Raw genomic sequence first — 144179 nt, forward strand, 5'->3', positions numbered from 1 at the left:
TGGAGTTTGGGAGCCCTACTTACCACCCCCCAAGGGAAAAAAATAGCCAAATATTCTACCCAGATGCCAGTTCAAATTATGTGGCGATTATTTAACAATGGCCCTAACAGAGGCGTAAGGGGGCTCCACTCATTTTTACTTAGCAATTCTCTGAGTGGTCTACACACTTTTATACGAATGTCTCCATGTTTAGATGCACAGCATATGCTTGCAAAATCATGCATTTTTATTTAGTCTAAAATGTATTCTAAATGGTTAAACATCATTACAGAAATAATAACACCAGAAAAAGTATATTTACATACAATCCATTTATAAAGCTACTAAAACAGGTAATGGGAAATGTTTGCTTCTCATTTGGTCATTGCGTGAGGTCATGTATGGTCATTCTCAAGTTAATGAGAATATAATATGTCATTATGTGTGTTAATTAAACCACTTTATATGAGAATAACTTAATATTGGCTCAATTTTGGAGAACTGCAGAAGACCTATTAATCTAGGAAAGCTTTGCCACTGAGAGGGGTACGCTCACCCTGTCAACGCCATGAAAATTGACTTCATGAAGGTGATATTATGCGATTTTAGAAATCTCCTTTAATCCTTTGATCACAACCCCATTTGTATGACTTCTCTTCTAGCCATTCTCTGGTGCTGGTGCCATCTGGCCGGTAGAGAAGGTTAAATGCAGCTGTCCAGGAACTGATTGAAGAAGATACTTAAGGGATGGTAAATGCTTCCTATTTCCTATTTATAGGCACGTGTGTTGGATAATTTTTCCTAGAAATGCAGAAATGTGGAATATTATGCGCATTAAAAAATAAACTAGTACATTCTGGATTATGCCCAGCCGTAATTTTCACACCTGTGTAGGTAACATACTGTATGTTATCATGCTTTTTGGAAAAATCAATAAAAAAATAAATGTTTCTATTCTGTTGTGCTGTGGGGGGAGGGGGAGTGATATAAATTCACTTTTATATTTTTTCTTTTACCTTGAGAATTAATATAAAAACCATCTGTGTTGATTCATAACAGTATATGGAGTCTGTTTGTTATGGAGAACAATATCATGATAAAATGCTTACATTTCAATCTATCTTGGATCCCTGGATGGTTTCTTTTCAGAATCTGGGAGTCTTTCCTTCGACCGCCCATCTGTAGAAGTCCAATTCTCTCTCTCTTTCTTTTTTCTTTTTATCTCTCTATTTCTTTATTTTTTGTTCTAAACTTCATTTTCTACTTATCTTGCTCCCTTTGCTCATAAGGTGTTATTTTTAGTCCAGTTTTGGGATGGAATGACTACTTTGCCAATTAAGGCTGCAATACTGTTATACAGGTTATTGTATTGTTATCAAGTATTGCGACAACGTGATCTAGATTACTGGGTACAGACACTATTTGAGGTCTTTAGATGGTATGTCATCCCACGCCCCTCTTATTTGATTCTCAGTGTGTACTTTGCATTTCTTTTGGTGTTTGTACTGCCACTTCACTACAGGGTGCTGCCATATGATGTCATACCCCGCCGCTCCATGTCTTAAAGGCACGCCACCCCTTTTAGTGCAGTCTATGGTGGCTGTGCCGGCGCAGAGATCTCCGCTGTAATCAACCCATTGAGGAGCGGCACACTGGGGTGCTTTGCAGCAGGGGGGCTGCCGACCTTCTGAACCTTCCGCCGTAGATGGGCCTATGCCAGGATATTTCACTGATTAGAGTTCACACGCAATATAGAACAGTAGAACTTACAACCCTGATACAACTTCTTCCATGGGATGACCATACGCTTTCAATACAGAGTTTCTTGAAAGGTCATTGGAAAGAGGCAAGCTTCCATTACATGCTTTGTCATCAGATTGTATTTAGCGTGACCCAGTAAACCATGGGGGAAACTGAGCGGGTTTCTGAACGTGCCTTTGCCCCAAATACAGTTCAAACGTAGCTTGGCTACCCCCTCTCTGGACCCGCCAACCCTAGACGGCCTAGGCAAGAATACGCTCCCAATTCCATAAACCGAAACAATCACCTTAACTGACTTTTCCGAATCCAAGTGTTATTTCACAAGGAACATGAACTTTTATACCAATCCCCAACTTCCTTCCTGAAGTGAAAATTATCCTTTTCTGAATCCATGGCTTTATATTTTTAGGATGAAAGGTACTATTCTTAGATGCTAACTTTGCCCAAATACCAACACGTAAAAGTTCACGGACTCAAATACTGCCTTAGATCAGATACCTATAATTGTGATGATGACATATATATGACCGAAGCCAAAAGACTTGACATATGTATAAATATACCGAAATCTTCAAATGTTATTGGTGTTCCGTTACAGAATCATCGCACTGCGGTTATGGTTAGATTGTACAGAAATGTAATATGCACATTTTTTTTAGATTTCCAACTTTCATGTAGATATAGTAATATTTCTACATAGGCAGGATAAGGTCCAGAACATGTTTATAGGTAAAATTCATGATTCATTTTTATAAAGAAGAAAATGGCCGAACTGGCGAATAAGAGGCGGCCTGGCACTTTAAATCCAGCGGCTTACAGCGGGATATATGGGGCCACATGCTACTTTCCTATGCTGAAATATGCATTTCCCCGGGGTACCAGATAGCCAGTCCAGGCCCGAAGAGGAAATCAGGGCAACTCAGAGGCCATTTTTTTTTTGCTCCTAGTTTGTGAATTTGTGAAATACAGAGAATTAAACATATTTGCTAAGTTAGTCCATGCATTTTCTGTTGCATTGAGATATGTGGAAACATAAGCACATATGTAATAAGTGAACTATTTAAACAAAAATAATCTGTAAGTTATTATTGAAAAAATTTTGTTTGATTTTAAGAAATGGATTGATCAGTTGGCAAGAATGATGGATTCTTGGATTCTTGGATTCTTCTGACTCCAACAAGATGCAGATAAATAGTGACTACATAATGATACCATAATGGGGCAGACACAACATATTTAAACTCAATTTATAAAAATAATAAGCCCTGGGCTAATGTTATATATGGTAAAATACAGCATATAAACTTTGAAAGTGTATGCTTCCTATTTACTGTATATATGAAGAAGCACGGTTGCAACATTGTTATGTTGGCTATTGCAACATTTTTAACCCAGTACATGAAGCAGACGGAAGGGGAAGGTTGGCTTCTTTTAGCTCAGCAAATAAGCCTAGTCACATGACCTAGTGATATCGTGGCCCTAACCACATTTGTTGTAGGCAGGCTAATTGAACGCTACTCAGTCCTGAACAAAAAAAAATTGCATTATGGGCAGACCAGATGGGCCAAAATGTTTCTTCACTGGTGCAAGTCTATGTTTCTAAAAAAAAAGTGCACAGGAAGGATCCAGCCACAGCGCAGTCTAAACATTGTACACCTCTTCTTAATGTATTCATACCTAGTGTAGCCCGACTTGAGGTGGGGGGGTCACTTAAAGTGGCCGCCAAATGATGTACCCATGGCTCCATACTACATTCTTGCCGCATGCAGCCACGCATATCCAGCCGGTGGCCGCACACACACCATAGGACCTGAGCGGCAATATGAGGAAGTACTATATGGCCCTATCGGCCACCATGTATTTGCCTGGTATGCCAAACGACCAGTCCAGGCCTGACCGCTGCACTTATTGCCCCCCCCTTTATTATACTGTAAAGCACTCGGTACATAGCACTAAATAAATAAAAATACACATTCTGACATTAACAAACTCGCTATATTCTCTTGGCGCTGTCGGTAGCTTGGTGATATAACATACGGCATGAGCGATGCTAGCGGGACTGTATTTACACCAAATGAAGAAGCACTTAATTTCTTAAACAGCCAACATTCATAATCTAACTTTAGCAATGAAAATGCTCCCTGGACCATAGAAGTTGCAACTAGGCCCGGACTGGCCATCGGGCACACAGGCTGGTGGCCGACAGCGCCAGACACTCACCTGATTGGGCGCCGGAGCGTGCGGCCAGCAGCTAGATATGCCTGGCGACACGTCATGTGATCATTAAAACATTGCGTGCAGCCGTGCATATCCAGCCGCTGGCCACACTTACAGTACGTCATCCGGCGACCGCTGGCCTTAAAGTGCCAGCGCCCGTCATTGACAGCCTGGCCCTGCCTGCAGCTAAACAGGGCACCAGCTGGAAATAAAGGCACTTCCAGAACCCTTTTATTACAATGAACACGTTCAGAAATAGTACACTGATAAGGGCGAAGCTGAACTATGTAATTATACTAAATATTAACTAATAAGTAACAAAAATAATTCACTGTGTTGTATGACAGCATGACTCTAGCGCTATGTTTTGGGAGTGATGCCAATTCTAGTTTTTACTTAGACGGCCGGATAACCTGCAGGCCTTTTTAGCTGGTGATGGGGGCGTCCCTTATTATAGCAAATGATGCCTATATTAATTTAATATCGTGGTGATAAATTCTAGCATAGTTCAAACCGCCGAATAAGGGCAGATTAAACTGTTAAAAACTATTTGTTATAATTATATTTCATAAAACTAGTTGCCGATGGTTCGATTTAGCAACTCATAGCAGTGATTTATGAAAATCCATCCTTGGCATTGCTTACATGTTTGTGGTAAAGCTCTGATCTTTTTAGCTTTGCAAAGCTTAGTGCGAAAAAAAAAAAAACGCTTGCCTAGGTTGTCGAAGATTAATAATATTACAGAAGGGAGGTCATGGGGTTAGTGTTGTTTTTAAATGTAATTGTGTTTTTGACAAGTGGATTCAGAATATATTAGTTGCGATGACAACGGGAAATATATTTGAGAATTAGATGGACATTTTCCTTCCATACCTCCCAAGTGTCTCAGTTTAGGAAGGACAGTCCCTATTTAAAAACCAAAATCCTGTTTTCTCCCCCGATGCCCCTTTTCTAGAAGCTCAGAATATTTTCTGGGTATCATAGTGTTCTACAGCTCAATACATTCTCTAGAGCTGGATGAAACTTTTCCCCATATCCGCAATAACTAGGAAGTACAAATTTCTCAATGTGAACTATTCCATGGAGATAAATAAATGCGTAACCACTTATGACATCATGTTGCATAACATTACAGGAATATCGCAGGAGAAGCGGGGTGAACAGTAAGGAGATGGAAGTTTCCATCTTCTTTCATAGGCGTCTACGGTCCCTGAAGAGAAAGAGAAACCAGCTGCAAAAAAGATAGATAATAAATAATAATGAAAACTGCAAGATAATGCGTCTAGATATAGAATTGTGTGAATAAAATTTGTTTGTTCTTCTTTGGAATGCCTACATTTATATAAATATATAAAGTCTCACAAAAGACATAGCTTTTAGGCACCCTAGGAGAAAGTCTTTGGCCATCTTTCATCTTGTGGACCTTGGATGAGGCGACATTCATAATAACATTTCCAGAAAACTATGATACTAAAAACCACAAAACCGGTCATGTTGTATATTCTTCAATTTCCAGTATCGTCAGCTATCAGGATCTCCTCGCACGAGCACAGGTGGGTTCTTCGTCAGTACATATGCACCTTTTTGACCCGCCGATGCTTGTGAAATGATAGATATTATAAGACGGTGAGAGACATTCTCAGACATGTCATGGATACCTGAGAACCTTCTTTTTTTGCAGGTATAAGTTGGCATCCATTGCTTCCTATAAACCAAGTACTTGAATCAAGGCCATGTCCTTCAAGAAGGAGCTTTCACTAGTGTTTTCTGGGTAGGGGTTTTTAAGTTGCATTGAGCATCTCTTACATGAAAATGTGGAGTGGTATAGAATTCCTATAATAATCCTCAGTTATTAAACATTTGAGCGGAGGCATGCTGTTTATTTGCATACCAGTATCATAATGTATATATTTAGAATGCGTCAGGGATGCCTCTTTCATATTGTTTTCCTCCGTAATAGTATAGCACACTCATCTTATCGTCTGGTATTTTATTACTCAATAATGTGTACACTATGTGTTGTAATGCCTATACCATTAGCAACACAAACAAATAGAGAATAATATGAAACGTAAAACCCCGCCATGATACTCCTGCTAAGAAACACATGGCCCCGTTTATTTAATTGAAACTACCTAAATTAGACTCCTGGACTTCTTCTCTTTTGTGGTCTCCCATTTTCACATCGGAAAAATATCTCACCAATGTACCACGTCTCTTTTCGTTAACATGGTGCCCATTTTAATGAAACCTTGTTTTCTTGCACTATAGAATGTCGTTTTTTGAATGATATTAATAATATGGATTTTTTTATTTGCTATGGGCATCATAATACTCATGGCATTAAAGAGCCACATAAAATCTACACTTTTACAGTCTACAGATAGATTGGGTAATTGGGAAGTAGTACGATGTTGTGCGGTCACACAACCAATACAAAGCCAAGCGCTAGAAGTTCAGTATGGAACATTCTATATGTTGGTAACATACTTGGTTGGAGATATTGAAAAGTGGCCAGATTATCTTGAGAAGCAATATAAGATGGATATGTATTGATGTTGGGCCAGGTTGAGCAGGTTGTCCATGGACCTCTGAGCTTATCTAGACACAGTGGAAATCTAAGTAGCCTGCTGTAAACAAATTGAGGTAATACCACAGTAACGCTATACTGAGCTGGAACGAGAACCCAGGAGCGGAGCTGGGCAGCCCTACCTCTTCCCTGTACTCAAAAACAGAGTTGGCCTCCTCTAGGTTTGGACCTGCCTATGTGTGGCTCTACTCCCTTCCAACTTCAAGTGGAAAAGAGAAGTCTAGATGGAGAGACCTAGGAAGACCTAAGAAGGGTTGACCAGCGGCATATTTTAGGGAGGTGCAGGTAGAGCATAGTGGTGGGGGTGTTGAAGCAGGGTGCTTTCCTAAATGTTCTCCATTTCCCCAGTTGCTAATTTGCTATCCTATCTGCAGCTGTGAACACGGATCACCATAAAGGAGGTCTCTCCGCAATGCAATGTGATCATGGTGGGGCTGGGGGGGGGGTTAGGCCTAAAAAAGATACATACATGCATGCATGCATACCTCACCAGGTATAGCTATCTGGAGCTTCCTTCCCAACATTTTAAATGATCAGACAATCACTTTTGTTTAATGAGGTATGGCTCGAAAGGGAGGCTGGATAAAAGGTTTTACTAAGATGTGTTATGTGCTGTGGCCAACTAAAAAAGAATAATATACTAATAAATAAAGTATTATATCAACACATTTTCTGTTGTTTTGAGGATCTAAAACATGGATGTATATGTAGATACCCTCACGGCCACCAAACATTCTGAGCTTCTAGAAAATAGGGATATCAGTTGAGGAAAGAGGGACAGAGTGGTTTGGGATCCAAAAGGGACTATCGCTCCTATAGATGGACACTTGGAAAGTTAACAACTGTAAAGGAACATAAATCGTGAAACCTAAAGGCCAGTTCTCACCCACCTCAAATGTAAGCACAGGTCTCACTAGTTTCTAAAGCAACTTAGTAATAGTTAACGCCACCACAAAGCGAGAGCTGAACATAAAATTCATTATCATTTTTTTTACTAGTGTATATTCTAACTGTGCGTTTTATTATAGCTTTTCTTTTAAATTATGTCACCAGCTCCCGGTGTACCCACATACGCTAAACATATATCTGTCAGCAGGATTCTTCACAAGCTGGGGGAATTCAAAGGAATAAAAATAAGAATGGCTAAAAAAAGAAGGCATGACAGCTGTTTTATTAGACAGCAGATATTTGTCTTTTTTATCTAGAAGGATATTGATACCGAGTACTAAATACGTCCAGCAGAGCTCTTGCTCATTCCTCTATGCATTGTGTTTGATGACTTCTTTGTGCTAAAATGTTTTGCTGAGTGCAATGTGATATCTTTTAGATTGTGTCCTGTTTGGAGATTATGTGGGCTTTCTGTGTGCAATAGACAGAAGTTGGTTTAAGTCATAAACATTTCATGACTCAGAGAGGTCTGGCAGATAGAAAACCATGCGGCACTGATGATGTCATTCTCTGGGAAAAACCTTCACAGATTATCTCCATTCTGTTCCGGAGATTGTATGCCAACTGTATTCAGTCTGCTTAGGAGCAAGCGCACCTTCCAACCTCGCGAAAGAGATATTATGTATCCGTCAGAGACTGTGCTAGTTCTAATGTTTGTGTACGTGCGCTACTTTGATACATTGGTTAAGGCCCCACATCCGCTTTAGATACAGTACGAAGCGCCTAGAGCGGTGGAGCTGTCTCAGAAAGTCTAGTTTTAGTTCGAAATTGAGGTATATGCCTTTTTTTTATCATTCCATTAAACATTTACTTAGTTGGAATAATTGTGTGTTAAAAGCTACAAAGAAAATCTGACATATAAAGGGAGTCTCTTGTTAGATGAGCTAACAGCCCTTGGCCTCCTAGACCACGAGGTCCTCTTTGTCACGTAGCTCTGCTTAAATAAAAATAGCTTTTTTATAGGTCAGCATGGAATCCATAAATCAGAGATGTTAACCCTCTAGTTTCCAGGATGATGGGAATGCTTGACATTCTGAAAAAATGTTTGTTCTGCGTGACACTGAACCATTATGCATAGCAGTAACACCTGAGCACCTGCTCCGGACTTGTTTTAGTTTAGCTCAGTAACACTGTGTGACATCATAAAACCTCTACAGAATAAACATGGACAGGTTTAGTGATGAATGTCTCCGAATATCACGTTGGAGCAAAACATTAAATAGTGGAAATGGAAGTCACACAAACTATATACCAGCAGTGAATTTTTTTTCTGCATGCCGGCAGCTGATCTATAGTTATTGTGTCGTACGATAGATTAGTCAGCGACCCATTGGCAGCTCCTGTGTAGAATATAAAAATATAAATACATGAATAATATGAATATGAATTAAACATATGATCACTGCCTTTAGGCAGAGATTGCTTCGCGTTGTAGGTGGCTGCTGCCATATTCTACATGTATCAATCCCTGCCTAAAGGCAGAGATCATATGTTTATTTCATTTGTTATATTCTTCACAGAAGCCAACAATGGCTCGCTGACCGATGTATTGCGGAACACGGCATAAATCAATAGATAATAATAACAGCATTCCATTTTCCTTGACCGGAACATCTGTTAAAATGCCAACATGAGGCTTCCAGCTATAACGGAAACCTTTCACGTACATTTAAACACATAAGACTTCTCCAGAGATAATTGGGAAGACCGGTCATCGGCTCCACTACACACGAAGCAATCGTGATTGTGGGCTACAGGTGGTTGGCATGTTGGGTCCACTTTGCCAGCCAAATATCCCATTTGCGGTTTGCACTTGAAGGGTTAAATATGAGTTTTTGGTTTTTTAATGTGGTTCATGGGTCGCATCTAACAGAAATGTACCCGTTTTGGTTGCATGAGGATTTATTAATCATGAGAACGCCACCACCTGTTTCAAAAGCAGGAGAAGGCCAAGTTCATGAAGAAGCCTGCGTGTTCATTATTAGAAAGCTAGTTGAGGAAATAAAATTGCTCTCATTCTCTCCTCGGATCTCTTATTAGAAATTGATCTAATTTTCATATAAGGTAACATATTTAAATCACCTAGCAACACGCCCAAAATATCAGTCCTACGTGCCGCGGATTATTTATATGTTTAATCTGCTTTACCTTTTTATATCTGACTTCCTATAGAAGGAAATGCAGTCGTAAAGGAGGGTTAATTTTAACTCACGCTGTAGGAACAAGAAAGTTATATATAATATCTGGCTACATTTAAAATAGAAAAATAACACCCGGCAGAAATATGCATATCAAGCAAATCAAGACATCTGTTTCTTTTAACGCGCGATGTTTTAAAACATGGAGAATTTGGCATAATTTTATATCTAAAAATCATTTAAAGGGACTCTGTCATCCAGAAAGGCTGCCTCCATGTTGTGTTAAGATCGTTTAGTACATCGTTAGAGACTCATTTGTGAGACTCAATTCCCTTTGGGCACAGGTGGGCATTCTGCATGATTTCCATGAAAAAAAGCAAGAATTTCGCGCATGCCCAGCAAACACCATTCAAAAAAGCACCTAAATATTGGGGATTCCATCATACTATATGGCCATATTTTGGCCTTCGCTATGTCAAAGTACCCCAAGTTTGGCGAGTCCTAATTTTTCACGGCTATATTGCTTACCAAGGAGCTGAATCAGTGGGACTTCGCTATATTTTAACCCCATGAGACTCTCAAGGAATTTAAAGCTCTGGACACCATTCATGAATTTAGTTATAAAGTTACAAAGCTTGTTACAAAACTGTTAAATAGATTATTACATGATGGGATAAATCTACAGAGAGAGAGAGTTTGGTTTAATTAGCCAAAACCTAGACTTTTTCCCAGGAAAAGCAGATTGCTCGCTAGTAAGCAATTCAATTTCATTTATCTATCACCTTCTTCCTTACATTTCATCTAAGCCTTCGACCCTCTAGCTTTAGATCATAACCTCTCGTTCTAACATTTCTCCTGCTTTGCCATAAACTTCCCTTCTGTATTTTGTTAAATCCCTAAGTAGCTAAATGTTTCCAGACTTTTTTTATTGCTACATTTGTAAAAAGCAGCGTTGGGTCTGGTAGAATCCCTCTTTACTTTTGGTTTTCCATTTGTATTTAGGATACACAGTCCGTTAACGTCCGAGTGTCAGTGAAAAGACCACCCAAGCCCTAGTTTCATGTTAAATTCATGTCGGAGTCCATTGTGTTTGCCGAGCCTCGTCCAACATCAGTGCCTGACCTCACAAATGCTCTACTGGATGAATGAGAATAATGGGAATATATATATATATATATATAAATATATATATATATATATATATATATATATAGGATGGAACAATTATTTAATAAGACAAGGTTTTTATTTATATGAAATTTCTATGTTTCTGTAGAGACCTTTTTTGATTTGCACTGAAGCTGACAATTTACAGCCGAATCTTCCTATTTTGGCACCTCCATATATCTTGTTATTATGTGGGTTTCTTAGACCTTGGCGTGCTCTCCATGGGTCTTACGATTTGTGGGTTTATATTTGGTGGCACAGCTGCTTAAATATGCAGAGCATTAAAATATTTAATAATGGTTCATTTCATGGAAAGATATATCTGAAATTTGCCTTCGTGACATTTCCTTTATCTTGGGATTTGTACACATCAAAGTAGACTGGAAAATCTTGACCATTCCTTGTTATTAGAAATAGAGTCGGGGGTTTCCAGTTGTACAGTAATATACTTTGGCAAACATCAGAAGTCCTGTTTGCCAGCAGCCGGCACGCTAACCTTTGGCTGAGCTTCTTGCATGGCCAATGTCCCAGTAAACTGCCACAAAGGGAATGAATAAGACCAAGGTCAAATTAAAGTCATGGAGGTAGACAATCCTAGTAAATCATCTAAATATATGTACATACAACCAGCGTTTACATTATACATCACATATATACAGTAATTCCTTCATGATATACTTCTGTCCTGACAATTAGCTCGTTTTAGTTTGTATTGCTGAGTGTTTTGTCAGCTTATTTTGTTAAAGTTGAACTTTTTTAGTATTTTGTGAAAATGTATAATTTGGCCTTAAATAAATAAATATATATATATATATAATTATAATATAGAAGTGTATCTGTCTGTCAATAGAATGCCGTACCCAAAAACACCCCACATGGACAGCCCTCCAATCGGGGGAGAGGGTGAGCGCGGAAGCTCTGCCCGTTTGCGGAAGCGCTCCAGGAGGCCAGGTTAATTGAATGGATAGCGGGGAGAAGCGGACACAAAAAGGACAGGAGAACAAGAAGAGTCAAGACAAGAAGCAGAGAAGGAGACGGGCATGGGAGCTGTTGGCACAGAAGGCATTGAGAGAGAGTGTGAGAGAACGTGAGCGAGAGTGAAAAATCCAAAGACGTTGGACATTCTACTTCGTTTTGTTTGATCCATTGTGGGTCCCTCCTTGTTTTTTACATTTGTATATATATTCACTAGTGCTGTGGAATATGATGGTGCATTATAAATCAATAAATAATCATAATAATCATTAACACAATTATAAATTTAATGGTCCGCAAGCAAAAATATAGTGGAAGGGCCAGAATGCCAGGCTGCTGTCCGTGACATACTGTGACTATAATAATAAAGTATAATTATTGTTATAATATTATAATTTATAATCACTACAGGCCATAACATTAATTTCACTGAAATCAATGGGAGCGATTTCGGAACACGCGCACAGTGAGCGTCTTAGTAGACGAACAGACAAGATGCAAGAAGAACAGACAAGATAACATTTTATTTTGTCATGAAATTCCATAACTAAATGAGCACGGGGTTGATCCAGATTTGACTCTAAGCTGACGGAATGAAGAATGCCTATTGGGAAATTATTTTTATGCAGCGCTTGTAAAGACAGGTTCCCAGAAGCAAACGACTTTGACATACTTGCCCTAATTCTCTGTTGATTCTGTTTGCATAATTACCTGCTGTGATCTGTCTGAGTGCCAGTCACCTGCTCTAACCTCCAACCGCCTCTGATCGTATGAGCTTCAATCTGTTCCCCCACTTAATTTAGCCGGTGTTGCTGGAAACCACCAGCTCCCTTCAAGCCATTTCTTCAATCCTTGTCTTCACTTCGCCCATCTAAAACTGGCCGATAAGACTGCCATGGAATTCATTCAAGTTATTTATGTTTAGTGTTATAGACCATGAAGGACAAGCAAGTTAAAACCCACGGTTCCCTTTAAAGGGGTTATGTGGTCACAACATAGGTATGTAGAAGACACTACTGTGTACGGTGATGCCAAAGTATCAGCCAAGGTTTCAGACACCCCGAGGATCATTGGTCCCAATAATGTGGCAACTATGGCATGATCATTACATAGTTACATAGTTACATAGTTACATAGGCTGAAAAAAGACATGCGTCCATCAAGTTCAGCCTTTCCTATATCTGTTAATTTGTTGCTGTTTGATCCAAAAGAAGGCAAAAAACCCCGGCTTCGCTCTTTCCAATTTTGCACTAACCAGGGAAAAAAATTCCTTCTTGACCCCAAAATGGCAGTCAGATTTCTCCTTGGATCAATAAGCTGTTTCCCCATAATTAAAGATTATATCCCCGAACATTATGTTTTTCCAGGTATCCGTCCAGTTGCAGTTTAAACGTCTGTACAGACTCTGATAAAACTACCTCTGCAGGCAGAGAATTCCACATCCTTATTGTCCTTACTGTAAAAAACCCTTTCCTCTGCTTTAGTCTAAATCTCCTTTCTTCCAGTCTGAACGCATGACCCCGTGTCCTATGCATAGTCCTGTTTATGAACAGATTTCCACACAATGGTTTGTATTGGCCCCGAATATATTTATATAACGTTATCATATCCCCTCTGAGGCGACGTTTTTCTAAACTAAACAGATTTAAATTAGTTAACCTTTCTTCATAACTATAGTGCTCCATTCCTTTTATTAATTTTGTAGCCCGCCTCTGCACCCTTTCTAGTGCTATGATATCCTTCTTTAGAAAAGGTGCCCAAAATTGCACAGCATATTCAAGGTGCGGCCTTACCATTGATTTATACAGAGGCAAAATTATATCTTTATTACGCGACTTGATGCCCCTTTTTATACACGACAATACCTTACTGGCCTTAGCAACCGCAGACTGACACTGCACATTGTTGCCTAGTTTGTTGTCTATAACAATTCCCATCAATGACTGGCTGCAATTATTTATTACCAGGGGTGTCTGATATCTACCCATGCCACTGGCTTGATATCCTGATCAGTGTAGACCCATATGGATCGGGCCACCTCAGCAAAGATTGTAAAGATTTCAGGGGACAGCCTTTTATGTTACTGCATATGGAGCCCACTTTACATGATGCGGGGCTGTCCATTTAGCACCATTATACATCACTGTGGAATATGATGGCGCTATATAAACAATAATGAGTGTCTCAGATCGTCATCCTCACTAATGGGCAATGGGAAGCTGTATTCTAGCGAAAGCTGGGGGTCCAGTCATTTGTCTCTTATGACATCATACATTGTCTTTCAGACCCAGATAAGTCTACGAGTACATAATTAAATGGAGTCCTTTTAATTGTGCATTCTTATGAAATTCAGTGCAACATCATTACTACAGCATTAATGTCATCTATGATTGAGAGAATTATATCTGGGTTGACCTCTGGCATAATCAGTTAAAGAAGAAAGAAAGTTTGGTTCAGGTTGACTTCATTCCGAGTTCTGGCTGTTATGCAGGCAACACAGAAGTGGATTAATTATAAAATTGCTGACTATGAAACAAATTACAATTACAAATGATGATTTATGGAGGGACTATAGCTTCTGGAATAGCTTAGGAAAGACTTAACTATATAGAAACCGGCTTACAGGAGCAGCGTCCTCAGATTTTATGGTTTTGTTTTATTTCTTATTGTATTAGTGCTACAGGATCTGCAAGTGATCTATACGTTATTTGTCATAAAATCTAGTAAAATTATTATTCTACAAACCATCACCAAGGGTCCATTAGGGACTGCAGCTGGGGGTTTAATATTGAGGTAGTTAGAATAAAGCAGGTTAGAATAAACCGTTAACAGAGATAGAATTTGGGATACATTTCTAATCATGCTTTCCAAATTTTGAAAGGAGGAAGTGGAGGTTTGATCGATCAGACGGCAGTCAATTGTCTTTGGCACTTTGACCATCGTCGGTGGATTTCAGCAGTAGTTTTCACTAGCAGTTGGGTTAACAAGAATTTTTTTTTTAAGGGGGGGGGACTTATGGCAGCAACACTTATGGCTGCTTGTGAACTGTTTACTCCACTCCTATCCTACCTATTTCGAAGGATGATTTTTGTCAAAGCCTCTCATCTTCATCTTCAAAGCCTTTTCAGGGGTTCAGACATAAATATGGCATATAACCAATTTAGAAATAAATATTTTAATAATTTATAAAACAATGAAATTATAATTATATTTATTGTGTGCTCTCTAGGATTGCTGCCCAGGTCCCGTCCACTCTTGCGCCTTTCAAGTTTATAAGGAATAGCCTCAACTACGTGTGCAGCTGCCCCCTATTATAATATGATTATAATATACAAACACAATATAATAATTAGTATAGTAATAATAAATAAAAAAAATCAGTCTATATTTTATTTTTATTTATTTTTTACTATTTGCAAAGAAAAAAGAGATTATTTTGTTTCTTTGCATAATTAGTTTTTTTAACACTATATGGAAGTAAACATTTTGTAGTAGTTATTTACTGCCACCTACTTTCCAATTGCAGTAAGTCCTCTGTCAATGACATGTTTTTTATCTAGTTGATTATGTGGTTTATTCACTAAAAACAATAACATTCAAAAATCTTGGATAAACCCTTCAAGAAAATAAGTGTGAGAAAAGCTCTACTTGGGTTTTGTTCTAGGTCATGCTATCAGTAATGTCCTGCTTTGATCTCTTACACAACCCTGTGATTTGTACCTTAGTGAATAGCACAGCGTAGAATTCTGGCCGACTAGGCGATCAGGCTCCCCGAAGCACCACTGCTCAATGGACCGGATAAAAGGGCGATCTTCCCCACCTGCCCATTAACATTATGGAGGACTGAGCTGATTTACTTCTGCGTGGCGCTGTGCATCCTTAAAAGGCGGAGTGCCGCTATATGACATCATATCTCAGTGTTCAGAAGAAGTTTTATCTCATTGTTTCAACTAGACATATATCAAGTTATTACTGATCAGCAGTCAAATCTTCTATTGCATACCCCTTTTATTCCTTATTCCCATGTTTGACCTCAATTACATTAATGTTAATTTTACATTTAAGTTAGTATACCTTTACAATAGTCTATAATGGTATAACTCAAACGCTAGCATCATACTTGCCAGTATTCTAGGTCACTAGGGCACGATGCAACAATGATATCACACAAAACCACAGCCTGGGATATCGCATGACTGGGGCATGGACAGAATCCCTGAGTGTGCGGCATGGATTGCTTAAATCAGTCCTTATTCCGATTCATGTTCCACTGCCTACTGTTGAGCTAAGCTGAGACAGCCATCTGGTTTAAAAATTCCCTGCATTATTCAAGCGTACCCAAACCCCAAATACCAGCTGCAAACACAGGGAAGAAAACTTAACGTATTATTCACAGCTCATTGAAAGGCTATATAGGGTAATGTGCATACACAGTACAAATAAAGTAGATTAAAAATGAGTTCTCAAAACTATGGGCAGTAAAGCTCTAGTGTAAATGTGTATAATGAAATAAGTAATATACAGAGAATGTACATTAAGTAATAAAGAGAAATCAAGTGGGTAATGGTGGTTAGCAGTATATAGTTATGGTACCAGGGCGCCACCTAGTGGCGGAAATGCAAACTACTTTACAAACTGGTAAGAGTGACCATGTGTCCATGTTTTAATGAGACGCTCACCTGGGAATTTTGTCCCAGATTATTATTTGTCACTGGAAATGTCTCCCGAAACCTTCTTAAACTAAAAGTGAATTTTATTTCAACGTAACCAGGTATTCTTCCAGGTAAATGGTTCTACCATCATATAACGCATGACAAGTACCACCAAAGAAACCATCCATAGATTAGTAATACAGAATTGAGAAAAAGATATATAAAGGCGGTTTTATTGTTAATGCGTATAGGAGTTCATTTTGCATTATAGACTCAAATACAGTCTATCTCCTGGATGACTCTACTGAATCCAGGAACTGTAAGCGGGAAGCATACTTAAGTAGACTTCCTGCGCATGCTCTCCTGCATTCCCATTGAAGCATAACATTCAGCTAGCAGTGGAAGCTCTACCGAGCATGGGCAGGAATTGTACTTACGGTAAATAAAGCCTATTTGTAGGATTGTTGAGAATACAAATATATAAGCAGCCCTTAACAAGGTGGGATGTGGCATTTTGTTGTTGCTTGTTTGGAAGAGGGGGTCATAAACAGAGATTATTGGGCCCCATGGAACTATTTATCCCACTAAGTGTCCCTGCATATTTACATACAGCCCCCTTAACCACACTTCATGTCACAAACCACCACTTGTTATACACTCTATGGATGTATGTATGTATGGATGGATGTATTGAAACCTACCTGTAACTGATAATTTAAACTGCTTTGTATAGGTTTGGAACATTTCTGCCCATTTTTGTTTCTTCTCTCTCTCTCTAAGCCTGAAGAATAATAATGGAGGAGGCAAGAAAATCCACATTATTACACTACAGCACACATTTTTTACTACAGTTCCTCCCATAAAGCTAGATTCGTTGAGCATTTACACAGTGTCACAAACCTATAACTCATTCCAGATTTAGTATCTAAATGCTCACAAATAACAACATTCAACAAGGAAAAAGGTCTGTTCATTCGTCAGCCATATTCATTTCAAGATGAAAACGTTGTCACCAAACACTTAGTTCTCTCCTACATGAAGGATAACAGAAAATTATCATATACAATGTTAATAATTGCTTTTTATCAGGAATTGCATAAAATAATTAATTATACAGTGTGAGGCACTGAATGTGTCCTGATGAATGTCTCTGATACATTTAGTGACTCAGTTTGCATATAAACATCAAACACAGTAGAACGCCAGATCATATTAGCAGCTTTCTTAGCGGATCCATGTGCGTAATACCTAAGAACGCGTGACCGGGGAAACATTACGCATATAAAGAATTTTATAAGACAACTTAATAGTGACGGCAGTTATCAAGTATTTCCTAGGGCCCAATGAAGTATCGCACCGGCTGTCATGCTTAGCTGTCAAGAATTTTTGCGCAGACGTCACATGTGGAAGATGTGTTAAAAGATAAATTGGTGACACGTTGCCGGATTCACTGCACGTCGAAATATCAGTTATTTGGGTTGGTAATTAAACAATTGATGCATCTTGGAACTGGTATGTTTTATAATTAATTTCATATATATATATATATATATATATATATATATATATATATATATACATACAACAAAAAAAGGAAGGTATGTATACTGCACCAGGAGAGCTGCTTCAATTATTCTCAACTAGCATAAAACCATAAAAACAAGTAAAAAATGAGCTAATGCGCTAACACACAAAATGTATTACCCACGAATAAAGCAGATATCTCCCAATCTGGTAAAGGAGGAGTCAGATCTTAATAACCAAAGAGAAAGGAAGGTTATCCATCGTTTCTGTAGACAGAGGAAGTAGATCTGTATATATTTTAAACGTTTCCTCAGATGTTGGGGATTTTAATCTCTGAAGGGCTCGGTAATGAAGAAGCGCTGGGAATACAGCTTGGATTGAAGCTGAAAGCATGCCAACAAAATGCCCAGTCCTGTGTAGCATCAACTACTACAGAGTTCCAAACATCAGCATAAGCGAGTCAGGAGCTTCATGAAATGGGTTTGCATGGTCAAGCCGAAGATCACTGTGCACAATGCCAAGCGTAGATTGGACTGCTCTACAGGTCACTACCACTAGACTCTGAAGCAGGGGAAACGTGGTCTCTGGGGCGAGTTCTTGATGCTTGAAGGATGAATCTGGTTTTGCCAGGACAACGCGACCTGCCAAAATACAAAGTGCCCTCTATTGAGTTTGGTGGAGGAGGGAAAATGGTCTGGGGCTCTTTTTGGCCCCTAAGTTCCAGTGAAAGGTGAGGTTAATGCTGCAGCAGACAAAAACATTTTGGACAATTGTGTGCATCCGACTTTGTGGCACCAGTTTGGGAAGACCCTTTCCTGTTCTTGCAAGGAACACAAAGACATGGTCGGATGAGTTTGGTGTGGAGGAACCTGTGTGGCCGCACAGAGCCCTGACCTTAAATTCCCACAGATGGACTCCAAAATCCAGTGGAAAGCCTCCCTAGAAGAGTGGAGGCTGTTATGGCTGCAAAGAGCGGTAAATCCACATTAATGCCCCGGTTTTTCGAATGGAATGTTCAACAAGCTTAGATAGGTGTGATGGTCAGGTGTAGACATACTTTTGCTCATACAGTGAGTTTAGTAAAATGAATGTAAATAATTAAACTCTATTAGAACGGAGATCCAAAATATTAATTGATGAATCTAATAGGTAATAGATGGCATAATTTATTGAAATAAGGAGGAAAACCTGAATGGAAGAAAACGACCACAGAAAATAGCTAAAATAGCTAAACTGCTGATTGTGAGACAACAGGCTACACCGACAGATGTAGATTCAGACGGTGCAACCAGTAACAGACTCAAGACCGCAGCAACACCTAAAAGATAAGACTGCGGCTACACAATCCCGATAGCATAACGGATTTATTGTAGCAGCGTAATATCGCAGACAGGCTGGGAGGCTCACACTTGATGTGTTTACCACTTCAAAGCTAAACTATAACAGGCAGACCGCTATCAAACGCAGCACAATCAATGTATGGAAAACAACATAGAACTTAATAAAGAAGTATCCTTTATATAAATAAAAGATGATGTATTATGAGCACTGACTGGTGAAGTAAATATCACTAATAATCATGGCACCTGTTGGGGGGTGAGATATATCAGGCAGCAAGTGAACATTTCGTCCTCAAAGCTGATGTGTTAGAAGCAGGTAAAATGGGCAAGCGTAAGGATCTGAGCCACTTCGACATGAGCCAAATTGTCATAGTTAGGCGACTGGGTCAGAGCATCTCCGAAACTGCAGTGGGGCAAACTCTTGTGGATCGTCCCCGGTCTGCAGTGGTCAGTACCTATCAAAAGGGGTCCAGGGAAGGAAAAAGCGGTGAACTGGCGGGTGACCAAGGCTAATTGATGCACGTGGGGGCAAAAGCTGGCCCGTGTGGTCACATCCAACAGACGAGCTACTGTAGCTCAAATTGCTGAAAAAGTTAATGCTGGTTCTTACAGAAAGATGCCAGAACATGCAGCGCATCGCAGTTTGTTGTGCATGGGGCTGCGTCGCTGCAGACCAGTCAGGGTGCTCCTGCTGAAAGTGCCTACAGTGGGCACGTGAGCATAAGAACTACACCACAGAGCGACGCAGGATGCATCCATGGAGGCTCTCTATTCTATGAACAATTGGAGAGCAGATTAAGTGTTTATTTGCCCCCAAAAAGTATAACCTGATCACCTTATTAACCTGACCAGAATTTTTATTCCAGATTATATTTATTTAGTGCCATATAAAGTGTTATACTGAAAAATACGTGCTTTTTTCCTTAGGAAACACAGAATGCATAAGTATTTTAATTCAGAAATATTTACTAGAGATAAAATATAACTTTTGAATATATTATTTTTGATTATGTGAACTGTAACGATCACTGATCGCTGCGAATTTTTTACCCCAGAACGTCTCATTATAACAAAAGGCCGGCATCCACCCCTCGTGGAGCTCAGAGCTCTTTGTGCTCCCTTCTAACTGCAGCCTCGCATGTTGTCTGCTGACCACGCCCCTCCACACAGGAAGCTGTCATCTGTCACTAGAGCAGACAGGAAAAGCAGTGGCACGCAGAGACTATCGATCCCCCTACCTCGCACTTTCTGTAGAAGCGCGGCCTTCGCTTTCCCTCTCTGGCTCCCGCCTTACGCACTGAGCGACTCGCTCGGTCTATCGGCTACCGTGGTCTGACTCGCAGGGCGTTGTGGGTAGGCAGGGCTTCTTTTCAGCCTGTCTAGAGGCCGGTTAAGTGCGTGCTGTTCTTCTCGTTGCCGAGTCACCGGATACCGTACACATGGCGCTGCACGTACCAAAGGCCCCGGGCTTCGCCCAAATGCTAAAAGACGGAGCTAAGGCAGGTGACGGGTTGGGGAAATGTAGGCCGCTGACTTGTAGGTTTCTGACATGTGGGGCACATGGAAGCTTCTAGAATAGTGGCTGAGCATGGGAGCCTCACCGGGGTATCGCTCAATAATCTGTGCTTACCCACCCGCTATTAGCTCAACTGGCATATTTTGCACTTTAGGTCCTTAACGTGTTGTGAGCCGCGGAGCAGCACAGAGTTAACTGGCACTCTGAGATTTGTAGGGGCAGATCACCGCCCTTTGGGCCTGAGAGGGTTAAATAAATCGCCTTGCCATTTTTGCCCCGTTATACGGAGCTGGTTCTCTGTATAAAGCCGTGTGGGGCATGGGGCACAGCCCTGGCACATGTGAGCCTGATGTACCCGTCATGGTGTTACATGTAATGATGGTGGTGGTGGGTTCAATGGGCTGGCTGGGTGGATGGACTCTTCTAGATGTAATAGATTAGTTCCAGCAGGGCTGGGATTGATGGGATTCAGCAGGCTGGTTCTCTGTAGGGTTTGCGCTCATATATTACGCGTATCACGCAGATCAGGCGGGGTGTTTTATTTTCTTGGTTGTGGGTTATACTTGGTCTGGTGAATCTTACCTGGATCTCTTTCCAATTACACCATTTATGTTTCTGGTATAGATTTTTAATTGTTACTCCTCCCTCTGTATAGAAGATGCGTCGTTATGTGGTTGCTTCTCCTCGTAATGGTTCCCTGGGGATGTGTGTGTGTGTGTGTGTGTGTGTGTGTGTGTGTGTATATATATATATATATAATAATCACATGCGCACTGTAGTGCTTTTCCGCAGAGCGTTCCTGATGGCGTCCGCGTTACTTGGTGATGTGACGGTTTAAACGTGCTGCCCCTGTGGCTTTACCCCTCCCTCCCACCCGTCCATCCATTCTCTTCTCCCCTCTTTTTAGTTCAGGCCCATAAAAGGCAACATGAAGAATAAGCCGAATGAAGTAAAACCTGTTAGGGCGCATCGCCCGTCTTATAGCATTTATTTTACTTACGTTCTTAGACTATTCATATGCCAGAAATAATGCCGTTTATAACGCTGCTTTATGGCGTTATGGCTGTTGGCAGAGCCGTAGGTTGCCCTGCAGTCTAGAAATTGTCCAGTTTGATAACGTTTTATATTTGTTTCTGCCAGTGCTTCACGTATCTAAGTGTGCAAAACTTTGTTCCATCAACACAAATCTCCAGTATTTAATAAGTTTAATAAGGCAAGTGAACTATTCTGATTCCCTGTTTGCTCAACGGTTAATTTGGAGCATATATCCCGGCACCGAAAATCCTTTGACGTTAGGAGCTCGTCCCCAGCGGTCCCTCGCCTTCGTGATAGATTGTAAGCTTGCTGGGCCGGTCCCCTCTCCTCCTCCTGACCCCTTTGTCTTTACCTATTATTTTGTCATAGCGCTGTGTGCCGAAATGATAATGACTGCTGCGTTTTAGTTTAGTTTTGGCTGGTTGGATGCGACACTCCTGTGAGTTCCGGGTTGTTTGAATCACCTGTATTGTATACATCTATACATCTCTTATGATTTGTGCTTTTGTAGCATGTGATGCACGCACCAAATTTACAATATTCATTTTTTTTTTTTTTTTATTACAGCATTATTCTGGGTTAGAAGAAGCTGTTTTTCGCAACATCCAAGCTTGCAAAGAACTTGCTCAAACCACCCGCACTGCATACGGCCCTTATGGTTAGTAATATGACGTCTGTTCAATTATTGTGTTTTTACACATTTATATCTTTTTTTTTTTTTTTTCTTTTTCATTTCTAAATACATCTTTTTTTTTTTTTTTATTCTAGGAATGAACAAAATGGTTATCAATCATTTGGAAAAGCTTTTTGTGACAAATGATGCCGCAACCATCATCAGAGAATTGGAAGTAAGTCAAGTTCTTGATTATGTTCGTAAATTGGTTTATAGGCTTATCTCATGCCGTAGGATGGGGGTTTTCTTAGAGCTGCCGTCACATCTAAAAGGGAATCCCGCACCAGGGGCACTTATTACAAATGTGTTTCAGTGTTCTGCGATGGCTTTATTAAATCTGATATCAGCAGCAAGACCCTTTTAATAGATGTTGAATTTAAAAAAAAAAACACCAAATGTGAATTAGTGTTTCCTTAACCGTGACGTATGATGTTAGGGGTACCATTCAGTACTAAAGGGATGATGCATTTCAACAAGATCTGTGTTTCATGTTTACTAAGTAGTAATACTTATTGGCAGGTTCAACATCCAGCAGCCAGAATGATCGTCATGGCCTCACACATGCAAGAGCAGGAGGTTGGCGACGGCACGAACTTCGTCCTGGTCTTTGCTGGAGCTCTCCTTGAACTGGCAGAGGAGCTGCTGCGGATGGGTCTTTCTGTATCAGAGGTTTGACGTTATTTCTTAGCAAGTTCCTGTATTTTATATGCATGCATTCATTCATGCCTCAGCTGGGTACTCTCTTTGTTAATCATGGACGTTCTTAAAATCTGCCCTCATATACATGATTTACATTTCCTTAAGGTGATTCAAGGATATGAAAAGGCTTGTAAGAAGGCTTTGGAGATCCTTCCTGACCTGGTTTGCAGCTCTGCAAAGAACTTGCGGGACGTTGAAGAAGTTGCTGCCCTCCTCCAGACTCCCATTATGAGCAAACAATATGGAAACGAAGCTTTCCTCTCAAAACTCATCGCTCAGGCGTGTGGTAAGGCTGAGGGGAAACAAATCATTCATACACTTACTGAGTGAGATTTGTTTCCTGCTTAATTCATCTGCATTTTACTTCTCTTTAGTTTCTATCCTTCCCGAATCCGGACATTTCAATGTTGACAACATCAGAGTTTGCAAGATTTTGGTAAGTATTCCTGACTTTTTTGGTAGCATATTGGTTCTTGATTCTTAGGAATACGAATTACTTTGACTGAATCTGTAATTTCGATAATATTTGGGATAGTTATCGTTTAACAGAGCAGTTATTTTAACCGGCCATGTCTCCATGAAGATAGCACTTCGGGAAAACGAGTGTCCTTTTAAGTAAAGCTTCCTCCGAACGGCCTCCAGGCGCCCTTAAATCTATGGATTATATTGCAGTCTCTTATTATCTTTGCAATTTCACTTAGAATTTAGTACTAGTCTGCAAAATAAACAACTACTGTAAAATGTCATAAAATAAGAAACCTATAGAGAAACTGACCATTATCTAAATTGTCCTCTTATACATAAGATTTTGTAGCATAAATTTACCTTTAATTACTCTTGTGAATTAAATTAACAAACGTCGAGTAAAAAAAAAAGTTCATGTTAATGTTAAAATAATGCAAATTTTTAGATGCAGTATATTAAGTCTGTTTAAAGGCTTGTCTAGTGGTGTGATTTTTGTTCTTGAACTTTGATATGTCAGGACATAAAGCAGTTATTTTCGGTTTTAGATGGTGGGATGTGATCTGTACTGTGACAAACCCTGTAGCATGAGGGCCATACATGTCACATTTAGGGGTTCTAAGCACAGTCCTCTAGGGCAATCAGAGTTGGGAACACCAGCTTGTTGCAAAACAGTACTTTATTTTAACGCATCCCCAAAACCAAATCATAAAAATAGACAGGGCTCCAATTCGGAGCCCTCTCTACCTAAACTATGCTGGCCCAGACTGACCAGCCTAATCACCCACTAACTACGCCAGGCTCTGGAAAACCTCCCCCAGACAGCACACAAAACTCCAGGCAGGTATTGCCTCACTTGGCTCAGGGATGGTCTTCTTGTTCAGGGCCTCTCCTTGCCCTGGGAGCACAGGGAAACTTCCTCTTCCCCCACAGTCTCTCTGAGTATCAGGCTCCAGGGATTTTTGTGCCTGATGCCGGCCTCATAGAAATCCTGTAGTGGATCCTGCAGACTTCTAGCCTCCTGGAAAAGCCGGCATGGAATTTCCACAGAATGGGGGAACGGAGCATTGGCCCACCCTGCTCTCCAATTGCTCCACCCCAGGGACCCATATTTACGATCTGGATAGCACCTGCACCCAAATGCCTCACTAAGCATCTCCCTGGGGTTTATACTGTCACAGTACGTAAAGATGGGGAACAAGTTATAGCGGTGGGCTTTGCTAAAATGTACTCTCTACAGGGTTCTGGCATCTCCGCATCATCTGTCTTACATGGAATGGTTTTCAAGAAAGAAACTGAAGGGGATGTCACATCTGTTAAGGATGCCAAAATCGCCGTGTACTCTTGTGCTTTTGATGGCATGATCACCGAAACAAAGGTAGGCTATCCTTGGTACATTATTGCTTTTTTCCTTCTGCTACCATGCAGCAGTTGCTTTCTGTAGATAAGAGTTCCTCTGCTTCTGATCTGTTTATATTGTAATGCAATGAATCTTTATAGGGTACTGTGCTGATAAACAGTGCACAAGAACTAATGAACTTCAGCAAAGGTGAAGAAAACCTAATGGAAGATCAGGTGAAGGCAATGGCAGACGCTGGAGCCAATATTATCGTTACAGGCGGCAAAGTGGCAGACATGGCTCTTCATTACGCCAACAAATACAATCTCATGGTGGTGCGGTAAGTGCTGAGCTCGGCCTGTGTGGCGTTGTGCTTAGGCTCAGGGTTACTGGCTGTTCGTTTGTATTGTACATGATGTATGTGTAATATGTCCGTCTCTTGTATTGATAGGTTAAACTCTAAGTGGGATCTGAGGAGACTTTGCAAGACCGTGGGTTCCACAGCTCTTCCAAGACTGGTAAGAAAGCGAAGTTGCTGCCTCCGTCTCTCTCTCTTTCTGCCGGGCTCCCTGTTTCCGCAGCATAAAACGGAGCCATTGTGTTCAGGGGTGCATGGCACTTAAAACGACAGAAATAGATTTTCATACAGGTGTGACAGGTCAGCATCTGAGAGAAGTTTTTAAAGGCATCATGTTATGAGGATAGGGAAGCAGCCATTGGGCCTTTTTTTACTCCAGATAAGCTTGACCAGAGCCCAGTTGCGTTGTGGCTATCTTAGTAGCTTTCACTCTTGCTAATGCTGCATCTGCCAGACATTGCTCTGAGTGTGTATTGGTATACAGTAAGTACATCAGTTATTGTTAATGAAGGAGAAAAAAGTACACATGCTCCTTAATTATTTAAATTCTTATCTACCTAACCTCTTGTTTGTACTCCCCTGTTCTCTAGACGCCTCCTACACCAGAAGAAATGGGTCACTGTAATAGTGTTTACTTGACTGAAGTCGGAGACACACAGGTTGTTGTGTTTAAGCACGGTACGTCCTCCTTTTTCCCCCTCTGGTGAAATGAATTTTTCCCTTCTAACCTATGGGTAATCTGCACACGGCAAAACCAGGTATAGGCAACTACCGGTTGCCGTTTCAATATAAGCTGATACCCCCCCCATGAATATAAAATAAGTGTGGTATATTTTTTGTTCTCTTTAGAAAAGGAAGATGGAGCCATTGCCACTATTGTTATTCGCGGCTCCACAGACAACCTCATGGATGATGTGGAGAGGGCTGTGGACGATGCAGTGAATAACTTTAAAGTTCTGACACGGGTTAGTAAAGGAAGAAGCTTGGAATCTATGTTGAGGTTTATGTCTTCATATGACTGTTTATAAACCTCCTAAAGAACTTGGCGTTCCTTCCCAAGGCCATGTTTTTGGTTTCTTGTTTGTCAAGTGTCGTCGTGAATAAACGGGTATGTTTTTGATTTTCATCTTTGTCCCTCTCTTTTCTGTATTTAAGGATAAGCGCCTTGTGCCAGGTGGTGGAGCGACTGAAATTGAATTGGCCAAGCAGATTACATCTTATGGAGAGGTAAAAAAGTACAAGTAGTGTGTTCAGCAGCATTGAGTCCTATGGAATCTATAAGTACTGTTTTATCTTAATGGAAACTAATGCCAGTTTCTTTTTTTCCTTGCAGTCATGCCCAGGGCTTGATCAGTATGCCATCAAGAAGTTTGGGGAGGCGTTCGAATTTCTTCCAAGAGCATTAGCTGAGAATTCTGGAGTAAAAGCTAATGAAGTCATCTCCAAGCTCTACGCAGCGCATCACGAAGGCAATAAGAATATGGGATTTGACATAGAGGTACTCAAATTCTAAATCTAGATGTAACACAGACCTCAGAACCATTTGGCCCATCTTTAAAGACTTTAATTGGTCTTTAAAGTTGTGCATGTTTAACTTCCCTCACTATATGAGCTTCTGCCACTTAAACTGGAAGGCTGTTCCACTAATCTATCGCCCCACCACCCTTACGAGGCCTTTTTACAATATTTTTTTTCTTGCTATGAATCTATTGCTACTGCAAGAAACCAATGATTGTTTTGTATGCCAGAGGAGATTAACCCCTTCTTTATCTGTTTCCAGGCTGAGACCGCGGCAGTGAAAGATATGCTGGAAAATAACATATTTGACACGTACCTTGGAAAACATTGGGGAATCAAGATGGCAACCAATGCTGCCGTCACTGTACTTCGGGTAGATCAGGTAAGCATAGATACTGTTCTCAAGATCTGTAACCAAACGGGCTCCCAAAGAGAATATTGTGCATTATATGTATACATCTGCAGCGGTACTATAAAGAGGGAACCAATGAGGAGTCTTCCCCGAGTACTGATTTTATTTTTTATTTTTTTTATCCCCCCACAAAGATTGAGCTTTATGGAAAAGGAAGCGTTAGAAGTGCTCTGTCAGTGTGTGTTCCGTCCAGAGCTATTTTTTTTTAAATGTAATTCTTTGCTATGCCTTGTGTTTTTGCGTGGGTCAAATTGTTAATCCAGTTTTTGTAAAGAGGCTTTTTGAAGACATTAATGTCCGTGTTTCCCTTTTAGCAAATCCTACATTGCATCATTGGGTGGGAAATCTGATTTTATGTATCCGGAGCTACTGTAAATAGCTGAATTTTGAAGATGACAGTATTGATATTTTTGAAACTTTATTTCGAGGCAACTTTTTGCCCTTTAATTCCACAGTAGCACCTGGAAGCATGTGGGTTTTTTTCTTTTCCTTTTTCCCTGAGCTTTATTATTTACTTTCATATCTTTCTGGGTGATGTTTTGTGAGGGATGTGTCGTTGTTACAAAATGTATTTTTACTTCTTCTACTCATGGTAACTGTAAAACAAAATTTTAGATTATAATGGCAAAAGCAGCTGGTGGACCAAAAGCCCCCAAACAGCAAGGACACTGGGATAAGGATGATTGGCAGGATGAACCTGAGAGTCATTAGGTGCCGCAGTGTGCTTTGCATGTGAACACTGCCCGTGTTACCCACAACTAACTCGTGTGATCATGTTATTTCTCTACTACTAAACTGAAATCACTATTGTTACGATACACACCAATGCACCGTATGCACATACATGATATATAATGCGCATGCTGCTCTGATTGAGAGAGATATATGTATAAATCTCTCAATCAATTAAAGGAGAAGTCAGGTGTTGGTTTCATGTGAGAAACCACTTTGTAACGGCTGAGCTTCATGACGTACTGTACCGCTATGAGAATAGTGGGTGGCAAACTGACAGCGTAGTATATCATCATACCAGTTTCAACATTACTGGTCCCTAGTGCCGGTGGCTCGAGGCAGTCTGAGAACCCATGGTGAGACCCCGCTCGTATGGATCGATGCGTTTTGCGGGTAGCATTAGGTCTGCCTGTTACTTTAATAACAGACAAAATAGGAAAACAATGGCTTTTGCATATATTTGCAGTTGTTCCGTTATCATTACGTCTGCTTACTTGACGCTTTACATTGGCAGCCCCTCTACCGGTTACTGAAAAATTAGGTTGGCCGTTTCCACTTCCGCTCTAAAAGGATTCTTTTTTTCTTCGGAGTGTAATGTGACAGAATGCGTTTTACCTGTATCTTTTAATGGCAGGTTTTTTTAATATATTGAAAAGGGTTATTCTCAGTAATTCTCATTTGAGTAAATGTTAATACAATCAGTGGTTTTCATAGCAATACTTGGACATTTTGCTTGTGTTGCATGATGCATGTTACTATTTAAATGACCCTGACCTATATTTATATGTACGGCTTTTTTTAATATATTTTAAAATGTTTCACAGATAATCATGGCAAAACCGGCAGGTGGCCCTAAAGCTCCCACAGGAAAGAAGGACTGGGATGATGACCAAAATGACTGAACATCCAATTGTTTGCCTGCGCTATTTCAATTAAGGACTGTCGTATCCGTGTATGTCGCATACAGCATGTGTGGCTCTTTGAGATTGGTTCCTATTCTCCTTAAATTAATAAATAACTCCTTTACAATACGGTGAAAATCCTTTTTTCGTTTATGTACTCTGACCGGTAGCCGTTATTGGACTTTGATGGCATTGATGTTAAGTCCATTACTACCATCTTATGTTTTCAACCTTGCACCTGTCAGGATAGACTGAGTAAAGAGGACCGGGGCGTAACCGGCGTTACACAAGGGCACTTCTGGATTAAAATGATCAATATATACATACGATACAACTCTTATATTAAGCCTTTGAAATGGGTTTGAGTGTAATAGATCCCATTAGGTGTGTTTTTGGTGCTTAACCTTAATAGTATGTAAGGCATATGTATGTAGTATGTAGGCCAAGCCATTCTGGACAGGTTCGTGTTTAGCCTTGACGAATGCAAACACTACTGACGGCTTTAATGGTCAGGGGTTGGGGTGGGGCACACAAAAGCTGTCATTAGTTTAAAACCTGCAATCTTGCAATGAGGTTTAGTCCCCCCCCCCCCCCCCACCACAGTGCACCTTAAAGGGACACCCCAGTAATCATAATACATATAACTGAGTGGTACCTTTTTGTTTTCATGTGCTATACTCTTCGTCGCTGGCTCACGCTGAGGTCAATGGGAGCATTCTCCTGCCACTGATTGGCGGCTTCCAGAAAAGTAGTGTAACGTATTTTGTATAGGGCATTATAGAATGCATAAGGATACATGCATCCATTGCTATTGCAGAGCCCAGCACACAGTTAATGTAGTGAGCGCTTTAGTGTATTATGTAGGGACTGAATAGCCTTTAGTTCTGGTTTATACACAACTGCCATTGCATTGATAGATATCATATATAATTTATATCATCATTAAACTAAGAAACAAACAGTCCATCCCACACGACTTGTAAGAAGTGATATCTGGAGGAAGCACGCTTCCAGTTAAATGAAATCCTGCACTCAGGTACCAGTAAGTTTAGGCTCCCCTCCCAGGAGAGACTTTACACAAAATCTTTTTTTTTTTTCCACTTGCAGAAAAAGTGACTTCTCATCCTGCCATGTAAAAATAGTTTGGGTCTTATGAATTTGGCAGCGTGGACACTAGTTTTAGATGTATGGTTCCAGAATGTATCAGGAAGCCAAGATGTAGTCTGTCGTCAACCTTATCCGTCCTATTTGGGATTTATATCACTGCCAACTAGGGGACAGTTTCCACGCTCTGGAAAAGCACTTTCGGGTTTCAGGTCTAGCTGGAAACTCCTGTCGAGGGCTGCGATAATGTGAAGATGCGGAGGAGCAAAATGAGAATCGAGCCAAGGCGTTTGGAGAGAAGCAGAGTGGTCTCCACATCGACCTGGTTGTTTGGAAAGCCCCTTGTGCCTGGAGGAAAAGCTTATTCACAAATACCGACAATGTCACGACAAGACATCTCCTCGGAATAAAACTAAACTAAAGATGCTCTTGTTCAACCTGACCTAGGTGCTCCATTAAATTTCACATTTATTCATAGAGCACCGTCAGATTCCTTATCAATGTTACAGCCAACAGTGAAAATATTTAACAAATACGGGAAATAACACGCAAAATATTGTTACAGAAGGATGACGAGGCTCTGCTCTATTGCAATCTATTGTGCGGGTGAAGGAATGAGACAGTGCGAGAGAACTGAATGAGGATAACTTGTGTGGAGGCCTTAGGGGGTCCAGATCTGGCAGGTAAAGATGATGATTTATTAAGGTTGCAGGTATAAGGAGGTTAATGTCACGGGCTTCTCAGTGACCGTAAGTAGGACAGACTCAGGTATGGGATACCGAACAGAACAGCACAGGGAGAAATCCTGGAAACGTATGTGGGAAGAGCTAATAAAAGTGGACATCTTGTGGGAAGTACAAAGAGGGCAATTAGGAGGTGATTTAATTTAAATCTGGAGGGCATAGGAGGTGGAGGAACTGGTACAGTGGGGCAGCAGATGAAGAGCAGTCGGGTAGTTTAGTAGCAGTGTTCAGGGTGGATTAGAACAGTAACTATGTAGCAAGTGCCGGTTATTAGGGAGTTACATATCACAGAGTAATGGATTAGCATTTTTTGTCAACTCTTACGCGAGGGAATTGTGTTACCTCTGTTTCTGATAGGTCCTAATGAAAATGGCTAATCTATGCCCCTGACTTACTCAGAGTATGGCGCACAACACAGTCTCTGGATCAGGGCTCTTATTGGCAGGGTGCAGTTCTATAAATAAGGCTGTTTGGTTTTAGGTGATGTTTGGTAGACAATTTCCCAAAACGACTAAAATTCCACCAGTCCCCACTTTTGGGTTTATTCACCAAAGAGTGAGTTCACATGAGAATCGCTTCACTATTCATTACGTCTGCCAACACCGGCAGGTTCCTCCAGCTAGAAAGGCCCTGTATATCGCACAATTCAATGGATGAAAAAATCTCACTGATTTAACTACATCTTATCCAGGGTCAGCCAAGCTCTTTCCGCATCAGAAGCTCATCGAGGCTGGACCTCGGTGATGTTTAGCAAAGGGACCCTGTGGAAAACACAACTCTCTTTGCAGACTCCAAACAACTCTCCCTTTAATGAATCTCACCAAGAATGGCTACAGGAAAAATACATTCATGCCGTAGTAGAACCTGTATCCAGTGAATACCAGTTTGTATATAATTGGGTCATCTGATTTGAAGGAAAAACGAATCTGTTAGTAGCTCATACCCTACCTCGAGTGGTGGCATCAATTCAGCTCCATGCTACCAGGAAAAGAGACTTAGTAAAGAATTTAAACTTTCAGTTCTGACCTAGGGTTCCCTGATTTGATGGCGAGATATCCCATGATCTGCTATGGGACACTCGCTCCTGCCCATACCGTGGAAAGTGGTTCCAGACCAATCTTCAAGACCAGAAAGCCTAACTTTTGCTTCTCTACTTCCCGGCTCTTCAAGGGACAAGTGAATATCCTGGCACTAGGAAAGCATTATATACAGGGAGAAGGGATAGCTAGGATTATTTTATTTTTATCCTTCTAACTAGCAACCAAGCATATAAGCCCACTTTTTCCTGCGATGGCTACAGGCCTACATGAAAACGCCACTGTATACAGTAGTCTGTATTTTTAGAGAAGAGGAGATCAGAATGCTAAGATTATGCAGACATTTACTTCATTCATTCGCTTCCCTTAGGAATAATTTTTAGAACCAGCCAAAGCGTTAAAGACCCTTAAGAGTTCTTTATCCCCCCACCAAGTGCTAGTTGGTCCAGCCATAAAGAAGTATGAAAATTGCAAACCAGAAGTGTGGGATTTGCAGTTGCCTACAGCTTTTCTTTGAAATAAGGAGAAATAAAATAAAAGATAGCAGAACTATTGTTTAAATCAAATAATAAAAACATGTTTGGTCAAAAAGGATCGTGTAATGTTTGTATAATATTAAATGCACACAATTTATTGCATAAGTGCAGCTGCTGGAAGAGACTGCGGAGGTCCGGTAGCCGCAGGACCAGAACCAGTCAGCCCCGTCCTTCCATTAAGTACATTCTTCTTAATATTCATTCATTCTACTGTTCCAGTTGGCCAGTGCTGGAACTTCTGGCTTACAGCAGTGCTCATCATTGAAACCCCATATTCATTCCAAACCCCCCCAGGCCACTTGTCTGTGTAGTTCAATTAAAATAAATATTCCTTGGCAGATTCAGCGGCTAGGAAAACGATCTTCCAGTAACGTTACAGTATTCGTTCATAAAATAAGAGGTAAGCCTGCGAGCTCAGTACTTTGCTGAGCGGCACCGCTTGCACGTGACTGTCACTGATGTGGTACCAGTGACCCCTGGGCGGCTCAGCACTGGACTCTATAAAGACACAAAAACACAGATTCCATGCGTTATTCACGATACAAAAATAAACATAAAAACAAACAAGCCTCTATAAGTTGACCCGGGTTACCTTCAGGGAACGCTCCTCGAAGAACCAGGTCACAAAGCGGAGCGTTACGGTTCCGCGATTTAACGTAAGCGGTGTAGTGACCCGATCTCATGGTGCCGCTGTGCTCGATGACCCCGTACAGCGAGTACAGAAGTCTGGACTCTCCTTCAGGGATGTTCTGTGGATAAAATTTTTTTAATTAATGACGCCTGAACTTTTTAAACATGACCGTCCTTAATATTGAATACAGAAAATAGCCCCGGCCTCCCCATTCTCTTCAGCGTTTTTATGCCGTTTCAATGCAACGCAGCATTAGTACTGCCGAGAGGGCAAATGTGCCAGCGGCGTGGATGGCTTCCATCAGAGTTCCATTCAGAACCCATCACTGGAGAAGAATACGATGCACAAACCGGAGCCTGCACATAATTGCGTGCACACACGAGCAGACCTCCTAATATCACAGTAAAAAGGGCCACCGCACACAACGTATTGAAAATGGTGGGAGACTCATTTATCTATACATTATGCAGGGCAAAAAACAGACCTTTTAGCAGCAGAAACTCTGGTGACGGCCTGTATGATGTCAGGTTAACTTGTTGAGACAAAATGTTGCAAATAACCTAGATCCACCTTGATGAATGAACCCCAAATCTTTCCCTTAAGTTTGACAGTGACTGATCGTTACACTTCCAAAGGAACCCCCCAACACGCGGCAACATAGTATGAGCTTTTGGCATCACGGAGCCAACGTACGGTGGGATTTAAGAGAACGGTCACTTACCTTACATTTAACGGTGCAGAACGGACCCAGGTCTATCAACTCGGGGAATTTTATATGTTTATTAATTTTGTGAAGATTAAAGCCGTTCTGGGGGTAAATAATAAAAAAAAAAGGTTACAAATACGGCTTTACAACAAAGAATCGTTTCAACATAAGAACAATTACTGATAAAACAAAGCAACGCATTAAAATAGTAGCACAGCGGTTAATAGTTACACATTTTATCAATCACATGCAGAATAAACACAGACACGGCGGCTTTACTAAAAAAACAAATTCCACAAAATGTAACAATATTAACGGGCGGGCGGAAGACTTACTTGTTGAAACCGTTTCAAATGCAAAGTAAGGATGGGAGGAGGGACGGATACCAGCATTTGCTTCTTGGCATTCGTATAAACAAACTTCTTCTCACCTGGAACATAGGAAAATCTGCAAACTTGATATATAGCAAAAAAAACCAAACAGATTTATTGCATAAAACCAGCGTCAGTTAAAACGACAGTCGCGTTCATTTTTCTAACTCAAGGAATCGATGTCGGCATCAGACCAAAACCACCATGAAGATGAAAAGACACTTATATTCTTAATTTTTGAGCCAATTGTTGATTGATCATTACATGAATTAAACGGGATTCGGTCTTACCTTTACTATTGTTCTTCTGCCTATTCAGCTGTCGTCTCGTACACTCGTTACACAGTAACTGGTTGTTGCCGGTCAAGTCTTCCTTGCTAGTGAACTGATAAAGACAACTAAGCACAGAGCATTCATCCAGCGGAAGACTCTTTCTTTCCGAGAGGGTAGAGAAGGCAGTTTTCGGGTCTTCATTCACTACTTCGTAGACTTGCGCCGCGGGCTGTTTGTCAATTATTTCCACCTCAATTTGCTCAGGTCCCAGATCGGCATCCAAATTGAGTTGGTTTAAAGTTTCTGTTAACTGATCTTCGGGGGTGAAACGCTCTGTTTTAGGGGCACTTGTGTCACCAGTAAACAGGGTGCAAGATGTTCCAGCTGGGAGCTCAGTGTTATCCGCGTTCACGTGATCATCATCATCATCATCATTTTCTAGAACCACATTGTTTCTCAGACTTTCTGTACCCTCAGAGTAGACATTCGCAGCACCGTCCTCCATGCTCTTTTCTCCATCGACTATAACCGATTTAGTGTTTTCTTCAAAATCTTTTTTATCTAGTCCAATATAATTTTCCAGTTTTTCTACATCTGTTTGGGTATCCTCAAGGCTTGAATTGGTGACATTTTCTGGATTCTGTGTATCGGATGCAGCGTCGCCTTCCGCGCGGTCTACGTTGGTTTTCTCCGAGGGAAGTTGTTTAGGCGCGGATCCATCGTCCAGTTTTGAATTAACTTCCGACTCCATCGGATCGTTCGAGGCTGCGTCTTCGTCGCCACTGTCATCGTTCTGCTCGGAATTCAGATCACTGAACACCACCGTCTTATCCTGTATCTTCTGCAGTCGGCGCTGATTCTGTGGAAACATTAACACTATGTTGAGAACGCACCACGGTGCAGAAAACCCGACAATGTTTTCCAGCAACAAAAACCTCCAAACTAGACGGGGCAACCAGTTCTTACCCACAGTAAAATTAATTGAAACCTGAAATTAACAACAATACCATCGACACCGATCGGATGCCAAATGCTCACCTTTGCCTGCTTTTTAGCTTGTTTCTTGGCCTTTTTCTGAAGATGTTTACTTGGTCCGGACTCGTCGCTCTTCTCTTTTACGTACTTATCATTGTCTTCGTCAACATTCTGGTCGCAAATATTTTTGGCTATCTTGGAGTTCTTCTTTACACGCTGAAACACACGATTCGAGACACTGACCATTCATTTCTCAGCATCTACACAGCAACACATGCTATTTGGTTTTTAAACGTATGATCATTAGCGCCACAATAATTATTCTTAGGTTGGCATCACTCGGCTGAGAACGTAAAACCGGCAAACAAGGCATTCATAGTTTCCATTCCATTCCATGCCAATATTTTGTAGGTTACTGTTATTCTTACCAGATCATCCAGAACAGGGAGGGAGAGGTCGAGAAATGGCTCATGGACCAAAGACACCTTCAGGAAATGAAACAATGTTAATTCCCACAAGCAAAGAACAAACAACTTTTTATGTTAGAACATGCAACGCTCTGTGTTATTTAATTACACAATAAAACTACCCAAAAGACTGTTGTTGTACGATGCATCCCGGCGCTAAGCTGCGGGAAGACCCTACACACATTATATGGACAGAAGTATTGGGACACCTGACCATTACACCAACAGGGACTTCTATGACATTGCATTCTAAATACACAGACATTAATATGCAGTTGGTCCCCCTTTGCAGCTTCCACTCTTCTGGGAAGAGAGTTTCTGTGGGAATTTTTGCCCATTCATCCAGTAGAGAGCATTTGTGAGGTCCGGCACTGATGTTGGATGAGAAGGTCCCGCTCGCAATCTCCGTTCCGAGCGGGAACGGAGATTTAATAGGGTTAAGGTCAGGGCTCTGTGTGGCTGGTCAAGTTATACCACCCCAAATCCATCAAACCTGTCTTTATGGACCTTACATTGTGCACTGTCACACTGGAACAGAAAAGGGTCTTCCCCAAACTGTTCCCACAAAGCTGGAAAGCATAGCATTGTCCAAAACGTCTGGGTACGCTGAAGCCTCAAGATTTCCCTTCACTGGAAGTAAGAGGACCAAACCCTGAAAGGCAGCCCCAGACCATTATCCCTCCCCGACAAACATTACAGTTTACACAGTGCAATCAGACAAGTAATGCTCTCCTGGCATCCGTCAAACCCAGACTCGCTCAACAGATTGCCGGAGAAGCGCGAGCCGCACAGAACATGTTTCCGCTGCTCCAGAGTCCAGCGGCGGCGTGCTTTACACCACTTAATCCGACGTTTGGCTTTGTACTTGGCGATGCAAGACTTGCACGTAGCTGCTCAGCCGTGGAAACCCGTTCCCTGAATCTCTGCTGCAGTTTTTGTGCTGATAAAACCAGTGGAAGTTTGGATCTCTTCGGCTATGGAATCAGCAGAGCGTTGGTGACTTTTACGCACCATGTGCCTCGGCAATCTGTGACTTTGCTTGGTCTTCCGCTTCATGGTGGAGTCGCTGTTCCTAAACGCTTCCACTTTCCAATAATACCACTTACAGTTCAGTGTGGAATATCTGGCAGGGATGACATTTCACAAACTGACTTATTGTCGATGTGGCGTCCTATCACAGCACTGCTCATGAATTCACGGAGCTCTTCAGAACCATCCATTTTTTTCACGAATGTTTGTAAATGCAGACTGCACGGCGGGGTGCTTCAGTTTATACACCTGTGGCAATGGGCCTGACTGAAACACCTGAACTCAATAATTGAGAGGTTCGTCCCAATGCTTTTGTCCATATAGCGCAGCAGTTTGCATGACGGAACTGCTCATGGGCATCAGGGTACGGGGCGGCATTTTCCAATCTTAAGGCGTTCAGCGGGTGATTTCACTAGGCCACATGATCCAGTTACTCCATTAGGTTGTAGAAACGTAAAGTCAGAAGCATTGCTTTGGTTAGTTCTAGGAGACACGGATACGGACTCATTTCTACTACACAACGCAGTCATTCACAATGAACTTGGTTGGGATCCAAGGACACTCATTAAAAAAAAATCTAAATTTGGCCATTGGTCAACTTGCTGTATATCCAAGTCACTGAAGTCATGATTAAGCTCAATTGAGTTTTCATTAAAGATACTGAAAATGTGATTCTCTTCCATTACATATACTGGGCTCTTCCATTACATATACTGGGAAGGTGATAATTGTTCTTAGTGCATTCAAGTTTACATTTTCCTAAATGATACACTAAAAAGAGATCTGCATTTATAAAGGAGACCACGTACCGTACGACACTGCTCACAAACGATTGTGCTAGTAAGTTCCCCTCCAAATAATCTGTCCACAAAATTCGGGATCGCTCTACGCTTTTCACAGTCTGTGCAGGAAGAAAGGGGTGTATTTAAAAATCAATGGTGGAGGCTGCAGCTTTCCCATAATGCAAGTAGTATAATTTTTTTAGGTTGAATGAGTGCATATGAGAGTACCTACAAAGTGCTGTTATATGCATTCATTGTTCTTGAACTGGAATTTCCCTGAATTTATATATAGATTATATATATAAAAATTTATATACATACATACATACCGTGTTTCCCCGAAAGTAAGACAGTGTCTTACTTTCTTTTTATCCCTAAAAGCCCCACTATGTCTTACTTTCGGGGTATGTCTTATATTGGGAAAAAATTGTCGAATTTTTTGTTTTAACCACGTAAGGCCGGCCTTGGTGGGGACTTCCCGGCCCCTTAGAGTGGCGGACCCGGTCGCAGGTGCGGCGGGCCTAAGGGGCAGGCGCCCCTTATGCCCTGCGTTAATGCGGCCGTAGGTAGAGTAGGGGCCTGGAGCTGCAGCTCCATCAGCCCCTAAGTCAATGCAGCCCTGCCGTGGCCCGGCCCACCGGGCATTTGCCCGGTGTGCCCGATGGCCAGTCCGGGCCTGCAGTATCCCACACAGCGTGTTTTGTATGTTGTCCATGGTCCTGATGGACCACGGAAAACATTATTGCTGCTCCAGCAGAGGAGAACTGTAAGCCCACACAGCCCGGTATGTTGGGACTTGTAGTCCTCCTCAGCTGCATCTTGCGGTTACAATAAGAGCTGCAGAGAATCTCTTCACACCCCCCTCCCCCTCCTTGGTCTCTCTCTGTATGACCAGCACTGACCTTTTTCCGGGAGGACACAGAGCCAGTGACACCTGTCGGCAGACTGATCAAAACGGCGCCGTCTTTTCAGTCGGAGGGGGGGGGCACTGGCCTGGCACCCCCCCCCCCAGGGTGCGGCCCGCACCCCCAGCCCCACTCTTTGTACCGCACGTCACTGGAGGCAAATCCCCCGTGTTTCCCCGAAAGTAAGACATATGTCTTACTTTCGGGGTACGGCTTATATTAGCTGACCCCTCTGAAACTCCCGATACGTCTTACAATCGGGGGTGTCTTACTATCGGGGAAACACGGTACATACATACATACATACGCACGCATGATACCAGCTGATAAAGCTAAACGCATGGCAAAGAGATCCATAATTATTTTAATTTGATGTTGAATATAAAAGGGTTTCATTTGAGTAACGCTTATTTCACATGCTGGGAAACGCACCTTTAATTTTCTTTTTGATCTCCTCCTCGTCTGTAGAGTCATGTAAAGCTTTGGTCATTGCCACACTTATTCTCTAGAATACAGAAGAAAGCAGAAAGCTAAAACTCACATGCAAACGACAAGCGATGGGGTTATGTCATCATCTCACTACCTCTACGTCTTTGTCTGGTGGCCACAGCGAATATACACTTAATACAACCGCCGTCATTCTAAGTACAGAAACCTTTGCAGGCGCTTATCTTGCGTGTCAGACTAACTGGCGTACTATATCACAATGGAGGAGTAACTGAAGATACAGTTGAAGCAGTGATCTCTGAAAGACCCTATGAAATGACTCGGTGATCACTTCTACCACTTACTACAAACTAGTTGGGTATCACAGACTGTTCAGACCATATACACCAACTACACGCGACCATCCATATACACCAACTACACGCGACCACCCATATACACCAACTACACGCGACCACCCATATACACCAACTACACGCGACCACCCATATACACCAACTACACGCGACCACCCATATACACCAACTACACGCGACCACCCATATACACCAACTACACGCGACCACCCATATACACCAACTACACGACCACTCATATACACCAACTACACGACCAACCATATACACCAACTACACGACCAACCACATACACCAACTACACGACCAACCACATACACCAACTACACGACCAACCACACGACCAACCACATACACCAACTACACGACCAACCACATACACCAACTACACAACCAACCACACGACCACCCATATACACCAACTACACGACCACCCATATACACCAACTACACGACCACCCATTTACACCAACTACACGACCAACCACATACACCAACTACACGACCAACCACATACACCAACTACACGACCAACCACATACACCAACTACACGACCAACCACATACACCAACTACACGACCAACCACATACACCAACTACACGACCAACCACATACACCAACTACACGACCAACCATTTACACCAACTACACGACCAACCATTTACACCAACTACACGACCAACCATTTACACCAACTACACGACCAACCATTTACACCAACTACACGACCAACCATTTACACCAACTACACGACCAACCACATACACCAACTACACGATCAATCAGCCTTGGTGTTCTCTACTTTGTTACCTGAATCTCTTCTCCTCTCATTCCATCCAGGAGGTAGCGAAGCAATTCCTGGCTATCTTGTTGCTGATATCCTTTAAACCGTATAGCTCTAGAATGACAACATGTCGGTAGCTACAGTGTTAATGTTAACTAACAAAACATGTTAAAACCCCAATTACATTCGACATTCAAGTGTCATTTTCTTTATCCTGATGGAGTAATAACCATATGAATTTGTTGAAAAAAGGAAAAAAAAAAAAAAATGTACGACTGGCTCACAAAAGGAAGTTGTGATAATGATTTGCCAGAACAAGAGACATTTAACAAACGGAACACGATCGTTTTCAGAGAGTATACCTAAGAAAAATTGAATTTGTTTACTTTTTTGAGCTAAAAAGCATCAAGACATCAAATATTAGGTTATCATCTGTGACAATATAATTATGCTCCACACATTAAAAAAAAAAACCAAGACAAAAAGGAATAAATTGATTTTCAAGGATCATAACCATCTGATGCCAGTAGCCCAGTGTACTTCTCTACATAGAAATATAATTTGTCGGCTGATCTGCCATTTTTACTTAACGCTGCAATTCTAAAAGCGTTTAAAGTTAGCAGAGTGGGAGGAACAGCACCTTTAATACATCTGGTGGCTGGTACATTTAAATAGCTTTTTTTTTTTTACGATTAAAAGCAGATAATAGCGTGTCGGCGGAAACGGCAAATCCGGTACATACTCACTTTTTACAGACCTGAGAGAAAAGCTCTTTTGGGGTCACCACTCCTTTTTTGGTTTCTTGCATTTCCGTCAAAAACTGGCACATCGCTAAAGTGAGAGGCCCCGGCAGCTGCTCCACGATCACTTCTTCACAAGACTGAAACGTAGAGAATCATTTAAAACGGCCTTACTAAAGAGAACAAATACAATCAACGCGCCACATTCAAAGCACCTACAGAACACTTTATTGGTGGGTAAGGATGAGGTTTTCTTGGTCACCGATATGGTTTCTTTACGTTTGAGACGAGCAGAGGGCATGCAGCAAATCCTACGAATTATACCCCAAATCTGTAACCTTCCCAGATCACTTACAGTTCAGTGAACAAATTAAACCCAAAGTACACAAAAACTATACTTACAGGTTTAATAAAAGCGAAGCTGTAGAGGTGACAGATCCCTCGACAAAACACAATACACTTTTTTAGCTAAAACTCTCAAAAAGGGCCACTTAAGTGTCAAAGGGCCCAAAACGCAGATATTTTGATTGTCTCAATGATACCCCCAGGTCTTGCGTCTGCCCCATGCAGCTTTCCAGGTGTGGTACCGGTGCCAATATGTGCTCTGAGTGTGGGTAGGCTTGGACCTGGTAGCATTTAATAACGCTGATCTCCGTCACACTTATGGTTAATGGGTTCTCCTTTATACATGTTTCAGGGATGTCACATAAGATGGCAGAGAGGAGAAAAAGCTGAATCCCTTACCGCTGTCTACTAGACAGGTAACAGGACCCCAATCGCAGTTATGTTACCGCAGACCCTTCAGACACTGTAGCATGCAACGTACTTACAGAGTCGGGCAGCTCGATGGCCACGCTTTTACGAGGTATTTTTACTTCATTCAGAAACTCTCGTAAGACTGGAGTCTGAGACAAATTCTTTAGAGAAAACGGGGAAAAAAAAAAAGTACAGAAAATAAATTCTAATTCGCCAAACGAAAGCAGAATTTTCATTTTATACGTTCCCCACATATTTAAAGAGTAAATATTAACACTTAAGGAAACAATGAAGAAAACCTTATGCCTGTAGCATGTATATAACAATACGCCTGTATTCTGCTTACCTGCATCACGGCATTGAAGAAGCAGGTGTTCCCCAAATTACTCAGACCTTTCACAGCAGTTTCTTTATTGTTACTGGGGGTGTTGGATGCTTTGACCCCTTCAGCCAGAGTACCGGGGTCTTCTTCATCACTCGTCCTCCTGTTATTTTGCTCCGACACTTTTTCAGGTGTCTCCACCCCTCGCTCTGCAATGAAGAACAGATCAGCATCGGTATTATTTATCAACCTATTTTTAAAAAATAAGTAGCAACCCACAAGGGAAACGACGAGGGATCATGTTTTGAAATAGAACGGCTTTAAGTCTCAAATTGTTTTTTACAGAACGATGTGAATTTGTTTGGATTCTCTGTTTTCGATCTATATATTGTTATAAGACTTTAATACATGTAATTTTCTTTGTGGTCACCTGGCACAAATGCAGCAACAGACACAGAGTAAGTGTCCGAGCCCCCCAGAATCCCACCCATATCCCATAGATTCTGCTTCCCGACACAAAACGTATACGCGTATCTCAAAACAGAATAACCTTTGACGCAAGAAAAAAAAATTTGATTATGGTGCAAGCAGGTAATGTTTTTTCCCCTGTATATACAAGAAGGGCAGGACGTAGTAGTACGTCCATAGGGGATTCTTGGGATGCGTTTTTTGGATGTACCGGTACATCCATAGGGGACTGAAGGGATTAAAGGAACAGTCTAGCTATTGTTTAAACCTTAACGCATAGGACACACTGCATGGTGCTTTTAAATTCTCTCATTGCCCTTTTGCGAATGCATGGGGGGGATTCGGCAGAGCCACTCCGTATGTATCTGCCCCCAGCCAGGCCAAATGTCACGCAGGAGATGTGCGTACTCTACTCCGGTTACCTCAAGCACTGGCTCAGAGAACATTGCGTGTCGGGGACCATTCAGCCCCCCATGTTTGGATAGCCCTCCCGGTGATTTCAACGGGAGGACTTTTCTGACACTGATCAAGGCAGCCAATCGGTGGCAAGACTAGTTGGACCAGGCAGTAAGTGGCAGCAGCAGGGCTTTATCTTCTGTCAGGTAAGTGCTTTTATTTTATTCTTCCTATTGAGGAAGAACGCATATTAAGTACCAATAGAGAAATTTAATATGCATCCTTCTACAGTAAGGGTGTCGGGGAGATTAAATTGTCTCTATGGAAACTGCTGGAGCTACATAAATATAATTGCCCTTCAAGGGTCAAATGCGAAATTGTTAGCCGTCGGTACTCCTAGGAGGTGCTATTAATTCACACATCTGGAACGCAGGAATCACCGTAACTTGTCAGGTTATGGAATCTATTGCGAGTTTTCATTTTAATAGCACAGATCTCCGGGCCAGTCATTCCACCGAGAACACTGTATTCTCATAAGAAACACTAGACAAAGCAAAGCAAAAGTTCCAAAAGGCAAGCCGAGAACAAAAAATAAAGACTATTTTCCCCAAGAAGTGACCCTTGGAACGCCCACAGGCACAATGGACGTATTTTTCTTGGAAGCCAGCTTTGTTTGAAAAGGCAAAGATCTTTCCTAATTGCAAGAAAATACCAGTTAATATTTACAGAAGGAGTTATTTGGAGTGTAAAATTACTAGTAAAACAAGATAAAAAAGGGATTTACAGATTTTTTGAAACTCACACACTCTTCTCCCAAATGTATTATTTAGTGGGAATAAATCAGGGGTAGCCAACAGGAAGCTTTTTAGAGAACAACAGGAATTGCTTTATGCCCAGAGAGACCTTGGCTGGCTAAAGATTTTAAAAACAATTCTGGACAGCCACACGCTGCTTGCTTTGATCGTACATAAGAGCATGAAATAATAATAATAATATATACTCAAAGCACAATCCCCTCTACCATAAACACTGAGGCATTCAAAGCTCCTTCTACTTTGGCTTAACAGGGAGTGTATGACCTTATGGTCGCCTTATTAACCAGTAATATGTGGAGTACTGGTGCTACTCAACTTGGCTCAGGAGCGAAGTGTTAAACGGCCCTTCCATAGCCGATGCTCTCTGCGTCTCTAGCAGGAGATCAAATAAATGTGAAGGAGCGCGTTACATCTGGAGACTCCACGAGGAGGAACATATTAACATCTTTTTATGGTACAAACCTGAATTACGGCTTTTGGTGTTTGCCTTGGACTTTTTTTGGATATACTCCACCAGCTGGCCTAACCGGTTGGTGTTGGTATAAGGAACTTCATCATCACAAATGTAGCACCTACCAACATAAAGAGAAATAAACAAGGCGGAATACATCTCAGTCACACAGACATCTATCATTAAAATGGCCAGAGAGAGAGGTGACACGGCTTTTATATACAGATGACACAGGTCAACTAAAATTCATGCAAATTAATTAAATGATAAGTAATATAACACGAGTAGCGTGGCACATTGCATAAAAATACTTGATATTTTGGCATTTATGGCACACATTGTAGTGTTTCTTATTACCAGCAAGTACAGCGACACAGAGACTACAACTATTTCATATACACAACAGTATCTCGCACCACAGACTGTGTATAATCTATATACTGGTTTAAAAAACACATTAAAGCACCCTTAACATACCAGACACTCCACATGTCGCAGCTCAGCACCAGGCAGTGTGGGACGGATCTGGGAGTATTGTAATGGTTCAACGCATGCTGATGCTCCGAATTCCTCCCGCAGCCCTTCACATAAAACAGATAAACACGATGTATTAACGATTAGAGAAAATCGTGTTTCCCGGGAAAGTTTATCGGACTGCGTTATGGACAGCCATGGCCTCGGATCCAAGCAGGAACAGCAGCGGGCGAGCTGAAACGCTAAGGTTCTACCCCACGATCTGACGCAGTTACGTGCAACTGTGCTGCAGGATGAAGAGTCATAGAATTTCTACCGGTAACGGGTAAAGCAGCTTGTTATTCATACCCCCTAAGCTTCCTATATTCCTAACACTTACCTTTAGCAAGCTTCTTGCTCAAACACAGTTGTATCTGTTGTTGTCATTTCACCTAATGCATCTCAAGATTGTAAGCCGGGTTCTCTCCACCTAATGTATCGGTTTGTCTTAAGTCTGTCAATTCTCATATGTAATGTATTAAGCGCTGCGGAAACTGTTGGAACTATATAAATAAAAGATAATTTCTCACGCTGCCAAAGCAAGAAAAGCCGGCAAAGTACTTTACCCGATGGCCGCACGTTAGACACAGCCAGATGGAGGCGCCCTCCTCGCGCTCTTCCTCTTCTCCATTCTTATCTCTGCCGTCTGTTGGGCAGTCCTGACACACCGTGTATTCCACATTCACCAACGCCTTTTTCACCGCTCCTTCCTCTAGTGCTTTTCGGAAATGCTTGCAAGTCGGTCCTGGAATGGGCGACTTTGGTCAACGAAGAAATATACCAAATGACACGCCGAGCGCAAAGCCTGCTTTTATGCGTTCACTAAGACTGCAAGCTCACAAGAGCGGGGCTCTCTGCTTCTTCGGAGAGACGTACATTGTAACGTGTTTATGTTATTGTTCATTTTATATTCATTCCTATTGAGCTATGGAATCTGCTGGCACTTTAAAAGGATAAATAATGTATTGACGCGAGCTACAACCTGAGCACGATTCAGGGTTCCAATATAATGAAAATTGAAAATGGCTATATTGACCGATTCATTAATGGATAGTTATCTAAATGATAAAAGCAAGCAGGCGGGTGCACACATTCAGCAGCCATCCTTCCAACAGCCTATAGTAAACGTGGAGGATACATAATACAGATATTAACAGCAGAACAAATACCCAATTAACCATTATAGGAAGCACATAAAAAACAATGCACGCAGAGGTCAGAGTAAGATCTGCGCAATGTTTTGAATCTGTTTCCCCTTCCCCACTTTTGGAATGGGGAGAAACTAGTTTTCTCCCTCTCCTGATCTGTTTGTGCTGTGATCAGCAAGTAGGGTTCCATAGCCTGTTAATGCCGATAGCAAGAAAGACCCCGCTGAGGCTCTCCTGTCCTCAAATGCATTTTTAGCGGGTGGCAGCAGATACACTTACCGGAAGTGAATGCCTGATCACGTGATCGGGCATTCTATGCGTGACGATGTACTGGTGCTCGCAGCGAGCACCGTTACACACAATCAGTCAGCAGGAAGCCAGCAATGCTGGCTTCTGAGGACCAAAGAGAGTCCAGGCTGTCGACAGATCCGATCTCCAATGTAGCGGGAGGAAGATGTCCGAATGGGCTTCTTGCCACAGGTTTTAAGAACGTACAGGTATATTTCAACCTCAGGGTCCATACCTGCATCCGGGGACTCCTGCGCCGGAACATTTCTCACTTTTTTCTTTGCCATAGCACTGTTCCAGTATTCCTTTGACAAATACAGCAACTAAAACAAAAACCCATACCATTAAAATCACACAAATATACGCAGTTCTGGTTTTGCAGAAAATAATGTTTTTAGGCAGCTGCATATTAGCTATTTGAATATGTTCTCATCTAATCTAATAGCCAAACCTAATTACTGACATGAGTAATGAAAGCATATGGAGGAATAGACTTCATTAGCACCGCCATAAATAATCAACTCATGACTGACAACAATGGCCTCCAGATCTGCAGATAAAGGACGTTATTACAAAATTAATCCATCAAACGGGGATTTCAAAATGGGGAAAATATTATTTTTGATAGTTTCTTCCCATAAAATGGCCTACAAGTTCTCAGGTATACCTGTTACAGCATTTGTTGTGTAAAAATACATGACTGTATCCAAGAATATTGGATATTGTCAATGCTTTACTTATATATAATATAGACAAGTATTACATATGTAGCACTTATACTTATAAGTACACAAACCACACGTAATAGATATCTACCCCAGGCTGGCTACCATTCAATATGGTGCATGCGCAAGCCCCTCCTTGTAAGATATTTTGGTAACTGTCTTTTTAGTCACATAAGTATTAGTCACATGTGATACCCGTTATTTTTTTATAGTGCCATCATATCCCACAGCACTGATATATATATATAGATAGATAGATACCGTATATCATACATACACACTTATACGCCCATATGTCATGCTGCCCCCATACAAGTCGGCCACAAGGAGAGGGGCAACTTGAGTGTTTAACACTGGGACAGGTGCATGTATGTAACACGGACGCCCATCACAGGTGACAAATCCTGACAATCCACATTTATATCACAGATAAAGTATAACATATCTCCCCGGTGCTATTATCTCCATGTTTATATCACAGATAAAGTATAACATATCTCCCCGGTGCTATTATCTCCATGTTTATATCACAGATAAAGTATAACATATCTCCCAGGTGTCCTCCACTGATGTCCCCGGTGCTATTATCTCTACTTGTTTGATGGGTATGAGTGTACCCCGGGGCTCCTCAGCTCTGAAATGTATGATATGATATGTATAGGCAAGGGACCGGGCCCTTTAAGGTACCTGTGGGCTCAGCAGCCTACAGACTCCCCTACGTGCCGCTGTTCTACTGGAGCCGGCTTCCACCACTCACTCTCCACGTTCCCGGTTCGCAACCCTTCTCCCAGCAGCCTCTCGCGCAGAACAGAACGTCATCCTCATCAGCTACATTCCGATTGGATAGAACGGAACTCTCTTGTGATTGGCGGACGAAAGAGCAAATTGGAATTAAGAGCTGAGATGACGCGTGGGTGCGAACGCCTGTGCGTAGAGTCGACATTAAGTTACGTCACACCGAACGCACAGCGGCCATTTTTGATATGGTCAGAAATCCCTGGAAATATATCTATTCCATTGTTGCAGAAGTAGTACATATGCAGGCCCCAGCGCGTGGCCTCCTCGTTTCATTATGGTATATAATGCCTCTGTCCTCCGTACTTACAGTAACTAATATGAGCTGTACGAACACTAGTCAGAGAATACTGGCCCGGATCAAAGATGGCTGCTCCCGACTGAAGTCGTGTAGCCGATCCATAGATTAGCCCTTACATCGAGAGACCTTTGGATTTTCTCTGCATAGCTTAACATGATTTGGATTTGTGGCTGCAGCTGAAATCAGGTATGGTTTAAAGCCCCAAGAGCTATCCCTAAAGATGATGTGTCCCCCTACCTATTGGTGTCACAGAAATCTTGATTTAGCCTGATGGAGGGTGAAAGGGGTCTCTTTTTTGGGGTCTGTTCACTAAAGGGGGGGGCTCTCCTGGAGAGTTGTGGTTTTACGCCCTCGCTTCTCTGTTCATTAAGAAGGGGCCGGGACCTCACGACCTAAAGGGTTGAGCTGGCCCCTATAATGTATAATTCAATCAGTGGATCTTCCTGATTTAACCATACATTATACAGGGTCAGCCAAGCCCTTCCTACGGTAGAAGTTATAGAGGATAATGTATTGTGAATTCAAAGAGCTGAAACCACAACTCTCCTGTTAAAGCTCCCTTAAGTGAGTAAACCTCTTTGGGACGGCTTTTTGTCTCTTTTTCCGCGCCCGATGGCCTTCAGAGTTCAGAACGTGATACGTATATATAGACAAATTGTGCAAATAAAATACATTCGCTGTCTTCCAAGTGCCATAATTAAAAGAAAGCTGTCGATGGGTCATATATAAAGACACCGCAATGCCACGTCGCTAACCGCCCCCTCAAACACAAGTTTCCTTCTTTGGCGACTTGATATAGAGACGCGTCACTATGTATGATCTACAACAGTCTTTAAAAACAACGTTACCTTAAATCTATAAAGCCGCTCTTTGGCTTCCCCTTACTTGGGATGTGATAGAGTATAACTAGTTAATATATGTTGATCTATAAGAGAAGTTGAAGGTGCTTGCGGTCCATCCCGGTCGTATTGGTCGCCTGCATTGCAAGCATCAACGTGTTTTTTGAATGCTGGATATTAACAGATATCTTGTAACTTTTGTCACCAGATGCGGTCTGAAGATGATGAGTCCGGAGGAAGCAGAGGCTCAGTTATCGGAGCTGGAGTTGTTATCTAGCATGTTCCCCTCTGAAGATGAGTTTGTGGTCACTGATCAGCTGGCCCTGGCCGAGCTGAGAGATTATGTAGAAAAACAAACGCCGTTGACGCTGGCTTCCAAAATTGAGTTTACAGTGAATGTGAGACTGGAGGCGAGCGATGATGCAAAGGTAAAGCTTTCCATGGCTGCTGTTATTTGCCGACTTAAAAGGGACCTTTCTTGTTGTCTTCAAAATACCAGCAGATATTATTCCAAAAGTTTAGAAGTTAAAGACCAGGCTATCGATATACCTAATTGCCACAAACGACCTAAACCAAGAGATAACTGATTACGTATATGTGTAAAAACTACTGGAATCAATGAAACAAGATAAAAAATGTCGAATTTCACTTTCCGCTTTTTTCTTTCAGCACGTTCTCTGCTTGCATTGTTCGTACCCCTTAAACTATCCTGCCGTGCCCCCTGAAATCCGGGTCAGGTAATATCTCCTGCTTTTCCTAACTAGCTGTCTGTATCATGTCTAGCATTTATTAGTTGATGCATAACCGGTGAAAGATGGGTTGCTCTGTGTTATGTTTGTAATCATGAGGTTTTAAAGAGGGTCTTCATTCTTCGGAAGTCAGTGAAGCAAAATATGTTTCACTGTCTCTCTGTTCCAGCAATACAAGCGCTGCTTGTACAAGTCCCATTATGTGCTCGGGGGTATTTGTCAGGAGCCCACGTGCTCCGTATGCATTCTACGGAAGCTGGGCTAAGCACTTAACCCTGTGATGGTCTTTCAGCAAGTCCACTAAGCCAGGTTGGTGCATCAGATCAGATCAGAGGAGTTCTGCAGAGCGTTTCACGCGGAGACACTTTGCTGAGAACGAGCCGTAGGCTTTATACACCTGTTAATATAATTGGTGATAAAGTGATAGTTCTATAATGCAATGTATGTAATGTTTATAGGGTACTTTTGTTTCTTTTGCAGATCTCCGTTGCTGGCCCGTTCCCAGCAGGCTCAGCTTAACGCAGCCCTTAGCACGTACCTGCAGAGCAGCTGTACCGGGGAAGTCTGCATACTGATAGCCACTGAGTGGGTCAAAGAAAATGCACACAGTTACCTTAACGCGGACACAATATCTTCGTCAGAACCACAGCCTAGCGTGGCCACTCCGGAAGATTGTGTATTCACTAGATTATGGATTTACAGTCATCATATTTATAACAAACAAAAGAGGAAAAATATTTTGGAGTGGTCTAAAGAGCTGGATCTTACTGGCTTTAGCATGCCTGGTAAACCTGGGATTGTCTGCGTGGAAGGACCACAGCATTTCTGTGAAGAATTTTGGTCCAGGTGTGTGATTGCTGATAATACAGGGGGAACTGCTTCAGCTGCTTTAATATTTCAACATTGAAAGTTAAATAAGAATCGCAGTGGAGTTTAATGGGTTAATGAGGCCTATTATTGACAATGGGCTTGATTTCCTTTCAAGTACCGCACTTTACAGCTATACTTTCCACGTTTCCAACCAGTTATATAATTTCCATACTTAATACTGAAGCTTTAGTGTCCCTAATGATGGGTGAACCCGTGTTTTAGGGATGTTCTTATAAAAGTTAGTGTCCTCAGTTCACACATATGTGTTAGAGGAGATCTGACCTGAGAACGTGAATGTATCACGACGGCTCTTTATACTAACAGGAGATGTGAAAAATAACATGGCTGCTAGAGAAGGTGACACGCAGACGGCTTCTGCTTCAAATTATTTTTTGTTCATATACACTACTGTTCAAAAGTTTGGGGTCACAAATTCTAGCTGTAACATAATTGCAAAAGGGTTTTCTAACGATCAATTAGCCTTTTAAACGTAATCTTGGATCAGGGAACATAACGTGTCATTGGAACACAGGAGTGATGGGAGTGATAACGGGCCATTGGAACACAGGCGTGATGGGAGTGATAACGGGCCATTGGAACACAGGTGTGATGGGAGTGATAAAGGGTCTCTGTACGTCTATGAAGAGATTCATTAAAAATCAGCATTTTCTAACTTCCATAGTCATTTACAACATTAACCCTGTCTGTGCTGGATTTCTAATCCAAGTGACCCCAAATTAACCAATGTGAGTCAGGAAAGGGTTTTCTCTTCTTGAAATCAGCAAAGCCAACATTAAGAACATCTTTTTTCTTCTTCTAACAACAGAATAAGAAAACTTACATGGCAGCGCATTTTAATCAGACATCGCGAAGATATTCCTTTGACCGGCTCTGTCCTGAATCTGAGAAAATTCCCCGCCGTGGAGGAGAAAGCATTTGATGTGCACGGCCCTAGAGGCAACCACATGGACCTCGGCCAGCTCTATCAATTCCTCAATGAAAATGGATGCGCTAACGTCTTCCCCATGTATTTTGGCATCGAAGGACGATGAAGACGCTTTCTAACTGCGTAGAAAACTGTGGAATTTAAAGAAGTGCCTTCGTTGCATATCCTTTCTTACCGAACTTTTTAATGTGTTTTTATTTTTGGAAATGTATATAAAATGTCATTCCTCATGCATAGTTTAGAGAAGAAATCTTAGCTTGTCCAGACTGTCTGGCCAACTCTAGTCAAGGAAAATAACGTTTGATCCCCATTGTGAGGCCAGAGGGATATTGCGCAATCATCCATATACAGTCGCTTCTGCGATTCCCAAAATGCATAAACCAATTGAGACCAATAACTGAATTTCCTGGGACTTCCCAAAACGATTCCTACTTAAAATTGGGTCTTTCAAGTTCAAAAAATGCTTGTGCAAATACGTCATCTGATCTCATCTCATGCAGTAAGCGTCACATCTCATGTCTATTCTTCACACGTAGTTAGTAAGTTGAATCCAGGTAGGCTCAGCATCAAACTGATTCGGATGGTACCAAGAAAATCATGGCTTTAGAAAAAGGTGCTAAATTTGCCCCAAATAAATATATGATTTGTATATATTTGTTTATGATTTGACAAGCAATACTCCCTTAGCCGGCAGCGCTACACAAAATCCAGGTCCAGTGCTGGGTAAGTTATAAGTGTGGACTCATTATTATTATTAAAAAGAATGAATAAAGTAAAGGCAGCTTCTGGTAATAGTTTGGTGTGGGTGCTAGAGTGAGGAAGAGGACAGGGTGATAGAAAAAAATCTTAACTATTTAATACACTTAGTTATACACATGTAAACAAGATCATATCAAATACTGATGATTAAAAGGGTTAAATATTGTATATCAGTATTAGGGATAACAGATGCTGCGTTTTGCCATTATGGTTTCTTTACAGGTGACTAGCGATTGTGACCATCCAGCCCTTTCTAAGAGGGAGACAAGAAGACGAAGCAAAATAACAGAAGAAAAAGGAGGAAAAAAACACGTAGCATCCGACTTCTTGTATATATATACATCTGTATGATTCTGGCATTATGATAAATTAATACACATACCATCATCAATTATGCATATGATCATTTCTTTAATAATAAATGGATTGATACATTAGGAAAAGTGATATAAATAAAATAGAATCACTTATATCAAAGCATTGTTTTTATGTTACAGAGTTACATTGATGTCTATAACATTTATAATGCATCGTGTCCACTCCTGTGTTATGGGACTAGACAGCGAGTCATTCTTAAAACACGTAAATATGAAAACATAAAATGTTATCATTTAATATAGAGATAAAGTCCCAATAATCTACCAAAAATGCCAGCATCCGTTACAGTATTTGTGCCTATACCATCTATTTATAAACGTACCTGAATGTGGGCGAGTGCTTTAATGTATGTAAAGATCCAAACTATTTAAACGAAAGGAGAAATATATACATATACGTATGCATGTACGTTATTATATTTTATTTATATAGCGCCAAATATTTACGCAGTGCTTCTTACAACAGATATATTCAAAGGTTATGACGAGACTAGAATTGACAGACTAAGAGATACATTAGGTGGAGAGAGCCCGGCTCGTATATATATATATATATATATATATATATATAGATACCAACTTCAAATCTTGTCTGTAAGCCGGTACGGGGTCACGTAATGCAATGTTACGTGATCATGCGTAAAAGCGAGGACATGTGCAAGCAACCAGTGAGTGAATGAGAGACTGGAGGTATGTATGTATAACTGTACATATGTTAAAGTGACAGTGTATGTATAAGTGTTTGTGTGTTAGCATGAGTGTGTGCGAGAGGGAGTATGTGTTAACATAAGTATATAAGTATGTGCATTAGCATGTGTGCCCATGCTTATATGAGTTACCAGGAGTGGGGTTCTGGAGCCCATGGGGTCTCTTGGCTTTACTTGCCCCCCGGGATAGTAGGAGTCAGCCCTCTACTGCATATTAGAACCGTAACCGATATCACATAGGGAGCTCGATCGAGTCATTCCTAAGGCTTAAAGCACAAATGTATTAGTGCTATTGGAACAAGATCACTCCGGACCAACACAAGATAAACCCCTTAATTATCACTAACAACACACTGTACGGTCCGCACACACAAACCGCTCGAACGATTCTGACCGAGAACGGTCTCTGCAGTACTCCAAGCCGAGCGCCGATGCCATCGATGCAAACAGCACTCTGATCGGAGCTCTGATGACGCTATCGCGTGGTTGTGGGAGCTGTAATCAATCGCCGAGCTGATCGAGCTCGGTGGCTAGGTGGTTGGCCGAGGCAGAAAGTTGAAGTGTCGGAAGGAAAATGGGGGGCAAGAACAAACAAAGAACAAAGGGGAATGTCCGGGTAAGCGGGGAGGCGCACGTTCTCGGGTGTCTCTTTATACGGGGCTTCTGTCTGGTGGTTGGGATACTGAGTGTGGAAATAACGTGAGGTGACCCCGGTCATTAACGGAAGGGGGTGCACAATGACAAGGCCTCTGGAGTAAACACATGTCTTTATACTGACCAGTCCACTAGTCAAATGCTTCGGGGTACTTTATACCATGGCAGCGCTCCAAAGTAAATATGACATCATTGTACACGTGTTCTGGGATCTTCCTGGTTCACGTTACGTAATAGGACAGCTGATTTCCCACAACATGGAGGGTTTTTTTTACACCTCAGTATGATATATTTACTAAATGATGAGTGATAAAGTCAGGTAGTGAGTGGAAATGGTTTATACTTCAGTATGATCTGTGTGGGGGTTTGGGATGGGGAGCGCGCTGGCCATTTTTTCGGGTCATGTTTAAAGACAGACCACAACTTATGTAACAACAAACTGGTAACGTAAGGTACATCAGGGCTCGACAAACCCTTGGCGCCAGGTCGCCATGGTGATTTCAAACCACTTCCTGGCGCCCAAATTTTTGCTAGGAAAGGAGGTAAAAATCGCAGAGAGCTACCATTGTGAAGCCGGCACCCTACCCTTTCCTGCGGGGAACGACATGCATTACGTGACCCCACTGGGCACCTTATGTTGGATAGTGTGTGAATGTGTATAAGAGTGTAGTGTTAGCATGTGTGATGTTGTGTATGTTGCAGTATGGAATTAGCATGAGCGTGTATGTCAGCATATAATGTGTGTATTAGTGTATGGTATTAGCGTGTGTGTAGATGAGTGTAGAGTGTTAGTGTTTATGACCATAAGACATTAGCGTGTGTTTCTGTCACTGTATAGTGTTAGTTTGTGTTAGTAATAATTAAATGTACTAACTTAAGTCTTTATGGTGTAAAATGCCCCTTGTAATGAAGGGGTTAATTGCAGTGCAGCACGGAAGAAAAGTGTGTTTTATGTCATATTGTCCCAATAAACAAATGAAAATAAAAACATGATTTGGGAAGAAAAAAAGTTGGCTCCTAGATCCAACCAAATGTGTCGACCCCTGAGGTGCCGTATATAATAAAACAAGTCTCCGGGGTACTGAAAACTCAACCTATGTATAGAGATGCAGAGCGATTCACTCACATAAGTCAGGGACTGTAAATTGTTCTGTGAAGCGCTACTTGTTTGCCTGTTTGTACAGCTCTGCAGAATATGTTGGCGCTATATAAATCAATAATAATGATAGTATTGTTGAGCGGTACATGCCCCAACATTAAGTGGGATGTGTAACTGAGTATCTGATTCCCTTCTGTGAGTTATATATACGTTCCACATATTGCAGGGCTGCACTTTAAATGTGTCTCCCAGCTGCGTGTGAAATATATTATGTTTCTTGGTTGATGTGACCATCCCAGACAGTCTTCGCTCCCAGCTTGCATTTTAGTGAATACACCTCACAGATGGAGACCAGTTTCTTAATCCACCTGCAACTAGTAGTATCTATATGTATATGTGTGTGTGTATATATATATATATATATATATATATATATATATATATATATATATATATATATATATATATATAAGCCATTAAAAAATATACTAAAAACATAACATTAATCATCGCCAAACATAAGTATAGGTATGTATTTTATAAAAATATTCTGTTTTAGAAAGTGGTCTTATCACCATAGCAACTAATAGAATTCTCAAGTCAACAGGGGCATTCTATTGTTGCCAAGGGGATAAGACCACTTTGCATAAAATAAATAGATCTGTGGATGTTAATCAACATTGATTCTGGATTGCAGCCTTCAAGCAGCGGGAGAGCAGCGGAGCTCCTCGCCAAAGAAAGCGGGACGGTCCCTGGTTTCATCGGGTTCGGCTCATCGCAGGGAGAGCATGGCTATGTCCCTGCGATCCAAGGCGCGGAAGAGATCGACAGCCTTGTCGACGCCGACTTCCGGATGGTGCTACGTAAACTGTCCAAGAGAGATGTCACCACGAAACTAAAAGTAAGAGCTTATTGAAGTCTTATTGAATTAGTTGTCATGCTTGGCATACAGACACTTAGAGATATCACAGCGTAAGATGTGTGTAGTAAATGTATGATTACCCTTACAGGCCATGCAAGAGTTTGGTACAATGTGTAGGGAAAGAGAAATGGAAACTGTGCGGGGTGTTCTGCCGTATTGGCCCAGGATCTACTGCAAGATCTCCCTGGTATGTTATTTATGGTCTACCAATAAGCAAAAGACTGTCGCCTCTTCTTTGTCCTGACATACCTTATCCGATATATATTGTTACTTCTCAGGATCTTGACCGCAGGGTGCGAGAAGCGACGCAGCAATCCTTTGAGCAGCTGATCTTGAAAGTGAAGAAATATCTGGCTCCTCACCTGAAAAATGTGATGGGTTTCTGGCTTCTTGCTCAATGTGACACGTATTCGCCGGCCGCTAGCGCTGCCAGAGTGGCGTTCGAAGCTGCTTTCCCTTCTCACAAACAGCCGGAAGCTTTGGCGTTTTGCAAAGATGAGATTCTGAATGTGAGTATTCTCTGTATTTACTGTCAACAACCTTCAAAACCATCGTGATTTCCGAGAGTGCCCAGTGCCTAGAAGTTGTAATATTTTTAAAATTGTAATTTACCATTTGTTCCGTTTGCATAATTTATTAGATCTGCCAGCTTTTTCATGTCTGCAGGAAGAAAGAAAAAAAGTGCAGACTATCTATGCCCTAATTTATTATTATCTTTTATTTATATAGCGCCAACAATTTATGCAGCGCTTAATACAATACATAAATTCAAGGGGTCTGACAAGACGAGAATTGACAGACCAAGACAAACCGATACGTTAGGTGGAGAGAGCCCGGCTCGCAAGCTTACAATCTTGATTTGCTTCTAATGTGATTGCGTGCCAATGCCTGTGCATGCGTGCAGAAGGCACCAGGAATTATTTCATGACATGGGATGAGTAAGACGAACAGTTTTTTTCCCTGGTCATTGAAAACATTTAGCTTAATGACCTTTTTAATAAAATATATTAATCTAACAAAGTACTTGGTTATATACTACAGCTTTATTGAATTTCCATGGTTCCAAAGCAAACATATCTCCTGCTGTTGTAGAGTGCATTGAGAGCCATGTGAACAGGGTGGGTATGCATCTATATAGTGTTCCTCATGTCGGCTGGGACGATACACATTGAAGAGGTGCACACAATAGGTATACAGGCCTCAGACCGAGCTGTAATATTCCACAGAAGGGGTTTGTCTTGGCGTGGATCTATTCTCCTTAAAATGAGCGGTTGCATAAAGGTTATGATCCCAACATCTGGTGCGGTTTGGCGATCCTTAGCAAACGCTCGTAGCACCTTAACCCTTCTTGTTCTGAGTAGCGTGCAGGTCCAGTGGGTTAATCGTGAAACAATGCTGCTATTTTGCAAAATGTTAAGAAATCCTCATTCGTGGCTGGTAGAGATTTTATATTTTTACAATGTGTTTATGATGGGATAGGTCTGAAGTTGTCTGTTATAACACTCTGTACTATTGTTTGGAACACTGCTCTTTGTGGACTTTGGAGGTCTTGTCAGGAAGTTCTTCTCGGTGAGGTCTTGTTTGGTTTTTCTGGGTCAGAGTATGTTATGTTCTGGAACATCTTGACATGTCTTCTTATATAAAAATATTTATTTATATATATACACATACATTTATTTTCTCTCATGTGTTGGACTAAGATTTTATCTCATTTAATAAATCTAGTTTCATCCAATTGAAGCAGGAAGTGATTTTCTTTCTGTATTTATATTTGCTTTGTGTATTTAAGGCGATGTGTAATTATGATTTCATATATATTGTTTTTTTTTCTCTATGCAGGTTTTACTTGATCACCTGCTGAAGGAATCGGCGGACACCTTGAGCGATCCCCAGTATGTAGAGCGTTCCTCAAACCCTGTTATCTGTGCTTAGTAGTTAGTGTTATACCAGCCTACATCAGTGTAGTAGGCCATACCAGAATTAGTAAAAACTACAAAACATTGTACTTTCACATTATTGATATCAGATTTTTACTGTCAAATGTTTCCTTTATTGCAGTATATAAGAATGTATAGAACTTATTTATTATATATTCATAATAATTAACCAAACTAACATATATGAAAATGAAATAGCCCTTTTGATAATGGAAAACATAAAACATAGAATATGAGTAAATAATGTTGATAGCCTTCACGACAAAAAGCTACGATTGATGTCAAATCCTAGGAATGATGTAAATGTATCGAACTTATAATATTGAGTCCTGAGATAAATGATCCTCAATGTTGGTGTTCTTCCTAAATAAAGGTAATGTTCTACCTACACTGCTGGACTTTTATAACTAAATTATACATTGCAAATATCATTACTAGAATATTTCCTAAACAAGTCTCATAAAACATGTGTAAAACATGTCCTGATTCATATATATTGGGAAAAGCTTATTTAATTTTTTATTATTATTATTATTTATTATTATCATATTCTGTATCAATATGTGACCCAAGCTAAGGGATTGCTATATAGTCTGCATGTATTAAGTTCTTTCTTCTGAAATTCCATCCGTGTCTAAAGGACTGTTCCAGCTGAAGAAAGGGAATCCAAGTACTTCCGGGTCCTGACCTGTTCACTCTTGGCTTTGAAGAGACTAGTGTGTACGCTGCCAGACGGGGAGAAGAGTTCCCTGTGCGAGAGGATTGCGTTTCTTCTGTCACAAAACAAATTCTGGAAGTACAGCAAACATAAAACACCTAATGTGAGTTTCCAACATTCTTCCTTTAACCAAAAAAACATCACATACCCCATAATATCATCTTTTATTTATAGCGCCAACAATTTGTGTCTACATATATTCAAAAGGTATGACTAGAATTGACAGATTAAAACAAGGCGATGCATAAAATAAAAAGCGCCCTATCTGTGATCTTCTCAGTGTCTTAGTTAAAAAAAATATTGACTTGCTTTATTTCTTCCGTAGGTTCGCTCAGCCTTCTTTGAATTGCTGTCTTCCCTGTGCCAGCATCTACCCGCTGTAATAAAATCGGAAGCGTCCCGTGTGTGTCCTGCAGTCCTCCTCAGCATTGATGACAGTGATGCCGTTGTGTGTCCTGCTCTTTGGGAAGCTGTCCTTTATACCATAACAACTATCGAGGTTTGTGAGTGTGCCAATGCATTAAAGAACAATGACTGTTTTTCTGTTGGTCTTTTTAAGAGACAGTTTATATGTGACAGGGCAGTACCTTCTCTGCTGGCCAGAGTGTTTAAACCTTGCCATTTTAGGGCATGCATGTAAGTTTAGGGTGCTCACCCCTAAAACTAATAGTTGAATAATTAACTATTGGTAACTAAATAAATAACTAAAACTAATTGTTTGATATACCCCAAACGGGCATTTTTGTTATACTTCTTCATAAATAATCATGTTTCAGACCAGTTGATAACATAGGATTTAAAAGCCATAAAACCAGATAAGAACCATTCTGTCCATTTTCCTGATGTAAGGGGTTTAAACCTCTATCATACAAAGGTTTTTAGCCTGTTCTATACTCTGTTAATTAATCTTTCTCCAAACGGCTTCAACTTGTCACGGCAAGGTAAATGACTAACTTTAAGAGCACCGATACTGAAGACTCACAGTGCTCTAGCTGACACGAGTTAAAGGGACATTCGAGATGTAGTTTGTTAGTCCTTTAATATACATTCTTTTAAATGTTAAATCTAAATCAATAAATAAAACACTTTAGGAAGAAGCTGCAGCTCTCTGTCTCCTCCCACCATTTGCACCAGTGATTGGCTGCTTGCAGCAGCCAGTCAGTGGCAGGAAAGCGCTCCCATTGAAATAAATAGGATCCCTTTCTGTGGGTGTGATGAAGCTGGCTGGCGGTAAGTATATCGCGTATCGAAAGATGAGTACGAACACATCTCCTGCATGGCAAAATAGCTGGGGGTCGTGGAAAGGAGATGTTGGATATAGGAAGATTCTGTAGAAGATTCCATTCTTTCTGAAAGAAACTTCCATTTTTTAAAGGTTGTGAATGACCCTAATGATTCCACGTCCAAAAGGACTACGCTAACCCTTCAGATGCACGCAAAAGAAAAAAATAGGAAACTAAACAAATAGAGCGAATAATAAAGCACAAAGCAACTGAAATTTCCTAATCTTTTTAAATAATTGACGAAGGCGCAAGGCAGTTCCTGTAAAGCAAGGTTCACCTATCTATTCCCTCAGTTATAAATTAAGTAACACTGCAAATGTTTTTAAAAAGGAACAAACAATCCCATCATAGCGAACACGGTGTCTATAAGTTAGTCCTGGAGGAACATATGATTCAGGACACATTGCACAGAAACAGACCTTAGACCCAGTCTTATAAAGAACAAAGGCTGGCTCCTCGAACGGAGAGTTCCTAATGTGAATAAACAGACTGATAAAAACCTCAAAGGAGCCGAGATCTTGTCTATTAATTACTTAATGTCGCTCTGCCGCTCACATCTGGACTTTTTTTTTTTTTTTCACTGGGGTTTTTTCAAAGTTGAAATTAAAGCTGTCACGTTTTGCCCCAATATCAGCTCGTTTTAGGTAAATAAAGACTTTCATTTGATTTATCTTTTTTTATTGAAAACACAATGAAAAATTCATTCTGGAATTTTCTATTTTTTATTTGTTTGGCAGGATTGTTGGGATCATGTGAATGCGAAGAAAGGAGTTTTGCCAAAGCTGTGGGCTGTCCTCAGAGAAGGAGGTCGAGGGCTGGCGACTGTAATATTCCCCAATCTACTACCGTTTATTAGCAAAGTCCCACAAGGAATCGCAGACCCTCGCGTGGAGTTCTACAGCATTTTTTTTGACTCTCTGGTTCAAGGGTATGTTTTTTGTGAAATGAAGATCCAAATGCTATGTGCGTTTACTTTTAACATGGTGATGGTGATGTGTCTAATCCTCTAATGGTATGATTACAGACTATTGTAACTGTTTAGGAATGCAATCTTTCCTGAAACCGCATTGCTTTACTACGAATGATTGAGCCTGACTTCCAAATGTAGCCCTCGCTTACTTTATTGTCTCTTCATCATGTGATAATGGAGAGAAGTGAGTTCATTGGAGCCCCGAGGAAAATATTTAAGGGGAGCAAAGGAACCAAATTCTTTCTTCCCGATTCCATCCATGAGCTGTAACTGTAATTACTTGCCCCGGCCTTATTAACCATTTTTAAGAACGACGTTACAAGATCTGTAAATGTAAAAGACCTCCTCGGGCTGCGGTTTTTATGTGGTAAGGAAAATGCAGCAATGATTTATTGTTCATACAAGGAAAGATTACTATACTCCTACAGTGAGGCTTTGAAGTTGGGGTGCCCAAGAAGGCTAGCCCCCCACCATTACTACAGAGATTAACATACAGCCATGGAGTATAGCAGGTCCCTTTAAAATTGGAGAGCTCCCAGGCTTTGCTTAGTTCCATTACTGTTCTTCGTGGATTGGTGGGGTGGTTTTTTTTCAGTGGATGATGATGATGATTAATAATAATCTCCATTCTGCAGTTTATAATGTTTTAGTGGATATCAGATGTGAACCGCAGTAACAAATCTGATCATAATAACCTTTTTTACATATTTTAACAGCTTTTCCAGTGAGCGTGCCGTCGTAAGCCCTACCGAATGCTCTGCCATTGTGACCGCGTACATGGAGTGCCTGCGGTTTGCCATGCAGGAAAATGTGGGAGAAGCGGAGGAACAGGGAAAAATCCGCCAGATGCTCATCACTGACCAAGTACGGAAAACTGATTCCATCGGATTACCGTTCCAAGAGTTTGGATAATTAGTTATGAAGTGCTAGTAATTTCATATAGTTCTCAAACGCCAGCTGAGTAGTGAATTTACACAGTCTGTTTATGAACTGTCAAAACTGTGTATAAACCTTTAATGGAATATTGAGTAACTGTGGAGAAACAGCCCATTACAGCGATTTAGGAAAAGATATATTTTTCTCAGGAACTTCATCAATCTTCGGAACAGCTTTATTTTAGCTGATTGATACGAAACAAATACTTGTGCATGACTTGTATGGGATTTGCGTGCGATAGCTTTAATGCGCTGAAATGCCAGCTATATTTTGCTAATGACAAAAACTATACTGGTGAAACAAGCAAAAATGCCAAAAATGTACATTCTGAGTTACACTCTGAATACAAATCATATAGAGCAAAATAACTGTTACTATAAATAATACGTTGATGGAAGCCTTGGGCCTTCATAATGAATAATGAAGTGAGAGTCAAAACCACAGATCTCCTGGGTTTAAAACAGGGTTTAAACATTTAGGACAGGCAGACTACACACTGTGAGCCGAATACACGCACTTCTGTTGGGCTGCCAGATGAGGGTCATTTTGTTCTTTCTTTCTTTCCCTTTTTTCTTTTCTTTCTTTCTTTCTTTCTTTCTTTCTTTCTTTCTTTCTTTCTTTCTTTCAATCTTGAGACTTGAAAATTATATAAAAAAAAACCAAAAAACAAAAAAAAACCCCTTTCAAATACAAGTAAATAATAAGTAAACCCAATACCCACCCAATGCCCATTATAATGCTTTTACTGACTTGTTTTTATTTAATAATTGGTTTAAAGTGTTGCCTTGGATATGTTACATACATTCTGAAACTCTGTTTTTTCTTCTATAGCTAATTCCACTTATTGATGCTTCGTTAAAAGACCCCAAGCTTCAGAACAGTCCGTTTTTTGCCCAAGTGGAAGAAACGGTATATTCCTGGGAGACAAAAACAGAGAATAAAAGTCTCGGAGAGAACGTTTGTCGGATACACGCCTCCATATTGTCTGGATTTTGGGAGAGTCTGTCTCACGCGTGCGTGGCTAATGTTGATGTGATTGAGGCTGGAGAAAAGGATCTTGCTGGTGTTTCTGGACTTCTGCATATTCTTCGAATGCCAAGCAACTCAATAAAGACAAATAAAAAGAAAAAAGCCAAGATCCGGTTTGCGGATGAAGACGACAGCGCTAGAGACGATGTTAAACCGTCTCCCGAGGATAGTGAAGCTGTATCCAAAGTGCTGCATGAGTCCAGTATCACAAAGGAAAGAGAGCCGACCACCAGCAGCTTGAGGCAAGAAAGCCTTGAGGAATTGGTGTGCAAGTTGGCCGAGCTCAGCCTGGTGTATATTTCCGAGCAGAGATCAAGACGCCACTTGAAGTTCCTTGCTGCTCTGCTCAGGACGTTCCCCTCTGTCAGGGTCTTCCATGTCCTTTTGGAACAAAGCAGCGGTGGAGACCCCTCATGTGCAAAATATCTAGAGATGGGAATCGAGCCCCAAAGCGATAACCCGGCAGTGCAATTCCTGTATCAGACACTAACCGATTGGTTTAAGGAAGGAAGCAACGAAGACGCTGAATTCTTGGTGGATATTTTATACAGTGTCCTGTACTGCTGCGCTGACCCAGTGGACAGAAAAACTATCCTGGATGACATGACAAAGGTAGGGCTTTAATCTTCTGTTTTCTTTAAATTCATTTTTTCTTTGTAAAAAGTAATTATTGAGGTTTTGTTATTTAAAACCATACACGATAATGATTGTCCAAGGGCAGGAAGATAATCTTCATCATAGTTCACAGCTATGTATAAAGCACCTGTATATCCCAAAGGTGTTCTGTAAGTGTAGTAATGCACAGGTAGGGTCCACAAAACACAAGGTTTAAAATACTTACTGGTACAAATGTTGTTCAGGATCTTTGCAAGTAGGTAGGGAATGATAGAGCACTTTTTTCTGGGATAGAGACAGTCCAACCAAGACATGAATGAGAGCGATTTGAACCAGTTTCCACCGCCGCTTCTACTTAGCAGCTTCAAAAACACGAGCGGCTGAATTATAGGAGTCGATAACCATTTCTAAATGGCTTTTCAAAGAACATTTAGTTGGGAATGGGAGAGAGAACCGTTCAGACTGGGGTAGTCCATAGGTTAAGTGCGGCAGGTGAGAAGCGTTATAAATCACAGAGATGGAGACCCCAGTGCAGTTGCCTGATGGCTAAGATTTAGATAAAGAAAAAGGAGTCTTGGCTCTCCTAGTCCAATAAAGATTATCAGATGTATAAATTAACCCCTTCCCAGAAAAATGTTTTATCCCAGTAATAATAAAAGCTCAGCTTGCTATTCATCTTTTCTTTTGTCATTGCTTTCCCCAAACTTTGTGTGATTCGGAATAATAAGTGTTTGTGTGGTCCCCAGGCTGTCCAGCAGCTTTATTACCTTTTATACTTCTACATCGTTATTTTAATAAGGTCTGGCGCTCGTGCATGCAAAGTCTTAAAAAATATTTCCAACCCAGTGAAAAAGTGAGCCATGTGGACAGCACTCGAGAGGTCACCAAAAAAATAAAACTAAAATCTCTGACTCTCTTTATTTTGTTGTTTTCCTTTTTTAGATGGAGTTCAACTGGAGTGTTTTTCTTCACATCATTCAAAAGGTAATGATATGGTTATATGCGTGTGTGTGTGTATACATATATATATATATATATATATATATATATATATATATCAGTACGGTTTATTGGATTTTCCTTTAATGCTATTGGTTTACTGTAGCCTGTGAAATATATAGTTTGAGAAGATGGGGGGGTAGCTCCTCTGCCCCGGTGAGACCTCTATGGCTAGCATGTTTATTATGGAAGTATTCAGTAAATGTGCACAGTAAGGACTCATTTGCTGATGTGGAATCCATTCTTCTCTTGCTTTTCTTTTGGGGAGCATAAGAGGCTTTCCTCAGCACTATCATTTGGTTTAAAGGGAAAATAAACCTACAGGAGGATCTTTTAGTGAAACTCAGGATTTGCTGCTGTTGTTTCTCACGGGATTGTGTTGCTACAGCCACCAACTGGAGCGTTTGACTAGTCAGTCTAAAGTCACACTTCATATACGTTGGTGAAGGGTCTCACATTAATGATGACTGAATATACTAACAGATTAATACAAACACTTTGATGATGAGGTTTTAAACTTGGCTTTTGTATCCCCTCTCTCAGGCGTGCTCTGATTCCGTTAAACATTCCCTGGTTTGTGATTGGTTGAAGGGTGACGTTCTAGGTGACAAGCTGATCTCTCTGGCGAATGATCTTTGTACCAGCGGCCTGATGGACAAAGCTTCACAATCTGAGTCATACTGTTCAGATAAGTGGTCTCTATTGAGCTTGGTGTTGTCAGAACACGTTAAAAATGGTAAGTTAATGAGAATGCTCTTCTCTTTTGGTTGCTATACAGTCATGCAGTATATGCATTGAATTGACGTGTGCTGGAGGCATGTGCTTTGCATGCGAGGATACCCGGTGATGTCATGTCATAGAAAAATGCTTAACTTTCTCAAGGTTTTGCACCATCAGGAGCCACACAGCGGTCCTGTCTGCACATATAAAATCTGCCAGCAAGTGTGATGTATAAGTGTCTAGATAAACGCGGTCACGTTGGGAACTATATGAGAAGCTTATTTGTGTTTTTCTTTGACTGTTCTCTTACCCATACCTTGTTTTTTCCCCCCCTGTATAGAGTCTTTGATCGGCAAGGCTTACGTGGAAAGGATCATTGATGAGCTCCACTGTGCTCTGACTAAAGCCAGGGACCTCTCTGAAGCCGGAGGCATCGAACAATCTGTTTCGTTCATATGTGATGTTGCCTCCAACTTTTTCAGTTCTGTGAAGGGCTGTTTGCAGATGCCTTCAGCAGAAGATCTGCTCCTGACCATTTTCCAGCTTTGTGCTCAGGCACCAGAAACCACCCGCTTGTCAGGTACGACTACCTGACAACCGATTTTATTACATGACCCCAGCCAGCCTTATATTCTTTCTAATATTCTTTTATAAAGAGGAACCTTCACATTCCACAATTTCCAAACATAGTTTTTAGACCTATATACCTTTCTTCGGAAAGCCAGTCCATAAAACAGGTTCCAACTTTCTACATGAACTATCCTTTGCAGTCTAGTTTGTCCATAAGAGTCCCTGTTTAAAGCAACGTTGAGGTGGCCATCACTAAATGGCTGACTCGTTAGACCTGATTGTACAGTGCTTTTCCGTTGAGTTCCGAGGTTTGTTATTTACATGTATGTGTGTCTGGCTATAACAGTTTGTGGTGTATTCTATATTCTTGTACTATTCCAGAGAATTAATAGCAAATGTTTTGTATTTTTACACTAGAGTCCCTGATGGTTAAATTGCAACACACTTGGCCGGCTGGTATAAAATCACTCATCTGCCACTTGAACAGCAGACGCCAAGAAAGCACATTCTTGAGTAGGTCTGCGCAGTGGATCAAGAATCAGATCCAGGCATCACAGCTCAATGTTCAGAGGTAACACAGCCATCAGGTTCTCTTGTTCTAGGGCTTCGACGTGGAAATTATGTTTAATGAAATGATACCGTCTTCCCAATGTTCTGGGCCGCTGGTACTCTTAACAGTCCTCGTTTTATGTACCGGTTGTCATTAAGTGCCGGTTTAAGAATTCACCTTTATGGGTCCACATCCATCGTAAGTTGCCCATCGTATATATATATATATACTTCTATACTGGGGACTGGCACATGTTATGCTGTACTGTGTTATCGGTAGTAAGTGATGTCACTTATTATGGGAGCTTGTTCAAAGTATATTTGGCCATTGTTGGTTCTTCAGGTTGTTGCATGCATCATGGTCTGTTTGTTTCGTTCTACAGCCTCCAGTCTTTAATAACTGCTGTGGATCATCTACACGACAAGATATTGGAATCTAGCCCGTCTGCTGTTCACCTTCTAGCTGAGCATATGACCTTAATGACACCAGATGACGAGGAATGGCTCAAGATGCGCCAACACATCTCTATGCAGGTGTGGTACAATTCGTTCTGCAGACACACACGTAAAGTAGGTCTCCTTGAGTCATAAAGTTGGGTTATTCTCATAATGCTGGATGGAGCCATTATAAGGGACTTACCAAGTCTGTCCCTAAGGAGTAAGTAAAACATGTATGTGAGATTGATCGAAGTTGGACAGACCTCCCCCCCCCCGTGTAGTTGGCTCCATTACCTCTGGCTGTATAGATGTAGGAACCCGGGGACAGGTTATGGAACATCTAGAAGAAAACAAGCTTTCAGCCTCTTATACTGCAGCCCGCGTTCAACGGCCGTCGTATTTACAGGAGAGATACTGGGTTGCAGTCTGATTAAGATAAACGAGGTGTGGGACGTGTGCAGTTCCTTTATTGTGACATTTGTGTTCTATTACAGTGGTTGAGCAAGCCACTCTTGGAAGGACGGCTAAGCATGAATTCGGAAACATCTGGGATAGATCTTAAACCGTTGCCTAAAAATTGGCTTCCAAACCATCTCTGTACTGCCTCCCTTTTGAGCAAAATGGCTTTTCGAACACTGGAGAACAATTTACTTTTTAAAGACCAGGACATTGCACCAAAAGTAAACATTATTGGTAAGCGTTCTTCAGTGGAATGATGCGTAGTTTATCTTTCTTCGTATATCACCGTTAATAAGTTCCTCACGTGAAACTGTTCCATATTCTCTTGGCTGGGAGCCCTCTTGTCTCCTATACTTTTTTTTCCTATTTTTATTTTCTTTTTTTCCCTCTTGGAATTCCCTTTCGTCAGCGTTGGGGGCTGCCAAAACTTCATCTCAATGCTAGGAGAGAACAACTTATGTTTAGATTAAAGCCAATTAGTGTCAATTAATTGGCCAGCTGGAACGGCCCGGGAACATTGTGGATTGTTTCACCCACGCGCTAGCTAAAAAAGCTTTCCAAGCAACATAGTTCCCATCTGGTTAGTGGATGTAATGCAGTTTCAAAGTATGGATTGTGAGCGAATGAAGGTCACACAGTTGTAGAATCATACTAGGAATGAACAGACCGAGATCAGCAGTTTTCTCTGTTCCCGAACACTCAGCAGACATGTTTGCGAGCAGACACAGCCTGACCTCGTGACATAATTCGATTTGTGATGATGTATTATTTGAGGGCTGCAAGAAGGAATGCAATGACACTTTGTTGATGTGGTCATGTTGTGTTAACATCTCTAATGACAATGTGTCCTTAGGTTCCTTAACCCCTTCTTGACAAAGCCCGTACATGTACAGGCTCACAATGTGTTGGTTTTTTTAATGGGTTTAAGGACAACCCATTCTCCTTAAGGGGTTAAACTGGAAATATACCGGTAATCGGGAAACAAGCGCTAGATTATACTGACCTGATGAAGAATAGTTTTTAAAAGCATTTAGTTGAAGTTGATACCTTTTAATCTGCCAACATAGAAGAAGATGTAGAGTTAAATACGCTTTTAGGACCTGAGAGATCTCTGAATTTGTCTGATGTTCCATATCAAGAAGAGACCTCTGAGGTCGCCAAAGCTTATTTATTTTTACATATTTTTCTATCAACTTTCAATAAATGCTTCATTTTTATTTTTGCCTAGTACAGCTGTATCCATTGGTCTTATTCATCCCTGAGAAGAGAGAGGGATTCAGGTTTCTGACTGTATTTTCAGGTCGGGTATCCCTTGTACCAGGGGAGAAAAGTATAAATAATCATAATATTTCTATTATACGTGATCCTGTTTTATATTTATTGTCTAAATTTGTACAGAATGTGCTGTGGTGGAACTTTATGCAACCTTTAATTATTCTATTCTGACTTCTTTTGTTCACAAAAGGTATTTTTTTCATAAAATTATATATTTTGGAGGAAAGAAGTGAAAACCTGGCCGAGAGAATAACATATTTACTCTTGGGATATCTAATGCTAATTTTATTAAAGTGGATATCTACATTTTAATGTTTAGTATGCTAAATAAATGTTCGTAATGTGATAGTTTAATGATCTAACTCTTCTCCTTTTAATATTTATTTTTCTTTCTTTTATTTTTTTCACTTATTTTATAATCGTATTTATATTTCCCTTTCATCTTCAATGAAATATCAACCAGAAAGAAGGGAACACAGAACAAAATACTTTAATAGGCGCAAATATTTATTGTGTACTGCATATTTGATAATAAATAAATGAAATAAATAAAAAAAAAATTAAAAAAATATTAAAAAATATTGGGTTATTCGTCTTAAATTGTTTATTTTATAATGGCGGTTATTGGGTCAGGGTCATTTCAGGGCTCCCATAAGAACTTTTTTCAGGCAATAATAACAATATTTTTGATCATGGCACAATAAGAAGAAGCTATTTAAAATACTTGTTGCGTGTAAGTGTGCTCGATAATTACCCGCCGTGGTTTTCTCAGTTGCAGAAATGCTCTATTCTCTGCAGTGGTGCGAGGAGCTGGAGAGATCGCCCCCCATCATTACCGAATGCTGCCAAATGCTTCACTCGATGGACGTATCCCACGAAAAAATAAAAGACTTTAGCGCCCATTCTCCGAAACTTCTCCAGTTAGTTTTTGAAAGGTGGGTTAACCCTGTAAGTGCCAGCGCGGTGGCCAGTAACGCCCCATGTGTCTCATGAGCACTTCATATCTGTCGCTGCTGAATAACGAATTCAGCCCCAAGTTTTAAGCAGATTCTGCCTGTATTTTAGCAGTATTATTATTATGTGTAATTATGTTCAGTCTGTTCAGTAGTCACTCTAACCATCAATTATTTCCATCTATGATTTCCCCCCCCCCCCATTGTTTTTTAGGTCGAAGGAAAGTGGTGCGATTTGGTCTTTGGTTGCTAACAAATTAATTTGTCTGAAGAATGCTGGACACGATGAGCTTCAGCTACTGATCAAAAACACGGAAGAGTAGGTCATCTATTTTTATTCTCACCAGATGTTCCAGACTAGCAAATAACTCATCTTGATGCATTTATATGTTGGATTTTGAAAACAAAGAAGTTTCAACTCTCCAACTCCAACGTCACTATATATATATATATATATATATATATATATATATATATATATATATATATATATATAGATATATAGATATATAGATATATAGTAAATAAGTGAGATTTCTTGAACTATGCATCCTGCAGGGCCAGATAAAGACCCAAACAAGTCTCTGCTTTCCTTCCCACAAATTAGGCATTGGAGTCTTAGGAGGTGGATGACACTTTGGAGCTTATTTACTAAAAAGGGAAGCTCGCAGGAGATCTGCAGTTTCAGCTCCCTGATATCACATTAGGATTGAATGGCCAGTGCACTTCTGCTCCAAGAATAGATTAGAGTGCACTAAAGCATATAGAATTCTTTGTGATTAAAATATATATTAAAATATATATTATGCTGGGTCAGCTGAGTGATATTGGGGTTGCCCTTTGTAATGTATAGTGAATTCTACTGCTTTCCTGACTGATCCTGGCTGTGTTGCTCTGCCTGTTATTTGCTTTCACGTTTTGTTCCACTTTGACAGTTGCATCCATAATAAGATCCGTTCGCTACTTCTGTAGTATTGTCTAAAACCGATCTACATGGAGACATGTCCCGCTTCACTTCAATGTCACAACCTCTCAGTGCAGTATAAACGCATAGTACAGCCGTTGCATTTAAGAAGCCAAAACTCCAACTTTGCTTTGTTATTCATAAGATAAACTATTAAATTCTGTTGGATGTGGGCTGTATAAAGGGTTAAGAAATAAAACATGTGTCCTTACACATGTTCCAATGTTGGGTGCATGAAGCGCATGTAATGAAACTCGCACATTATTCTCCATAGGAATGGCAGTCTGATGTTGATTTGGTGTTATTTCTAAGAGGAGCGTCTTTGGGTCCACCTCTTACCCATATACTGGCATAATATATATAGCATTTATATATATTTATATAGCACCAACAATTTACACAGCGCTTAATACAATACATATATTCAAGGGGTCTGACAAGACGAGAATTGACAGACTAAGACAAACCGATACATTAGGTGGAAAGAGCCCGGCTCGCAAGCTTACAATCTTAATAGGTTCCATGTCACCGGCGGGTACAGAAGACGTTTCTTTCTCACCGGTCCTGTTATATCAAGATTATGTCGTGAGAAAATATTTACTTTACTATAAAGGAATCTGGGTCTTATATCAGAATTTTGGAAAAAAAAATCCTAAAAAATTAATTTCTGACTTTTTTTTTTTTTTTTTACCCCAACGGAGATACAAGGGTCAGATCCCGCTATTTGTACACCTTCTCGTCATTGATAAATAGCATTCATAATATGCTTTGTCGTATAGGATTCAACGTACTCCATAGTGATTCCGAAATCAATACAATGAATTGCACACCAGCTATTTTTATCATGCTAACAGGCTGAGTATTTACATACGGAGGGCCGTAGCGTTTTTTTGATTTATTCCGGCTGTTTTCTTATTTTCTTTACTGACATCTATTACCGCTGTAAAAATGTTGGCACTTGTGAAATGCCTTGTTGATCTTGACGTAAGTTCTTTTGAGAAAACTCAGAACACACACGCTACTATTTCTCCGAGTTCAGTGTTTTCTCCTGATTTAGGACTTTCTTTGAAGTCACAGCATCTCCTTGTTCGGCACGCGTTATAAGTGCCAGAACTGCACACAACACTTTTGACCTTATGTGCCATCGAGCTTAGTGTTTGTATCGAAAAAACATGGCTTTTTTTTTTTTGTTTTTTTTTGTTTATGTTTTATGCTTTAAAAAAGAATCTGGCCAGCCTTCCCTGTCTGTTGAAATCTGCATCTCAGTTCCAGTTTATAGGTTATCTTCTATAAAGCAGCTCCATAAAATCAATAGCTTGAAGGGGACTGAGATACACGATACAAATAAATATCTAAAATGTAAAAGTGGTCCTAGTGGCCCACCATAACGACCAGTAACAAGATACTGCTTCTGATTGGTCCGTTTCATTGAATGCTTTGCGAATCAGAGTCAGTCCTCCCTTTAAATCAATGCATTTAAATCAGCCATTGTTTTAATGTAATGCTTTCTTCTCTCTGTGAATAGTTATTTCCCGGTGACACAAGGAAACCTGCACACCATCCAGAGCTTGTCTCCGTTCTTGCGCAAGGAGGAAAAGGAAGAGCTCGTGGCGCATTGCACCGCCAGGCTCATGACCGGCCCGCCGACAGCTGTGTCCTGTATAGATGGTCAGTATTATTCCGATATGTCTTAAGCATCTGTTTATTATTTACAAGAATATCTTTTTTTTTTCCTATTAATAGAAATGTTAATGATCTGGATTATTGTCATCATCTGTATTATTATTTATTATTTTATATAGCGCCATCAAATTCCGTAGCGCTGTATAATGGGTGGACAGGACATAACAAGTAGTATGTAAATAGAACACATTGAATAGTTAGAATACCGGATAGGTGAATATACACTTTGATGAACTTTCTAGCATTCAAACTTTAACCGTATGCTATAATTCACTTCTGCTTGAGACATTCATATTAAACAATGGAATAAATACGTATTCTGCTGCAAGTATATGGGATCCAGCACTACGCCTGAGCTGGTCGCAAAGCTTTTTCCCTCGCTGTCTGATAAATCCAAAAATAATCCAATAGTGAATAACGTAGATGTCCTCGATAACGTATTACATCACGGAGGGCTTGTTTGCACGAGAGTTCTGTGTGATGACTGCAGGGGAAGACCCTCCAGTGACGGCACTGATCTACCCAGAGGCAGCTTGTAAACAGATGGGAAGCCCTGTGGACATCTAGTCTGTTTGTGAATTGAGAAAAGATGATAGATCAATCACCGTTTATTATTTTTTCTTATGTTTAATACATGCGGGCCCCTGTGTGAACCGGCTGCCGGAGAGTTGCAGGACATTGAACATGGGGAAATAATTAAATACAGTGCCAGTCTGCGCCTCATAAAAGAAAGCTTAATGTCATCGCTATGTACCTGTAATGTTCTCTTAGTTGCTGCGATATAAATGTATTTATGTGCCTCGTTCCTTCTTAGGTGGATTTGGATGCCTCGCAATGATCAATTCCTGCCTGGACTCAGAAAGCATTCCTTCCCCCGAAATACTCCTCGGCGTATTAAAAGTCATTTTATCTTGGAAGAATGATCTTGAGGATAGCTTTTTGTTTAGCTGGTGAGTAAAGCGTTGTTTTTTTTCTACACGGTCATGCAGCTTCAGTAGCATTTGTAGCAGGGAGCCCCCCAAACACTAGGGATCCTCCTGAATCAGATTGGCCTTTGCCCAAACTAACTCTGGAAGTACAAAATACCACGAGAAAGAAAGAAATGATTTTTGGCCCCATATATTCTGTCCTTTTTTCTCTTTCATGATATGGAACGTCGGAGGTGATGAGATTGTAAGGTCTGTTGTTTGTCGTCCGCAGTAATTTACAGGATGCCAGCTCACAACTTATAGGTCTCAATGTAGAAATCATCAGGTTCCTTTCTCTACTTCTGGCGCACTTACCATTGGCTTTGAGCGACACCGAGTGGGACTTCTTAATGTGTTCCATGCTGGCCTGGCTAGAGGTAAGTGATTAAAGTGGTGAACATACAATAACCGTGCGCTATACATACATACATACATACATACAGAACAGTAAAGCAAGGGAAGAAGCTTACATGGCAAGATACATTTTCCTTTTAAAGAAAGAAAAGCCAGCCAGGAATTATATTTTCCTATATATATATATATATATATATATATACCGTATATTTTTTTTTGACATTCAGACTTTTCTCATTTGGCATATAAATCTCTTGGCAGTATAAATGAAATATATAAACAAAAAAATATACACACATGGTATATAATATGTTTCTGTAAGAGGTTAAACACCATCCATCATCTTTAGCAATTATTTTACATTGGTAACATTCAATTTCATGTTTCCTTTCGCCGATAATATTGTAACAGCACAGCAGCTGCTAACTCTTCCCAGACCCCCTTACGCCAGTGTGTGCGCCATTTCCACAATTACTATCTATCTTGTTTCTGTTTACGTCGGCCCCCAAACAGTTGCGCAGGTTTTACTACATTGCCGATAACGTAAAACACCACTTGGGGGCGCTGTTTACCTTCAGTAAACTCTCAACAGTCCAAACACTGTCCCGTTGGATTAACCGCGCAGGAACAGTCCACGCGCTTGTCTGTGTTATGAAATCTGTTTAGTTCCGTTGGAAAGGAACTTGTCACTTTAACATTGTTTATCAATATAAAACAAGGCTTACATCTGCTCCTAGCCCTCAGCAAAGTCACTTTCTAGGGTTTGTGTGGATTATATTAACAGTTGTAGCGTTTATAACATTTTTAGAAACATAGAATTCCCGGCAGATAAGAACCATTCGGCCCCATCTAGTCTGCCCGTTTTTCCATGCGTTAAAGGCGCAAAACATTTAAACACATAAATAGATTTATCACATCTCTAATCTATCCACATTGAATGCCGCCTTACGAATACTATTTTCTTTTAGTAGTCCAAATGTGGGTAATGGACAAAAATGATCTTTTAATCCTGCTAAGAAATCTCTAAACTGGATGGACCGAGAGAGAAAGTTTTACATTTGGCTCAACTCCTTAAGCATAATAATGCATCCGAACCTAATCCTAATATATGGTTTTATCTGTAAATATGCACGATAAAGACTATTTAGGACAAAATATTACTGTTTTTTGCAGATTGTGATATGTTTGAAAGGATCTGCTTCACTGTGTTCTGTGTCTTTCTGCTTTTTTCTCTGTTGTCAGACGGCTTGTGAAAGCGTGGCCCTGAACCATACCCCGCTTGTTCGCCTGTTTGCCTGTACAAGCTGCAACCTGGCATCGGATCTTTCCAGCTACTTCCAAACTGTCGCTTCCACCAAACCAGACAACGTGCCAGCGACCCTTATCTCGGAATGGGACGAGTTCTTTTCGGAGGGGATCCACAGCCTACTCTTACCCATGCTGGTGAAAATAACAGGTAACGCAAGCAACTTAACTGTATCTGTATTGGTGATTGGAGCTACGGCACCCAGACCCCAAATCCCAAGCCCCCCCTGTGGCTCTACCATTTACTGGTAGTCGAATTGGATAATATACTGTACTGCAGGAGGGGCACAGAACGTTACAAACTAAATGCCACCCTGGCTGCAAGCAGTGATTCTACGTCTATAAAGCTGGGTGCTCACTTCTGTTTGCTTCAAAATTAGAATAAGTTATATATAATGGCTATAATTTTGGCAAACATTAAAGGCACCCTTAACTTTTAGGTCTAGTTTTTGTCTTTTTTTTTATTTTTTACGTAGAACAACATTGAGCGTTTGTTATTTTAATTCTTTTTTAAATAGGAACGAACCCGGCAGTACCCCACTTGCCTCGCAAACACTGCCTCTGGGCATTATGCGCAAAAGGATGCCTGTGTATGCGTTTGTGGCTGTTCGACTTTGACTTTGAGAGTTTTGGTCAAAAAAATAGAGCTTGGCTGTGGATGTCCTGAGGGTAACACAGCATTATCTGGAGGGCTGAACATTAACAAACAGAATAACGTGATTGTGATTATAATGTCCTCCCGCTGGCGGACAGAACAATCCCACGCAGACGTGAAATACAGCCTATTCAATTAAAGAACCGCCGACAGACTTAAATAATGTTTTTAGATCTCCTGGCTCCAAAGGAATGTGTTCTGTCCCTGCCATAAAAAAAAAAAAGAATGCAAGAATGTATTTTGAATTCCTACCCTAAATAATTTTACACGTTTTCGTTTTTTGCCCGGCGCAGGGGAGTGCAAGGCGTCCGACGCGCCACATCTGCAGCCCGTGCTGAACTCGTTGGGTGAAGCTCTCTGTTACATTTCAAAGGGCCAGCTGCTGAACCACAAACTTCCAGCCAAGTTCGTCGCTGGACAGAAGACGAACCTCTCTGACAGCATGCAAAGCCTGCTAAACACGCTGGCCCCGCTCCTGCTGTATAGAGCGAGATCCGTCCAGATCGCCGTTCACCATATGCTGGATAAGTAAGAACAGAATGTATTCCTCTTCGTCTTTTTCCCCCCTCTGTTTGTTTAGTTGGTTACCATGCCTTTCGCTAATTCCTTTTTAGCACTCTGAGTCCTCCTTATCGAGCACATATTCAGGCCGCGACTTACAGCCGCCCAGACGAGTCCAAAGTAATTGTTCTTTTTTAAGTAAACAAGAATTCAAAAGCATTATAGGCTCTGCTTACCCGATGCAAATGCTGTTGGCTGTCAACGTGCGTGCTGGGCTTCTGATGATGTCAAATAAGACTACAGTGTAACAAGCTGCTCAGCCTTCTGATTTAAACGCTACTCCGTTGTGGCCATGTTGTCAGCACCCGGGGCATCCTTTTCACAGTAAATAGCTGCAATGGGATCAGGGCTTCTTATCTACTCCCTATAGACATCTTTGAAGAACATACCCTCTTTCTGTAAACTTAGAAAATCCCCTCCATTTCATGAACTCCTTTCTAGCCTTGACATTTCCTCTAGAAAAATCTTCAGCCCCATCTGTCCTTCTCAAATGCGTCAATCAAGCAGTCTGGCCTCATAGAGGACCTTTGATTTGAATCTGACCCTGTTGATGTTGAAATCATTGATCTACTTCATGACGTTGGAGACGAAGCCCTTCCTTGTTCCGTTACGATGGACTTACAGCTGTCTTGCTGTTCTCTTCACTTCCAATGTCTCCTGCTCCAGCCTCTGGGTTATTCACTAAAGGACCTGTTGCCCTGAATCCATCAACAATGGGACCAAACCCCAAGCACATTCTGTACCATGTATTCAGACCAAACATGCCAGACGGACATGGCAGGGACCCTGACATCTAGTATCCGCCCGACCACCTTGGGGATGTTGTTATGTGGGTTGTAGTCAAGCATGCTGTCATTTATCTACATATATTTGGTAGTGAGTAAGTAGGCCCGTATGTGTATCTTAATAAACAAGAGCCCTTGATTAATGAAGCCCTTAGATGGTTACTGTAAAGCAAATATAGGCCAACATGATCCCCTGGGTAATTTTATTTCAATAGCTAATATACTTCTAATGGAATTTCTGATGGTATTACCACACAGACATGAAATATATTTAGCTCCAGCGGAACTAATTTGGTTGTTGACAGAAATGTAGAAATCGCCAGCAGCTGCAGTGACCTGGCAGCCGTCGTGTCCCACGGTGGGAAGCCGAGAGCACCAAAGAATTTGACACACAAAGTACCGGGGGGTTTGCTGCCGTCTCGGGGGCCGCTAAATATGTGCTTAGCATTCAGACAGCACCATTGTCTTTTTTTTTTTTTTCCTAAGAGACTGCCAGTTTCTTCCCCTCTATGCCCCTTGCAGAGATTATTAAACGGCCAAAGGACTCATGCGTTATTCATTTTTAATTTTTTGGAAAAAAAATTCAGTCTGGAAAATGTCGCACTAAGTAAATTCTTTGTCCCTTTTGGAATTCTGCAAGGTTAGGTTACATTAAGTCGAATAAAGTCAATACTAATCTTCATTAGCCCTCATTGGACAGAACGGTGTTATGTGTTCCTGCCGCCATCTGTGTCCTAGTTGTTCCAGAATAAAGTTTGATCCGAAATCTAAACATTTTTTTATACCCGTTTGTAGAATAATGGCTGACCTGCCTGCGTTTGATGATGAAGATCTGAAATCCTACGGCGATGAAGATGAAGAGCCTTCCTTGTAAGTTATTCACTAGTAGGCCCTGGGTTCTTCTCCGTGCTTCACCGCGAAGTGTGGTCCATGCTTTGTGTGTCTACATCTCTTGCAGCACTCCCGCTATTCTCGACATCGTATAACCTATCTTCATTTGATTTTTTTTTTTTTTTTTTTTAATTTTGCGATCAGTGCAACAAATACAAAAAAGCAATGGCAATTTTCAGCAAATTTACATAGCCCAATGCACAGAAGCACAGGGATTATTGCATCATTTATAAGAAAAAGAATTCTCCTTTAACTGTTTCCATGGATTGCTTACCTGGGGAGGAAATATTGATATCAGCTCTTGCTGCATTTAAAATAACAAAATGCTTAGTTTTGTTCTTTTTAACCTATTTTCTTCCACTGTCCTCAATGCAAAAAAAAATAAAAAATCCCCAACTTTTTCCCTTTCTTTCCAACTCTTGCCTCTTCTTTCCATGGGACTTCCCTTTTGAGGTGAAATATTTGGACTGGACACCCCGATGAGTTTATTCCTTCAAGTTACAACGTATTTAATTTCTTAGCGAGGATCCCAAATGAAGACTTGACTCATAAAAATATCCTGGCACCGCTGTGATGTGAAACAGCAGTGTTCGTATAGCAGGGGAAAGAGTATATGAGCCGAGAAAAGAAATAATAATAATAATGGAGAGTGCAATAAATACTTTACCTTTCTTTCCCCCTTTACGTTCACACAGCGACCATGGGATTTACAAATGCTTTGCGTTTTATTTTTCATTAACGAGATTCCAATTATGAATAGCTTTGCGAGGCACCCCAATGTAATATGCTTCAGTTATCATTTATACATGGAAGGGGTGCGCAAGCAGAGGGCCATCCAGTGCAGTAGCTGCTATAACTATGCCGAGGAGGTTACAGCTGATGTGATGGCTGTCTAGATGGGCCGGACGCTTCTTATCTTCCGCTCATACTCTGTTTTAATGAATGCTTGGAATGGGAAGCCGCGGCCTCTAAGAAGGTTAGCGGCCAATATATAGGGCTACTGAATATTGATCTCTAGCGATATACCCCAGCGAGCGTCTTCTGTGTGACGGGCCGGGATTCCTCTGCCAAATACATAATTAACTCAGAGAGACAAAGCCCTTCAGGCAGGAGATGCTTGCCCAAGATGACCCTTCATAACTCACTGTGAACATGAGGGGTCGAAATGGGCAATAGTGATATCTCATGGTAACGTAAGGATTTATTACCTAAACAATAAGCTTGTAGGTGGGTTGAAATATTTCCAAGTCCCACGACAGACATTCAAGAAATCTTTACGCATTAACCATGCGTATGCCGGCTCAGCCAATTTTACGGTAGCAAGTAGTGTACTGTGTTATGCCATCTCTACGAAATCATTACTGAGTGTGCAGGTTAGTTCTGTTAATTCTTAATGCTTTATTAACTTATTCTCTAGGGGGTGTGAGTTGTTTGAAGAGCTTGTGTTGAGATGCTGAATTAACACTATAATGGATTCCAGCTATTTGTCCAATAATTGTTGGTAAAGAACTTGGCTGTTTCCATGCGATTGCAGTTTGTGATGTTCTCTTGCATGGGTGCGGTATCTGGGTGTATCAGTCGTAATATCTCCATCCAAAATGAAACTGATCCATGTGTAATTGCCTTGTGATCTGTTTAGGTCTCCTCCTGCTGCTCTCATGTCTGTTTTGGCCGTTCTGGAAGATTTAGTGGAAAGTATTCTTCAAGACATCCCCGTAGGTGAATTTGTCATAATCGAGCCTTCGAAGGATGAATTCTGTTTTGTTCTCGGTTACCTTCTCACTTGGAAATTAATACTCACTTTCTTCAAGGCTTCGTCATCACAAGTAAGTGCAGATGTATTGTGTTTTTGTGTCTGTTACAATCTATCGCTAGGTGTTCCCAAGTTAGAAGCGTTACAGGTTTTTACCAGAGATTGATTTCCAGGGATGATGTCTTATCCATATGAGTGTTATATTAGGTTACACTTGACTCTTTCTCCATCGCTTATATAGAAGGGGAATCTGAATGGATTATTATAATTACATGAGCCGGATCCCATTACACAGCTCAGAATACCTTTTAACGCATACATCTCTCGAACGCTTTGCTATCATTGCCCAATGCACAACGGCATGTCGCCTTTATATTAAGCAGATCGACCCTAGAAATAGGAAAACCCGGATTATAGATTTTACACGACCGAAACGGTGTTTCTGGGCTCATTTCCAAGAAAACAATTGCATTAGGAACCCTGATTGGTCATTTGGAATCAGCCTTTATACCTCCTGCTTGTAACTTTTCTGCATTAATGAATATTTTTTTTTATTTTATTTCAATCTCTTTACCAAGCAGCTATTTGCCCAAGTTTCCATGTCTCCTGGTGGAGTGGCAGCACACAGTTTACTAAACAGTTTACTAAACAGCCCCCCCTTTGACCTCTATTTATCATTGAATGACTGCTAATTTCCAAACATTGCGTAACAGACCTATCGTTTTCTCACTCAGCTACGCGCCCTGTACTCTCAGTACCTCCGGAAAACAAAGAACTTAAACAAACTGCTCTACAACCTGTTCAAGCTGATGCCTCACACCCCGGTGCTTCCCGGGCAGGCGTCTGACGCCCCCAATAAAGACTTGAAGACCTTCTTCACCGAAGACCTGTGCTTAACAGTGAAGGGTGAGTGAAGCTGCAATGGAAGGGGGACTTCACTCCAGCCGGGATTTTCCAGTGAACCCGGCAGCTGGAGAAGCAGAACTTTTCTGCCGTACGTTTAACCAGCAAATGCATAGATAAGAATATATATATATATATACGGGTATAGTTTTGGGGTGCTGGTGGGATGGCACGCCCGCAATCTTAGATTGTCTTTAACTGGTCACGATACCTTTTTCTCCACTCGCATATCCTTCTATAAGGATCCTGAGCAGCTTTAATTGGAATGTGACCATTCGCTCCTCTAATGCTTTTCCCCTATCAGGGTCTACAAACTTACAGTATGAGATCCTGCACCTGGCTTGCTGTGTTTATCGCATGACCCTGAAGGACTTGCCGGCCATGGTCAGGCTTTGGTGGAACGGCTGTGAAAAGAGGATTTTCGGTGTCGTTGACAAATTCACCACCAGATATGTCAGCGGGGTGCTGTCCACTCAGGAGATCATGTCTGTCCAGTCCAGCACACAAGTCTTTGATGGCATGACCGTGAGTTCATTTCAGCGGCCCCCTTTAACTTGTAACACATTTCTATTGATTCAGAGCAATTTGTTTTAGTTGCAATTGTAACGAAAGAAACTTCTAAATACACAGATATTTAACCAAGTAAAGGAGTGAAGATCATTTCAAAGGAGGAGAAATGTTAGATGAAGAGGTCATAATCTAAAACTAGAGGGTCAGAGGCTTAGATGCAATGTAAAGTGGTTTTACTTTAATGAGAGGGTGGTGGATAAGTGGAACAGCCTCCCAGCAGAAGTTTATTTTCCCATGAAGCTCTTGTGAATAAATGCATTCTAAAATGTTGATAAAGAGTTTTCCAGACTCTACTCATGAAGATAAAATTAGTTTTTGTCATCTTTTAGTAGACATTGTTTAGCTTGCTCTTTTTATGCACAATAAAATGGTGGCACCATTTATTTTTGTTTGTTTTTTAGGTGAAAGCTCGCCCTGCAACTCGGGAGGTGGTAGCAAATTATTCTATTGATGACATTTGCATAGAACTCATCATACAACTTCCACAAAATTACCCCCTGGGATCCATCGTTGTGGAGAGCGGCCGGCGAGTCGGGGTGGCTGTACAGCAATGGCGCAATTGGATGTTACAGCTCAATACTTACCTCACACATCAAGTGGGTTTTATCCAAGATATTATCTTCATTTTCAATCGTGCTTCTGCAATTTTTCCTTTTCTGACCTAGGATCTAGGAGTCCTCACCATGCAATAAGGTTCCTCCTTCATTATAACCTTTTCTGCTCTCGCCGTCATCTCACCCTCTTCACCTTGGCTCGTGCCACCGGCGATTGAGCTTAGAATGATTGTCTTGGTGGTTCTTTTGGCCCATGAAGTGTCTTCAAACCTTTCACCCTTTGAGTGTCTGCCTAGGTCACTTGGAGTACCCATTATTGTTGTTCAGTCAACGTTGGTGGTGACAGGTGACCAGTAGTTGAGATCCGTCCACACAATTGGATTTTCCTTGCAGTCCGTTGTTATATATTATTTAGAAGGTCTCAGCATGTAGTTAGAATGACCGGATTTCTGGAGGTTCGCATTGTTTTTGTGTTGTGTGACTGACAGGCCTCTTTCTTTGTCTTGGGTAGAATGGAAGTATAATGGAGGGCCTTGCCCTGTGGAAGAACAACGTGGACAAACGCTTTGAAGGTGTTGAAGACTGTATGATTTGCTTCTCAGTAATTCATGGTTCCAATTACTCTCTACCAAAGAAAGCGTGCAGGACCTGTAAGAAGAAATTCCACTCCGAGTGCCTGGTAAGTGACAATGAATAAGCCTTTGTTAAGGGACGGGTTATTGTACGCTATAATCCCACCAATGTCCTTTAAATGTTCATAATGTACCTCCTACATTATCCTGCGGCATACTGCTCTCTTGTAATCCTATTTTTAAAATCTTTAGATCTTCAGGTTCGCAGGCAGACAATGTTTTAAAGCGTTTTGGATTTACTGATTTTATTTACATCTGCTGGTCAGGCGACATCCACAATGTGCTGTTCGCAGCCCTACAATGTTTCATGTTTAAAAAATGTGAAGTTCCAGCATGTAGCTATGGCTATGCACATTCCGGATGCGTGTTCTATGCCCCGTTATTTGTGAGCGATGGTCCCCTGTCAATAAAAAGGCAAGCTGTACGATCGAATACTAACCAACCTTTCAAATAGCCAAAAAGGGGGTCCGGTGCATGTCATTCCTAAACATGCTTACTGTATTTTCTACACTGTGACACCCAGCTAACATTCTGCGCTCCTAGAAAAAGAGGAGCATCAGGGGAAGCAAGCGGAAAAGGGGGATTTGGGTCTTCAAGAGGGACTGCTTCTCTTATGTAGGGACACAAGGGAGATGTATAAACATAACTGTGAGAATTGCAAGGCATAAAAATTAAAAAACACTGGATCATGATTACTTTTTATAGAATATAGTTGTTCCCTGTGCTTTAAGGGCTTTAGCAGCTGGTTTACTAAGACGCTGTACCGTCTCTTTAAGAACAGTCGTGCTGTAATCATCCGTATTGGGGTGAGTCAGAACCGCTTGTGGTTATGAAACATTGACTTTACTTTGGGATTCTCTAAATTCATCTCCGTTCTGCTGAAATTCAGAACATTTAATAAGATCCATTATTATCAAAATTTTCAAATCTGTTTGCTGGTGTTACAACATATTGCTTCCAGTTAAAGGGAATAAACCCGCTGATGCTTAATATCTAGTACGCTAAGTTAAAATGCCATAAAGCGTTAATCCTGATAGAGCAGTAGCCGGACGTTTGCTAGACAACAAAAAATGGCAATGTGACATTTGAGTGGTGACTTCCATGCAAGTGAAGGTCAATCGCATCCCGTTCAGTCATTCTGGATTCAGCGCGTTTCAGTACAGCGCTTTCAAGTCAGCATCGCAGGAAAGCATCTGGCATTCTAGGAAGTCGGACTAAAATCTAAATGATAGCAGGTGTTTAACCTCCGGGGATTCGTAGCACTCGACTCAAATGTCCGGACTCGTGGAAGTCGAGGACAAGCTGCGGCTAGAACGCTTTTCAATGCTTCTGATAGTTGGAGAAAGAATTAGGAATGCTTTAGACATTTCCACGGAAAGATTCGGCCTTAATACCTCTTAGCAAGAGAGAAAGAGATTTGGTCCTTGGTATTTAAATGTGGCATAAAGGAAAGATTCCATGAAATCCTACTCTTTGTTTACACGCGGAAGGTCTTGCGTGACGTCGTTGCATAGACTGAAGTGAAGGCACCTCAAGGCCCCGTGTTACGAGTGGTTGGTAAATTAGTATTTGTAGAATATCTCCAAGTTTCTTCAAGTGAGGTCTGCATAGGAAAGCTTTTAGCGTACTTTGTATTCAATGTGCAGGAGTTCTGAGGTGCTGAGGGGTCCACGCTGTTCCCCCCCCCTCCAATTTTGCTCCACAAGTTGGAAACACAAGTGCTGATGAGATAGTCACCATGGCCCGATGGCTCTAACAGTATAGAACTTTGTATGCTTTGCGTATGATCATTTACCCTACAAGACGCTTGTTCTAAATCAGGGATGTTGTTCCTCACGCGTCGGGGGCTTCAGACTAGAAGTTCTTAATATGCATTTCGTTATTTATGGTGGAACTGCTTGTAGTCAAACAAGATAGCCCCAAATCCTCATCTCTTTATGGCGATTCATGTCTAGAGTTTAGCACCCCAGCTTTAAAATTAAGATATCATTCATTCTTCCATGAGACAAGCTTCAAGCCCAATGCTGAAATAAGCGACAGCATGGAAGCAAAAAATGTTCATGGAATGACCTCTCAGCAATTCAGACGTTATATATGATATATGTAACTAAATATATATTGAGCACCATCTCTAATCCGTGTTCTTCTCTTTCAGTACAAGTGGTTCACATCGAGCAACAAGTCCACGTGCCCTCTTTGCAGAGAGACCTTTTTTTAAAATAAACCACTTAAACTGGTTTCAAACAAGCTTTAATGTTCACAAAGATCGTTGGAATTACACCAGTGCCCACATTGACAATACAACCTTGAATGATCATCTACTCTTCTTCATGGACAATCTTTGCGCGCCTGTTTTGGGGGGAGGGTGCTGTCTGATATTGTAATATCCCAAAGCATAACTACTGCTTAGGCAACAATGGCGTTAACGTATGATAATTGTATTTTGATTGGCGTCAAGCCCATCACCGGTTAGTTTTACCAATTAAATTCCATCTTCATGACAAAACAGCATGTCCTGCTGCTGCCACCACTTACAGGGAATCTGGAGTGAAAACTCCTCAAAGGCATTCTTCATCTAGGAAAACTGACCGCACATGTCCTGTAAAGTTTGCTGATTCCATTACCGGTCCCAACATTAAAAAGAAATATGCCTACAAAATGTGGACGTCAAGGAGAGATGTATTTGCATTGATTCTTCCTTAAAGTGGTGAAACCCCCCTCAGTGCATATTATGGAAAGTACATGGAGCTCACGCAGAAGAGGTGTTCCGATAAATTAAGAATAATCATTGCGACCACAGCTGTCTGTTAACTTCTTATATAGATACACAGAGCCAGAAATATCCTGCCTGGACTGTACCTTCCTCGTTCGAATATTTAATATTAGAATATATTTAATTCCATAGCGTCTTGTTAAGTAAATATTCTTTTAAAATGCTGGTATACAATTCAGTGCGGGCGTTAAACCAGAGAAATTTTATTTTCTAATGAATCGTCTGAAATAAAAAAAAACAAAAAAACTATTTTGTCATTGGAATAAAAGTGCTTAGCCAAAGTGTTCCACTGTGTCATGGGTATAACACGAAACGGCACATGCGCATGAATGTAATGTTCTTAAAGGGACATACACCAGTGCGCGTTCATATTTTTTTAGGCTTTTAGTTTTGGGAGGACTAAATTACATCATCCTCGAAGCTGTGCCGGTAACTGTTCTGGGAATGTGCTATGATCGTCTAGGGGGCAGGATTGAGGATTTGTTATAGGCAAATGTAGTGCAAAAAATGTATATTGGAGTTTACAAAAGTAGTCAAGCTTTTAACATACATTTTAAAGCACATCTGTCAATTTTCCCCAGATATTAGATTATACATTTCTTACATTAAATAAGAATGACCCCCTTCCCATTGATCTACCACTGTCCTATTATAAAGTGGGTTCAATCAGCCCCTGTAAGGGTGGCGGGGGGGGGGTAAAAGAGGCAAGAACTTCACAACAGGACTTTGATTGGATAATACAGTTCCCCGGTAAATGCAAGTTTAGAAAACAATTTTGTAATGCATTGGTAACAATCCATTTGCACCCCGATGTGAATGAGCTCATTATTGCCTTCATATTATGCATTGTATGCAGAATTCTATTTTTCAAACACAAATTTAAAAGTTTTTTTCTACTTATTAATATTATTATTTTACCGATTATTGCATTCTTAATTGTTTGTGTCAGTACCATCACTATGTATTCAGTCCCTTCACCTTCCTGAAACCTAAGATTTATTAGGGAGAAATAAAATGATCTCATCCCAGACTCTCAGAACAGAAAATATTTTTGCCAAATAAAATATATGAAACAATAATAGTAACTTATACGAGAGGGTATTTTTAACATCTCATTTTTCTTTTTAGATCCCCCAAAAGTCCTTTTGCTCATGGTACGTCCAGCTCACATCTGTACTTGTTATAAGGGAAGAACAAAAAAAGCCTCGCCGTATCTCATAACAATGGTTGGATCTGGCTGACGGAGCCAATGTCTACTAAACCTCATTCTATTATGCGACGTTTCAATATTACGTAATACATTGACTTTGATGATATCAATAGGGTTATCAAATTCTATTTTTCTTTTCTGTATTTTAATTTATTATTGATTTGATTATTGGCCTCCCTCTCTCTTACAGCTGGAAATAAATAGTTTGCCGGCAGAAGATTATGATTTGCTTAGTGCAGCAGTCTTAAGTTAACAAAAATGTTAGTTCTGATTGTTAAAAATATAAAAATTTCCATTGAATCTGTCAATTATGTAATATTTCATGGTCAATGCGAGGGAATGTTGGCGTGGGGCCAAAAATATGTTTCTTTTTTTAAAAGCAGTGCCAAGTAGACATGTTAATTAACATAAAGTGTAAATATGTTGGAAGCCTTGCACTAAAGAAGTGGGGAAGTGTACAAGCACCAGGAGTTCGCCCCGATGGAACGGAATCTTTAAACGGGTCACTAGAAACAGGAAAGAAGCTTGCAGATGAAAAATATGTTAAATAATGGGGGAAAATGTATGCCATGGTGGTCTTTAGCGTGAGATTATATTTCGTATAGAATATACTACAGGTCACAATACCAAACACCAGCTTGGCCCATCGAAAAACACAAAAAACAGTGGTCGAAATACGACAATGTAATTTTTCGAGGGTTTTTTTTTTTTACTTTTACTCTGTATTAGGGCATTTGCTACTGAATATTAGCACAAAAACTCACTAGAGCCCTATTACTCTTTTAAATAATTTCAACATGGCTTTTTTTAAAATTTTATTTTCATTTTTTTATTATTTAATCTACGTATATCTCTGTAAGTGGATACCACTTAAATATTCCTTTTAGGACCGGAACTAGGAGGCTTTGGCGACATGGAAGACGTGCTTTTATATGTGTACCATATATGATGTGATACCTATGTCGCTATTTGGCACCATCTTCTCCCTCACCAAAGGCATCACAGGCCGATTCTTGAAATATGGTATAACAACTATTTTTTTCTGCAAGGGTTTCCCCAAGGAGGAAAGTGTCACTAAATAAGTCCATAAACCATGACATTCTTAATATTCCACTGTTGGAATCCATGGAAGTTGATGTGGATATACAGAGGAAGATCACACTCCATCCTTACCTGGATTAGAAATTAGTTGAGATGTTCAGGGATAGGTTTTTGATCACCCTGTTTGAAGAAGAAGGCCTTGTACAAAAGCAGCAACATCCTTAGACTGTTCATGGTTTCAGACTTTTTTTTTATTGCCCTCACCATAAAAAATATGAAGGAAGAGCTGAGGGTTTGAGTTGTCAATCATGGTGGCACCATGAGGGAGCAGAGATTCAGTTGCACCAGTAGACTAATGCTGGTAAGGTATCTTCCCTTCTGGAGAAGACAATACGTTTGGGAGAAGACAGTGGAGAAGAAAGTGATGTCAAAGCAAGATAGGGACAGGTTGGGAAACTAAAAAAGGGTCCAGCAAGAAGAGGATGGCTGGGGTTTTCCATACTAAATAAATCCCTTTTTAGGCTGTGATCTGCCCAAGGACCCTCCTGGGGTAGAATTCCAGTTTCCCCAGCACTAATATCCTCTCTGCTAATTCCAGAGATGTGATGTACGTTTCAGATCACAAAACAGCCATACGCATAACAGAATACACTTTTTTCTTTTTATCCCAGCCATATAGCATACTGCGTGTTGCAAAGGACTTGTTTACCAAAAAATAAAGCATGAGATTCTAAATATTGCGCTATTGGAATCTGTGGAACTTGAAGTGGAACATTTCTATCCAGGGGAAGGTCATACTCCATCCATAACTGGAAAAAAGGAATTTTTCATCCTGTTTTTATCTCTACAGGTGGTCATGCTATTGACTCTCACTCAAGAAATGACTTCACCTTCTTCAGCTGTCTTTACTGTTAGTCTTGGCCTTTACGTGCAGTCTCAAGCCTAACTAATTATGATTCATTTTTTAACTTATAAATCTCCTGAATAAATGTTTTGCAACATTTATTTTAATCGCTTTAGCACAGCTCCGATATAATGAATTGTTTTCCTTGGGGCAGAATAGATCTATTTTTGCCAAATCAGATTCCATTTATATTTTTTAAAGTGATTGTAAAGTTAGTATTGACATTTTTATGTTGGCCTTGTCATGATGTGATGTTGTGTCTTCTTTAGAATTGCCTAAGAAACACATATCATAAAACCGTATAATTTACTGTATTGTGGGGGCGCACCTATGGCAAACACTCAGCCGTTCCTTTACAAATTACACCCGGGTTGAATAAATTCCACAAAGCTGGAAAGGGATGCATTGTTCTCATTGGTGTCGGCACTTAAACATTAGAGCTGGCGTCCCTCTCCCTCTAGAACGTTAGCACCAACACAATGGAAAATGAACAGAATGTTATATTTAATTTAACCCCATAATGACAAAGCCCGTACATGTACGGGCTCAAAATGCATTGTTTTCAATGGGTTTAGGGACCGTCCACTGTCCTTAAGGGGTTAAAAGAATTGAATTCATCTACAGAACATAAACATTCTTACTTCTGCTTGAAATTTGTTGAGATGTTCAGAGATAGGCTTTTAATTACCGTTGCATAAGGAAAAACAACTCAACTCAACTCAACAATGTCCTTCGATGGTTGACCTGAGAATGTGTTTCATGGCCGTGAATGTGTAAAACAGGTGCTGGACGGGTGGTGGCATCGTGAGGAGGTTCAGATCCATTGTCGTACAAGGAAACCAATGAAGCCCCCTTCCTTCTGGAAACGATAGGTAGGCACGTGATGTCAAAGCTATATGGGGGATAGGAAACTGGACCAAGTGAGGAGAAGAAGAACAGTGAGTTGGGTGACATGTTTCAACTAGAAGCACTGCAGGAAATCATATTATGTTACTGGATTCCATACTAAACTACCCCACTTGTTTTTATACTGGGGGCTGCCCCGGACCCCCCCAGCAGCTCTGTGCCACGTCCGCACTAATAACTGCCGGGATGTCTGTTAAGGAGGAATGGCGAGGATGCCGTGGAGACTGCACTGGTTGGACAGAGCTTCCATAGCGCAATTAGGCCAGTTAGGGAGGTCTTCCCAGGGCAGGCTTCCCTCTTGTGGAAGAGCGGCTTCTTGATAGGGCAGGGGTAGACCCAGAAGGACATTAGTAGGTGAGGAGTGGGAGGAAGGTGGGCAGGGAAACAGAAGAAACTGATCCAGAGACCCCGGGAAGCAGGGCATTTTTCTCCAGTCTATTTTTTAAATAAATCTGTACCCGACTATGATGCATGGCTTGTTGGACGATATTCATATAAAAATAAAGCCCTATCTGTGGATAACAATATATAAATTGTGGGAGGATGGTAAAAAGTAAAAAGAGGGATCATTGTAAAAATGACACAAAAAAGAAGTTTTAAGGAATGTTATACCCTTAGTAAATAAGGGGTTAATATCCAGCTTATATTTGGTTCTAAATTATCTGGCCTCTATTTTTTCTATGCTATATCTAAGATTTTGAGATATTTGTCTCATCCCTTGCCTGATCTGAGCCATTGTGGATTTCACAGGAAAGTTTTTTTTTTATTTTTTTTTTCCCTCTTGGCTGGCGTTGACCTGCACCCGGCCAGCACGGGTAAAACTTAAAACATAAATGTGTTTTTTTTTTGTTTTTTTTTCTAAGAATTACATCCAACGACCCTGAATTCTCAAAATTCAGAAATTTCGCATTTCATGGAATCGCAATGAGTAACGTTGTCCGTTCCAGTCCTTGAAGAATTTTATACAATTAAGGACCATTAAATGCATTTTTGATGGGGTTTCAAATAGAATTTGATAGAAAGGAGATTTAAAACACCCATTATTCATAAAAACAAACATTTTGTGTTATTATCTTTTCATGTTTATGCCAGGCCTCTAAGCTTTCAGCCATGTCTTATGCATAAACACAGTATTCCAACCCAATTAAATTCTGAGCGTAAAAAAAAAAATGCAGACAAAATGCGGTCTGGGGAAGAATGGTTCAAGGTGGTTTTCGTTTCCACTGTCAATCATTATGTTCTTTTGTCTAATGCATTTTAATATGATATTTTTCATTAAAAAAAACCCAAAAACATGCAGAGAAGGTACTGAAGAAAAGATTTAAAATGGACAAATCTTAACGCACCAATGTTTTCAGACCAAACTGTTTTTTTTCCCTATCATGTATTTTCCCGCGGATTCGTGCGTGGATTTGCGGACAGCGAGTTTCAGTGCGTACATGATATGTCTGATCAGAATGTGAAGATATTTTCTATAATGCGCTCCCCCAAAAGTTTGTAACATTGATAAGGTTCTGTGTAATGGGATGTTTTCTTGCTCATTGGATGATCTAATCAATTGGTTATTGGTAATAACTACTAATTAATAGGATCAATATGCAAATAAAACATAGTTAAAGGGACAACATTATTGGGACCAAAGGGGCAAAGTTGACACTGTGAATGTTGTCTGCAGGCGAGGGATCATTAGAAAAAGGGAGTACGCACAAATTTACAACAATTTAGGCTTAGTCAAGTTGGAGAAACATCATGTGTTCCAACGCAATACGTAGCCATACACACGCCGTAGACACGCCATACACAACTCTCCGTGTCTGGGATGTTAAGCGTGCGAGTGTAAGAATGGGGGCTTAGGTGTAAAAAGCCTATGTACCAGGGGCGTAACTAGAAATCAGAGTGTGCTGGTGCAAAACTTGCCCAAGGCCCCCCCCAACTTAACAGCTGGCCTGTGACATCATTGCCCCCATACAACTTGTCTGTGCCGCCTTCCTTGCCCCTTGTCCACCCCCTTACAACATACACACTGACACACATATGTAAACACACTTACACAAATCACAAACACTTGCTCATAACTCACTAACGCACACATGCATTCATTCTAACACACATTCCATGCTCACACACAAACACCTAGACATTCATGCTCACACACACAATTACACATCTATGCTCACTCACACATTCAATTATCTCCAGATGCCCGGACACTGCACCCCATTGTGTAAGATTCACCCAGAAAGTAAACACCCGCATTGTTCCTTCTCAGGAAATATTGATACATAGCGTTAAGAGATGGGTTCCTATTGTCGCTGAGTATGTAGAATGTTCACTTTTTTTCCAGTTTTTATACATTGGGGAACAATTCACCACATTTTTCACTAAATAGAACATAATAAACGTTATCGATGAAATATCTTTGTTCCATGTAATGACTGCAGCGGGGGCAATTACTTGTCTAAAACACTAACCGCACAATCGTTTACATGTTGCTATTATCAGCAAAGCCAATATATGAGCAGTGTTAACATATTGCTTATCTGTATCGGAATATTTTAAGAATGGAAATACGTTTAATCATCTGCTTAATGTTAGCATCATCCAAACTGACAGAATTAGCGTCTCGTGCCAAGCTGGACTGAGTAGTGAGACACATTTCCTAAGTCTATAATTTCTAAATATTTCATGGGGTGTGAAATGCCACCGTCCAGGGTCCTGGAATGCTGGAAGCATTACCTAACGTAAATAAAGTTTCCCTAAAAAGCCAATTCAGCACATCTTTTTCACATTCACTTTATGGAAATACTCAAGATATACAACCCACAGAGTGACTAGCAGAACAAACCAATTCTGAGCTGTGATGACATCTGGGTCTGGGAATAAATGGCAAAAGGGTTATGTCTGCTTGTTGCTAAGCTTACTAACTTAAGTCTTTAGGAACTTAAAGTTCCCCATCTTCTTTTGACGGATAAGTAAAGAAACAGGTCAGAAGGAACCTTCTTTAGAGAGACCTTTGTGAGTGTAGGCTTTCAAACCTTCACAGTAAGCTTACTTTAAGGCAGGTACCAGAAAAATGTGTCCCCTAAGATTTTTGTCCCTTAAGGACTGGACGCCAAGGTCTTTTCTAGTGAAAACCTGTTCACTGATCAGTTCATGATCTTTTTCATCTCCTACAAAGTCTTGTTAGGCCTCATTTTTGGTCTACGGGTTCTTTCCCAGAAAGCATACTAGCGCTATGAAGATATGCTTGTTTTGACACACTACGGAAACTTTACGGTCTTTGGTCTGTTTTCAACCACCAACCAAATATCTAAATCAAAGAATGTTCTCTAAACGGTTGACTTTATGCTGTGGCCAATCATCATCACAGTATAAAGGCCCATAATCAGAATTTGTGCCGTAACTCCTTGTTTCCAACATCGCATTTTCTTTCCATTCAGTATCGCTAGATATAGTCACAGATGAAAATACTTCGTTCAACTGACCCGCTAAAACTTCCAAAATCTTAGCAAAAGATTGAGAGATAAATTTCAAAGCTCGATGGAAATAACCAATAAAAAAAAAAAAAGCTGAGACGTTAGCAGTGTCTATCTTGATACTAAATGAAGAGATTAAACAACCAAGAAACCAAATCTTCTCAAGGCAATTCCTAGGCAATTGGGGTATTTTGTCCACAGACTTGGCATTTAACATTTAAAGTTATTAATAATAAAAAAATCAGTTTAGTGCACCACTAGGCATAAGTTCATTTGTAAAATGTTGGAAGAGACCACATCAAAACTTTAAAAATATCAAAAAAATGGTTCAAAGTGACCATTGTTTCCTATAAAGTTCTATTTTCACTTTGGAGGTCCAGGTATAACTGAGATGACCTTTCATGCCACAATAGAGTTTGGCTCACCTTTGGATTTATTAGGTATAGATGGCCATGTAGAAAATGTTTAAGGAACCTATAACACAGGACATCACTAAAGTTCTAGATTTTACCCTTTTACCACATTGGGGGAACTTGAATTCCTAAGAAAATATTCCTCAAGGAGAGAATGCTTCACGTGACAACTTACTATTCCAGAAGAAGTTCTGGCAGGCGGTGTCTGAACACGGCGATCGCTAATTTATTTCTTTCCTAGGTAGGGACAAGAAAGTCCCAGATAAAAAGAATCAGATACTTTAGTTATAACAATGCTGGTAACGTGTCATGTCTAATGTAAATAATGTAAAATGTTAGATCATTTTATACATGAAATAACATAAAATGACCAAACTTCGCTAAAGCCGCTTGGACTACATGATTTAATTCCCGTACAGCCATATATTTTAGTGTAAGACAATTGTCGTCATGCTTCTTCCTTTGACTAATGGATCCAATTCCTTATTGATGAGTTTTCCTTTAAGTCAAATTACCTACACGTCTATATTGTATTCTATCGGTAAAAAAAGGACAGATGGAAAAACTTAAGAAAAGTATTTGGCTTAAAGTAGGCCTTGAAAATCCTCAGATAAGAATACATCATGTCTGGCTCTTGGGGAGAAACCACGGCTGGCTCTGGTAACATGTTTCACCGTTCCAAGATTAGTCGCTAGGGAAACTGTTGTACTTTTCAATGATTGTGTTTGATCAAAACAATGCAATTAAAATAAAACGGGCTTCTTTAAGTCCACAGATGTCTCTGATACAGAAGTTTCACCAGGGCCGCACGACTCCTGTCCTCGAGGGCTGCAAACATGCCAAGGTGCCTAATCCATTTAAACTTCAGGGAAGGTTACACAGAATTCCTGGACTGTTTGTGGCCATCACAGACTGGATTTGTGGCCCCCTTAAATTACATTGCATTTATTTAGAATCAGTGGAATCATTTAAAGTCACACACAATAACAAACTGGCACAAGAAGAGAAGAGGGTCCTGCCCTTGTGAGCTTACAATCTAATCGGTGGTTGAGGGGGAAGTGAAACAGTAGAAGAGGACAGTTGGATGGGGATGAGTTGATCGGGTTTGGATGATCTGTTGAAGTTGTTCATGGTTCAGATGGCTTGAGGAGGATGATGGCCGAGAGAGTAAGGAGGAAAGGTTGTACGCTTCTCGAAAAAGGTTGGTTTTCAGAGAGCTTTTGAAAGTCGTGTATGAGGGAAAAAGTGGTAATGACAGTAGAAGAGAGACGCAGGTCATGAGAGGAACAAAGAGGGAGGTTTATTTGGATAGGAGGGTAGAGATTTAGGGGGTGCGGAGTTGTTAAGGGCTCTGTAGGACAGGGTTGCGTTTTCATTTAATCTCTTATCGAAATTATCTACAGCTTTTGATTTTTGACCTCATGCAAGCTGAGATTGGTGGTAGCTTTTGGTAGAACCAATATTATCTAATAAAGTTGTCCTAACTTCCCCCTTAAATTCTCCTCACAATTCTTAAAGGCTGCTTAAATTGATGTAATTTGTTCAACGGACTTTCCAACTAAGAAACATAAGCAACGTGAGCAGGGCGAATGGGCAGGTTCTTGGAGTCAAACAGTCTAGAGATGACTCCATATTATGGCCCAACATCCCAGCTGGTGCTTTTCAAAATGATAAATTCCTGCTTGAAAATAGGTGGCTTAATTCAGAAAATTCTTTACCTGTTGGCCATATGAACCATTATGAAAATCGGTTGGTAATGGTTACTATCATTAACAATTCAATACATGTTATGGGTTATGAAAGGGTTCCCAAGATCAGCTCTTTAAGTTCTTCAGTATTGGCATCAGTGGTGAATTTAGGCCGGATGCTCGTCTACGCCTGACCCAGGGCGGGTTGTGCTGGTTAGGCAGAGACCTCCAAAGTTGGCACACAGAGGAGCCCTCCACTATAGGATGCACTCCACTACTGAATGGAACCCCATTAATGGAGATCAGAGGATCTGCAAATCTGGCCCATCATCCCCACTGCCCACAAAAGGGGGTCAGTGGTGCAACTATGTGGGATAGTGCCCAGAAATCAGGACTGTCCCACGAAAACCGGAACTGTTGGGAAGTATGCGGTTGAAACCTCTGCTCTCAGGACCTTACAGCCAAGATTAGTGTAATCATCTTGTTAAACCTGTGAAAGAAGGAGATATGTAGCGGTTTCGTTAGTATTTGCTATAGATTATACATATATATCCGTACTTAGTGAGACAGCCTTGAATACGGAACACAGAGACACGCGATTCCACCGGAGGTCTTTCTTTCTGATTAGATGTCTCACAATAGCTTTCAGATTTAGCGAATGAGACCACACATCTGTGAGTAAAGATGTGGTTATGGAATTAAAAAAAAAAAAAATAACTATTGATATGGGATCAAAATTAAATTAGGAATATTTTTCACACATTTAATAAAATGCTTACTTGCCAAATATAATTTCCCATATGGGTTTTTGGTCTCAGAAACCAAAACACTTCATAAAGACTTTAAGTATTTTAAGGATGGATTTCCAAATGTGTTTATTTCATATTCCCTGCCTGCAGGGGAAAAAGAGACTCAGAGGGGGGAAAAAAACAAACACTTTCACCATATCTCTAAAAATGGAAAAAAAAAAAAGGAAATCTATTTTGGGAGGTAAATGTGTCGTGGAACTATATAGCAACAATATAAACAATATGAAGACAATGATGATTCCATGGAAAATAGAATTCATTTTTTTTGTCATGGTCCTAGATAGAGGTGGGTGAGCCGTGTAAGAAGTAACGGATTAAGAACCTCCAGGGCCCATAGGGCAATAACATTTACCCCCCACACGCCAGAAAAAAAACACATTACACTGCTGCTATGCTGATGAATTATCAATTAAAGCATCAAAGCATTTACCTCCATGTTTTTTTGAGCCTGGCTCAAGTTGATGACTGCCTCACCACTCCAAAGTCCGGGGGGGAGCCTGGGAAGGGGTGCAGGAGGGCAATAGCCCCTAGGCTTCCTCTAATTTAAACATCTTGGACCACTACCACGAGCTTGTTTATCTCTATGTTCAACACCAAGTGGCCTAGAGAGACGTCTGTGATATGTAGCCCTTATTCTTGTAAAGTTTCTTCATGAGCGTTATGTTTTTATGGCTCGGCCTTCATACGGGTTTTAGAAAAAAAACCAAGAAGCCATTAACCGACCCGCACAACAGTATTCATTTATAACGTATTAATGACCACTAATGAGTACATTGCCCCAGTCAGGGCTGTCCCCGGTAGGGATGCAGGGCCCAGGGCAAGTTGAATTGTGCCGTTTACCTCTTGGACATCACTCACACTCAGTCCCCTCGATGACATGCTGCAAAGTTATTAGTCAAGTTATCTGACATGGATGAAGTCTGCAGATTACTATCCCTCGTGTTTGTTTTGTACTTGACTGAGGAATCGTCGATTTCGACATGTAACAGCACCATCAACCACAACAACAAAACCAACCGAGAAAGAGCCTACCGAGGCGCACCTTTCCCACACCAGGTTCTGAGCCACAGACCAGCTCAAAACCACCAACAGGTGGAGGATATATAAGCCAGTTACATTTACCTGGTGAAATCTGACTGATTAATTGGAGTGATAGTTTGCATACTAAACGCACAGTATACCCCAATCTGAAGTAGGCCGGGGCCCTATATTCTGGCCTGTGGTTTCGAGGTATTTTGAGGATAATAAGGTTGTCCCATGAATTAGCAGCCGGCTGGGAAACACAAAGACCCAGATAAAGTCCATGGGGATAATTCTTCTGGAAATCATTAGTCTGTAACTGCTCTGAAATGTACACTTCTGTGTGTCTATATAAATATATATGAGGAATAGAAAGGTAATTAAAGCACTCACATGGTTAAAAAAGCTAACACATGTTCTAAAAATACAACTAATACAAACACAATGTACTCGTGTCCGACTGTTTATAGAAAACATATTTTTCATGACAATTTTATCTGGCAATTTAAGTACATCCACTTCATCCACTGTTTCCAGGCTGTAAAGCAAGAACATAACTTGATTTGGGGAAAATCTAGTGATTCTTCACTGATTCTGTGATGTTGAACGGCTTCGATCATGCATCATTTACCATGGAATCGCTGTTCCGATCTGCCGGCCAGCAGAAGTGGTAGAGGGAATTTAAATTTGCATATGATAGGCAAAAGGCAATTCTAAATATAAGACCAACGAGTGTTTAAGATCTGAGAAAAATGGACACACTAGACGAGCCAAGTAAAGGAAAGAAATTCTCCTGAATAATACTGGAATATATTGTTTCCCCTTGTGAAAAAAATGTATTTCTTGTTTTTTTTGTCTTTTATTTGCCAACCTGCCCCCCCCGTTATGCACATCTGCTCCCAGCTTGACACTCTGCCCCCCAGATATGCATTATACTCCGCTATATGCCACTGTGCCCCCAGATATGCCTTATATCCCCATATATGCCACTCTGGAGTATAAAGTGGTCACCTATTATTTGACCACCAACCCAATGTGCACAACACAAATATTAATTACCGTATTTGCTCGAATATAAGACAAGGTTTTTGTCAGAGCCAATGTTCTGAAAAATACCCCTCGTCTTATATTCGAGGTTGTCTTATAATCGGAATTCAGATCTGGCTATAAGACTAAGATCCAGATCCCCCGCAGCGCTGCAGGAGACCTGGATCCTCCTCTCTGGCAGACCTCTATTGGAGATCGGATTATAAAACAACCTCGAATATAAGGAGAGGGGTATTTTTCGGAGCATTTGATGTGTGTGTGAGTAATATTATATACTCTGCAAACATTTTAGACAGGTGTGAAAAAATGCTGTGAAGTATTCCTAGAATGCTTTTAAAAATATGCATGCTCACAGATGGGTAGCAAAACAAACAACAGTTTTGGGAAAAAAATGAAAACTCTCAGATTATAAAGAATACCCAATATGCACAACATAAATGATAATTACTTACAGTTATTTTAATTTTACAAAATCATTTTTAACTAAACCTATCATAAACACATTATTGGAATGTTCAAAATCAAATTAAATTAATTAAATTAATTGAAAATGAAAAAAGATATTTTGTTAAATTGCTTCAAAAGGATACATCAGCTACTTATTAGAAAATTAAATATTAGGTGTTAAGATAACTGCTTGAAGGGTCTTTTGTGCCAACTTAAATGCCGAGGCTCAACTTTGGGAACTTTTTTTTTTGTTGTTGTCGCAATCTCAATTATATAGTTTAGGTAATAACTTTGAGTGATAGTTCAGGGAGTTGTGCTTCAGATGACTGGTTTAGCTCTCCACAGTCTGGGAAAGAATTCTCTGAGTATTTGGTATATGCTTTGTTTGCTTATTTTGCTCATCCATCCTTTGATTATGTTTTTCATCTATGGATACAAAGAAGGAGCTGCGAATTTAATATTCAGTCACGCCGCCATTTATAATTTGCATGCTACTTCACTGATACGCTTACATTTTTCTTTCAGAGGTATAATGACTAATTGGCTAGTGCAAAAAATTATTTAATAATTAAAATAAATAATAAAATACTAATTTTGGGTCCTTTAATATACATTTAAATTTTAGTAACCAAAAGGCTATTCAGGCTTAAAGGTCAAAGATAAACTATATGACCAAATATAATATGATAAAGTATGTGGACACCTGACCATCACAGCTATATGAGCTTGTTGGACATGCCATTCCAAAACAATGGACATTAATATGGAGTTAACCCCCCCCCCATAACAACTTCCATTCTTCGAGAAAGGCTCTCCACAACATTTTGGAGTGTATCTTGTGGGAATTTTTGCCCATTCAGCCAAAAGAGTATTTTGTGAGGTCAGACACTAATGTTGGATGTTTGGCTCGCAATCTCCATTCCAGTTCATCCCAAAGGTGTTCTATGGGGTTGAGGTCAGGGCTCTGTGCGGCCGGTCAAGTTCTTCCACACCAAACTCATCCAACCATGTCTTTATGGACCTAGCTTTGTGCAGTGGAGCGCAGTCATGCTGGAACAGAAAAAGGGTCTTCCCCAAACTGTTCCCATGAAGATGGAAGTAAACAATTCTCTAAAATGTCTTTGTAGGCTGCAGCGTTAACATTACCTTTCACTGGAACTATGGGGCCCAAACCCTGAAAAACAGCCCCGGCCCAATATCCTTCCTCCACCAAACTTTACTTTGCATTCCGCAGCGTTTTCCTGGCATCCCCCAATCCTGGATTCGTCTTTCAGACTTTGAGATAGTGAAGCATGATTCATTACTACAAAGACTACCTTTCCACTGCTCCAGAGTCCAGTGGCGATGTGCTTTACACCACTACAGCCGATACTTGGCATTGTGCACAGGGACCTCCTGCTCATGTGCAGCTGCTCCCCAGGGACCCTCATCTCATGAAGCTCTGTACTGAGTGAGGTTACACGCTAATGTTTAAAGTCACTGAGCACTTCAGTACGATCCATTCTACTGTCAATGTCTGTCTACAGAGATGGCTGCCTATGTGCTTGATCGTACACCTGTTGGCAATCAATGCGGCTGAACCACGTAAACTAAATAATTAAGGGGGGTGTCCACATAGTTCTGGTCATTTAATGTGGCTTGAATACAGTTCATAGACATAGACAGCAAAATCTTTATTCTACCGCTACCTATTTTAACCACCCTTTGTTATATTTTTTTTAAATAAAGCATATATAATTCTAGTACAAAGTTTTAAGACTTTAAGCACTTTCAATCGTTCATAAAAAAAAAAAATATGTTCAAACATTTTGGTATGCGTGGTGTAGAGCATAAAGCACAAAGAAAATGATGTAAATGGTAAAATAAATAGAATTTTTATAAAAAAAAGTCTAACGTACATAATTTCGTCAAATAATAATTTTCTGCTGAACGGGCATCGTGTGGCAAAATAAATACTTCGTAAACGTCTTAAGTCAGACGTAAGAATGAGAAAACTCGCAATAATCTGCAATTTCCTGAAACATGATAAATTACGTCTTGAATGTCCCTTTTCTGGCAGAATTTGACATTCTTAGTTTAACATGGATACAAATCTTTTACTTGGCTCGATACCAAAACAAACGTATAAATGTGCCAGGGAAGATAATGGGTGGATTATGTATTCCACCTGTACAAACTAGAACGGGTCATTTCTGCACAGTCTCACACTATGAATGACATTTAAAGCACAATTTCCAATATATAGTTCTATACACTATGTCTTATTATCCCTTTAATGCCATTCATAGTGTAATGACCTGCAAACGTCTTGTTCTCGCTTATGCAGGTGGATCACATAATTCATTCGCTATCGTCTTTTGCATATTACTAAGTAAATATGTGTGTGTGTGTGTGTGTGAGCTTGTGTGTAATGCTGCGGTTGGTAATTTAATGGGATATTGTGCTCCTGCTATCTATAGGTAAATACTCTCCCTATGTCTTTCTGTCCTGGTATAGACCTGGTAGGTTGAGGGTATCAGAGTGTTGATGGCACAAAAAGGTTTGAACATTCTAAGGTCATTCTGATTCAATAGGTAAATACGTTGTATAAGCAAAGAATAGCACTAAGTTCTAATATTTTGTGTTTATGGGGGTTCAAACTGATGCTTCAAGTAGACAGGGTCCTGGGGGGCCCAATATGCTAATGCACTGGGAGGTAGGCACTCATCAGAGTCATGTCATGTGGCTGAGTGTGTGGGGATGCATGCCTAGGGGCCCCTGAAGGATCTTAATCTCCATAATTTTCTGCATAGTCAATCGTCAATTTTCTGCATAGTCAAAAGAGTATATCGTTTTTTTCTTCATGACCCTTGTATGATTTAGAAGGATTATGGGTCTTTACGTCAGTGTTTTTTGTTAATACCTGCAAGTGCCTGTTTGAGATTAAATCAGCCCACATAATGAGATCTGTGAAATATGTAACTATGACCCAAGATTGTAACTGTAATTCCATCTAAAATAAGGGTGATCCAGCAGGAGAGGAGCACTTGATAAAGCCTCGCAGGAGGCGAAACGCGTTGTGAATAGGAGAAGCAGCATTTTTTGGACACTGATTATTGGTGGCGATTGAGGATTACTTACATTCATGTAACATATTTTGTGTTATTATTATTTTTTTTATAGTTTTTACTACTGTCGCCTTTTATTTTCTTGCTGGGCTGTGGAATATTGCCCTTGGAGTATACAGATACCCTTCTGAGCTGAACACACTGAGCAGGGTCTGCTCTTAAGAGTGTGAGTGAGCCATCTATGTATTAATTAAGGCTGTTTAATATATTGGACTATTATATGTCTATGTTTTGTTTTCATATGCTGTAACAGCCTGGTTGCTAGTTCTTAGGAAGACCATCATCTCTTCCCTAATTATACACCATTTCACCTTTTTTTGGTTTTATATTTGTTGGTCCTAGTAATGAGAAGCTAGTAGATGTTGAGCTGTTTTCCAAACACTAGAGGTGCAGTGTTCTTTTGTATTTGTCCCTGACCTACGTTGGAGCGGTGCATATAGGGGATGCTATATATAAACAGAGAGCAGAATTCGATTACAGAACTCTTTGTCTTGGCTTTGCACCAAAGCAAACTCACATATGTGCTAGAAACATAATGCATGGGCTATGTTTCCCAAAAAGTAGGATTTTGTATGGCTGTATATTAATTAATGAATGTTAACGTATAATGCAAATAAGTTCTATAACTAATAGTATTATTTAAGCCATACATTTTGCAACAGGGTATGATGTCATAAATGCATAAAATACATATTTGAACGTATTTGTTTTCAAAGGCATTAACTCAATAAATCATCTAGATGGAAATATTTTTGTCAAAACCCTTAACTCCCTTAAATTACAGCTTTTCATCTTACATGTATGTTTTCTGATTTTTAAGATTGGTTACACAAAATGAGGTCCGTTTCCTAAGAAAGAAAAGGTAAGGATTAATTCAACTGACTTGGCTGAATAGAAGTCACTTTCGTTAATCAGCTGCAATTTTAAATTTTACAAGTCGAAGGCGAGGCCATGCACACTGAGTGACAAACTACATGTCCTTGCTTAAACCTCAATTTCTTTAAAGATAGGTTGTTATTAGGAGTTTAAAATATAAAATATATGCTATAAGAGGGATGCCACATGCCTTTCCTCTCCTTGTTTGCCACTACTAAAAGCAGGAAGCCTAATTATATAATGGGGGGTGACTACAGCCAATCACAGAATTCTGGTAGCATACATGTGATTGGTTGCTCAGATCTCTTTGACTGAAATGGCTCTATATTTGAGAATTGGCAGGAAGCATACAAAAGCACACTTCCTGCTTTCATAGAGGCGGTAAAGGGGAGGAGGAAAATGAGACAGAAGTCTCAGAAGTCTGATGCCTTTATAATATTTCTCTACTAATGGAAAGTTTTCCAATGATCTCTCTTCACGATCCCTAACCCCCTACTCTTCACCCTAGTCCGATTCAGTGTGTCTGTTTTAGTCTGGAGGCAAAACATATACATTGAATGGAAGAGACCAATCATGCATCGCTAACATTCATCATTACAAACTCCCTGATAGTACAGAAAGATGTCTCATGATAAATGGAGGACAGAATTCTCCCAAGTTGGTTCTGAAATATGTACATGTACTTAGAACTTTGTGAGATAAGGACAAGTGGCTCAATCAATTTTGTCTTTCAGAAATTCTTCTTGTACTCATGTGACAATAAACCGAAAAACCTGCGATGTTGAGGAACATTTAGATGCCAAGGAACCGAGGGACGTTAGATACAGAGCATGGCCACAAAAATATCATATGTTAGTATCCTAGTTCCAAAACCTGAATGAAGCCAATTCACGATGGTACATCCATCTTATTTAATTTGAGTGTGGTTTGAGCGCCACTCGAGTGTGAAGCACCTTTGTTTTTTTTAAAAATGATTTATCATTTGGGAATGCCGAAAAAAAATACCTCCCAGCCGTTTTCTAATCTATAATTACTTGAAAGTAATATTTTTGTAGAACACTCTGTATTACATGGCTTGCGATCAATGTAGTGGTTAAAAATATAATGAGTAAATAATTTAAGATTTTCCGAGTGGAAAAAATAAATATATTACCAGAGAATTATGTAACTGTGCTATTTTTCTCCAGAGTTGACCCTCATAATTAAGTTCAGAAGGCAAAATGATGACTGATAGAGTAATAATTTTGTAATAAACTGGGTGCAAATTCATAGAAATATTATTTTTGGTTGTAAACCACATTTTTATTTATTTATTTTTTTTAAAAAACCTTAAACCTTTCAAAAATGATATTGTTTCCTTCACCTTCGATAAATTAGTTAATACCCGTTCCTTGAGGTTATTTTTTATTTTTCGCAATGGCTGCGGTAACAAGTTCTGGTAAATAGTGTCATTCTTATGATAGATCACGGAAGGTGCTGGATTGTTTTTCCCTTGTTTAAAAAAAAATATCTCCATGGTCAGACACAAACATATCTCTATTTTTTGTCCCGTCGAGATTTATGGATTGGAAATTCCTGTTCCGGAAGTTTTGTTGCTGTGACTACAACAAAGGGAAGATATTTTTTTTTTCCTCTTGCTCTTTTTGGATTCTTTCTAGCTTTGTTGTGTCTTCTCCCAGAAATCACCATAAAAAAAAGATAATATTCATTAGTAATTTAATACTACTCACGTTGCATAAAAGTGCCATGAGGCCACATTGGACATTTGTTATCCTTTAGTGCTGCAGAATACGTTAGGGCTTAATAAATAAAGGATAGTATGATTATATAATGATATATAGAATATAAATAATAATAAAAATAATATAATAATAATAATAATAATAAAAATATAAAGAATAATGATAATAATAACTCCAAAAACTTAATGTCAATCATTTTATAGACTCCAATAAAAAAACATATATAATATATAATATATAACATATATAATATATAATACATATTGTGTAAATATAAGTGCAAAACAGTCCATGTAAAAACCAACAAGATAAAGTATCTGTTGATTTCGTTATCTGATGAATCTACATAGAAAACACTGGCTGGCGAGATGTTATTTTGGAATCCAACCATACGTGATTCACGAGCTCCTTAGGCAGTTCTTGCGGTTGTTTTTTAGGAAACATTTGAAATGTATACATAACGGTACTTTGCTAAATTTAAGTTATTCTGACACATTTTCCATAATGAGAAAAATATTGGTGAGAACATTTTGTTCGTTACCGGTCATTATGCTCTGAATCTTGTACATAAGAATTGAAACGTGCATTGGCGTTGCTTTCCTCCTCCTCCTCTCCTGGTAATTTGCCTTTAGGGATGGAAATAAAAGCATAATTTGTCTGGTTTTTGTGACTTAAAACCTGTCAAAGTTCTCTAGTTTGAGAGGCTACGGTGGGAATTTTGGCCGAGTACAGATAGGAATCATGAAGAAAAGTCTGGGAAATGTATCTATGTTTTTTTGAAGCGGACAATCACGTACTGAAAGGTACTAGGTTGGCCAGGATAATTGCATTTGGCGAGACTTCATGACGTCACAATTGGTCCCATGATGGACAAACATAAAAATATGACGACACAAAAACACCCAATGGTGCTTATGAAAGTGTGCGCTTCCAGAAGAAACTTCCCATCATTAGTAAGCACAATGGGATAGTTCTTCTGATCAGTCTACATCTAAACAACACAACTGATCTTACTTTTAGCGTCATTTCTGATTTATGAGCAAATACAAAGAAAAAGTTGCCACTTTAGATATCTAGAATGAGAAGAGTCACTATACGATGAATGAAAACAATGGAAGGGTCATCCCATTCTATATTATTTCTCTGGGTCTCATTACCTATTCTGGTGTTGATTGTAATAACTCAATGGTGGGACTCTGGTCCTCTCTCCATCTCCCTTTGCATGTAACATAGTAGTTTGTATGTGGATGAAAACACATGTTATTCATTTAGCTTTTTAGTCTCGCCTAGAATTATTATCTTATTTATAAATCTTAGTCATCCTACATTCAACCTTTCAAACATTGATCTATACATCATTCTTCTAAATGTATCCCTCTGTCTAGTTACATACTTGGAGATGTTGTTAATAATGTATACCTCTATACCAGTGGTGTCCAACCTGCGGCCCTCCAGCTGCTACATATCCCATAATGCTCTTTCAGCTAAGGACCTGGCAGAAGAGTATGGGAGATGTAGTCCTACAGCAGCCTGAGGGCCACAGGTTGGACACCCTTGCTTTATACAGTGGTGCTAAATACGAAGATGCTATATAAATCAATTATTTGTGATAATATTTCTCCTATATACCTTTCTCTATTTCTCAGCTTCGGTCTGCTTACTGCCAACATACATATATGATATACCGAAGCATAAAAGTCTGACATCTTAGCAAATAATGCAAACATATGAATTATTAGTTCAAGTTTAGGCCTCTATGATATTGCGAAAAAGAAAAAGAAAACACAGAATGCTCCTATCTGTCCTTCTTGGCACCTCCATTCTAGTATTTGCATCATTGGAGGCGATAGAGTAGGGCCAGGGGTCATTGAGAGAACTTCTAGAAAACCTTTGGCTTAATGGGCCCACTCCTCAAAATGCATGCCGTACCCCATATTATTATACCAGTAATATTATATAGGGAGCATTATACTAATACTAATTACTCATCTGGAAGTAGAACAGTATACATCTTAGTCACTTCCTTATGACTGAAGTCCAAAGATTATTGACAGTGTTTTTATACGACGTCCAGTGGTGCTCCTTGTAAAGATAAAAGCAATGCAATGTATTCTTCTAAAATATACAGATCAATGATTCGTGGGGTTAATGTGAACAGCTCCTATTATCCGGTGAGATAATCCCAATCATATCAGTAAAAATATCCTTGTGCGCCATTTCTGTCCTCATTCATCAGCCTACTTTACGTGATGTCATAACGTTTCTAAATGTGTTTGTTTCTATAGAAGCTTAAACAATCCGTCGGTTATCGGTACAACCTTTGATGACCTGTGAAGGTTAAAACCACTTCATCAAACCCATCTTAATGCCTACACATAAACGTACTTGACGTGTTACCATAGACGCTCAGCAACATCAACAGATTTAAACTGAGCTATAAGATAGAGGAAGGTCGGTTAAGGAGGGATACATTACTGTTTTGATCGGGGAATCCATGACTCCAAGACTTCTCCCACCATCCATGCATTCATAAGATAATCAAAGCGGATAGATTTTATCTGTAGCCATCAGCACTCTCCCCCAAGCTTTAACTTTCTACTCTTCCTCATTACATCAGATTCCGTATCTTATAGAGGCAGTTCAGCTATCATACGTACTTTAATGCATATAATAGCTGAGCGGTCCCTTTAAATCTTCAGAATACCCCATATGCATTTACCCCCTTTAGCCTAACAAGACCCCCCCTTATGCATGTGCAGAAAGAGATTCCTTTGGCTTTAATGACTGATTGGCTGTCCCTACAAGTTTTTGGTATGTATGTACAGTATGTGTGTTCTATATGTAATCCTTCTGACATACATTTTATTATCTATATATACTGTTTAGTAACTGGTTTTCCAGACAGGGTTAATACCTTCTTAACTCGAAGAAGTTGCATAAATAGTCAATTTATTGTCAAAATTCTGTATAATGTGAACCCCCCCCCAAAGATAGTAGGGAGAACCATTTATTATGATAAAAATAGCCTTTGCAGCAAAACACCTGATACATTTATGTCATTTAGCCGTCGATAAAACCATTTGTTCTTTCTTACTATCTCAAATGTGATTTCAAAATGTAAAGATACATCAATCACTGCCTGTAACAGATTTCACCGTAGATCATAAATACCAATGAATGGCGAAATATATGTTTGTGTATAGCAACAACTTTCACAAAGCCGAGTTCATGTTTATTTGTGTAGCTTAGTAAAGTCATTTCTTTCTGTTAAATGGTTCCTCTCTCTTTGCTCAGTACCATGTTCTTAAGTCTCTCTACTTTCCATTGAAAGAAAAAAAGGAAATTGCTGGGTTCTGAGATCTTGAAGGCAGAGAAACCCGATGTTCAGTAAGAGCAACTTGGAATTCTGCAAATTAACTCAACAACACTCTTCGGAACTGTCACCCACGTTATGTAGATCTACAGTTTAATTTTAAAGAAGGGGTAGAGTTCACATAAGACAGACCAAGTACCTTCCTAGAATGATGAGTTTTGACATTGACATTGTTCTTGATCTTCACATAATCCCAAAATGTTCTACCCATTCCATAAGACGTTTAGCCTTATAGTTTTGGAGCAAATGCGAAGTTTCATAGAGTTATGGAAGACTAAGTTACCTAATAAGTTACCTGTAAGACACTTTTAGACAATCCGATTCTTGACTTTTTTTCTATTTTACCATCTACACTAAGCAAAAAAAAAAAACAAAAAAAACAAAAACAAAACAAGAAAACGTGTATATGTTCGAAGTCCAAGAAAAACATGTTTTTACATAAGGAAAATATTTTAGGGGGAAAAGAATTTCTTGCAGCTGTTAGGAGAAACTATACAATTATTACACACATATGCAGTCCAGCCAGTTCTTGACATTTGCCAGAATACATTATAATTATTTGTACTGATAGCTTGGGGAAACTACACAACGCTTTGGAACACCAATTGGCTCGTCATGCGGCTTCGTTTTGGTAATGAACAACAAAGAATTTTGTTTGTTCGGAAACTGATTTTTTTTTACGTGAGTGCAGATGGCAAGAGGTGGAATTTTGCCGCAGGCATTTATTTGAAAAACATAGGATACGACCTTATCAGAACTACGGGACATCAGGTTTGTTTTGAGTTCCTTAGCCTTTAGACATTTGGTGATATTAAATATAATTTGCAAGAACACGATGGAGCTTAGAACAATACGGAAAGGGCCGTATTCCTTTCTGTGCCATGGTACATTATATTGGAAAAAGCTTCTCGACTTCCAAGAACATGGCAATTAATTCTGACATATGCTAATTATCAACAAGAATTTGGGCTATTAAAAATTCAGGTTTTTTTTTTTTTTTTTTTTTTTTTAAACAACACCAGCTGAGGTGCCGGTTTATGTAAGACATCTTGGATAGTACATGCAGCTCCGGTCTGGTGTTTCAGGTTCAGAAAAACAAGTCTTCGGAAGTGTAACGATTCAAAGGAAATATTTAAAAAAAAAAAAAAAAAAAAAAATATTTATTGGTTATTTTTCAGACGCAAAGAACAGTGTGATATATTTTGAAATATTCTATCAGATCGCTTGCTATCTTATCCTAGCTGTTGCTATCCTATTTCTTGTGTAACTCAGGGATTGCGCAACAAAGAAATCGCATTCCAAAAACCGTCTGTTTTGGTTTTTTTAGTGAATAGGATAGAAACACAGAACCTGACGCCAGATAGGAACCATTTGGCCCGTCTAGTTCCCCAATTTTTCTTGCTGCAAAGACTCGCGCCCTGATCAGTCCTTGGACAGCTTCTATGTAGACAAGAACATAAAGCGTAGTATCCAAGTTTTATTAACATGTTGGTTAACAGGCGCAATTGTAATGGTAATGCAATGGTAATTTGCTTGTAGAAAGTAGAACAGGAAAAATCAGAATCTGTCAGCCCAGTGGAAAAATGATACCGCTTTAAGATGTATTTAAAGCCAAATTAAATTTTAATTTGATTTTGAAATATTAGCTTCTATATGCAACATGACAACCATGCATTTTAGCATTTTTTTCCCTTTCAAGGTCCTTTGTCAAGATTGTATTTTTCTGCATTATCTAATGATGTGACCGCGTTCTTTGAGCTCTCATGAGTTGAGCTGAAATTAAAGGGGAATGGGGATCATGTTATTTTAGGTCTCTGCCCTTCAATAGCCAGATGATATAAAAACAAATATAAGCAAAATAACTCATTAGCAGATTTTAACAATATTTTGCCCCTTTTTCACATTTTAAAACGCAAGTAGGACGTTATAAAATACCACGGTAGGCACTTAAGGGGTCAGGTTATGGAGGCAGGCTAAGCAGTGGTAAAAGACTTTGTTGTCTGGCTTGTGGCCCTCAAATTATTCTGCAAGGATCCCTGCTTGAAAAACCCATATGTCATGTTGTATTATTAATTTAATAGCGCCTGCTTCCAGACATGAGGCCAGACGTTTCAAGACACAAGCGTTATGCTGTGGAAGTGAAGGCTGGAAGGGTCGGAATGCCAGCTGGTAACAAACGTTGAAGGAGTCCATAAGAGACCTAGACCTCGATTTAGTTTTGCTTATTTTTAAATATTTTAAATACCGTTTATAAAGAATCATAATGCGATATTTGAGCTCTAGAGATATTCCCCGTGAACAGACTAGTTACAACTTTTGAAATTATTTTACGTGTTTCTAGAATATCATGAAACAAAAACATCATAAAAGAATTAAAAAGAATATATTTCACAGATTTTTAGATTTCATTTTAGAAAGATTAGCCTCCCCATATAATTAACACTTTAATTCTTTACAGAATATCCAGAAATAGTGGAGGAACTCAAAAGTTCCCCAATGCTGGCATAAACCTTGAATAGAACGGTAAAGAGAAATATCTTTTGAACACGTTATTGACAATGCAGAGGGAATCTGAATAAATATGTCTTGATGGCTTGATGAGGTCCTTTCTATGTGCCTCCATAGAGGTCCTCAACAATGACTCCATCACAGACGTGAACTTCTGTATGTCTAAGCATTCCGCAGTTCATTGCAAGATAGCAACAGAGGACCTCCAAAATAAAGTAGAAGGAGGGGAAAAGACGAATGTCATACAGAACATAATGGTTTATTCCATAAAAAAACTTTAGTATCTTACATTAAAAAAACGATATCTGGAGATCCCTGTGTACAACGCTATAAAGTCCCGATTTGCAAGAAACCAGGTCCTTCCCATATAGCATGATGATGTATGACTCTCGATGATGACCTCACGCACCTACGAGGTTTACTATTAACCAGCTTCTTCTACAGTACAGCTGATTCACTTTTCTCTGCACCTCAGTGACATCATCATGGTAACACTCTTAGAAGACGGCACCATATAAAGTGACCTTCTTCTTTTTCCGAAGAAGAGATCTCTGAGGTCCCAAAAGTTTATGTGACATCTACATTGGCCCAATGAAAGGTATCTGATTCAACTCATGCTTTATATATCATTATTTTCCACACACATTTTTAAGAAGTAACCACTTTTGCTACTATATATGTCATTGATACATAAGACATGTATATATAAATATATATATATATACATGCATATGACATATAGATATGCTATTGCAGCTTTTCACACATCATGCCAATGTTGAAATGTTCTAGACTGCGCATGCAGATTTGTACAAGATTGCAAATATTGATTACAATCTTATTAACCACAGAATGCCAGACAAAACTGGGCCAAGGACATGTGGGATAAAAACCACCTAACATCAACACTAAATTTGAACCTCTAATTAACTCAATATTTCCTCACCGTGTCTGGGTAATGACGTTTACATTAAAAATTGCATACCTTTATTCCAAAATGATCTATTTCTCATCAACATGTTGACAACACATCGGGATCATGGTGGGATTAGCTAATGTCCGGAATATGATGTTTTTCAATTTTTTTTTTAATGTGTATTTTTTTATATTGTTGATGCTATCAATTTTCCAGTGCTACAAAATATTTTAGGTGTCTGACTACCCCCGTCATAACAAAATTGTTTTTAAGCATAAAGTACGGCGTTCTTATATTTTTTGGGTCTATCATTTCATGTTTATTTGGCAGGCTTGCGTTACTCCATGGGTCATTACCTCATTTTTACGAGCAACACAATTTATTTGCGTTTCTCGCCATCGAAACAGATAAACATGATTTAAAATGGCTTTAAAATTTGATTAGGAAAAGATTTCCAAACCCAAGAAAAAGGAGATGATTTGTGAACATATGCTGGAGTCCATAAAAAAAATGCTCAAAATGTTATAAATTAATTAATTTCTTTTGCTGTGTTGTTGGGCGCCAAAATGTCATGGGTAGCCCCGCAATACAAGCCAATTTGGAAAACCTCTTGGGGTTAAGATAGAACGGGGACCAGCCATGATGTTCTTATCTAGAATTCTGTATATATCTGAAGCATATCTCCTGCATGTCCTGTTTTTCGCGAGACGGTCCTGGTTTTTGGTCACTGTCCCGCTGTCCAGTGTGGTCTCTAGGATCAAAGTGTGATGTAGAACCTGAAAACCCATAACCTCAGCAGACAAGAGCCGTGCTACAAATAGTCAGCATGTTAAGTAGGGAAAGTATGGGTAATGTGTGCTCGTGGAGGGTGAATAATCAGAAAAGGAGCTGGACCCGTGGATATAAGTAAGGAGAAAGAAGTGTGTGGAACAAACAGGGATAAGAAAGGCAAAATATGGATGATTAAAGGCAGAAAGAATACAGAGAAAGAGTAATGGAAATTAATATGAAGAACAAATAGATATCAAACGTTCACTGCTGTAGTTCCACCGTTGCATCTCCAACACGTTGTTGCTGTCCTCTCATCCATTATGTCTTCCTTGCATCCTAATCTATCCCTTGATTTAAAGAGCTACATTCAGTTATTTTACTACCGAACAAGTAAAAAAAAAGTCAGTTTTGCAACTGGAAAGACATCTTTAGTGTTTTCCAGTCTTCCATGGCTTCACCGGTCCCAACCCTTGACTTTATGTAGCTTTTGCCCTTTTGTTAACCTTCATGTTGGTTGCGTATCTGAGGCCAGGTGGCCACAAAAATGCTGGGATTTAACATATTGGCGGAGTGTTGGCCCCTGCACCAGTTTCTGGATACTTTAGCACCGAGAGTTCAATCAACAACAGCAAACATTTTAGAGAAAAAATGTGGGGGGGGGAGCAAAAAGTGGAGATGTATGATACACGCGGAATTTCTGTCTCATAACCAAAAACAAAGTGTATGGGGTTAAGGGCCAAGCAAATAAATTCTGGCAATCCCCACAATTCAAGAAAGATATGTTGGATCCGTGAACAGATGCATGGTGGGTCCACCCGAGACAGAAAATGGTAATGGCAACAAATCATTCACGCACGGGGGGAATAACAGATTCCGCAGACACAAATGTGAGGTCCTGAAACTTGAGTACCAGGAACACACATGAACCATCACAGCTGCACAAAAATGGCAACATTTTGACCCAAGCTTGAGAAAGATCTAGCAAAGTCCAAACGTTGTTTTTGTGGTAGAGTAAAAGTCACCGAAAATCTAAATGTTTTTGTTCTTAAAGAGAGAAAAAACATTTTGTTTCACTTTGCACCTGACAAATAACCACAACTATCCCTTTAAATAAGGTCCCCCCCCCCCGTTCTGGATCATCTTCCATTGTAGCCACTGTTTGAAGAACCAAGTAAACACCACTCATTCTAATGAGCTCTCATCATAGATCGCACGTCCACGCTTGAATTAACAATGACGCCGACGGCAATTTGAGAATTTGAGATTGAATTTATCATAATGTATCAACATCCTCTACTGTGCTGAATGCTTGGTTGTAGGAAAACGACACCAGTTTGTCTTTTTCGATGTAAATTACTGTATCTGTAACCGTTACTTCCCTCGGTACTTGGCACATCACCCGTAAGATGTATAATCAATTAGTCCGCAAATACAAACCAGACGTTTGCTATTGCATGGTTACGGGTTGTTTTGCAACATTATGAAAAGTCCCTGCCTTGCAGAATTTTGCCAGAGTTTGTAATTCGATTATATTTATCTAAAAATGTAATTGTGTATATTGAAATCATTGCAAAACAATATCAACTTTATCCTGAATAAAATATAATATGGTATAGTGAGAACATTTTGGTCTCCAGATTCGAATTAATTCCTAGGGGAAAACTATTCTGAGGATTCTTTTAGAACGTGACCCCATTGATATATTTTATTTATTTATTTAATTTAATTTAATTTAATTTATTTATTTATTTATTTTAACTCTCATTCTCTTTTCCCCTACCCTCTCTTTTTTTCTCTTTTCCTTTTCTCTTTTTTTTTTCTCCTCATGGTTGCCCTATCCAAACTCTTCTTTTTCTCTATCCCTATTCCATTTTTCTTCTGTCCCTTTCGCTTAGTCTTTTATTCCACCAATTCATCCTCTCTCCCGCACTCTTCTTCCAGCTCATGATTTCCATCGTCCCTTTAAGTTCATAAAAAGTTCCTTTTTTTATCTTCCTTCGACAAATCCACTCTTTCTCTACCTCCTTTCAGTTTTAAAGCTTGAAAGGTAGAGCGTGCATTGAGCTAACGAAAAAAGGGTATCTGTATCAACAACGTAAATCGGATGAGACAAAAAATTATAAAAAAGTCACCCTTAGTTTAAAGATGATATGTTTAATCAGCCGTTTCCAGCTAAAACAGTCATTTACAACATTAACACCGTCTGCGCTGGATCTCTGATCCATTTCATGTTATCTCAATGGACAAAATGTGCTTTTCTTTCAAAAACAAGAACATGTCCAAGTGGCCCAAACCTTCAAACACTACATATTTACACATTCTTTGGAAAAGGGTTGTAAGGCTTTTGTGTAATCTGATAGATTCTGGTATTCCTTACTGAATTTAGTGGTTTTTTTTATGGATTATAAGAGCTCAGTGTTTCAGCATAATTGATTAGAAAAATGTTAATTTTAATATATGTTAATTTCAATGTGATATGTTGAATTGCATTAAATGCACACATGTGAAATATAACCATGCTTATAAAAGTTGTTAGTCTTTGAATTCAAGTCCAGAGATTTAATTTCAGCGTATTGTCTGCAACTCATCATATCACAGATTCCACTTCAAAGGCTTAGCGTAACAGCCCAAAAACAGCTTCTATGAAATAATATTAGATTTTAATGATATCTCGGCCAGCTCGCAGCAACACATCAGGAAAAAACAATTAACATTCTTTCCATTGTCCTGTGATTCCGTGATTTGGCAGGTTCCTTTGTAAGTGATCTCCAAATCAAAGAAGAACACTTCAATTAAAAACACAGAAACATGTCATGCTCTTTGCCTGTTTGATTGCTCAGTGAAATGCGTCCCGTGATTAATTGGTGGTTGTACTCCCTATAAAAGAGTGTTTTTTTTCCCCAAGCAGACTCCTCGATTCTGTTTCCATGTCTACATACAATGAAAACATTAATGGAATGAAGAAAATGTCGGTGGGGTGTCTGTTAGGGAGTCATTGAAATTACATTTTGGTAGAAGATATGTATAACTTTATCTATAGATATTTGCCCCTAATAGGTCATGTGAATAAACATGTAAATTAGAAAAAAATACTGCTTACACTTTATACTACAACTGAAACTGCACTCCGTATAATATTTGGTCAGCTGGCAAGCATACAGAAATATATATATATATAATGATATAAATGCATTTATTTTAACTTTCTTTTAAATAAAACAATGACTACTTGTTGACTGCACATAGAGCCAAAATGTTCCAGCCCTCAAAAGCAGGTGCACCAGAGATGTAAAAGGTTTTTCACACTAAAAATGTGTAGTTTCTACCTAAATATAATTTCTCTAGAACAATGGGATTTAACCCATCCTCACAACTGCCTTCAAGGCAGGAAACTGATTAGATTATGCTGGCTCTGCCACAGGCTGCCAGCGATCTCAACTTTCATGACATAAGCATCTTCAAAAAAAAAACAAGCTCAGAATTGTCAATGAATACTTGTAATTACGCTAAAAGCTGCGGCAGCGACTGGATGTGTGACATCATATTCAGTAGCATAACAGAATACTTATGTGGCAAGACTTTGTTTAATATACACTGGAATTCAAAAGTTTGGGGTCACTTAGGTGTTTTCATGGAAAACAAGGAAATATCTAGCTGTAGCATTATTCCAAAAGGGTTTTCTGACGATCAATTAGCCTTTAAAACGTAACCTTGGATCAGTGAACACAACGTGCCATTGGAACACAGGAGTGATGGGAGTGATAAAGGGCCATTGGAACACAGGAGTGATGGGAGTGATAAAGGGCCATTGGAACACAGGAGTGATGGGAGTGATAAAGGGCCATTGGAACACAGGAGTGATGGGAGTGATAAAGGGCCATTGGAACACAGGAGTGATGGGAGTGATAAAGGGCCATTGGGACACAGGAGTGATGGGAGTGATAAAGGGCCTCTGTACGCCTATGAAGATATTCCAATAAAAATCAGCCGTTTCCAGCTACAATAGTCATTTACTACATTATCACCTTTGATTCATTTCATGTCATTTTAATGGACAAAATGTGCTTTTCTTAAAAAAAAAGAAAAACGTTCAAATGCTAGTGCACATATTTTTACATTCTTTTAAAAAGGGTTGTAAGGCCTCTGTTTAATTGATGGATTCTGGTATTCCTTACTGAATTTACACTGACTGTGTTTCTATGGATCACAAGAGCTCAGTGTTTCAGCATAATTGATTTGGTGTTTTACATTAAAGCTAAAATATGTCCCCCAGTGTCATAATTTGTAATAAAATGACGGAGCCCGCCATAGAATGTGGGCCACCAATACTGTCAAGCAGTGGAGCTTTGGTTTTCCTGCTTGATGGAGATCTGAATCTACATTTCTGTTCACAAATGCCATGACAGAAACCTGCGGATTATTATTTTCACTGACCCTTCTTAAAGCGAAAGGTCACCGAGGTCCCTCAACAGTTCCGACCCTGGCAAATCCCATAAACAAGTTATGGCCTTTTCTGCAACGTGTGAAACTTTCCTTCATGTAACACTTCTGAGTTGAGTTTCCATTTAAAGTAATGGCGACTGAATTAATGACAACCCATGGAAGCTGTTGCTAATTGGTGGATGAGGAATTCAATTCGCCACGACGGTGACGGTGCTCCCGACACATGACATGGTGTAGTAACCTCTGCGCCAATTCATAACTTGAATGTTTCTATCGACCTCTTTCAGAGTCCCGAGAAATAATATTTACCCAGTAGATCATAGCAGCTTCGTAGAGAAAGCCCACGCTGCCCTTTAACATTCAACCCGGGCAAACTGTTGGAGAAAACTCCGAATGTTCCTACGTTACTGCAGATTACCCACCATTTGAAAGAGAGCGGAATCCGAAGTATCCGAGCAATGCTTGCAATCTGCGAAGATTAAAGTGCGAAATCAATTCTTCTGTAGCTGACTAATAATCGCTAAGTGAGAATTCATAGCTTTGTTATCAAGGTATCTACTTTTCTTAAGTAGGAGTTGTAGCCACGACCCTGGAACTACCTCTGGTTGTCAACTGCAAATCATCTGGAATGTGAAATATGCTTCGGGGGGTTTCAATCTCCATACAGCACATGTTCCTTCACTTATGAGAAAATGCTTATATTGGCATTATGCACATTTTTGGAATACCTGCTGCCAAGCTAGATTGTGGGCAGAAAGAAAACAATAACTTTGAAAAATGAAAACCCCAGGCTACCATTCACTCTGTTTTCATTCTTTCGTCGACAGGACACACAATATTAAAAAAAAAAAAGTACATTTGAGTTTGTTTGTGTTCCAGCGAAATTTACATTTGCATAGTATAATCAATATTTATTAGCTGGTTGCTCTTGTATTTCAAGCAAAACGACCTTATTAAACTACTTGGGTACTTAGCTGAAGACGATTGCAGCTAAGCGAAGGATTTTCATTTGGTTGAAGACGTCCTAATGTTTTATTATTGTTTTTATTAAGTTTAATTAAGTTATAATATTTATGGGGAAAAAGCAGGTACTCAATATTTTTTTTTCTAACAAAAAAATGCTTCCATTTTTCATCTATGGTCTTGGAATAGAAATATACAGCTTTTCAGTAATTTGATTTCTATTGGACGTTTAAATATTACATCATCTTATTATTTTATATCTTTAGCTCACACTACTGAATAACCTATAGGAGCCACCTATATTACATTTACCTATAGATCGCCAGTAGAGCTATTATAATAGGTGGAGGAGTACAAATTAACGATAGCATCAAAACAATGGACAATTTACAAAACTGACAATGCTGCTAACACAATAAGAAAAACTGGTACAGAAGGAGAAGAAGGTTCAGCTTTTGTAAGCATACAATTTGAGGGGGAATAAGACAGAAAAAGAGGGACTGCTTGGGTGAAGGTGGGTTGATTGTAGTGATGGTGATGGCCTTGAGATCTTGAAGATGGGGAGAATGTATGGTTTCTTTCAGGATGCGAGTGGCATTAAAATGAGTTTGGTGGAGTTCTCAGAATGGATAAAGATATATTTTTTATAGGCAACATGATCTGGTGAGTGAATGGATACAAGGGGTGGATTCGAGGATAGAGTGGAGTCCAGTGGGACTCCAAGGCAGCGTAGATTGAGTAATTCTCAACAGTGATGGAAATATCCAGAATTATGGATAAAGGAGATGTGGGAATAACCAGAAGCTCAGTCTTGGAGATGCTGAGCATCAGATAATGGGATGCAACCAACGATAAGATTTCAAGGAAACAATTAGTAGAAGACAGTATGAGAGGTCAGGAGAGGCAAATTAGCACGTCATCATGATAGAGATGGTACTGGAATTCAAAATAAGAGACCACTTTTCCAAGTGTAGATAGAGAAGAGTAGACGCCTCATAACTGAGCCCTGAGGTACACAAACAGAGGATGGTATGGGAAAGGAACAAGTGCCAGCAAAGGAGATGCTAAAGATATAGAGAGGTAGGGTTTGAGCCAAGAGAGAGTGCTGTGTCACATACAGTATGTCGTAAGAATGAAGGGATTGCAGTAGAATAGGGTGGTCAAGAGTGTTGGAGTGCAATGGGAGCAGTTTCTGCTCAGGTACCGCATGGGTGCAGTAACATTTCCAGCAATCCATGGAAACTCATAAGAGAAACACAAAGAGCTGTCAAAGGTCATTATAACTCTAAACATCCTGGTGGCTGCATGAGGAATTGCATGTAAAACACACTGAAACAGCTTCACATGGTGCCCCAAACCTCTGCCTCCCGTTAACAGCCCTCATCTGACCATAACGCCCACATTGCCATGATATTCGACCTGGCCAAAGAAAGACGGACATCATGAGACTTTTGGTTTTGTAGCAGTTGGAGATCAAGCCATTGGCTTTCACAAGGAGCTGTTGACTTTGGAGAGTCAGTCACCCTATTGCGGTACCATGGACAGCATCCAGGATATAGGACACCGTCGATAGGACACTATGTATTTACGGTGTCGGATTCCCGGTTGCCACACATAACTGGCAATACAATACAGAGCCACACACAGCAAATACACTGATAACTTAATTAATAAACTACATTAAAAGTATTATAAGAATTAAAACGTATAAGAATTTGAAGATAACAACGTATAAAGAAAAATAAAGCTAGTACCATACCACTGGGTATTATAATCATACCATTAAAAGATAAGAAAAACAAAAATAACAAAAGTTGCCTTTTGACCGATATAGACACCTAGTTAAGTTTTTTTTTTTGCCAAGTATTAAGCAAATACACTGTATGTGATACATTTACAGGATACATTGGATGTTGGACTGGCCTGGAATACATCACAATTGTACTAGACTGGTTTTTTTTTGAGAATTTTACTGTACAATTAATGAGTCACTTAACAATTCAGAGATAATACATCATTACTGGGTTCACTGCCCGGTATATTTTTGAGAGAATGAAATAAGCTGAAACTGAAGGGAGTTCTACTGGCGAACATAGAAACATAACATTTGACAACGGATAAGAGCTGGACAGTCCAGGTGGTCTATTTGTCAAAACATTAACCCTCTAAACACCATTACCATGGGAATGGCTGGGTCTAGTCTCTGATAACATGCTGCCCCCGTTAGTTATCTTCTTCTTAGACCTAAATATTTACCTGGTTGCTTAAGAAATGGTCATTAATTAAACGTGTCGTCGATGTAAAAAAGCTCTTTGGCGTTTCAGTGTTTTAAAGTTTTGACACACTCCACTTTTATTATCTCATCTCTTAGATGGATTGGTTCTATTAAGATCGTTACTGATATGGTTTATTACCCACAATATGTACGACAATAATTAAGCCTTTTCAATATACGCTACAGAATCAGCCGGCGCTCTATAAATAAAAAGTAATGTAATGTAAATTGTTCATTTGGTACAACTAACAGGGGTGGCGTTACCATTCAGGAAGATTAAGCGGCTGTTTATGGTCTCCATTGAACTTAAGGGCCTCTTTAGATTAAAGGAGAAGGGTAAGGCACTGATATCTCTTTAATTAATATGACTATAATGTATCTTGTTCATTAACAATCACGCTTATGTATAATTTTTCATTTAGCCTCCCTAAATCTCTAAACCCAGAGCTAGTGGACTAATTAGCCAGGTGACTTCATGAAAGGTACCTTCCCTACAACTAAAACCCCTTCTGTCCCAGTCTGATTAAAGCGCAAGCTCTGTTCTAAGCGTTCACCAACAAAGACCTACTTACAATATTCTAATCCCGTAGTAAGGGATTTATTTCTAACTTACTCTTCTCATAGCTTTACACTCACCGGCCCTTACGGATAGATCCTCCTGATCGTCTAATTGACAGTGATCATTGGACTCCTGGTGAAACTGTTGAAACCCGCTGATATTGATATTTTGCTACGGTAAAAAACATGAAATATTATTACATTATTTTTTAAACAATATTTTACCAGGACACTTCTGATTGATCCACTTTGGAATCTGGAGAAAAACGCAGAGGAGACTGTAAACATCACTGTTTAATGAATAATAATAATATTATAATAATAACAATATAATCATTAATAATAATAATCTCTTCTAGATCTATTTCAATCATTAGACTGCCTGACTCTGTAATGAAAAAAAAAGTTACTAAATGGATTTGAGTTGCTATAAAGTATTCTATGTACCATTAGCCCAGTTTATATGCAAGCTAGAAATTTTGGTCCAAGCCACACAAGTTAACTTGGTAAATTAGGAGTTGAGTGGCAGGTTGGGTTAATGGTTAACTAACTCACCGAGCTTTACTGAGGTCATGCGTGTTAATTGCTATACCCCCATCAAACGCGACCCCATGGCCAGAAAGAATCCTCTAACAACATGGCCAACTGATGCATGGAGTAAAAACACACTCAAGTGCAACCGGGAGCCATTTCTCAACCACAGACTGTTTTTAAAGCTTTTTTTCTCTTTGCATTGGACAAACTAAACTTTAGAAGGCGAGGGTTAATGTTTAAATTATTTCGAGGTGTTTTTTTTTTTTTTTTTAGGAGCACTTACTCCCCCCCCCCGCCATCATGTAGGGCAGGGGACCAGTGGCACCGATTCAAGACTAAGTTCCTCTTCAAAGGCTTAATTTTACTTTAACCCCTTAAGCCCATGTGGAGGGCATAGATGGACTCTGTGCTGCCCATGGAATTTCAAATTACACCCCACTGAACACAGGATTGGAGATGAAGGTAATGGAATAGGTGGAATCCACATTTTTAATTCAATCACCCCTTACTCTACCCCAAGTAACTCCAAGTAACTACCTCCTACCTCATCACAATCAGCTTGTGTGTTAATGAATAGATCTGCCATGCACCCTTTAACCACAAAATATTCAGCAGGAACAATATATTGGCAGCGCACAAATAAAATGTTCCAAACTATGTCAACCGCTACTTTCCAAACTATTTCCAATCTGTGAAGTGGCTTGAGAGGGTTGACAGGGGAAAACAGCACAGAAACAAAGAAATTCACTAATAAATAAGTTCTTACTTGATTTTTTTAATAACATAATAGTAGCAATAGTACATAGAGACATCGTGTATCTGTGTAAATCATCTGTCCCTTTGTTCTCTAACCTCATGGATGGATGACAATATGGCAGCGTCATAATAAGTCATTAACAGTTTTATATGAATCTTAAAGTGCCACTAAACATTTGAAGAAGTCAGAGTTATTTTTACAAGGCACTTATAATTTGGAGAAAGCTGTTTTGTACTTGAAAAGTTACAGGCTGTCTCTTCTGAACGACTGGCACTGTCTATTTGCAGTGAGAAATACAATGTTTTGCGTAGACAGAAGGACATTTTGCCTCTGCTGATTTTGAGTCAAGAACAAGCATTTTTCATAGCAGAAGAAGTGAGAAGATCGGCATCCAGTCTCAGCTGATATGGTAAAAATAAATAATGTTATTTTAAAATTTTAATGGCTCTTTCACCAAGATTGATGGCTCCGGCACTAAAATTATAATTTAATTATCCATAGTTTGTAAACAAAATATAAAACTAGCAGTTCCTGCTCTAAGAATCTTGGAAACATGTTGATTACAACCATGGATTATGTAAAGCATCATGAGAACTAATAAAGCAACAATTTAACTAATTTGTTTTCTGAGCGACATTCTCCTTTGGCTCCACTAGGTGGCAATCAAGTATCACGCTAAAAAAAAAAAGTTTAGAGAATATTTTAAGCCTTAAATCTCCATGCTGGGTAGATTTTTTTTTTCTTGAAATAACTGTGTTTGCAATAGATCAAGTTTTATTGCGTATAAGACATTTTGATAGTGAAGAACACATGCGTAGAGGACAAAAGCACATACTAGTAATTTTACTGTCTGCTTATTTGAACAAATTGTTCAGAGAATTCCATTTTAGAAACAAACCTGCTTTGTTACAACATATCTAAAAAAACAGAAGTATTTATATTTTTCATTGATATAGTTACGACTTGTAAAAATATGATCATTAACATATTAGTAACAAATTAAATGCAAAATTAGTCTGCATTGATTATTTACCAAACTTTACTACTTGAACTATTTAGAATAACATACAGACAGAAGGGGTTACCGTATTTGCTCGATTATAAGACGACCCTGATTATAAGACGACCCCTCAAAATCTGAATATTAACTTATGAAAAAAAGAAAAAGCCTGAATATAAGACGACCCTGTAGGAAAAAAGTTTTACCAGTAAATGTTAGTTCATGTAAACTATGTGAACAATTGTTTGTTAATAAAAGCTATGATTGAGAAAAATATTTTGTTTTTATTTCCTTTTTTTTTCCAACCTGCCCCCCCAGTTATGCACATCTGCCCCCAGGCTTGCCACTCTGCCCAAGAAATGCCTTATACCCCATATATGCCACTGTGCCCCATGATATGCCTTTTAACCCTCTAAATGCCACTGTGCCCCATGATATGCCTTTTGACCCCCTATGTGCCACTCTGCCTCCAGAAATGCCTTATATCCCTATATGCCACTCTGGCATTTAGGGGGTTAAAAGGCATATTATGGGGCAGAGTGGCATATAGGGAGGTAAAAGGCATTTCAGGAGGCAGAGTGGCATTAAGAGGGTTAAAAGGCATTTCACAGAGCACTCTGCCTCCAGAAATGCCTTACACCCCCCATTTAACACTCCCCTTCCCTCCTCCAATCTTACCGGTGCTTCTGAGTTGGGGGGGGGCGCATACCACAGGAGGATCCAGGACCCCTGCATCTGAGTCCCCGTTGCTTAGTCCGGGCAGCGTGTAGAGCTCTACGCGATTGTATCGTGTAGAGCTCTACGCGATTGTATCGTGTAGAGCTCTACACGCATCCCGGACTAAGCACCGGGGACTCAGAAGCACCGGTAAGTTGGGGGGGGGGGGTTAACACAGGAGGATCCAGGTCCCCTGCATCGCTGCGGGGGATCTGGATCTTAGTCTCATAATCAGACCTATTTGAGGTCTGATTATAAGACGACCCTGATTATAAAACGAGGGGTATTTTTCAGAGCATTTGCTCTGGAAAAAACCTCGTCTAATAATCGAGCAAATACGGTATTTTGAATGTCATTGGGGTGTCTACCAACTGTAGGTCTAATGTGGGTGTTTGCATTCAATATCTCTCAGTAGCGGACTAGACCGGCTTTCTGGTGTTCATCCGTTTGCCAAAGGGCCATTTTTTATTTTCACTATATACAACTTTTGCTGTGCTGTATGGGAGTGCTAGCATCTTGCCATTACAGCCTATATTTTAAATCTGTGCCTCATCCTGTGGTAATAGTTTTACAGGGTAACTGCACAGTTGAAAAAATTCCTTGGCCCTAATAAAGGCTGACCTACTGCCACCTACAGGATGACTATAGGAAGTGCACTTCCTGTTTGGACTGTCAGTAGGGTTACAATACAAGGTTCATTGAGGGTTCATGGCAAATAAAGGAATATTTACATGCAAGTGCGCAGGTTATGTATGGCGGAGTGATGTCACAGCCGGAAAATATCTGAACATAACTAGCGACTGATTTAATCGGGTGCCTACACAAAAGGGAGAGACTAGCCCACCATGGAATGGATTAACTTAGATGCGCCATTTCTTATAGTTTTATTAGGGTTGCTTCTAGGGCCTCTGTCTAGGGGGCCATGAGCACCCATCATTGACCTTAATTGACTTGGGACACATGTGAGCAGGCAAGGAACATAAGCCTACAAGATGGTGGTTGACATGTCAAAATGACATGAACTATATCACTTTGTTTTAGAATCTTCACTGCATTTTATTATATGTTATAATGAATAGACCAACCTTTAGATGTCAGCAAAGTTACACAGAGGAGCTGCGTTTGAGAAAAAGAAAAAAAAAACCATCTTCTAATTATGTTCTTCTTTATTTGACGCATGGACAGTTTTTTTCTTTTACGGGAACTGGTTTCCTCTGCTTTTGACACAGCACATTTTAGGAACGCTCACCATTTGTTTATTTTCATTCTTTATAAGTCATATCAAATTAGCAGTCACAGTTATGGATTTCAACAGCCGTAGTTATGGATTTACAAATCTCTGATAGCGATTCAGGGCAGCTACGACAAAACGACTTAAGTTGTTATTCTCAAACTATTTATACAAAAAAACATATTTCTTGCTGTCCTCGGTAAAGCTGATATTCACTTCTGGCGTGTTAGGGGTCCAGAGAAATCACATGGAGTCATCATGTTACCGCCTGTACCCAATGAATCTACTCATTTGCTTTCCAGCTAAAATTTCATTTTGTTTAACAATTTCATGGATAGTATAATTTTGAATATATGGAATCTACAATAATGAATAAAATGTTACCAAAGCCAAATGTTTCCAGCCTCTAAATATGAGGACTCAGTTCACAGACTGTAATTGGTCCATACTTGATTCCTTGTGCCTTATATTTGAAAGACGTCTTGCTACGCTTAGCTACTTTTTACTATTATTATCTTTTATTTATATTGCGCCAACAATCCAATACAATACATATATTCAAGGGGTATGACGAGACGAGAATCGACAGACTAAGACAAACCGATGCATTAGGTGGAGAGAGCCCGGCTCGCAAGCTTACAATCTTGAGGATGGAATAAATTGGTGAGATTGTTGGTACATTCAACTATAATGGATGATGGATGCGTACAATTTAGTAGTGGGGAGTAGGGAGTCTAGGTCTTGTAAGTGAGAAAGGAAGGGTGACCAGGCCTGGACTAGCCAACAGGCAAACTGGGCAAATGCCCGATGGACTTTTGCCGGATGGCAAGGGTCCTTTACCTTTGTTGATGCCATCTATATTTGTAACCCTTATGACAAAAATGTAAAAACAATGACAGGGGTGGGGATGCTGGTGGTGAAGGTAATACAATTAACCATTTTAAATTAATGTAACCCTTTCATACCTAAACATGCCTTTTTAGTCTCTGTGGCTATGTCTGACGTCTCGCCTGCTCTCATTCGCTCCCTCTTGGTTGTAATCTTGGAGTCACCGCTTGCAGTATTGGAATGTCGAAAACATTTTGAAACACTCCTTCAATACGGCATCAAGAGCTATAGAACTATAGCTACTGCTAACACAATACTAATAGTTGTGAATGCAGCCAGGCTGCTAAAGTATACAAATCTAATACCGGCAAGCATAATAGACATGGTTATCAGTGCTAAAAGAATTGGCATGGATACTGGAAAGTTAAGCCTGTACAATTTATAAAGGAAAACACCCTGCAGATAATTGGGAACTAAACATTCTGATTTTCAGAAATAGGTTTTTCTAGGAACAGTACTTCAGTATAATCGTAAATTATCCTCTATCAACGTGACATAGGGGCACTTAAGTCATACATTTAAGGCATTGCATTCATCACGTATACACAAATACAGTCTGCATAGAGCTCTAATGAAACATGACATCCAAAAACCATACATCAAGATTCTTTAGTTGTTGGCTGGAATCTAAGATGAGACCAAGAACTGATCCAGGTTTGAGTCTTTACATCAGATGAAATGGCCAGACTAGTTGGGCCACAAGGTTTTTATCTGCCGTCAAATTCAAACACTCAGGGATATGATGTCATTTATTTTACTTTGCATGTGTTATTACGTGCAAGTGAAACAATAGAGCTGTTGATAATAATTAGTTATTAATGACTCCGGAGCTGGGTTTTCTGTTTCGTATTTCTGCTTCTTATTCTGTTTACCTAACTCTTGATTTCTCCTACTTTGGAGAAAATTCTTCCTGGTTATAAAGCCTTGTATTTAAAAACTGAGTTAAATAAGGTATGACTTTATCATATGGGTAAAATTGCACATGTGATGTGTTGTTGCCTTTAGTTCTGACATTAAAAACAAAGCACATTTTGATGATTGTTTGCTTGTATTTGAGCAACTGATGTGACTCATCTGGTAAAAGACCTCTTCTCTTCATTGATGTTGTGTTGTGGTTTACCCATATGGTAAGACCTGGATATATTCCAACAGTGACATGATATCTTTGTCTTGACTTCCATTCCAACTAATTGTGAACCAAATGACCGAATTGGTTAGAATAGTGTGCTTTCTCAAAAAACAAAACAAAAACAACACGGGTTTGGGAGATGAATAACTAGGAGACCATGTTTCCAACAAGCTCTGAGAGCTTATATGTCCACCTTATCTCATTACACCTATCTAGAACTTTGATAATTGGAACACAAGCACTAAACTCTTGCCATGCTGCATACTTGATTATTAATGCTGTTGTGTACATGCACCTATTTACGGTAGCCATCAGGTGCTATTTACCTAGTGAGCTTCTCCTAGTCCCAGTCCAAAGACAAGCTATGGTGTCCCCAGTCCATTATTCATCGTTGCTTCTTTTAACCACATCAAGGCTCCTTACAGGCATGTTGGAAAGGAATAAAAGTCTATGACCTGTCCTTGGAGTAATTCAATTACAGCTTCCTTTTACAGTAACTCTTTGCGTAGTATTATTAAACACATTTTATATATAGGTGCAAATTATTTTCCATTGCATTAATTACTGTAACAGTCTTCCTCGTGGTGGCAAAATCAAAGCTTTTACAACAGACTAAGCAGACCTCAAACACTGCAACAACACGATCTAACCCTTTGATGGAACATGTCGACTCTTATTAATTATGCTGACTCTCGATAATATTATTGCCGGTGAAAATATCACCTAACACTTCTTGATGACTCTTACTTCATTTAAATATTATACATGTTAAACACGATGAGCTGTAATTTCCAGTGAGAGTGTGTGGTTAATCCGTGAGACACGTGCAATAACTTTCCAATGCTTAAGAGGCATGAGTCTTGATGAAAGACGGTTTATAAAACTTTAAAGGGACAGCCTAGTTTCGACAAATAATGCATATTGAAGTGCTTTGTCAGTACTTTGTAATGTCATTCTTTAACCTATAGGAGAAGCTGCAGTGCAACAAAACTCGGTGGTCTAATTGTCATATTACGTAACACATAACACAGTCCCTGTGGGTAAGGGACAGAGAACAAACGCATCGAGGGAATTCTAATGAATCCTTCTATGTATTTAACCCCTTAAGGACAATGGGCGGTCCCTAAACCCATTGAAAACAATGCATTTTGAGCCCGCACATGTATGGGCTTTGTCATTAAGGGGTTAAAGGTTCATTTAAAGGTTACACTTAACTATGATACACATCCCTGGGTTCCTTCTTGGTTTGACCTGGAGTCTCAGAGGGAAGCGCTGCTTTCTTGGGTCTCTGGGTCACTTCTCTCTTTCTTCAGACAGGGGGCGTGGTGTTTGGCCATGCCCACTTTCCCTTCTACTCAACCCTGCCCTACATATGGTTAGCCCCACCCCCTCACCAAGCCACTCCCTCAGAAGAGGAAGAGTTTCAGGTAGCCTGCCTTAGAAAGTTCCCATTTTTGATTATATGCATTAAAGTGAATATAAGGAGTGAAATGTACTTTTAACAGTCCATCTGTAGGATCTACTGGGGGAGTTTTATGCATTTCTTTCACTTTCTATACATTGCAGTATCATTGTCTGGTCTGACTTATGCATAATGTGCACAATACAATACTTTTCCCTTCACTGCATATCAACAAAGGTATTCTAACTCTGTCTGCACATATAGGCTTTGAAAACATTTGCTAGATGTTGTTGTTCTCACGGCGAGGATCAGGACACATTACAACATATGCCTTGAAAAGTTCTCATTGTGCCGATAAACATTACATCCTCTACATCTGTTACAACCCCTAACCTCTCCAGCATGGATTGGACAATATTATCTATAAATAAATAAGCACACCGTTATTATTATCATTATTATTGGTATTATTATATGTATTATTATATTCCGCAGCACTGTACAATTCCATAAGAAGAAACATACATTGGGGGAATTTTGAACCGTTATTTAATGATTCAGTTAAATAGAGTATCAGGAAATAGGAACCGTCTGTGCGGAGAAACATTTGGGGGTACGAGGAGAATTGTGCCCCTAGCAATCATGTAATATTTTTAATACATAAAGACTTTCCTGACCCATTCATAGAGTTTATCATATTAACTCTTAATTTGGCTGTGGATTTTATAGAACTGTGTAGAGTTTGGCTGGTTGACAACTATGTTTTTTTCATGATCAAGAGAGACTGTTGTTATAACATAACTTTGAATTATTTGGAAACCCAGCTATGTAGCCCTTAACGTACACTTATTAAGCCCATGAGCTATATAATTGTCTCTCGGTACAGATACATTGTATAGAACTGCTCATTCATCAACATGCACTGACACTAAATTGGGGGCATTAAGATTTCTTAAATGCGTGATAATCTAACCCATATTTATGAGGTCATAATACATGTGTTGGTGACATGGACTATGTGGTATTATATTTTTTATGATACCAAACATTTACCCTGTTTTCGCTCATTTTTGTGCGCCTCATCAATCTTCTTCTTGTTTGGTTTTAAACTATTTGTGGCTAAATTTTGCATATTTTCTTGCTTAACTCAATATATTCTGTCCGTCAAAGTGCAGTGTAATTGGTGTTCTTTTATGTTAAATTCTGATATGTTTAATAGTTTTACAAATAGAGGACATTAGTAAGCTGGCTTACACAAATTAAAAAAATTCACATAAATTCCCCTGTATTGGGTGCTGGAAATTGATCTTAACTTTTTTTTTTAACCATATTAAAGCAATTACAAAGCAGAACAAAAAATATTCTCTGATGTCAAAAACAAAGTGGATGAATGATAAATGAGCCAGCGTGCCTTGTTTATTATTATTTCGCATTGTTTTATAATAAAATTGAGGGCTGAAGTTTTTAGATTTCACAAGCGAAGCAATGCCTTTCTCATTTAAAATCTACAGATATAACACGGCAAAGTCTTATCGGATTGGAAACATGGATTAGCATCAAAATGTTCGAAAATGCTTTTTATTGTTAAGAAAATATAGATTTTTTTACCATTAAAGATTGTTGATGGTTTCATAAATCAAGAGCGGAGCCATGCTGTGATTAATTTTTTATTTTTTAAGCATTAAAAGAAAGATTCTGTCATAAATTGTGTGATTTCATCTCCTTTTTTCCAGGTCGTCCTATCCTGTTGGGAGCTTCCGTATCCTGACCTCGTTAACTCAAAGATAAATCACAAAACACGACCTTCCTAAACAGGTGCAGCCCTAGAATGACTTCATTCATATCCTCATCCGAATGACCTGAAAAAGCTCAAAAAAAAAAAGGAGAGGAAGAAAATCCGGCCAATTCAGAACATCAAAAAGGAAAAGACATTCTAATCTACAACAGAAGAAGAAAAAAATTATAAAGATAATAAATGTAGTCTTTATAATGATATTTTTCTTGTTTATATCATTATTATATAATTATATAATACATTGATTATTTTATATATTTATATAGAAATGCCTTGTATGTATCCAGGAAAATCCAATTCAATGGAAAAATAAGACAAAGGATTTTTTCCCCCAGTGATAACGGCCACGCTTTGAAACCGATGGAAATGCGGACCGTGATCACAGGAAGCGCTTCACGTGTCGCTGTGCTCATTTTGGCAAAGATTTACTGCGTTTTGTTTTCCGTGGTAACATCAGAGAGGATAATCCTTAGAAATGTACTCGAAGGGTTTAAGCCCGTCGCAGATGGAAGATGTTTTTCTTAGAGTATTGCTGTTACATAATAATAAAACAGAGTCACGTGGCAGGGCACTGTACTGAAGATAGGAGAGGTAATTGGGGATTTATTCACTAAATTCTATTACGTGCAAAGCGGAGCACTGTTTAAAAATGTCTCTTTGCTAAAACAAGTAACCCATTGCTTCCCGAGAAGCTCACCTGGTCTATGTAGCGGCTGTACACGTTCTGGAGGTGCAATTTCCTTAAAATATCAAATACTATATTAATTCTTTAAACACAGCTCTGTTTATTTTATAGATGAATCTAAAAAGCTTTGTCTTAAAAGGTTTTCTCCTGAAGCCCATCTGAATGAACTTCAAATTACTATTTCTGATTACGGTTATGGTGCCACTATGGTAAATTAAGTTCTTTCCATTTGAAAACATGTTGGTCTAACAGAAGGAAAACAGGTATAGCTTCATTGGTCCAAGACAAGATGGCGTCTTTTGTAGAAGTTGGTACTGAAGAAGAGACATCTGAGGTCATCTGAAGAAGAGACATCTGAGGTCCTGAAAGTTTATGTGACTTTATATCCTTCTCTGGGATGGCCCGATAAGAAGTAACATTTTACGAAGGACTCCAAGATATCGCGCAGGCAGCTGCAAAACAGGGCTATCCCGGTTAGGTGGTGATTGGGGCTATTTTTGTATCACCTGATGTGGAAGGATTCCCTCAAAAATCAAGTGAAAATTTTACATGACTAAAGAATTATTTCCAGGATGGGTTTGGAGATACAGCAGACGTAGCAACGGTGTGCAGAATTTGATTAGAAGAGTAACAGGGCCTTTAACCTCTTAATGACAAAGCCTGTACATGTACGGGCTCAAAATGCATTGTTTTCAATGGGGTTAGGGACCGCCCATTGTCCTTATGGGGGTTAATTCTGTAATCTTTCATGAGTATCAGAGCATTGTTTGCTATAGAAATTAAATTTCTATATTCAATTAAATTACTTTTAAAGGATATTATCTCTTCAGTTCAAGTTAGAGATTTATTTTCAATTTTTACATTTTTCTCTCCATCCCCATGTGCCGAATTTGTAAATCTCAAAATGTCTTTAAAAATAAATTGTTAGCTTTAAGAAACAACCCCCCCACCCCCCCCCAAAAAAAAGCCTGATAAAAGTTCCAATAGTTATGCTTTATTATGTGACTTTCACATATTTCGACTGCACTCGGGGATTATTAAAGGTTAAGGGATAACATCTGAGGATGTGTTCACGCATCACATCTGGAATCTTATGTAACAGAGAAACTATGCTATCTAGGCTTTGGTCTCCGTACCGCGGCTGTCTGGTACATACAGTACACCAACGTTTCTGCGCTGTTTCACCAAAGCTTCTCTGTTCCTTTTTTTTTTTTTAAGTACTGTAAATCCCATCACGGATTCAGAGACTGCCTAATCAGCGTCTAGTATATTCTCAAGCCAAATCTAATGAGAACACGGAGAAATAAAATTATTTTAGAACCGAATAATTGTGAAATAAGGACCATGTAAGTCAAACTGGTGGTTTCCAGCTTTAAGTCTGTGAATTAGTTGGATATTGTTATGAATGAGCTCATTCGCTAGCCTAAAAAAAGTAAATTGTTATGAACCTATAGACAGTTTTATAAATCTTATTAAACGGTTGCTATCAACACTTGTTGATCTTGAAATCACACTTCTTGTCTTAAAAGTGTAGCATTAATAATTATTAATAATTTTTCTTTGTCTATGTCCTGATTTTCTCAAATGAATTTATTATGTTAGCACCCATCAGATATGATGAATGGGCATCGAGTGCACCCACCGGTATATTTGTTCTCTCTCATTTCTTTGTGCATAACGTATTTGCATATCCGTATTTCTATATAGCAGGGCTCAGCAGTGATGACGGAGGCTGCAGAAGGGGGTGGCTGGGCGTCAATCAGGCCTAGGGCAGCACTCAAGGTAAATTCATCACCAGGTGGAGGGAGGGTCAGCTAAAGCAGAAAGTTGTAGTACACTTCCAGGACTCTACTTGCATCCTCCATAAGTAAAAAATACCATTTGTTCTTAAATTTAATGTCCCTGGCACGCTCATAAAATAATCTATCCTTCAAAAGAAGTCGCAGCCCTGTTGCTGCAGCTGCCCCCCTCTTCAGTGGCCCAACATTTCTTGTTACTGATTGGCTCTTTCACGCAGCCAATCAGTGGCAGGAAAGCACTCCCACTCTGAATAGACCCCTGCCCACAGTGTTTAACGAGCCAACGCTGGTGTCAACCGGCAGCAAGTATATCATCCAAAACAGCTGGGTATGGGGCAAATGCATATGGGGGGATTCTGCATTTCCAAAAGCAACACCAGGAGCATTTAAAGGGACCACATAGCCATCATTTACATGGTATACTCGTATATTGGCTGGAGTGTCCCTATAAATGGTGCCTGTAGAAGGGACCTAACATCACTGACAGTGATCTGCTGGTTTTAATGCTGAGAATACGTCGGCGGGCATGTGGTGTCAGGAACGTGTCTCTGAGTACTGGTGCAGGGGAAGAGAGACGAAGCATACTTAGCTTTACTGGTCTGTGAAATTAAAAAGGCATCATTTTCCGGGCAGTCTGCCCCTTTGATTCTTTTGGTCATTATTGAGCCAGTTGTCACAATGTATCCGTTAGATCCCTACATGGAAGTGAGTTTATTCCACGTGCATTCCAGGACATTTATTAGCTGCTAATCTCCTTTGATTAAAAGGTCACGTATCCCATCTTGATTTTTATCTGTTTACTGTGTTCCTAATTGGCTTTACTGTAAGTCTTAAGAAATATCAATAAATCTTGTGTTGCAATAAAATGTGGTATAAAGAAAATAAGGGTTGATTACAATAATCAAACATAACTGTTATTTCAGACTCTGGAACGCAGATAATTTACCGCATTATACTATTATTTATTTTATGAACATGCATCTTGTGGACAGATCCCATAAATGATAGAACGTTTTTTCATTTATTTTGGTTTTGTCACATGGCATTATTATCCAATGCTGGTAACATATCAGCTTATTTATTTTGCAGCGCTTTGAAATATTGAATATGATATATGTTAATGAATGCGGGGTACATTGTACAATAAAATAGACATATAAATATGGCATTACTAAAATATGTGTATTATTTGTTTAACATGGTTTTGAATATATAACAAGCTTTGTCAGTATAGTTTCATGCGTACTTGTAACCCTGCCAATAAACTTGTATTTATTGAAATGATAAATTAGCAGACAATTCTGCAATCGGCATATTTTGCAATTGTGTGGAATCCGAGAACAGCTTATGAAACAGGTTTTTTAAGTCATGTAGGTATAATAATCACATTTCCCTTCAAGCTGACGTTCTCATGTAAGTGAACAAGCAAGTTCTGAACACACGACTTGGGATAAGACTCGGGTAAAAAGAGAAATCTTCTTCCTGTGGGAACATTTGCAGAAACCATGTGACTTAAATCGTTTTCGAGACAGCACACACGGTTCAAAAAAACTTCAAAAAATATTTTGATGGGAACATTCTCAAAATATCCACGCAATCATGAGATAAAGCGCATCCCAGCTCTACTTACCTCCTAAAACATCACGTGAGGAACAACATTAAAAGCACAAAGCATGACATCGATAACATTGGCAGAAACGGTATTTTCCTGGTAAGGGTGGACAGCATTGCCGCCATTTTTAGAATATGCGAAACAGATGTTGACGCAACCTCTACTTTTCTGCCCATCTTGCAGTTCATTTCAGCTTCTATTTCATGTGTGTGTGTTTGGGAAATGTCCACCTTTACTCAATACTTTATTGTATATTCGCTCTTTGCATATTGTTAATTCATGGTTGAGAATCATGTGTGAGTGTAGTGTGGCAAGATCTGAGCTGGGGCTGAGCCGAGGCCAGCAACAAGCTGACCTTGCCAATCTCCAGAGATACAGGTAGCCAAGTTTATTCTTCCAGATGTGTGCAAGGACCCATTGACCAGGTCAGTAAATGCTCAAACAAGATCTGGACTTGGCCAGATGTTTGCTCAAGTCCATACCGGCTCACCTAGAATATTCAAACAAATGATCCTACAGTTTATAGAAGTGGAGATCCGTATATTATTCATTAGAATGCTTTGTGGACTTAGTGTGGAATCGAGCATTATAATATTAGGTTGTAAAACAAAAAAACATATCGGTTTTTGAGGGACAACCTCACCTGGGCCTTCCTCTAATGTTGGGTGTCATTACTCTAACCACTGTTATCCCCCCAAATGTAAAGCTATTTCAGCCTCACTGTAATAAGATCGACCCCCAATCTTTCATGTGGTACATGGCACTCCAAATTGTTTACTCCTGTAAACCAGTACTAAAAACAGCTATATTGGTGAAAGCTCCGCTATATCATAGTTTGTCTTTATCTACTGAGTCCTTTGATACCCCCCTCTACTTTATGCTGTATATGGCATTTATAAGAAAGACAACAAGGTTTAACAGCCAAAATCTGCTGTTTAACAGATTTTGATCAGTATGCAATTCATAAAAAAAGATAAGATATTATGAAGAATTGAAATAATATGTTTGCTTCATCAAAATGATACTAGCAGGGAGCCATCCAATATAGCATTGTGAAAGTGCCAGAGATTTTGGTGGAATTCTGGAATTAGGTGGAATTCTAGAGTTGCTCATCAGTTAAAGGGGAGAGGGCATACGTTGAGGTAATGGAAAGTCATGATATATGTAGAGAAAGAAGTAATAATTGCAAAGAAATCCATGAAAACTTATTTTTAACTTGTTACAGGTTTTTGCTAAATTACATGCAAAGTATTTGAGGTTGGGCTAACCAGTGTCCTAACCTATAATGCATAGTTTATCAGAAATTGCAATTATGGGTATTTCTCAAGACACGGATGAGTCACCAAAGATGCGACAAAATTGGTATTATCATGAGTTGATTTGACATGTGGCAGAAACTCAGATGTCTTGAGATTTAGATGGGAATGATTCTTTCATGATAAATCATATCCTTGATCGATATGCACATCTCCGGAACGTAAAACAATCTTTCTTGGCAATGTTTTGTCTTGGGTTAGTACAACTATATATATATTTTTGTGGTGAAGGTGTGATCGGGCAACAGAGAAGAGCATGAGAGCTGATTACTTTAAATCTGTTTATTATTATTAATTTAAATAATAATTAATCACTATTATCATAAACTTCCTTTTTAGAATTGCCAAAGTTACATTTTAGAATCACTGTTATTAAAGTTCTGTTTTAGAATTATGAATATTATTAAAGTTCTGTCTCTTCATACCTCGTTCCGCTGAGCACTGGGCAGTCGATAGTATCTGGTTATTGTTGGGGACCAAACCCTAATGTCTCCACTGCTTGGCTGCAATGTTTGTAGCTTGCAGTGCGATATTAATTTGCCAAACAGGCACAGCTTCACTTTCACCTAGGATTGTGTCGGGATTATGTGCCGTCCTGAGTAGGAAGTGTCTAATGATCCGGGTTGTCAAGCCTCCAGACAACACATTCAACATCCGTGATTTTTAGAAACAACAAGATGTCTGCAATTGAGAAAGGTGCCTGTTTTTCATACCCATAGACTGAGATTGATAATAAAGCAGAATCTGTTGGAGGGTATCCGCTGTGATGCACTTGAAGGACTGCAGTTATTGAAATTGCTGGATCTGTCCTTCAATAAAATCAATATGGTTGTTCTTGTTTCTGCTCCATCTGGATCTGTCTGCAAATGGGACATTCTTGCCATGGCACTGCCTCCACGTCTTATGTTGTGTTGGCCCACAATCCACTGGAAAAATGTGATTACCAATTTCTGTGTAACACCTTGCAGTGCAGACCCAATAAAAATCCATTTTAAGATAAGGTGTTTGCAGATTCACTAAGAGAGAGCACTGAATGCACTTTACCAACATGTTGTGCATAGAGCTGGGGGCATCTTCATGGACCTGCAAGGACAAGGAGAATGGATGCAGCAGAACTGTGCAAACACATCGTCTTAAATCAGATATAAAACCTGGTTTCATTGCAAGTTACCTCATTGAAACAATTTCCACTTTTCTTAGAACTGAATTTAGTATGACTCAGTAACATGTTAGGAGAGAAAAGGACTCTGAATAATCATTAACACCTAAAAAGTGGAGGATTCTGTATTCTACACAGTTGGTTCAGAGACAGCTGTTTGAAGGTTCAAGTTGATGTAACCCTTGACATTGACATCACAGCTTTTGAACTACATAAATTTACTTTTTACAACTACTTCTACTTGTCAATCGCATTAACTGCTTTGAAGATATCTCACTGATCTCTATGGCTTGACTAGCATTATCTTCTCCCGTCCTGAAGTTCTCTTCTTACTATATATATATATATATATATATATATATATATATATATATATATATATATATAGTTTCATTTAATCTTTAATCACCATTATATTGATTTCTTTAGTAAATATGTCTGGAAAATATAAGATTTGGGAAAAGTGACAAATCAGTTTTAATGAACTGTACTGCCCATTTGTAAAGAAGGTTAACAACAATCTATTTCCTTCTTGAATCTCTGCTGTATAATTAAAGGTTGTCTCAGGGATAAGTAGATTACAGTGATCTAATTCATTGATACATTTGGATCAATCACTACGTATATCAACTGAATGTTACTGCGGATGAATCCAAATCTTAGCTCAGTAATTGAACCAGCTATGTCTTGGCAAGTATGCATTTTTAACAGTTATCATTTTGTAAGAAAGACCTCATATAAAAGTATATGCTTAACCCCTTCATGACAAAGCCTGTACAAGTACGGGCTCACAATGCATTGTTTTTAATAGGTTTAAGGACAACCCATTGAAGAACAAAGAAGAAAATGAGGCTTGCATTTTGGCCAAAGGATGCAAATTTACCAAGGCAAGGCAACCCATGAGAGGTGAGTCTTAACTTACATGTAATGTTACTAAACCAAGACCAAATGGTTGGTGTTCCAACCCTAGTACCTGTCATAAGCAAGAGGACAGGCTTTATATACCGCACCAACCTAACCCTTCATTGGGAGCTCAAACCAAAAAGACGAATTCTACTTTTTTTCTACTCTAGTGAAAGTTGGCCAAAATACGGTGATATATAAGATTCTTCAGAGAAATAACAAAAATATAAAATAACACGTTAAGATAAGGATAGAAGTATAAATGCTTTTTGATTAGTTTTATAGTTTTGTCATGTAATTTGTCAAGTAAATCCCTTGTTGTTCGCTATTATTTTCTTCCTCTTGAGCTGGATTTCCAGTACAAAATAATAAAACGCATATACTCCAGCTCAAGTTCTGTGCTTTAATAAATTCTGGAGCAACGCCACTATTTAATAAGGAAATGGAAAAATATTCAGATTGTTTAATTATTTAACCGTGGTTTGGAACATGGATCTAAAAAAAAAACCAAAACAAATAATGAAAACATACACATGCGAGTACATATATTATTGTCATATTCAATCAAAGTGCAATTATTAAATAATAACAACTGGGAGGGATTATGAGTTCTAGTGCTACAGTCTTATATGGTCGGTAGTTATCCTTTCTGTCCATCTGTCTGGAGTCCAGTGGTCAGTCCAGTTCAGGGTTAACTCAACTGCCCATACTCATGTTTACTTGCATGCTTACACTTGCAAAACAGCTTGCATATTTCCATAAAAATGTTGCAAGGACATTTGAGTTGGTTGACAACTCCCAACATTTAACACAAACAGCCTCTTGTAATATATATATATATCTATGTAAGCTGGTATTAGGGATTTTGTGAGTTTGGCTTCCCGCTGCAAACATGATTTGTATGCCCCCTGTTCAGTAAATAAATCTGATTGTGTGCATACATTTTGCAGCCCTGTAGAACATAGAACAGCAGTTGAACGCACTGCGTGTATCTTCTATGAGGTGTCAGCACCTTTAAAAAAAGCGGAATGTTTTAGTGCAGAAATGATAGATTTAGGCTTTTCCTGCAATTCACCGTCCATCTGGTGAGCAGACGCAAATCTATAACTTGGGTCCAGCCTCAGCAATTGCGATGAGCGCGATCCTTGCAACCCCTTTACAACGTGAGTGGGTCATGTGTGGGTTGACGTGCGGGAACCTGTGTCTACAGAGATTTCTCATGTTCACCTACCTCTGCCCAGTTCTGCATGCCTTGCGTCTCTTCCCTGTGAAATAGGGGCAGATTCATTCCTCTACACCCCACTTTCAGGGAATAAAGGCCATGTGTTACCACATTATGTCTTAGCACGATCTTCTACTACTTCTTCACTCCAAAAATAGGGTAGTAGCAAAAGGTACTATGGGGCAGTAAGGTTTGTTCCAATGTTACCATTTCCTTAGCTTGCTGCCTGATGGCATACATGTGTGTGGGCAATACACGCTCTTCCAATGACCCTTCTGCTTCAATAAGGTCAACAATGATCACCTTTTGGCTCCACTTTTTCGAGGCAAAAGGTGATCATTGTTGACCTTATTTGCATGCCCCTACCCAGAATCCCTTGTGGTTGTGGCGGCACCATGAGATTTCTGAGGGAAAAAAACAAGCCTTCGGCCTTGTCCTCTGTCTGTAGATGAGTGTTTAATACCCTATATATATATATATATATATATATATATATATATATATATATCCACACATGACTGCTATAGATCTGTTTCTTCTGGGTAGACCACGGAAGCCCTTTCCCCCTCCCTCTAAAAGAGTAGCCAAAAAAGTTCATACACAAGACTTTTTTTAAAGTAATCTTCTTTGGTTTTACTCTTTTTTCTTCTAATTAGAGAATACACATACTGTATTATGCCTCGCAGGCCTCAACGCTAAATAAGGCCTCTCCCTCAACGTGCCAAACTCTTCTCGTGAAATATTGTCTTAACGATATGGGAGTGAAGCCATAGATCCATCTTCTCCTGAATAAAAAAAAGACGTTATATAAACACAGAGAAGAATCCACAGCAGCAGAAATATTAATTACCAGAAGAAGCATAGCAGAAATTATCTACATTTTACTCATCATCATCATCTCGTGATTGTAAGAGCTAAGACAGATTTAATTAGCTACTAAATTACAGTGATTAGAAATGCATTTCTCAGCACCGATATGATATTCATCCAGAACATCTACAAGGCAGCCCCGACGGGATGTTAAGCCAACTCTGTTAAGCATGACATTAAAACTGCACAGTAAGAAAAATATAATTAGATTAGTAAATCAGCTGTATTAGCAGAATTTAGTTGACGCTAAATCCTAAAACAATACATATCCATCTATCTATATATAGATATATATAGATCTATATATATATATCTATATATATATAGATCTATATATATCTATATATATATAGATAGATATATACACTGTAGATATATATCTATATATAAATATATATATATATATTTGTATAAATATTATCTTCCCGACGTTAAATAATAAAGGGATGCTCATTCCAGGTTCCTTCTTTTCCTAATTTAATTTGGAATGTAGTTAAAGGGACGCTCCAACCATCATATTCATTTTAATGCATACGATAGCTGCGTGGTCCCTTTAAATTTTCACGTGCTATATTTTACATGAGGGGGTTCCGAAGAATCCCCCAAAAAAGGATTTGCCCCTTACACCCCCCAATTACCTCCAGTGCTGGCTCTGGTGAACACTGTGTGTAGGGGTGCGTTTAGACCCCAGTATACATGGAATTCCCATTGATTTCCAGTGCTGCCTGAGGATGATGTGAATTAAAGTCCATGGTTTCATAGTTTGGGTTTTACTGCACTGACATAGCCTTTTCTGTTGTGGAAAGACACCTTCTTAGTATTCTGAATAATGGGTACACAAACAAAAGTCTTTTTTAATAGATTTTTTGGACAATACATGAGTTTTTTTTTTTTCTTTTCTTGGAGCTTGCATCAATTTCTCTTTAATGGAAAACATGCCCCATTTGCAAACTATTTCCACAAAAAAAAAAAACTGGAATAGGTTCAGAAATCTGTTTCTGTTTTGAAAATCACGTGCCTGCCATTGTCTGCGTTAAAATTTATATCCTATTACTTCACAAAACGTTTTAAAGATCCACTGTAGAGATCTCATTATTATTCTTTTTATACATTATTAGTAAAAGAAACAATGGAAGGTTATTTCACCCCAAAACTAATGCACCTCTGATTAGAGTTAGTATAAATATTTTTTTTTTTTACGATTTAGGTAAAAAAAGGGAGCAGAAAAGATTTTTGAAGGGAGAGAGTTTTAAAGGTCAGATGCCACCTAAGGTAAAGACTTGAATTCAGACGGAAAACTACACAATAAACTTTCCCCTGTTATTCCATTTATAGTATGAACAAAATACCACCATATTTCGTAAAGATTGTAAGCTCACGGGCCGGGTCCTCTTTACCTGATGTATCCGTTTGTCTTAGTCTATCACTTCTAGTTCTGTCAGACCTTTTGAATGGATGGAAGTGATGCGTAAATAGTTGGCGCTCTATAAATAAAACATATAATAATAATAATAATAAGTATGATATGCTATATTTGCTGATGATTTGTCTACTTAATAGACCTGAAGCTGTTTGAGCTTGTAGTACGAATAGCTACTTATTATAGGCATAGACATTCATACTTCTGATTCTAGTGTTTACCCTTATGGCAGGGCAAAATATCAGGGCAAAATGGCAGATGCCCAGGGCTCAAGCATTCTACAAAAGCCTTCCACAACTGGAGCTCATCCTTGGACAAAGAGAAGGGAACTGATATACAATAATTTATTAGATGAGTCTGCAAGAGGGATGGTGGGCCCTGGAAGTGTTTTGGGACCTTCTTTGCCAGCTTTCCCAGGACGCCATTGACTTTACAAATGGCGCATCATATAAATCCGGCCAACTTCTTGGGAAATTGATAAGGTTATAAGGGGATAATTCTGCCCAAAAGATGCCCGGTCCAATATAGATAGAAGATTGAAAGCCTACAAGGCTTCTAAAAACAATAAAGTAAAAGTCAAAGGAACTCTTTCAGAAAACAAGAAACAGTGAAATGTTTTTGAGTAATTGTGACATCTAGTTTGTATCTAGAAATTCTCAGAGAACAAAAAAAAAAGGAGTCATTAGTATCAAAGTCATGTAATAAATCCTCACTGACCCATTATTAATGCATATGGAACGTGTGTGCGAAACATATGTTTTTCCCTTCTTATCTTTATCTGTTTTGAATAATTATCCCAAACATTGCTATAGAAGACAATAATAGGACCGATTACACCAACGCTGTGGTATGCGGGCTATTCACCAGAGCGTGTTGACAAAGTGTTTCAGATGTGGTCTTCTACCTGAACAGAGTGCTCTGCTATATTAAGGTACCGAACAGAAATAGTCATTTTTTTTCTTTAAACTCGGGAAACACATTAATCAAAGTTTCAACAGGCCGAAAAAAGCATTTCTGTGTACTACCCCAATACACAGAAAAATATAAAATTAGCACAGAAAGGACCCAGTTAAAATGGAAATGCTGCTTAAAGTTCTTGTTACTTTAGAAACATCTATGGCTAGAGGTGGACTTGTGAGCTTCTGTTATTGGCCCAAAATCTTTTACAGCAACCCCAGGGACAATTATTCCCTTGCTCCTTCTTGCCAGCCCTACTCCTCTCATCAGTGGTACAATTATCCCTAAAATGTGGATAATTGTCACCCTTGCATGTTGGTTTTAGGGCGACCGTGCCGCCATGTTTTCCAGGACACTTATACATTTGACGTATAGCAGACCGGCGCTTGTAAAATGCTGCCCCCTGCAGTGTATGTGGTGTATAACAGAGCCACTGAGCCACTGATTCCCTTCTACGATGGTCGATGTGGTACCCTACTTGCTTTGTACACAGTTTTGGATTCTGTGATTGAGCAAAATGACATTTTTTTTTAAAAATATCAATTGTTACATAAGATGAAAAATGAATCATTAGCACTATTTTAAGTTAGAATCTCCAGGATCTCGCCACACTTGAAATGGTTAACATTTAATAATTTCTCTACCTCTCCTGAGTTTGTATGCGTCCTTTGTAGGAAAGGAACATTTTCCTGCCCTACAATATTGGTGTCTAGAGTACAATATCATAAATATTGAAAAAATACGCGCGGGTTTCTGTTTGCTAAAGATTCCATGAATTGGTCCTTTGCCATATACAATAGTATAGTGAAGGGTTTTTTTTAAGCTTAAGATTGATATAAAAACAGAGTTTGCCGGTCAGCAGCGAGGCGTATGAAAATGGAGAAGTTTTTCATAAATCAGAAGACCTATACTTTTTTGCAAGCACCATGGGTGGGCTTCTAACACACATTTGTGCTTCAGTCTTCTAGAGCAAACTCAGTAACTTCCCTTTGGAATATTTGTCAAAGAAATAAACATTTCAATAATTCACTATATCAGACCTCATGGCCAACATCTATATTATTTAAGGCCTAATCTTCAAATTGTGGTTTAAATCAAGATATAGTGTTCCCCACGGCTGTTTTTCTTATTTCTGAAACTGTTTTCAAGTTACGGGTTCAGATCCCCTCTCGCTTCAATATTTCGTCTAATGAATAAATAATTTGAGCTCAGCGGGGCTCGTAGTCTGAGCTAAAGATGGCTCTGCATGTGTCTGAAATATTATTCAAGGATTTCCTTTCTCAAAAATGTACTTTCTTACTCAAAACGCTTGCATGCTGGCGTGCGGGGATTCATTGTGCTTCTCCTGGTCTGGCCTACAGAAGTTATGTTTGTAGCTTCCAAAGAGAATATCGTATTCTGTTTCAGATTATACATTTCCAGGATTCCTATACCGTTTCCTGGATATTTATTCATAACTGTGTTAAATTTTTAACATAAAAAAAATCATGCAAAATTAGTGGATTGATTAATAACAAATAGACGTTTACTGTAATCGACGCTGTACACTGTAAAGCATTCGGTAGGCACAATGGTGAACAAACTAAAGCTTTATTAAAGGCATAGACATATGCCTTCCTGTGCCTTTCAGATTATTTCTATTTGTAGGGCTGCTAAACAACATATTCTGGCCTAGGATGACTACGATTAGGGTGGCAGGTCCTTGGAGGTGGCAGCCCGGTGGGGCAGATCACCCCTTTGAGCGACCCCTCGTAGGCTGCTCCGGGATTACAGATTACCGTATTTGCCGGAATTATAAAACAAGGTCTTATCATCAAGGTCGTTTTCTAATCAGACCTGAAATAAAGGTCTGACTATGAGACTAAGATCCAGATCCCCCGCAGCGCTGCAGGGGACCTGGATCCTCCTGTCTGGTAACCTCAGCTACTGCCGACACTTACACTGGGCGTCTATCACCGAGCGCCGGCGAAAGTGCTCAGTCCCGCTTCCCCCACCAGACACTGGTAAATCGGGGGGGGGGGGATTAGGGTTTTCTGGAGGCAGAGTTATGATGTCATATCCTGGCATTCTGCCGCATGTGGAGGGGCACCTGCTGTCTTGGATCAGCGCCACTTTTTATACATAGCTAATTGATGAGTATGGTGATTGGAAAATGTAGAGAACTTTGCAATAATACGGCTCTTTCTGCACAACCTCCTCATTTCTTTGTTTCGGTAATGACTATCAATATTTTTTATCTTTTTAACTTTTTCAGAACATTGAATTCGATTAAAAAGCTAATGAGCGAGGCCCTCAACAGCCCACCATTCCTGCCAGGAACCATAAGTACCTTACGGCTAGATGGCAAGTTTACGGTCAAGGTTCTCAACTCCTGAAGTATCTATCTGTATTCGTGTATATTTGTTATGCATGCTAACTTCCCTTATTTAAATTGTACAGAACTGCGTAATTTATTGGCCCTTAATAAATAAAATGTGATTAATAATAATAACAATAACGTATTTTTCCACATACGTAAGAATACTAAATAAAACAAAACACAGGGAGACAATAGTGATTCTGAAAATGCGCATCTAGGTTGTAAACACTCTCCATTCATCATACCATATCACGGACTCATGCATGAACCATGGGATGTTCGATATGCACACTTATAGGTCATGGGTGATATGAGATACTTAATGTTTAACTTAAAACAAATAAAAATTCTTTGTATACAACATTATGAAATGTCAATGATTACCATATGGATCCATCCTACAAGAATGCTGTCATAAATAATTAACCATACATAAAGCAGTTAAAATGGGAATTTCGAAGAAAACAAACTTTGTTTTTCCGAAAAAAGTATTAATGTTAATGAAAACGTGTTTTGAAATCTTTAGGCATTCGCCCCTCTGATTTTCATAACTGTTACCATAACTGGGAACTGCCTCGGGTTTTTTTTCCCACAGGGTGAATCTACGGGATTGATGAAAAAATGGACATCAATGGCGGTTATTTGATGTCTCCGTTAAGCTCTTTCACCCAGTAGCAAAACTCACCTAAAGCCGCTATCTCTAACCTATAGAAGGGGTCTAGGCTGTTTTATTTATTAACTTCGTTTTGTTTTACGCTTGAGGACATGAGTAATTTGGAGGTCTCAATATATGTTTGCCCGACCTCACTCCCCCTCCTTTACATTAGGAGCAGAGTAGGTAAATAGGCATTTCTTTTAAAGCCGTATCCTTGCCTATAGGCCACTATTTCTTAAGATGAAACTATTAAAAGGGAGAAAATGAATCTATTTTGGCATTTACAGAGGATATATTAGAAGATGCACATCCCATTTTACTAGCTGGGTTTAAAAAATAAAATATCGTGCTTTCAAACGGCTCCACAAAAGTTTATATTTCAGAAAGACAGACACCTTCGGCTATGCCGCCCAGGTAAATCCATGCAGTCCTCTCCCCACCGATCTATTCTGCTCAGTTTTCACGCACTTATTGCAATTTGACTTCTTTTATGTGCACAAAAAAATTATCATTCTTTTTACATCAAATGGAGTTAGGGTATGAAAGTGTTAACATCTATAACATCTGAACACACTGAAAAGCTATTTTTAATATTACACGAGCATTCCAAATTAGAAAGAATGATCACATATGACAGATAGGCCCGAGTGTTTTGTATGCACGGCCTCACGCGGCGTGATGTATAATACAATACAATGTGTGGCCGTGGGGACCCACTGGCCGCTTAGTTATCCCCAGTCTGGCCCTGGA

General features: G+C 39.7%; 4 protein-coding genes across 5 annotated transcripts; 3 read left to right on the plus strand and 1 right to left on the minus strand.

Moving 5' to 3' along the window:
• The first annotated feature begins 20621 nt into the window (after positions 1-20621).
• CCT8 (chaperonin containing TCP1 subunit 8) lies at positions 20622-29064 on the plus strand. Of its 2 annotated transcripts, none has more exons than XM_053456805.1 (15): positions 20622-20790; positions 22410-22500; positions 22611-22690; positions 23035-23184; positions 23320-23500; positions 23589-23650; positions 24917-25054; positions 25177-25355; positions 25467-25533; positions 25964-26051; positions 26223-26338; positions 26529-26600; positions 26707-26871; positions 27154-27273; positions 28860-29064. In XM_053456805.1, exons 1-15 carry the CDS (start codon positions 20731-20733, stop codon positions 28935-28937), a joined length of 1647 nt encoding a protein of 548 aa, XP_053312780.1. In that variant the 5' UTR covers positions 20622-20730; the 3' UTR covers positions 28938-29064. The 2 variants fall into 2 exon arrangements, with proteins under 2 accessions (XP_053312780.1, XP_053312779.1); XM_053456804.1 differs by lacking the exon at positions 20622-20790 and adding an exon at positions 27919-28014 and having other exon boundaries at positions 22414-22500.
• A 3336-nt stretch (positions 29065-32400) lies between these two features.
• USP16 (ubiquitin specific peptidase 16) lies at positions 32401-47518 on the minus strand. Its single transcript, XM_053454553.1, has 18 exons — positions 47394-47518; positions 46217-46304; positions 45112-45290; positions 44510-44613; positions 44044-44153; positions 41927-42111; positions 41655-41741; positions 40831-40964; positions 40111-40198; positions 38928-39000; positions 37618-37709; positions 35741-35797; positions 35376-35528; positions 34356-35196; positions 34030-34124; positions 33710-33796; positions 32950-33106; positions 32401-32855 (listed from the first exon to the last, which is right to left on the minus strand). Exons 2-18 carry the CDS (start codon positions 46266-46268, stop codon positions 32731-32733), a joined length of 2619 nt encoding a protein of 872 aa, XP_053310528.1. The 5' UTR covers positions 46269-46304; positions 47394-47518; the 3' UTR covers positions 32401-32730.
• Positions 47519-47748: 230 nt separating this feature from the next.
• Positions 47749-51855, plus strand: RWDD2B (RWD domain containing 2B). Its single transcript, XM_053456477.1, has 5 exons — positions 47749-47988; positions 48850-49069; positions 49311-49378; positions 49871-50236; positions 51087-51855. Exons 2-5 carry the CDS (start codon positions 48863-48865, stop codon positions 51310-51312), a joined length of 867 nt encoding a protein of 288 aa, XP_053312452.1. The 5' UTR covers positions 47749-47988; positions 48850-48862; the 3' UTR covers positions 51313-51855.
• Positions 51856-53511: 1656 nt separating this feature from the next.
• LTN1 (listerin E3 ubiquitin protein ligase 1) lies at positions 53512-84000 on the plus strand. Its single transcript, XM_053456800.1, has 30 exons — positions 53512-53665; positions 55500-55703; positions 55813-55911; positions 56003-56233; positions 57564-57616; positions 58302-58482; positions 58705-58878; positions 60400-60590; positions 61349-61496; positions 62400-63209; positions 64155-64196; positions 64755-64947; positions 65272-65511; positions 65919-66072; positions 66434-66584; positions 66983-67181; positions 68995-69157; positions 69390-69494; positions 71665-71807; positions 72637-72772; positions 73023-73167; positions 74387-74600; positions 75398-75632; positions 77246-77320; positions 78981-79167; positions 79829-80000; positions 80302-80522; positions 80969-81163; positions 81633-81800; positions 83909-84000. Exons 1-30 carry the CDS (start codon positions 53624-53626, stop codon positions 83969-83971), a joined length of 5334 nt encoding a protein of 1777 aa, XP_053312775.1. The 5' UTR covers positions 53512-53623; the 3' UTR covers positions 83972-84000.
• Positions 84001-144179: the final 60179 nt, after the last annotated feature.

This window comes from Spea bombifrons, chromosome 2, assembly GCF_027358695.1.
Source record: "Spea bombifrons isolate aSpeBom1 chromosome 2, aSpeBom1.2.pri, whole genome shotgun sequence".
NCBI lineage: Eukaryota > Metazoa > Chordata > Amphibia > Anura > Pelobatidae > Spea > Spea bombifrons.

What these genes read in the sequence shown, in the direction of transcription:
- CCT8 (XM_053456805.1), top strand. Translation starts at nt 20,731, where the DNA reads ATGGCGCTGCACGTACCAAAGGCCCCGGGCTTCGCCCAAATGCTAAAA. An exon ending in CACTGCATACGGCCCTTATG is followed by an intron (nt 22,501 to 22,610) that starts GTTAGTAATATG and finishes TTTTTATTCTAG; the next exon opens with GAATGAACAAAATGGTTATC. An exon ending in GCATGATCACCGAAACAAAG is followed by an intron (nt 25,055 to 25,176) that starts GTAGGCTATCCT and finishes GAATCTTTATAG; the next exon opens with GGTACTGTGCTGATAAACAG.
- USP16 (XM_053454553.1), bottom strand. Translation starts at nt 46,268, where the DNA reads ATGGCAAAGAAAAAAGTGAGAAATGTTCCGGCGCAGGAGTCCCCGGAT. An exon ending in CACCAAAAGCCGTAATTCAG is followed by an intron (nt 42,112 to 44,043) that starts GTTTGTACCATA and finishes TCTTCATTGCAG; the next exon opens with AGCGAGGGGTGGAGACACCT. An exon ending in TCGAGGAGCGTTCCCTGAAG is followed by an intron (nt 32,856 to 32,949) that starts GTAACCCGGGTC and finishes GTGTCTTTATAG; the next exon opens with AGTCCAGTGCTGAGCCGCCC.
- RWDD2B (XM_053456477.1), top strand. Translation starts at nt 48,863, where the DNA reads ATGATGAGTCCGGAGGAAGCAGAGGCTCAGTTATCGGAGCTGGAGTTG. An exon ending in AGGCGAGCGATGATGCAAAG is followed by an intron (nt 49,070 to 49,310) that starts GTAAAGCTTTCC and finishes TTTTTCTTTCAG; the next exon opens with CACGTTCTCTGCTTGCATTG. An exon ending in CCCCCTGAAATCCGGGTCAG is followed by an intron (nt 49,379 to 49,870) that starts GTAATATCTCCT and finishes TTTCTTTTGCAG; the next exon opens with ATCTCCGTTGCTGGCCCGTT.
- LTN1 (XM_053456800.1), top strand. Translation starts at nt 53,624, where the DNA reads ATGGGGGGCAAGAACAAACAAAGAACAAAGGGGAATGTCCGG. An exon ending in TTCTTCACATCATTCAAAAG is followed by an intron (nt 64,197 to 64,754) that starts GTAATGATATGG and finishes CCCCTCTCTCAG; the next exon opens with GCGTGCTCTGATTCCGTTAA. An exon ending in ATACTTACCTCACACATCAA is followed by an intron (nt 81,164 to 81,632) that starts GTGGGTTTTATC and finishes TGTCTTGGGTAG; the next exon opens with AATGGAAGTATAATGGAGGG.